This window comes from Solanum dulcamara, chromosome 1 (genome assembly GCF_947179165.1).
Source record: "Solanum dulcamara chromosome 1, daSolDulc1.2, whole genome shotgun sequence".
NCBI lineage: Eukaryota > Viridiplantae > Streptophyta > Magnoliopsida > Solanales > Solanaceae > Solanum > Solanum dulcamara.
This window is the reverse complement of record NC_077237.1, coordinates 84,972,137-85,090,892: the sequence shown is the minus strand read 5'-3', so window position 1 is coordinate 85,090,892 and position 118,756 is coordinate 84,972,137. Positions and strand designations below refer to the sequence as shown.

General features: G+C 33.8%; 7 protein-coding genes and 1 pseudogene across 9 annotated transcripts; 5 read left to right on the top strand and 3 right to left on the bottom strand.

Annotated features, from left to right (window-relative positions):
- Positions 1-4,620: 4,620 nt before the first annotated feature.
- LOC129881415 (polyadenylation and cleavage factor homolog 4) lies at positions 4,621-12,949 on the bottom strand. Its single transcript, XM_055955624.1, has 7 exons — positions 12,559-12,949; positions 10,580-10,681; positions 10,238-10,501; positions 7,930-8,619; positions 6,589-7,488; positions 5,956-6,504; positions 4,621-4,836 (listed from the first exon to the last, which is right to left on the bottom strand). The coding sequence occupies exons 1-7, from the start codon at positions 12,886-12,888 to the stop codon at positions 4,789-4,791; spliced, it is 2,883 nt and encodes a 960-aa protein (XP_055811599.1). The 5' UTR covers positions 12,889-12,949; the 3' UTR covers positions 4,621-4,788.
- A 1,217-nt stretch (positions 12,950-14,166) lies between these two features.
- Positions 14,167-18,591, top strand: LOC129881494 (uncharacterized). Its single transcript, XM_055955692.1, has 2 exons — positions 14,167-14,652; positions 18,279-18,591. The coding sequence occupies exons 1-2, from the start codon at positions 14,331-14,333 to the stop codon at positions 18,338-18,340; spliced, it is 384 nt and encodes a 127-aa protein (XP_055811667.1). The 5' UTR covers positions 14,167-14,330; the 3' UTR covers positions 18,341-18,591.
- A 2,347-nt stretch (positions 18,592-20,938) lies between these two features.
- LOC129881435 (L-ascorbate oxidase homolog) lies at positions 20,939-24,301 on the bottom strand. The gene is made up of 8 exons (XM_055955644.1): positions 24,163-24,301; positions 23,922-24,031; positions 22,925-23,195; positions 22,661-22,763; positions 22,191-22,536; positions 21,757-22,122; positions 21,469-21,547; positions 20,939-21,381 (listed from the first exon to the last, which is right to left on the bottom strand). Exons 1-8 carry the CDS (start codon positions 24,298-24,300, stop codon positions 21,163-21,165), a joined length of 1,632 nt encoding a protein of 543 aa, XP_055811619.1. The 5' UTR covers position 24,301; the 3' UTR covers positions 20,939-21,162.
- A 20,047-nt stretch (positions 24,302-44,348) lies between these two features.
- Positions 44,349-48,448, top strand: LOC129881425 (L-ascorbate oxidase homolog). Its single transcript, XM_055955634.1, has 8 exons — positions 44,349-44,572; positions 44,710-44,819; positions 46,133-46,403; positions 46,693-46,804; positions 46,903-47,248; positions 47,331-47,699; positions 47,797-47,875; positions 47,975-48,448. The coding sequence occupies exons 1-8, from the start codon at positions 44,438-44,440 to the stop codon at positions 48,185-48,187; spliced, it is 1,635 nt and encodes a 544-aa protein (XP_055811609.1). The 5' UTR covers positions 44,349-44,437; the 3' UTR covers positions 48,188-48,448.
- A 1,682-nt stretch (positions 48,449-50,130) lies between these two features.
- Positions 50,131-54,934, top strand: LOC129881446 (enoyl-CoA hydratase 2, peroxisomal-like). Its single transcript, XM_055955655.1, has 11 exons — positions 50,131-50,370; positions 50,451-50,473; positions 50,758-50,863; positions 51,247-51,317; positions 51,552-51,624; positions 52,283-52,322; positions 52,649-52,721; positions 52,797-52,947; positions 53,266-53,336; positions 54,401-54,574; positions 54,661-54,934. Exons 1-11 carry the CDS (start codon positions 50,308-50,310, stop codon positions 54,746-54,748), a joined length of 933 nt encoding a protein of 310 aa, XP_055811630.1. The 5' UTR covers positions 50,131-50,307; the 3' UTR covers positions 54,749-54,934.
- Positions 54,935-70,027: 15,093 nt separating this feature from the next.
- LOC129881456 (high mobility group B protein 9-like) lies at positions 70,028-74,933 on the top strand. Of its 3 annotated transcripts, XM_055955666.1 has the most exons (6): positions 70,028-70,188; positions 70,299-70,464; positions 71,112-71,190; positions 71,325-71,490; positions 73,641-74,020; positions 74,596-74,931. In XM_055955666.1, exons 2-6 carry the CDS (start codon positions 70,313-70,315, stop codon positions 74,689-74,691), a joined length of 873 nt encoding a protein of 290 aa, XP_055811641.1. In that variant the 5' UTR covers positions 70,028-70,188; positions 70,299-70,312; the 3' UTR covers positions 74,692-74,931. The 3 variants fall into 3 exon arrangements, with proteins under 3 accessions (XP_055811641.1, XP_055811646.1, XP_055811637.1); XM_055955671.1 differs by having other exon boundaries at positions 70,028-70,464; positions 74,620-74,933; XM_055955662.1 differs by having other exon boundaries at positions 70,028-70,464; positions 74,596-74,930.
- Positions 74,934-76,105: 1,172 nt separating this feature from the next.
- On the top strand, positions 76,106-106,485 carry LOC129895153 (high mobility group B protein 9-like; annotated as a pseudogene).
- Positions 106,486-106,687: 202 nt separating this feature from the next.
- LOC129881484 (glutathione S-transferase-like) lies at positions 106,688-109,169 on the bottom strand. Its single transcript, XM_055955682.1, has 3 exons — positions 108,927-109,169; positions 108,699-108,747; positions 106,688-107,318 (listed from the first exon to the last, which is right to left on the bottom strand). The coding sequence occupies exons 1-3, from the start codon at positions 109,077-109,079 to the stop codon at positions 106,855-106,857; spliced, it is 666 nt and encodes a 221-aa protein (XP_055811657.1). The 5' UTR covers positions 109,080-109,169; the 3' UTR covers positions 106,688-106,854.
- Positions 109,170-118,756: the final 9,587 nt, after the last annotated feature.

Genomic DNA, 118,756 nt, shown 5'->3' with positions numbered 1-118,756 from the left:
AATAATTCAAATGAACCATTATTTGAAAATCAAGACAATATTCATTTCAAGTAACCTCCGATTGACCTTATAAATTATTCCAAATATGAATTATACAGAAGTATGATTTATACTAAAATACGACTTATACCAACTTGGATGGTTGGAATCATACATATTAGTCAAGACATAACGATATAAATTCTGAAAATTGAGAACATTCGTCATCTTAGTATATTTAAGAATAAGAGCTTCGTTGGAATTTTATACATTCGTCGTCCATTTGTTTCATAAGATCATGCCAAAAGAAAGAAAAGTTAGCTTTACATACCTTTAGCGTTTACACGAATATGTTGCCCAATATTTTCTCAACCTATATTAAAACATTAAGCACTATGGTTAAGCTATGGACAAGAATAAAACGTACTCTACCATTAGTAGGTTATTTCTAAAAAAAATTAGACAGCACCTCCCCTATACCGCTCACTTTTCCCACTTTTAAATCAACCATATAATCATCAAGTAATATCAACAACCCAAAATATTGACATAAAACAAGATTTATTATTGGCAATAAGCCTAGAATGTTGCCACCCGAATTATGTTACCCAAAACAGTAAGTTCGGAAAATCGAGTACCTCACGTTGTACCCAAATTTTGAAATTGAAAATGGCAAACCTGGACTTGATGACCTTCATGAAACTTTTAGAGCTATGTTTTAAGTTTGCAACCCAAAAGAAATTAATTCAAAACTCATTTTTTACAAAAAGATATCATCAAAACACTAACAACTATACATGAGAGATTGTTTAGTCAAGAATCTGGATAGAACTTGTCTTCTGATTCATCCTCTTTTTTTGACATAATTACAGTAGATATAGGCTCCAACATAAACATAAGAGTTGTAGGTAAGTGTATTATCTTTTCAAAACATATTTACTTTCTAAAATCAAAGGTCTACACAATGAGATATTCAATAATTACTATAAGCTACGCAATTCCAAAAACGGATTTGAACACTTACAATCTCCACACACCTTATTTCTCCAAATTCAAGAACAACAACTCATCAAAAATATCAAAACAATATCAACCATTATTATACATCATCAATAAGCTGATTCCATCAATTTAATTCACCTAAAATAGCCCCTTACCCATAAATCTCAACAAATCACCAAACGAGTTTATAACGTTATTTTCTCCGTTCTAATCCGTTAAAACTTCTAAATAAACTTGTTAACAATGAAAAATGGACTTTAATATTACCTCAAGTGTGCAGCAGCCACATTAAATCTTCTCCTTATTGGCTGATATCTAGCTCAAATTGAAGCCAACGCGACTTACAACAATTTTCTCTTCATGAGCTTCGGATTTCGGAACTCGAATTTTGGTCGGATTTGGTATTTCTCTCAAGAACTTCCTCTCTCTCTCTCGAAATTTCTGGATATTTTCTTATTTGAGGATGAAGATAGAAGCTTAAAAAGTATCCCTTAAGGATGTGGTTATTGGGCCTGACCCGAGTTGGAATCGGGTTGGGCCGAATCCACTATCCAGCTTGACCCCTCTATCTTAAAACATACATATCTCCTTATTCTGATGTCACCTACAGACCCATGACCTATGGTTGGAAATATATTTCAATTTTCTACAACTTTTATTTTGAGGATTTTCCCAAATTACCAAATTATAAAGGGATTATGGCCTCCCGAAGTCAGCTTACCCGAAACGTTACTTTAAGAAAAAAATATTTGATGGCTTCTATTTTGATTTGGCTCAAGGGTCCTTCTTGAGATGCCTTTTACTTCACATAAATTATCCATATAAATTGTCATTTACAACAAATCATGTCATTTTAAAATTCAAAATAAAAGTCCTTGAATTTATATCCGTTAACTCACGAATAGTCCAAGAAGCAAAAATACGGAATATAACATATGATATGTTAAGAGGCTTGGTTGGAGTCTTTCAGATTTCTAATCGTTGTGTCACATCTAGGGCCTAGTTTGGGGCGTGACACTAAGACACTCGAACCTGATGCTCTGATACCAAGTTTTCATGGTCCAAGACTACCCCCTAGTCATGACATGGTACTTAGAGCCATTAATGATCCCAAGCTAACCTCATGACATGGCATGACACTAACACTTATCAACAATCGACAAATGATAATTGAAAATGCGGAGGACAACATGAAAAGTCTAATAATAGTCTAACATATCGAAAGACAGTATCTGAAGACATATTAGGAATCTAACTATAGTTTGAAAGCCTCTACTACATAGTCGAGTTGCTAGGACAAGCCCCTAACTAACTCTAAAATCTAAAATTGTAAGGTAATGCTGAAAAGTGAATATAAGATCTTCCTCGGAGAATGGGAACTGATCACCAAGCTTGCTCAAACATTGATCAGAGATTTGTACTAACCACGGGCGTGATGATGTGTGTCAGAAACTATATTATGAAATAATATAGGCAGAAAGTGTGCGATCAATACTTTTAATGTACTGAGCATGAGGAATATGCATAAGTAAATATGATATCTGAACATACTGAGTCTGTAAAATATGTTGATGCAATGATCAAGTAACATAACATGAAAGCTGATAAGCTGAGCTTAAATAATTGAGTGGACTGAAATACTTAATCAATGTAATAACTGAAAACTCTGACAGTGGGAGATACAACTAACCAACATATAATCATGTTAGCTACAACATGGAGTATGGTGTATCGTCCCATCAAAAGGGCCCAATATACTTGCCAAGGTATAAAGGCATGAATCTGAACTAATGTGGATCCACTACTAAGCTAATGTCCAATCGGGACAAACCTACGGTGGCACGCAGTTCTGTGAAGTAGGAATTGCTACTAAAGGACCACGGACGATGACCGGAATCCTTCATTCCTATGTTCGCTCGGTGCTAAGTATTACTCCCATGGAAACATGCATAAAACTGATACAGTATTAATCTGATAATACTGTAATTCTGATAATCTGAGAAACATATTGAGTAGCTTCTAAATCTTGGTTCAAAATTGATAATCACTGAAGACACTTTATTCGAAAGTATCAAAATCATGATAAATGATAAATACTGAAAGACACTTTATCTGAGCGTATTTAAAATCTTGAAAATCTGATAATCATAGACATGCTTCTAAAATTACATACTTCTAGATCATGAAAATACTTGTATACATGTGAATTCATAAAAATTCCAAAAAGAAACTACGAGCCGTAAACTCGACTCGTAAATCTCAAGCCTGATATCTGATTTTCTGAAGTCTTGTCTACGGATGGTTTCCACCAACCATGGTTCCATTTACGGCACGTAAACTACATCTGTAAATTCCAAAAAATTTCAGACTCCATATTTTTCTGTACAAGTCCTGATCTGGTTTAGAAACTTTTGGCTTTGGTTGTTATCTGAGAACAATGCATAGCTAACTTTATTTTGGTTTCTTCTTTCTGAACTTGAACTTGTTAACAGGCGTTAAATGCGACTGCCAAGTTGGATGGAGAGGGAAGTGTAAAGAAGGGAAAGGCAATTGAACCTTATCTATAGTTGCTGAATTTAGTGGTGGTTGAAAACATTTCATTAGTCCCTCTAGTTATAACTACTTACCTGATCTGACTTGTTTGTTAAATGAAGCCATCTTTATATCTAGTATTTCTGTGAAAAGCTATAGTTTACTGCTCGCATTATCAAACTTAAGTCTAAAAAGGGTTTGTTTTGATTCAAGTTCTAATTTTGGTTTTATATCTAGGTGCAAAGAAGCATTACTGTATTTTGGTGTCATATCAACATCTTTTCATTTGTGAAATATTTTAATCAAAGCCTACAATAAATCGTCAAATAGACTCATAAATCAGATTAGGCAATTCAAGCAGTAGTCCGAGCTCAACATAAATAAGCAAAGTATACGATGATCAGATAATGCTCCAAATAAAATTGGTGGGGAAGATAGGAAAAAGAATCAACTAGAACAAAGTCGACTGCATGCTTTTCCCTCTAAATAGAAGAATTAATCCGGAATATCTGCCCACTCAACTGCATAGCCTTAAAATAGACAGCAAATGTATAATGTATAATCTATGTATATTGACGAAGAAAAGCAAACAGTAAATCCGACCCCTAAAGATCCCCAACAGACGAATAGTATTAACTGTTTAAAAAGAACTAGTATTAGACCTCTCTGTCTCAAGCACATAACAAATGCCAACATGTTTCATCGAAGCAGATGACTAATTCAACACAGAAGCAATACATATCATATCAAAATGTTTACGCCTAATACATTCAGGCGAAAAAATTTCATACTTTTACATCTGATAAGACCAGAAGGATATCCTAACTGCACCTACAGTAGATTTATTATTCTGTCCTGCAGGAAAATTGAGATTAGTGCTGACAGAGCACCAGCTTGCAGAAGATCATTGGAGCATTCCCTGCACATCCTCCTGCAGAAACTTCTATGTGAAAGGAGAAAAAATGGATTATACCCGCAAATGTTTAATGCTCAAAGGATACGAAAAGCACCTCGTTCGGATCGCCTCTCTAAATGTGAGCACGAAAAGATAAAGAGAAGAAAGAAGATCCAAAATGGAAACAAAAATAGAGAAAGTCAGGATAAAAATGCTCCAAGACTGTATGAAACCTTTTCTGACAAGAAGCTTTGATGTTTACAACTCCTGTACATGTACACGATTCAGGCATGGTACCTAAAAATAATCTAAAGCTCAATGCTATCATGGAGGAATCTCAAGATAAAGTTACAATGCACCTAGAAGCTAATTTAATGAAGTTAACTCCGCATTCGTTTCCTTTGACTTCCATCTCCATCTTCCTGATCCTAGAGCAAAAAACAATTCCAAACATTTTAAACAAATTAGAAACCTCAAACATTTAACACCCTGGCTCAACAAGCACATTCCCAGCATCTGGGAAAAGTAAATATACAAGAAGTCGCAAACTTTTAACAGTTTCAAGATTACAAATGCACAGCAATTTATGATAATCACTAAATACTAAAGACATTAATTAAGGAGTGACAATTCCTGTGTCTCCTCAACTTGCACCTAATTGTACAATCAGCCACTCGAATTTCACAGGTAAACTGAGTTGCTTTCTTGAATTATTATATTTTTAAAAAATAATGCATGCATTAGCTCTGCGTATTACTAATACCTTGTTTGGCACACTTTTTCAACCTATCTATAATAACTAATGCAAGAATAGAGCATGCATTAGAAAAAGTATGCATGCATAAAAAACACAAGGGGTTTTAATGCATGCATTAGCATGGTAAACATGCAATTGCCCTCAAAACCTTTTCCACATTCTCTTCACTATATTTGTGGAGGGTATTTTTGTAAACAAATTATTTTAGAAATATGCAATGCATGTTATTTTTAATAAGTATCTAACCTCTTTTTATGCTTTTATTGAGCCGAGGGTCTCTCGAAAACAGTCGTCCTACCTTGGTAGGAGTAAGGTCTGCATACACTTTACCCTCCCCAGACCCCACGTTGTGGGATTTCACTGGGTTGTTGTTGTTGTATATTATTTTTAATACACCAAATCAAACACTGCATAAGAAATAATTTCAGCATAACTAATACACCATATTCAACACTATTCATATACACCCTACCAAACAAACCCCAAGTACCGAACAACTTCAACAACAAACTATAGAGATTCAAGCTTTGAGCTATGGCTAACCTCATGTCCTCAACCACCCAATAGTTGCTACGAGTACGACTACAGGGAAAAATAGAAGCACTACTGATTAAATTCCATTTTAGGTGTTTCACCACCAAGAGAATGATACTCCAGTCACGGGTCTATATTGCCATCTGGCATCATGTGCATCACCATCAGGTCACGATATTCAGTAATAACTAACACACTAATATCTAAAATGCAATCAAATAATCTAACCTAAGAAAAAGGAAAAGAGAGGGCCCACCTCCTCCACTTTTCTGGAGTCCTCATGTGGAGGTGCACTAGATTCAGATCTGCATTTTGCATGAATAATTGGACCCAACTGAGACCTTTCCATTCCAACAGTTGACCCACTTGGTGCATTCATGTAGACAGCCCCCCTATACATCCATTCTTCAGTCTCATCACTGTAAAAATCATCAAAAGGTTCTCCACACAGTGCACAAACATTCTGCTCATCGTCAGCAGGGACGGCCAATTCTTCATCATCCTTCGTTTCCACAACTTGCTCAGTCGGTAGAAATCCAGGAACTGCATCAGATCCCAAAGCCTCTGTACCACTAAGCCACATGTTGACGCTTACAAACCACTTACGAGAAGATTTCTGCTTGCGATTTTTTGATACTCGATTCTTGGTTACATGCCAATCCATATGACTGCTGTGTGCCTCTTGGCATTTAAATCGTAGGCCACAAGTTGTGCACTGTCTTGGAAGATCAGCATATAAAGCAGTTACCGCAGAATCATGACGAACCTTAAGAAGATCCGGATTAAAATCAAGGCCCACAGGATCCTAAAAATTGTATCACATGGCTGAGAAAAATCTTCACAAGAAAATTGACAGTAGAGAAAGTTTTCATAGGAAAAAATAAAGCACCTGTGTGGGAGCTTGATTTGTCAATGAAATCAAACCTTGTGCCATGAGTGAGCTAATCAAGTTTGAAAAGCCTGCTGCCGGAGGGTTAGGAGTTACCTGACCTAGATTTTGGGATGCTGGCATGAATTTAGAAGGCATAGGAAGTGGGCCTCTGGGAAAAGGTGGTAAGGCTCCTGAGGAAAATTGTGGACCTGAAACTGGAGGGGGGAAATGAGTACCTACAGGACCCTGTGGAGGGTATCTATAAATTGGTGGTAGTAGCAAATGGTTCGAGGCTGGAAGTGAGGCACTTGGAGGCATAGCCTGATGAATACGCTGAGGAAGCAATAGCTGAGGTTCTGCTGAAGCCAATTGTTCAGGGTTTTGATGACTTGCAGAAAATGATGTGGGGTGTTGACTAGGAAATTGCGGAAACTTGATATATGAGCTGCTCTTCAAATTATCAGTATGTTGCTCAGGAAGAACTGACCTGTCCAAACTATGATTGGCAACTGAATTGCTTGCATTATTTACTTCAAAAGGACTTCTGATATGCTTATGAGGCAGAAAAATAGGTTTTGAAGTCAAAGATTGGGGATTATGCACATTTGGGGGAGGCCATGGTACACCAGGGGCCCGTCCAGTAACCAACCGAATATCCTGAACTGAAGAGTCAAAAGTAGGATTCATTCTTGGCGGAACATATGATGGCCTCCAAGTATGTCCATCAGCAGCCAAATTGCCAACCAAAGGATGCTTGGATTCACCGGTTGCTGATGAGATTCCACTTCCTTCACCCTTTAAATGTCTTTGGGGCAACTGTGGCAGATTTTCTGGAAGCTTTTGAAGATAATGTGAACCTGAAATCAGAGATGGCTCATCGCAATATCCAGTAATTTTATTTCTTGCCCCTCGACCAGACTGCCAAAAGAACTGACATATTTTCAATATGGAAAAAAATATATTCTCTTAAGTGATAAAACAAAAAAAAACATGCACCCTTATACAAGACAAAGGAGGAGCAAATGAATTTACTTATGGTGCATTATAATGCTATCTTAAACGCGAAATAAATGTTAGAATTATGAGTTTGGTCCACGTCTGTCAAATAACTCAGATAATAAATACACCAAATAAAGCCACTGCCTCCAATTAGGTTTGTTTTAGCCAATGGGAAGCAGATATAGAATTCCAATCTGCACAATCAGCTGAAGATAAGATAACAAAATATGCTGCTACGGCTAATTTTTATTGCTCTCCAAACAAGTAAAAGATATCAGAGATATCAAAAAAGTGTGAATAACATCAATAAGCAAAAAATTAAGGAAAATAACTGCATGCAATAGTTACATCAATACTAACCGAGTGAACATCATCCAAGGAAGAATCATGAACTAAAGAATATTGTCCTCGATTAGACCAGCTCCTTCTAGGGTCAGTCACCAAAGGCACAGTATGTTGTAAATCAACACCAGGTCTCATCCTAATACTCTGAGGATGGCGAACAGATGTCGACAAATCATTAAAAGGACTCTGATCTGCTAAAGTTGGACTCATATCTTCCCAGTTGAACTCTTCCTCTTCGGTGTTTTGCCATGTCTTCACAGCTAACCTACTGCCTAAGCCATTAATAGTGGCATTCGCTATCTTTTGTTGCCTCAGATTGGCTACTTTTTCCCTTTCATCAATTCCATAAGCATCAATCAAAGCTCTAGGTCCTTGAAGATCAATTCCCTTGTCCATGCGATATTTAGAAGGAATGTCTGGTTGCTGATTAGCATCAGGCAAAATTCTCTGCCACTCACTCCTCTCATCATCTCTACCTCTTACTCTGCTAAGCCCATAGTCAAGTGCAGTATGAGATGGTGAGGCCCCTTCTCTGAGTCTTATGGCAGAGTTATCCAAGGCAAACTCATTGAGGGTGGGTGACAATGACCTCGGAGGCCCCACTCTATAAGGAGAGGATGATCTGGCATTCTTTGAAGCTGTAGAACGAACTTGCTTGGCTTCCAGATCTGAAGATATATGACCTGTAGAATTTTCAGCTCTTACCTGCAACAGATAAACTTTACTCTAAGAAATTCTACTCATCATCCGTTTTTGCAGTTTAAAACCCTTTCACGTGTTTGGCATCTAAGTGGAAATCTATAAATAAGTAAGCAATTCACGAGGAAAGGTCCCACTCAGACACACACAAAGACAAAGATGACAACCAGGGCACGGCATGTTGCTAAGGATAGGCTCCTATCTTAAGGATACACATGTATCCACGATTGAAAATTAATTGATAGAAAATAAAGCAAGTCGGTCGGTGAAATTCAATTATGAAGCCTATCACATTTACTTCAAAACAATACCCTCATAACTACCTAACTAGTAAGAAAACAGAAGTAACAGGAGTCAACAAATTTATGAAATGCTATCTTATTCTACCCCTTTCATCTAGATTACGTGAAATTTAAAAAAAAAACATGTGGATTGATAACTAGAATTCGAAATCTGTAGGGCGACTCCTTGAAATATGCTAAGCCAAGTTGCACGAACAGTTCTAACTTCACAAATCAATGTCTAGTGATCATCTGTATCTGCAGTTAAAAAGATCTGACCACATTTGACATCTTATGAGAAATGCAAAAAGGGCATCCTCAATCAAGTTTGTTCTACACTACCCTCTCTATCTCCCAATAGAATTACTTTAATTACAGGCCCAGGTACTTCCAAAGGACCAAGTTCTCAAATCCTACATAAACTACAAGTAAAGTGATAAAAATGAGATTAGAAGGAAAACTAGAATCAAGTGGTTCAATTATGTCTATCACAACTACCTATAGAAGATTCAACCATAAGACTCAACAATGTCGATGATGTGTGTCAACGATGTGTCTTACCTGTACTACTAGTAAAGTTGTAGGCAGAAGGCTTCAAATTTCTGTTATCCCATGATTAAAGTCTTTTACCTACTTTTAAGCTCCTTGAATGACATTTCTGCCTCAATTTGATACTTCAAAAAGTAACATTTTTAACAATTATTTCAGTTTTAAGCCCTAGAATTGTTGGTGTTAAACATATTCTCCTCCCATTGGAATAAGCAAATCCAATTGTGTCGCTATTGCACTTACCCAAACTAAGAAGCCAATTAAGTGTATTTTTTTTCACCTCATTGGTATGTGAATAGGAACCAAAGGAAGCTTAAAAGGCATAAATTAATTGAAAAGAATCACATAACAAAAAACTTAGACCAAAATTTTGTTTCGTGCCTACACTAAATAGAATCTACGTTAAAGAGCCCCTAATTTGTCGTGTTTTTGTACAGAAGGTTTCCAGTTATGTGTACTGCCTTAGCACTACCTTAGTGCTAAGTTATTCCTCTTTTGAATATATAACATACTTACCTTTTTCAAAAAAAAAATACATTTCAGATTATATTAATTAGTAAAATATTTTTGTTGAAGACATTTTCATAAATTTGGCACATCCTTAAATCTAATTCAAAGATTTCGAATATTAGGTATGGATATGAGGACCAAGGAACAGTTGATAAATTAAATTGAATACGTAATACAGCACCAGAAAACATAAACCAATCTGCAGATAGAGATAATTTAGAAATCAAAGAATTTGAGAAGGGAATAGTTGTCAAGGGGGGAATGGGGATTCACTAAAAGCTTACTGAATCAATAGTGGAGTGCCCAAGCTGACACCTTGCTTCCAAATATTTTGGATTTACATGAATGCCATGAGTTGGTCGCGGTGATTCAGAAGCCCTTGACGAAGTCAAGCCAGAAGATTGTTGGACCCCCGGCTGTGAAAACTGGAGACGAGTTTCAATTTTGTTGAGAACAGGTGCTGGGAACACAGATGACCATGTTCCAAAGAGATGGCGCATTGCAGGATGCATGCTAGGGTGCACTTGCCTATATGCCTCACAGAAAACCTTGGAAAAGAAAAACAAAATCACATAAAGTGGTACAACATCATAACAGTCATGCAAATACCATATAAAACTACTCACCTCAGGTAAATGGCCAGAGAAATGCCTGACGTAGTCCCTACCAATATTTTTTACAACACTATCCAGAAGGTATAATGCGGGTAGTTTCTGCTCAACTGGGACCTAAAAAAGAGAATAATGTGAGAATGCAGAAAAACACGGGCAATGAATACATCAAAATGGCATGCTAAGAACAAAAAATTACCAGTTCCCCTGACAAATAAAAAATAAGAAAGGCAGAGACTCTACTTGTAAACATAAAAGTATGAGTATAGACTTCTTTGACAAATTTTCTGAATAAGTATTGGTCAGACTTAGCTTAACCTAAACAGTTAGTACAAGTGATCAATATTTTACTATCGAGTGGTTTTTAGCTATACTGGTCAGCACCTCATACAGCTCTCAGAAAGTAGTTAGTTCCTATGTTTTGTCCTGCTTATGTTGCAGATGATGTGTCATCGAAAGCACTTGAATGGTAATCCTTAAAACTCAAACCCTTGTGAACTAAATAATTATCAAAACGAATAAAGAGAGGGTTATCTTTTCAGCCATAATCCTTATAAAACTCAAGCCGCTGTGAGCTATGTAATTTTCAAACTAAGTAGGGGAGTAGTTACATGCTGTTTTTCTCTAAATCTCATGAAATTTTGATTGTTTCTTTGATTCTTTCCAGTTCATTCTAAGAGGAAGGGAAACTCTGCATGCAATCCCAGGAGTTCCGTTTTCTTCATACAACTCACCTATTGAAAACGCATAAACTGTAAACCAAACTACTCTTCCATGTTATATTTTCTCTTAACCTCCTCCATGTAAGAATATATCAAATCTATCCACTACAGCCAAACAAAGGACAAACTTTCCCACCATTTATTGTACAATTATTCTGTTCATTTACGCAGGGAATGAATTGATCGAGCAAAAGGAGCACAACTACAAACTTTTCTACATCTGCTGCTCAGACCTTGTAAGAATCAGTAAGCTTCAAAGACCAATTTGCATTGCAGCAAAACAAATCATAAAAATAAATATATTTCGTTCATATTATAACATCAACCACATGACGCTAGAACTATTGGATATCAGAAACACCTGTCATCATTCTATTATTTTAGAAGGAGAAGTACCCTTATCTTTAACTTTATCTAAAAGCACATATGGAGATGATGAATCCAACCCTTTATAGTCAACCACAAACTATAACACCAGAAAAAAAAAAAAAAAACTATAACACCAAGCTTAGCCACCAGCAGCCCAAACAATGAAAAATAAATAGATGGAACAATTTAAAGAGACCGAAACAAGGGGTCTGGAATACTAAGAATGTATTACTTTAACTTATTAATTTGAATTCATGCTTGTCCATGCCTGATATAATCTATAATTTCGAATGTCAGTCGCTCTCAGTATACTACTTTTAACTTTTCCTTTCGGATTCAGAAGACATGCTTCTTATAACGTAAAAATCTGTAAGGAACAGCTGAGTCATGACAAGTATAAGATCCCGGACTTTGGAACTGCTTCACTCAGCTCTACATGTATCTGTCATCGAGAGCAGATTAAAGAATCTAAGTTCATTTCAATAGCTTATTGCCAAGGACTCCCATGCCATAAATAGCACATTTTCATACCAGAATACTTGGACTTAAAATCAAGCATTCAACTTTTGATACCTAGATAACAATACTTTCGACAATGCAATAAAACAAACTAAAAAGATAGCATTTCCACGGCAATATTAACAGTTACAAGATTAACGATTCACCACTAGAGTAATCAACACAATGTGCGAGAATTGAACATTTATTAAGCAAAAATACAGTTCATCCTGAAACCTCAATACAGTTCAAAAGGGAAGAATTCGATATAGACAATGCAAAAGCATTGCGAATTTTACATCAGAACAAAAGAAACCCCTTCAGTTAAGTAATCAGAATGAAAATGGGTATTGAAACAAGCAGCATTCAAAAACCCTAAAAAAACAGAGCACTGTAAAACACTACCTCGAGAATCCGACTACAAATCGCGTGAGCAATGCCTTCACCATGTTCTCTCTGTTCGCCAGCAATGATGGTGAGGTCAGTAATGATAGGCTTAGAATTAAAAGTCAGGTCGGACAACAACAATTCATAAAGCCTAACAATCTCGTCCATAGATGGAGGCAACACGATAACATCATCATCGTCTGGCATAGAAGCCTTAATTTCATCTTCCCTCTCCTTCAACGCCGCCCGATATCGTTCGATTACAGAAGATGTCAAGGGTTTTGGTGGCGCCACGACGGCGTTGTTTTGGATTAGCTTAGAGTTTGCATAGCCGCCGGCTAAAGCCATCGGAGTAGGGTTAGGGTTTAGCCACCGGTGGTGGGCGTGGGGGCAGGGTGGGGTGGGGGGTTAGAGGAAGAAAGAGAGACTGATTAAGGGAGTCCCCAGATGTCCTAAAAAGGACACTGTATTTTAATGAAATTACTGTAATAAAGATCAAAATAAATTGCTTCCCAATTAGGCAAGAAAATAAATAGATTAGTATTCAATATTTAAAAACTTATTATAAATTATAATAATTAATAATTGAAAATATTTTTACTATTAAAAAATATTTTTTTTTTTGTTATCTAATAAGAGGCTATGCTACACAACTCTTTAAAAGTATGTTATATGTTTGAAAATTACATTAATTTACTATGAATTATAATAATTAATAATTTAAGATATTCAATTATATATTTAAAATGACACTAAAAGTACTATAAATCAAAATAATTAACAACTTAAAATATTTTAAAAAAATATAAAATATTTAGTTGACTCTCAAAATTCGACAAAATATTATAAATCACAATAATTAACAATTGAAAAAAATTAAAATTTGGTTGACTCTCTTAATTCGATCTATGACACATAAATTGAACAGAAGGAATACCATATATTATTTTAAAATAACGAAAAAATACTATAAATCATAATAACCAACTTAGAATATTTTATAAAATAACACATACAAAAATTTAGTTGACTATCTAAATTTCATCTGTATCACATAAATTGAAACAAAAAGTAACATATATTGGATTCGTGCCGGCACGGACACCTAATGTCTAGTTTTACTATAGATGTTCTTGGGAAAAATTAAATATTTTACTAAAGATGTTTGTGATTCTGTTTGAGTCGATTTTCTTCTAAAAAAATAAAATAAATCAAGTCGAATTCTGAAATTTTAAAAGTAAATCAAATTAACTAAATGGATTTTCATTGATTTGAGTTTGATACTGAGAGCAAAATATGATTTTTTTAAATTTTTTTTTTGATATATTAAAAATGATAAGTATAAATGAAAATCTATATTTAAAATAGTGGACAATATAAATGAATGAGTAAAAATTTACTTGCCTAAGAACAACCAAAAAAATGTGGAGCAATATCACAAAGACAAAATTGAAAATACAAATACCAAAGAGAGAAATGTCCAAAAAATAAACATTTTATTCATGCATTCTTAAATTTTTGGTTATTTGTATTTTTAATCTTGCTTTTGTGAACTTTCTTTTTTTTAAAGTGTGTTTTCATTATTTTCAAATAATAATAATTAGAATGTAAATCATAAAAAAATTTAAAAAAAAGGACAAAGTGCAAATCACACAAAATAGGTGTACTCAAAAAAGTGTCATTTTCTCCTCAAAATAACTCGCTAACCACCTGAGACCTGACCCATTAGACTGCTTCCGCCGGCGACTATTTTACCGGCGACATCATTCCCAGCATCTTTAGGATTCCTAATGGCTTCCCCCATACCTCCACCAAGCTCGGTGGCTTCCGGTGGCTTCCAGAAACCTAATAAGTCATTAAACTTCTTTGCAAACGCAATGAAGAGAAAGGATAGTTTCATACAGTTCTTCGCCATGACAGGAATCCTTCTATTGAGTGTTAGATCACTTGGGCAAAAGTATCGTATCCATAATCTCATGGACGATAATGCTGCGCTCGAAGAAGAACGAGAAGGACTTGTTCAGCGAATGAATCATATCAGGCAAAGCTTGCTTGCTGAAGCTGCTGCTGAGCCTACTGGTCGCTTTGCTTCCCGGATTCGCCTCCTCTTCGGTAAAGATTGTTGAAAAAGTATGAGTTTATTGTTCTATTTGAGTTTATTCCCTGCATTTTCTATTCAGTGTTAATGAATTTAGGAATTGAGAATTTCACAATGTTTTGTAGACATGATCTTTTGAAATGAAATAGGGGCCATTTGTAGATGATTGGTTCATCTTATAACCAGTCTGCTTATTTTCGAATCGAGACTTAAGTTGATTTATTGTTTGATTAATAGACTTGATCTTGATCTAGGGCATTAAAACGAAATGTACGTTTTCAGAAACAGCATGTGAAGATCAAATGAATGGGAAAGTTGGCTTGTAATAGCTACAATGGAAACTAATTGAACATTCCTTACCAAAGGGGAAGTGAAGAAAAGAAAAGATAATTAGTGTTTCAATACTGCAGAGTAGTTTGGTCCATGACCTCCCATGGGAAGTATTGAGAGCTAATTTCTTGGATGGTCATCCAAGTTATAGAATTGACTCATATTCTTCGCATCCCCAGAGAGATAGATTGTTGTCATTGTGCCTTGGTCATCAAAAGAAAGGAGCACGAACAACCTTAAAGTAAAATCACTTTTGTTTGTTTTATTTTTATACCAATAAAATCTCTCATGTTTTACCCATTATCTTACAAAATAACTCCCACATGAAAATCACTAACATGACATTACTGGTACCTTAAGTTTGAGAGTAGGTATTAAGTTGTCCTATAATATACCTTCTAAAAATTTATCAAAACTAAACATTTTTGTCCCTTATTAACACCGATAGTTGGAATTAACAGACAATCAGCTGATGGAAAACCTCATGAGACCAGAGGGCTGACTGAGGCTGGGCTTAATAGCCTCCGGTTTAAAATGAGCTGAAAATTCTTAGCCCAGCCTCACCCATCCGCGGGTTGGAATGGTCTCGCGGGCCAAGTCCATTTTGAAGGCTATAAAAGTTATCCCTTTCCACCCTATCGGTTTGTGATAGTAATGGAGATCTTAAGCTTGATGATCATAAACGCTGAAAAATTGGGACCGATTAAAGGTTTTGAGGTGATGGGAAAGACAACCTGCAAGCAAGGAATAATTTTTGTATCTTAAAGGTATTCTGCTTGCTTTTGAGGCGGTTTTAGGGTTAGAGGTGAACTTGGTCGAAAGTAACCTTTACAGCTTAAATGCAGACAATTGTATTGCTGAACTGTCTGATTTAACGGGGGTGCAAGACTGAGAAAATTCCAGCAGTTTATTGAGGCCTGCCTTTGGGTGCAAAAACTCAAGATCAGAGGTTCTTGACAAGTGTGCAATGAAGCTTGCCCTATAGAAAAGAAAGCATTGTCCTTTGGTGGGAGGCTCACCTTAATCAATAGTGTGTTGGATGGCATTCCGACGTACTTGATGTGTTTGCTTCTCGTTCCTGTTAGGGGCTGTGGAGGTTTAATGAGAATGATGATGAACTTTGGAAGTAGGTTGTAGAAACCAGGTATGGCAGAGAAGGTTTCTGGACCTCTAATATAAGAGCACTTCCGTCAAGAACTAGTATTTGGTAGCAGATAAGTAATTTATGGCCTGAATTTCAGGGATTCACTAATTGAAAGTTGGAACGGGTAGAGAACCTGTTTCCGGAATGATAGATGGTTGGATGAAGAGAAATTGAGGGTCAAATTTCCTGTTCTGTGCAACTTTGCTTGAAATAAACAATGTTCAGTTGCTGAATGTTACACAAAATAGTCATGCTGTTGTAGTGTAAAGAGTTCCTTTTATGTAAATCGTGAAGATTGGAGACTGAGAGTAATATCTCCTCTCTCAGCAGCTCAACTGTTAGCTTTACGGCTGTCCTGGACTCATGGTGTATAGTCTTTCTATACTATAATTGAATGAAAATGTTGTTGCCTTTTAGATTATTATGGATGCATGGCATCATTTGTTTTCTGCACAAATGAAGTACGCACCAGAAAGTGAAGAAACTACTTCATTCCAATTTATGTGGCGTACTTTCATTTTTAGTCTGTTGAAAAAGAATACCATACTTCCTTATTTAAAAATAATTTAATTTAAAACTTTTTATATATGTTTAATGAGACAATTTATATTCAAACAAATGTCAGTCTTTCTTTCTTAGACTTTGTGCCTCATCAAACACCGCCCCATAAATTGGGACGGAGGGAGTATCTGACTTTGGATTTGGAGTTTCTATGGTTTGTTCAATAGTGTCTCCTTAATAGTTTAAAGACTGATACCCATGTTTTGTTTGAAACATGGATCAGGCTCGATTTGTTTTGGAAAGAGATGGAAGTTACATACTCTGTGGGCTGGATTAAACATCAGTAGTTTGGAGGCATTTTTCTTTGTGAAGGGGTGAAATAAAGTTGCTGGTGTCAGGCCACTTAAGCTGGTGCCTGAAGACCCACTTACACCTACTTTAAAAAATGATTTGGAGGTATGTTGCTCGGACTCTTCAAAAATTTTGCGGCATCCATGTCTGATCCTCCAACAATGCACTACTTTGGAGGATCCAACACGCACCCGTCAACATTTTTTAAAATTCCGAACAACATGGAGTTGGGGATTCCCTGAAGGAAGTGAATTCTGGATGTAGGATGAGCATTCTAGAAATGGAGTTGGTTCTCTTTGGAGGTGTTCTTAGTAAAGAACGAGTGAATGAGTGTTAGGGATCCATGATATTTTTCATTTGCCATTTTCCATGCTTTATTTATGTTGCAAGTCTCTTGAAGGACATTGAAAACATTGTGTTTTTTTTTTTAAATGAGCTAAACATTTAGGGGTCATTTCATAGGGTGTATAAGACAGTACTAAATAGGTTGTATTAGTAATATTGGTATTAGTAGTGCTGGGATTAGTTATTCGGACATTATTTTTTATTGACTGTTTGGTTTGTTGTGTTAAATGAATAGGGTGTATTAGAATTGGAATAGTATTGAATAAGGTGTATTAGAATATGAATAGTACCCCATATTGTTAATGCCATGGTTTACAATCTCCATATAAGAATAGTATCGATTAGGGTGTATAACTAACTAATACATAAGTTGAAAATACTACCAAACAAGGGATTAAATAATACCAAAGCTAATACATGTATTATTTTCTCTAATACCTCCTACCAAACGACCCCTTAGGGTCTGTACCTGAAAAGAGAAGATGCAGATGATGCTTTGCTTCAAGTTTGTCTTTCATTTTACAAGTTTGTCTTACAATTCTACCTTGAATCTCTTTCATTTTACAAGTTTATCTTACAATTCTACCTTGAATCTCTTTCATTTTACAAGTTTGTCTTACTTCGTGGAGGCTGAACAAGATTGATAAATAACTGCAGAAGATGGCTATATAGTTATGCTTCCATCACTTCGGTATTAAAAGATGAAATTTTCGTGTACAATTTTCATGTTTTTTTTTTAATAATATAAGCGGGAAGGGAAAGGGAGTGCGGAAGGGCACACAAAATGGAAATGCTCATTTCACCATGCGAGACATACCTAATCCCTTTAGGTTGTTTTTACTTTTTGGTCTTTACAGATTTCATTTGTGCCCCTATTTTCCTTTGTATTGGAGTTGCTTTCTATTGTGAATTATGGCAGATTTTAATAACATTTAGTATGTGACACCAAACTTGGTTGACTGTTTTCAGGCATCATGGATTCAAACTGTTTGGAATGTACGTTCAATCTTGTCAAACCGAAGCAGAATTGACCTTTAATTCCCTAATCTCAAGATCACGATATGCAGTTCAATTACTTGACAGTAACCTGCCACTCTGTTGATTCAAAGGATGGTGTTTGGCTGTTTGCTTGCCAGTTTACATAGTCTAATCATGAAGCTCTCTTATGCCATATTTGTCTTTGGTGTTTGAATGATATATTTTTTTGTGAACCCCGTTGTGTTTCTTTCTTCGAGTGCTGTTATATAGCCTCAGAGAGCAATGTTAGGATTAAGTAATAGTACTGGCTTACACAACTTCTAGTTCTTTTTCCGCAGATCATTGCATTGTCTTGAATTAAAACAAATGAATTGCTGTTTCCTATCTATTCACGAACCAAATCAGCAGATGTTACAATAAAACGTGTCGACTCTTTGTTGGTAGAACCACTCGATTTCGACTTCTAATAAACGATCATCTCCGACTTCGTATAAAAAAAGATTGGTAACCTAGATGATCTGGGTCTTACCTTAACTTACTTGAGCCTTATGTCCCTTCAACAGTCCTATTCATATTGCCGTGTCTTGGGCCTAGCAATGGACGGATTATCCTATATATAATATCTACTCTAAAGATCAAAAGGACAGAGGATTTTCCTTCCATAGATTTGATTGGAATTGATTCTCAGGATACATTGGGCTTAAATGGAGGATCATAACTCTCATATTTAATATTCTTTCTTTTATCTGTAACAATTCTAGAACTTATGTAAATATAAGAGTATCTTTAGGTTGTTTTAATCCAACATAAGTAAACATAACAAAAAGTGAATTTCTAATCATAGATAGGAAAACAACAATTCTTAAATTATAAAATTCAAGACAACTAAAACAATGAGAAAAGAACTGAATGCAAGTTTTTAGCGTAAACAGTTAATGGATCTTATGCTAATGTACACAAATCTTACCCCTACCTCTGGAGGTAGAGATGACACTCAACTACCTACTAGAGAATCATATGTAAATCAATTTTTTTGTCTATTTCATCAGCAACTTAATTTAAAACGGCCTACTAACATACCACCTTAATCCGCGAGAGAATCATATGTAAATCAATTTTTTTGTCTATTTCATCAGCAACTTAATTTAAAACGGTCTTGTTGTGGAGTCCAGCCGCCTTGCCAACATTATTTGGAATCAAATATTCATCATGTCAGTCGTCTTTCTCGTCAGTGTTAGGGATAATTTCATGTCATATGAATTAATTTGGATTCTAGAGCTATTTTGTCACAATTCAACTTACTATGAGAAATTAGCTCCATCCGTCTTACAATTTTAACAGCATTTTTTCTAAAGAAATAATAATAATAAGGTACATAGTGTAGACTATCCATACTATTCACGCTAAAAGTGAGCAAAAAAACTTGTATCAATTTTTTTAGCAACATATTTTTTTCTTCTTGACTTTGACTTTAATAGGGTTGTTGAGTTAACGTAGATATTTAAAGTAGAAAGAGTCCTAAAAGCTTTGGACTCTAGAGCTACTTTGTAAAGTTCAACTTCCTTTCAGAAATTAACTCCATTCGTCTTACAATTTTCTCAAAAAATAAATAATATTATCTCCGTCTTATATTAGATGGACATCTTATTGTTTCATATTACTTGATCACTTACTAAATCAAGATAGAATTAATTAATTTTTTTCCTATTTTACCCCTATAATTAGTATGACCTTTTGAATGTAAACAATTCTTAATACTAGCTATTTCTATACTCTATGTATATTGCATTGATTATACAAAGGGCAAAATGGTAAAGTCTTCCAATGTAGTAATGATTTCTTAATCACCGTATAAAGTTGGAAGTGTCCATCTAATATGAGACGGGAGTAATAATAATAATAATAATAATAATAATAATAATTGTCGCATTTTAGGAATTGTTGTTGTCATACCTTAACATTAAAAAGTAGTTCTTTTTAATATTGCTTAATTTTGAAGAACGTCTAATAAATAAAATAGTTTAGTAAACTATATTTTAATTTGGATTTATTATTTTTTTCTTAATGAGCAAAAAAAAAAAAGTTACAATGTAGAAAGTAATTAACTTACACTAATCAAAGGGTCGTTTGACAATAGTATCCTTTTTTATTTTTTGGAAACTTTACTTAAAAGTAGAAATAATTAGTGGTTGGATTTAAAGAAAATTATTAGAGAAAAGGGTAAATGTTAAGAAAAAAATCATTAATAACATTTTTGGGCTTTGAAAATTTTATTTTTGTTTGACCAAAGAGTTTTTTTCTAGAAATTCACTTATTTTGGGTTGGAGGGAGTATAAGCTATAATAATTTGTTACTAGGCACAAAATTTTAAAAAATAATATAATTTTTTTAATATTGTATTTTAAAATAACATGTGTATAATATACTAAAATGCATTTTAAATGTTATGGTTTTAAACAATCTATATAGAACATTGAAATCATATAGAGAGTTAGTAAATATAGACATTTTAAAAAAAAAACATACAAAAAGAAAATTTCAAATTTCAATAATAGAGAGGTGGTTTTCGAAGGCTCCGCTCAAGTAACACTTATTAAAGAAGATTTAAAAGGGAAAACAGAAGTAAAGAAGACAAGCATTCTAAAATTAAATATATCGAAAAGGAACCTACAATGGCCAAAGCATAATAAATAACATTTAGTAGAAGAAACTAAGACACCAGAAACTACGAGAACAACCCTAACACTACTAATATGTAAAGAGAAACTTATCTCGCTCACTTAACCACAAGATAACACTCAACTACTTACTAACATACCACCCTAATCAGCGAGAATCATATGTAAATCAAAGTTCTGTCTATTTCATTAGCAGCTTAGCTTAAAACGGTCTTGTTGTGGAGTCCAGCCACCTTGCCACATAAAAGAGCATTATTTGGAATCAAATATTCATCTTGTAAAGAGGTTGATGTCGTGTATACCCTCATATATAACTGTTGTCCGAGATACCGTCGAGCCCAAAACTCTGATCTTATGTTCCACATTCCCACGTTGTCTAATGCAATGTATATTGCTGTCCATGACCTCGGATACACCTGCATTTTCCAATATTTTCTCATGTCAGTCATCTTTCTCGTTAGTGTTAGGGGATAATTTCATGTCATATGAATCAATCTAATCACCTGAGTTGTGCAACGTGAAACTGCATCGCGAAGATTGTATTGGTTCCTACTTGCAGGAGTCCATCGTCCTCCGTCCATGCTGCCATTTAATCAGGAATAATTCACAGTCAAAATTGAACATAAGGGCATAGTACTCCCTCATTCCCAATTTATGCGTCACTCCAGTCTAACTTTAAAATACCTATTTTACATTTAATGAGATAATTTATAGTCTTCACATAAATTGAGACGGAGGGAATAATAGCTAGAAATTGGAAGAAATGACTAGTGTTCTCTTGGTAAGCTTACCCTACTACCCAAAAGGCGTAACCAGCAATATGCCAGCTTTGGACGATTCTTTCCTTGTTCTCGAATACAATCTCAATGAATGTCCTGTAGTCAGTTTCTAAAACAGACGTGTTAAGGCGAATACCTCCACCGGAGGGGGCATCAGGTATGTTTCCGGGGTAGAATCCTCCAATCTTGAAGTAGTCAGCGAGCTTCAACGGAGTATCATTAGTGGGCACAAATGACACACTGTTGACAGCATATCTTTGCTCGCTGTTCACCTGACCAGCAGAGGTTGAAAGTCTGATAGTTCTAGTTGTATTGATCATACCATAATGGTACGCGCCTTGTGGGTTAGGCCTTGGTCCATTAGCCGTCAAGTTAGTCCTAATTAAGGCACGAAAAAAAATGAGTATCAAGTTAGATTAGAAGAGCGAAATAGGACAAGTCCACACCTGATAGAACGGGCCTGGTAAAGGGACCAACCAACTTCGATGGTTGGTCCACTAGGGAGAGGGCCAGAGACCGGGCTGTTAGAGTTGCTGTAGTGAAGTACACCAGTGGTAGTAAGAACCTTAGAGGTGAAACGAGACGAAGCAACAATGTAGTAGTCCTTAGGAGCTTGATCAGCTGTGATGAGGACAGAGTAGGATTGTCCAACATGAACGTCGAGTGAGGTATAGGTCTCTTGCATTGTGTGTGTACCCTCTACTTCCACCAACGTGACGTTGTGTCCTTCAATCCGAAAGTTAAGTGAATTTTCCAATCCAACATTTGATATCCTCAGTCTATACGTTTTTCCTGTACTCATTGTTAGATTATCAGAATCGCGCTATATTTCTTTTCTGACTATGTTATACAAGAAGAATTAAGACTTCTTGAGCTTCAAATTTGCCTAAATTTGAATGCCTGAAGATGTGTTTACCTTGATCAACTGTGAAGGACGCGCCATTAGGGCCACGACCATTGATAAGAATGCCATCAGGAAAAGGCAACTTGTGGCCTCTATCAAGAATTTCTCTAAGCTTCTGTATATAAACGGACATTTAAATAATAACACGTAAGTATCAAAACAAATCGTCAGCATAGATAAATACCATGGTGTTAATAGGACATTGAGCGTGTAAAATTCATTTTATACTGTCAGTTGATAAAACTTCATTCAAATTATTAGCGAGAATATGAGTACCGTGTGATTTCTCTTGTACCAATCTCCAATAAGGACGATGAAATCGCCAGAATAAGCAGGGAGGGGAACAGGTACAAAAGGTCCGCTAAAGATCCTGATGCCACCAAAACCACCTGCAGCTTTGTGAAATCCAAGAGAAGGGAAATAGTAGAAGCTCCCTATTTGATCCTTCATTTGCAAAGTGTATGTGAAATTCTTCCCAGGTGGTATAGGGCACGTCGTGCCCCATACTCCGTCTTGGAATGAGTTTCTCCTGTTTTGCACTCCATTCCTATAGAGATTTCACACAACATTATCAAACATTTTCCCGAAAAACTGAGAAAACGAATGAGAAACAGAGTAGACATGAAACTTGTGATTAAAAAACGATTAGCATACAACAATACTCAAGCGTAGAAACTTTTCAAAGCGGACATGATTAAATATGACTTTGTGCATAGAGTAACATAGAGTTGTCGCCTTTAAATCATCAAAAAATAGGAACCCGCTCGAAAGGGACCATACAACAGTGGCTCATAACTGAAAAACATAACAACAATGTCTCTTAGCTAAAGAAGAAGAATAGCTCTATTTCTCTTGATCACTCTCTAACAGAAAGCCATATTTCTTTTCGCAAAATGTAAACTTAGACTACTTTCCTAACCAAATTTTTTTTGAAAAGAAGGCCCAAAGAGCAAAAAAGAACATATCGGAACATAATAAAACCATATCGAGGTCCTACGACTTTAATTTGGTACAATTCATTGCCATACCAAAAGGGCATTTTTTTAAAAAAAAAATGTATGCGTGATGTAGTTGAGATTAAGCATGTTTGATAATGAAATTGACTATTGAGCCTCAACCCCAAAAACTCATTTATATTAGACGATTATCCATGATCATTATAAGGAGCCCTTAAGTGTGTGCCCATTCCACGAGTCATGTTAGACTCAAAAAATTGTCTGATCATCTCATCTAAAACACCACGATAATGAATGAGATAATTGAGACAAATTACCAGGAAATAAGAAAATCGTCATCCAAATTGTTGAAAACATTGATAATAACATTGTCATTGGTGACAGAAATGATGTCTGGGCCAGGAAATTGCCCATTGATCAGGATTCCCTATACACAAAAACACAAAATATTACTATAAAGTCATCACACACAAAAAGAAAAAATTCGAAGGAAGCCCTTAGAGCAACAATAAAATTATCATACTTGTTCCCGCACCTCGTGAATTCAAGACAACTAACCTGTTGTGGAACACCAAGAGGCGAAATAGTGCCATAACTAACATTCCATTCATAAAATCTATAAGGATTCTCTGCCACTATACTATTCACAACTAAAAGTGACAGCAAAAAAAATTGTATCAATTTTTTTAGCAACATTTTTTTTTCTTCTTTGACTTTTTCTTGATAGGGTTGTTGAATTAACATAGCATATTTAAATTAAAAGGAATCCTAAAAGCTATGGACTCTACATCTACTTTGCCAAAGTTCAACTTTCTTTCAGAGATTAGCTCCATCAGTCTTACAATTTTAACTGCATTTTCTCTAATAAATAATAATATTATTATTATTATAATAATAATAATAATAATTAAAAAAAAGATTGTCTCTCGTCTTAGGAATTTTAAGACTAGAGTTGATAATTGTTTTCAAGTATATCCATAATATTAACTATATTAGGCATGTTATTGTTGTTGTATACCCTTAACATTAAAAAGTTGTTTTTTTAATACTGTTTAATTTTGAAGAACGTCGAATAAATAAAATAATTTAATAAACTATATTTTAATTTGGATTTATTATTTTTTCTTAATGAGCAAAAAAAAAAGAAGTTACAATGTAGAAAGTAATTAACTCACACTAATCAAAGTGTCACTTGACAATATTATCCTTTTTTATTTTATTGGAAACTTTACTTAAAATTAGAAATAGTTAGTGTTGGGATTTGAAAAAATTATTAGAGAAAAGGGTATGAATTTAATCAGCAAATATAATATGGGAGTATGAATTTAATTTTATATTATTTTAAAATTTAAATTAAATTATATTTTCAATTAAGTTTAGGAATAAATTCAGAGATGCCACTCTAGTTTGGCTTCATAATATCAACTCATCAATATTTTTTATGATTTACGATATTATGCTCGCCTCCTTTATTTGAACATCTTTATAACATTTATTTAACTTAATTTATCATTAATTAATGGAAGGTGAAATGAAAATGGACAGCTGTCACGCCCCGGGAGGGTACCCTAGACGTAACCGGCACTCAGAAACCATTTCTGGCTCCCAAGCGAACCACATAGCCTGATCACACCTCCGTTCATTCATTCATTCAGCGGAAAGTTTAAAAATAAAGAATAATTTAGCGGACAACTCAAATTACCCATCCAACTCAAAGAATAAAGGTCATGGGCCGACAGATCAAATAAAATATTTGTCATTTAAAAATAGTTTGACAAGAATAATTTAAGGAAAGAAATACTCAATCGAAGCATCACTATTTAGTCTATGAAGCCTCTATCACTACTATCTAATTGGTGCCAATGACATGTTCATGGCTACCTCAAATAAAAATAAAAAGAGCTAACTCGATGTAAGAATACACAAATGGTGTCCTCCGAATGTAGGGGAGGACTCACCAATACGCTGAGTGCAAATAGATCCCCAATGATGCTCCTATTGACGATCTCATAAACCTGTCTCTGCATCATGAAACGATGCAGGCCAAATGGCGTCAGTACGTGGAATGTACTGGTATGTAAAATGGCAGAATGAAACATACCTTAAGGAAGAGTAACGCTGGTTCAAATATCTCAACTCTAGAAGATAAGAGGGACTCAAATAAAGCGTCGTAAATCTAAAGTAAGGATACAGTTTAGACAGAGACCAATTATATACCATACAATCCAATCCAATTATGTATAATACAGTTCAACCAAATCATTTACAATTCAATCCCTTTCAATCATGTACGATCCAATTATATACACTCAACTCAACAATCAACTCAATAATCAAATCCAATCTAGTCACATACCACTCTATTCAATCCAATCACAATTCATTTATTCTAATCCGACCATATACAATCTACTCAACATTCAAATCAACAATCAGCTCCAAGAACTCAACTCAGTAAATATGCAAATTAAATTATGCAACGTTTTACAATTCAACTCAAAGGACTCAACTCAATAAATATGTAATAACTCACTCAAGTGTCCTAAGTCTAACAAGAAATAGTTTAGACAGGACCAACTCATAACCTACTCAACTCAACTGACTCGGAGCACTATCAAGACCTAAATGAGAGTTTCTCTTATCCGACAATCATCACTTATGAGCCAGTGATAGTACAACAATCAGACGTCGTTGCCACATCCGTCCATACCTTGCCAGGGCATGAACGCCTCCCTAATCATGGATACCATCGATTAGTCAAGTCCTATCATTTCAGGACAATAAAAATGGGAAACATCCGACTTTAACGGTTCGATCCCACGGGAAGCATCCGACTTTAACGGTTTCATCCCTACCTACGTTGGCGGCGTAGTTTTCTGGGGTTCGAGTATGGACTATACTCTTACCCGCCTCGGTGTTCGATACTCCTTCCATGACTCCATGCTCATAAAACTCCTCCAATCATCTCAAACAAGCCCTCATGGCTAGTTTCATGTGGAACATTGCCACCTCATCAACTCTGTTCTCATTTCAACTCAATTAACTCATAATGACAAGTCTCATTGGACCTTCTTTCAAATCGACTCATCTCAAATCATCAAACTCTTCTCTTTAAAAATTTATACAATCTCAACTCAATGAATGCAGAAAATATTATGTACATTAAAATGTAATTTCAACTCCTCAACTCAAACTCAAAATAGATACTTTAATGTAAAAATACTCAACTCATTTAAAGGCTCCTCATACTCAACTCATACTTAAACTCCTTTCTAAATCAAAGATGAAACTAATAGTTCTTTAGACTCAAAGTAGTGTATAAATAGTTTATGCAAAAAGGTTCATAAATAATTTATTTAAAGCTCCTCCTCAAAAGATTATTTATTTTCAAAATATTCCTAAGACTCCAATCAACTCAAATTATACACATCATATACCACAAAATCACATTAGACTCCAATCCACTTTATCACACAACATCCTCATCAACATAACCTTTTCATTCACATCATCGTCAAGTATCATCATTCACATCGTCATCAAACATCATCATCATATCATCATCATATATCATCATTCACATCATCATCAAACATTATCATCACATCATTGTCAAACATCCACTCCGAAATCCTTATTTTAGTCCTATGTTCATTTTATAGAAGCAAAGGGACATTCTTAACTAACCAATTCATTCTTTTCATTCCAATCAATACATATATACACACAACTATCCATATCCACCTCAAGACATTTATGACAAGAAATCTCATCTTGGGTTCATGTGAATGAAACATGAACCCATACTCTCAACAAAACTCAACTCAAGAATATCGTCAATACCTATAAATCTATATACAAAGATACATTTGTAGTTAATAATATGAAAAATAACTATTTAGTAACTCAAGTCATTAAAATCATCAATCAACCATTTGTATCTAAAAACATTCCATAGTTTAGGGAAAACTTTCAAGAAAACCTTTCTAGAAGGTGCAACTCTTTCACAACTCCTAACCAACACATCTATGGGCATATGGAAGAACTCAATCCATATTTTAGGTTAGCCTTATATACCTTGTTTGAAGAATTTGAAGGAACTTGATGTTAGGTCTTCAATGGAAGGCTTGAATTCTTGAAGCTCTTGAAGGCACCCTTTGTTGGAGATGGATTTGGGGAAGAAGAAGAAGAAGAAGAGAGAAAATATTAGGGCTTTTAGAGAGAGAGAGAGAGGGACTGAAAATATGGTCCCAAAATGTCCAAGGATAGGTATATATAATTAGGGAAAAAGTCCAAGTTGCCCCTCTTCAAAAATCTGAAAAATTGGGCAAACACCTTGCTGGCGCTATAGTGGCGCGTTGCGCCACTGCAGCGCCAAGACAAAATAGGCTTAAAACCCTGCACATCTAATAGTGGCGCGTCGCGCCAAGCCCCAAACTACTGAGGTTGTTTTCTGGCGCTATAGTGGCGTGGGGCGCCACTGCAGCGCCAAGCCTGAATTTCGCCCAGGCCTGAATATTTCTGCAGTACTAGTACATAGTAAAATGGCCATAACGTTTGACTACGAACTCCAAAAATTGCAATCTTGGTGGCGTTGGAAAGAAGACTCAAAGATCTTTAATTTGGTAGGTCGTGGTTCACCCAGTTCTTTATATCCTAGGAGATATGGTCGTTTGAAGTTGACCCTTATACTAACTCGTCCGAAAACTTAGTCGATTGGAGTTCTTTGGACTCGACTTGGTGTTAGAGATCCCTTATGACCCCTAAACACATCTAACACACTTAAAATACTTAGGAATTAATCTTAACTCATGTGTAGAATTACAAGTCCTCCGGTCCGAGTCTACCCACACGTGAAGAAATGTTCGAGTCTTTGCGAAAAAATTTCCGGGGTGTCACAACAACATTTGCACTTTTGTCATTATTTTGTGTTCATCTTTAATTTTTATTTCTCAGGGAAAATAAATTTTTTATGCCATTGTCTTGATTTTATTTCTAAAAGTCAAATTTCATGGTGGTCTTGAGGGGAATTAAATTAATTGCTACACACCATGTGGACAAATTTAAATAAATAAAATTTGCCCATCAATTTGGAGGAACCCATTTAAAAAAGAATTATAAACTTTTCAGAAAAATTACACAAACAAACATTACCAGATAGATTTTCTTTCACTGTTATAATTAAAAAATAGTAATATATTAGAAAGAAAAAATTAATCAAATTATAATTAGTTTATACTAATAATAACTAACTCCTTTTCTATCATAAGTTGTTAAACACTTAGCGTAAAGCCAGTTCAAATTAAATTTTGTTTTTAATTACTCGCTAATATAATACAGTATATGAATAAGGGCAAAGCTTCTAAAGCCATTACACATTATGTAACAACAAATAGAGAAGAGTGTTTTTGGTTGGTTTCTACTCGTTGTTCGATATCTATATTAGGGCGATTTTATATTTCAGAATCCATTTCGGAGGCGACACCCTTAACATGATTTTCTACTCGTTGTTCGGTATTGTTAGAGAAAGGAGACAGCAAACGAAAAATGAAGAAGAAAAGTGAAGAGGAAAAATGAGAAGAAGAGTGAAGAAGAAGACGGAAGCCCTCAAGTCTAGAGTCTAGAAGACTCTTCAGCTTCTTCAGAAGATATGATCTTCCCCCACGTGGCCTCATCCTGTCCCTACAAATGGACTCATCCTGTCCATACAACACAACCAAATTAAAATATGACTATGCCCATATAGTTATGGGCAAATAAAATAAAGTAATGACAAGTTAGAATATGACAAAACCAACCCATCTTTCTTTGTCTATATTACACTTGGTTGTAGAAACTTGTATATAAGTACATGTATATTTTGATGAAAATACAGACAGAAAATTCTCTTTATCTTCAGCTTCCCATCCTCTAAAATTTCTACATGGTATCAGAGCACCTCTAAGCTCCATCCAAATCTGCGTCAAAGCATCAAAGTCATCTTTAAAATCCCAAAATGCCTGAAACAACTGAAATCAAATCAGACAGTGGGGAAAAAGGAATCATATATGAAAACAACCATCCCTATTACTTAAGCAATTCAGATTCACCTGGTATGATTCTAGTCAACAGTGTTTTTGATGGAAGAGGATACCCAGGTTGGAGAAGATCTATCCTTCTATCTCTGTCAGCCAAGAGAAAACTTGGTTTTATCAATGGAACTTGCAAGGTTCCAGACCTAAGATCTGCAGATTTTGAGCAATGGAATTGTGTCAATGACATGATTATATGTTGGATATCAAATGCATTATCTAAGGATATTGCAGATAGTGTAATGAGTTCCAAAACTGCAAAAGAACTTTGGGACAGCCTTGAGCAGAGATTTGGCAAATCAAATGGTGCCAAACTCTATCATTTGCAAAAGGAATTAACAGGATTAGTACAAGGCAACAGTGACATTGCAGGTTACTTCACCAAGGTTAAGAGATTATAGGATGAATTAGATGGGATGAATGCGATTGAATGTTGCTCATGTGAATGCACCTGTAATGGAAAAGCAAAGTTAACAAAATCACTGGAAGATCAAAGATTGATTCAATTCCTGATGGGACTGAATGATATATATACTCAGGCAAGGGGAAACATACTTATGATGAATCCATTACCTGGAATAGATGTTGCATATTCCTTACTCTTGCAGGATGAGAACCAAAGGGAAGTATATGCAAACACAAGTGTCACTTCTGATTCTGGATCATTTATGGCAGTAGGCCAAGCAAACCAGGCAAACAACAAATTAATTGCTGAGTTTGCAGCATTTATGGCTAATGGACAGGGGAGATATGCACAGAGGCACAGATATCAACCAATGAAAGGAACAAATAGATATCAGAAGTATGGTAGCCCAAACCAAAACCAGAAATCTGACAACCCACAAAATAAGTTCAAGGGTAAGAAAAGGTATGATCCAAACCTGTCATGCACTTATTGTGGGAAAACAGGACATCTGCATGATGATTGCTACAGGCTGCATGGGTTCCCTGCAGACTTTGAGTTCACTAACTCCAGGAACTATCAGCCTCAGGTTAAAGCAAATACAAGTTTAACTCAGCAGAAAAATGAAGACATTGGGAGGACAGATTTTGCAGTAAATGATGGAGATTTTGAAAAACAGTGTAGCAAACAACAGATTGCAGAGATGATGGAAATGTACAAGCAAAGCAAATTGACAAACACAGGAATCAATGCAAATGCAGTAGCCGGTACCATTCTTAAATACTCAAATTCTGTATTCAGTAACCTTAAACAGAATTCCTGGATAATTGATTCAGGAGCTTCAGAACACATGTGTTTTGATCCCAACTCCTTTATGTTTCTAAAACCTCTCCCTGTGCCTTTGAACATTAATTTACCTAATTCTTTCAAGGTAAGTGTGACCCATATTGGCAGCATCTCCATCCTGCCAGGACATGTCATAACTGATGTGTTACTTGTGCCAGATTTTAAGTACAATTTACTGTCAATTCACAAGTTTTGTGTCCAGTTTCAATATGATGTCCTGTTCACTGCTAATAGATGTTTCTTGCAGGACCTTTCAGTGAAGAGTCCTCAAGTTTTTGGTGAAGTTAGAGAGGGTCTCTATTTGTTGAACTCTAATAGTGACAAGTGTAGAAATGTCTTCAATTCAAATGATGTATTTTCAATCCCAAAAAGAAGAAATCCCATCTCAGTTCCAGATTTTGATTCAGTCTATGTTAATGCTGTACCTAATGTAAAGCTCTGGCATGTGAGGTTGGGACATATCCCATTTTCAGCAATGAAACATTTAAGTTTTCTCCCTAATGAATCCAACTCCAATTTTATTTGTGACATTTGTCCTAGAGCTAAGCAAACTAGACAACCTTTTCCTACCAGCAGCATAAAATCCAAGCACATTTTTGACCTTATTCATGTAGATACTTGGGGACCATACAAGTGTAATACTTACAATGGTTTCAGGTTCTTCCTCACCATAGTAGATGATTTCAGTAGAGGTACATGGACATTCTTACTGAGTACTAAGAGTAATGCTTTTCCTGTACTAAAAAGTTTTCTATCTATGGTAGAAAGACAATTCAATGTAAAGGTTAAGATGATCAGATCTGATAATGCTTTGGAATTGGGGAAAGGCACACAAGAATCAGCATTTCTTGCTTCTCAGGGGATTTTGCATCAATTGTCATGTGTAGCTACACCTCAACAAAATGGAACTGTTGAGAGAAAGCATAGACACCTATTAGAGATTGCAAGAGGGCTGATGTTTCAATCCAAATTACCTATGTGTTACTGGGGAGAATCCATCTTAACTGCTACTCACATCATCAATAGGCTGCCATCTAGTGTTCTAAAGGGAGTCACACCTTATGAAATATTGCTTAGACAGAAACCAACCTATGATCATTTGAGGAACTTTGGATGTCTGTGCTATGCTTCCACCCTGGCACAGGGAAGAAACAAGTTTGATGAAAAGGCTACTGCTTGTGTTTTACTGGGATATCCTTTACAACAGAAAGGATATAAATTGTTGTCTCTTGATAAAAGGAAAGTATTTGTATCTAGGGATGTGAGATTCCATGAATCACATTTTCCTTTCAACTCATCTGAGAACTCACACACACCTATTTTTTCCAACTCCCCCTCTTCCTCAGATCATCATTCTGATTTATCACCCCACAATCACTCAGCTCAACCTGTAAATGATTGTTCCTACCCAGTCACACCCTCAGAATCCCCACATATTGGCTCTGGCTATAGTCCACATCCTGAATCTACACTTCCTAATCTGTCACTGAGTCCCTCTCAGCAAACCCCTACTGCACAACCTATATCACCACAACTTGAACATGCTTATCCAAGCTCTACTCCACCAGATACTTCCCCTCCTATCCCTGTAACAGCTCTACCAAGAAGGTCTGGTAGAATATCTAATGAGCCTGCATATCTAACAGACTACATTTGCAATACTGTGATACTCACTGATCCATGGACAACTTTCTTTGATCACTCTCCTAAGGCTAAGAGATATGCTTTCTCCTCCTTATCCCCCAATAATCAGCAACTACTCCATTCCCTTTCCAATGTTACAAGGCCTAGCTGCTTTCACCAGGCCTCTCAACATCCAGAATGGAAGGAAGCCATGAACTCAGAGATTCAGGCCTTGGAGACCAATCAAACCTGGGATGTTGTCTTGTTACCTAAAGGAAAAAGAGCTTTACCCTGCAAATGGGTATACAAGATAAAGCATCTCTCTGATGGTAGTATTGAAAGATTAAAGGCACGACTAGTAGTGAGGGGGGATATACAAAGGGAAGGTATAGATTATGGAGAGACATTCTCACCTGTTGTGAAAATGACCACTATACGGTGCCTACTTACCATTGCTGCTAAGAGGAGGTGGTCTGTTTCACAACTAGATGTCAACAATGCGTTCTTGCATGGTGACCTCCAAGAAGAGGTCTTTATGAAATTTCCCCCAGGGCTGACACCTCCTAGCCCTAACCATGTCTGTCTTCTGAAAAGGTCTCTATATGGTTTAAAGCAAGCTTCACGGCAGTGGTATGCTCGGCTTGCAGGAGCTTTGGCTTTCAAAGGTTATTCCTCTTCTTTCAACGATTACTCCCTCTTTTTTAAACACACTGGGCCACTAATTTCCATCCTAGCAGTGTATGTCAACGATATTCTTCTCACAGGAGATGATCTGCATGAACTCGAGAATATCAAATGCTTCCTCAATACAGAATTCAAAATTAAGAACCTGGGAGAAATTCACCACTTTCTTGGCATGGAAATTTTGCGCGAAGAGCATGGCTTCATTGTCAATCAACGCAAATTTGCCATGGATCTGCTTCATGACTTCAATGTCTCTCATCTGCCTGCAGTTCATTCTCCACTGGATCCCTCCTCCAAGCTCCGCGCAGATGATAGCCCTCGCTTGGATAACCCCACCCTTTATCGACACTTGATAGGCAAGCTGAATTATTTGACCAACACTCGCCCAGATTTGTCATTTGCTGTTCTTGCTCTGAGTCAATACATGCAACGACCATGTTTATCACATTTCTCAGCTGCTTTACGAGTTTTACGATATCTGAGCTCAGATCCGGGTCAAGGCATACTACTATCTTCCACTTCATCCTTTTCTTTACTGGCTTTTTGCGATGCGGACTGGGCTTCATGTAAGGATTCTCGTAGATCAGTTAGTGGATTTTTCATTACCCTCGGAGGTGCCCCCATCTCTTGGAAATCAAAGAAACAAGCCTCCATATCCTTGTCCTCCGCAGAAGCAGAATATCGGTCCATGCGTCGTGTTGTCGCTGAACTCACTTGGTTGGTTCGTCTTCTTGAGGACCTTTCTGCTCCAATTTCGCTCCCAATTCCGCTGCACTCTGATAGTCAAGCTGCCATCCATATCGCTCGAAACCCAGTCTTCCACGAACGCACCAAACATGTTGAATTGGACTGTCATTTTGTGCGCCAACAATTTCAATCCGGGCTGATTACTCTTTCCTTTGTTCCCTCTAAGGATCAACTTGCCGATCTATTCACCAAACCCCTCTCTGGGGTTTCTCACCGTGCGCTCTTACACAAGTTGGGGGTCATGAATCTCCCCTCCAACTTGAGGGGGGATGTTAGAGAAAGGAGACAGCAAACGAAAAATGAAGAAGAAAAGTGAAGAGGAAAAATGAGAAGAAGAGTGAAGAAGAAGACGGAAGCCCTCAAGTCTAGAGTCTAGAAGACTCTTCAGCTTCTTCAGAAGATATGATCTTCCCCCACGTGGCCTCATCCTGTCCCTACAAATGGACTCATCCTGTCCATACAACACAACCAAATTAAAATATGACTATGCCCATATAGTTATGGGCAAATAAAATAAAGTAATGACAAGTTAGAATATGACAAAACCAACCCATCTTTCTTTGTCTATATTACACTTGGTTGTAGAAACTTGTATATAAGTACATGTATATTTTGATGAAAATACAGACAGAAAATTCTCTTTATCTTCAGCTTCCCATCCTCTAAAATTTCTACAGGTATCTATAAATTAAAAATGTGGCATTATATTAGGTCCACGTATAATCTGTGTTGAACTTATAACTATCAATAAACTAGCAAGATCCAGTTAAACACAAAATTCAAAGCTCAATGTTGACTTATTTGTGTTGAAATCTATGAAAATAAGACTTGACGTGCACTTCATGCTGAGTTGCTGCACAAATAATTGTTTAGACCAAGTGTTAATATAATAATATAATAAGACAATTTGACTTAATACTAGTAAGATAAGCTGTTTTAGTGACATAATAAGTCAACTGGACTAATTAAGTTCTAGCATAGGGAAGGAGGCAAAGCGTTTTGGTAGGGGAAATAATTTGACATATAACAAAATCAAGGAAATATACATGATCAACTAGCAATTTCGACGCACATATTACTCTTTTATAGTGTGGTACCTTAAAAAAGTTATATAATATAAAGAGAGAATGTAATTTTACATCATAAATACATGTATTTGTTTATCTAAAAGTCATAGTCATTATTGTCCATCCAGCCTCACCTGTTTGCCGTCGTTAGAGTTCGTCGGCGTTTCAATTGGAAATTCATGTTTTGTTGGACTTTGCCAGATTTCTCCTAGAATTAATGTTGTGCCAATTGGTCACAAATATAATTGATGTATATAGATACATACGTACGTACATATACATTTAGGTTTTGCTTTAAAAAATGACGAAATCCACTGGCAACCACCTAAAGTTGGCACCAACTTTTATTTCGACACCTTAACTAGGCTTTGTTTATTTTAAACGCTTCATGTCGGATTTGATTGTGTCATTTTGACACTTCTTGCTGATGTGGCAAAGTGACTATGATACACTAGTTAATGGCGCGTGAGAGACTTATTTAACCTAGCTTGATAAGAAGATGATTGTGTGGTGGTAGAGGTGGTGGAAAGGACAATGGAAAAGGAGAAATTTGATGGAGAAGATGACCGTGGGTAGGGTTGTACAGGACAAATCGATAAACCGCATCAAACCGAAAAATCGAACCAAACCAGAAAAAAAATCCGACTAGTGGTTTGGTTTGACTTGGTTTGGTGTTTGGAAAAAAAACCCGACCATTATAGGGTTAGTTTAGTTTTAACAAAAAAAAGTCAAACCAAACCCAAACCGACCCGATTATAGATATACTACTTTTAAATTATGTTATACATAAAAATATTTATTAAAATATAATTTATAAAAAAAAATTTAAAAATTTTTCATAATTTTTATTTTTTTTCTTACATTTAGATTTGGACTTGAGAAGCCCATCTAAATAATATACAAAAAAGCCTATCTTATAAAGTTATATTATAAAGTTAAAACTTCAAATAATGTCCTGCCTCCATCTTATATGTTGATATTTTGTACTAGAACTCTTTTTAAGAAGCACTGCTCTGTGCTTTTTATTAGATACTATGAAAAATCCGAAAAACCGAGAAAAATTGATATCGAAAAACCCGACTTTTATTGGTTTGGTTTAGTTTATAGATTTAATAACCTGACACAAATGGTTTGGTTTGATTTGTAAAAAAATCGAACCAACCCGGTCCATGTACACCCCTAACTGTGGGGAAGGGGGAATTCGCAAAATAATTTTTCTTTAATTGGTCAAAATCCTTTAATTTACTTTGACCCTTAATTTTTTCTCTTTAATTTATTTTTGTGTGTATAGTGATATGGCTTTAAAATGAGTTGGCATGATATAATTGATCATTTAATTCATGTGGATACGTTTGGTCAACACGCGCTTAAGGTCAACATATTGTGGAAAAAAGTGTCAAAATGACACAACGGAGTTCGACCTGAGCTGTTTAAAATGAGCAAAGTTTGATTGAGATGTCTAAGTGAAAATTGGTGTAAACTTTAAGTGGCTATCGATAGGCTCCGTTAAAAACATATACATACATTTACACATATAGTTTACCACAAACACATCCAACTTTTGCTTTTAAAAATACACATATACATATACAATAACCACACAGACATAATGCACATAATTCTACTCAAATATTACTTGTGCCTGGTGACACGTAACAAATATCTGATGAAAATAATCAATGTGCATGTACATAACACATGTCTTGGATTAGTTGATTTGGTTTCAACACACACAAGGGTGACAAATGGGGGGTTGGGCTGAATTTGAACGAATCTGAGTTGAGTTAATAACTGAGCAGGTTATTGACCACACAAAAGTTATTTGGGCTAAAATGACTTAAAATGCGGATCAAAATTCAACTTACCCAATTCTTATTGTAAGTGTTAATTTCTTTATTAGTTCTTCTATAATTTTTTAGTACCTAATAAAAATTATTATTTTTTCTTATTATGACTATATATAACATATCAAATAAAAAAATATTTTAACTAGATCTTTCATAAATTAATTTGGGTTAGATATCAACTCAAACTTTGATAGGTTGAAATGAGTTGAGCTAATAAATGAACTGATCAATAATCAATCTAAACTTGAACGAGTTGGAAAGTTTATGAATGACACTAATCTATTCACAATACAACAGAAATTATTATTAATATGTTGAGATTACAAAGATCAATATATACATATATATCTGATACTTGATGCCAGACGAAACTTGAGGAATGTTGAAATTGTTCATGAAATAGCTGTTTTTAATGCCCTTCTATTTTGAGAGAAAGGTAATTGAAAGTCCCAACACCATCTTAGTGCTTGATTTGTTAATGATAATGAAATATTTGGACTTTTGAGTTGCAATGGTTTGTTCAGTACTGAATTCTTAATTACTAATACTTAAAGGACCTATGATGCCCATTTCTTGGTTTTACATATAAATGGGCCTAAGTTGGGTTTGAAAAGCGGTGGGCGGCCTTTTGCATAGAGGCTGGATAATCAAACATTAGTTTGGAGACATTTTTCTTTTTGATGGTGAAAATGAAGTTGTTGGATTCATGCCACTTTGCCTAATGCCTAGAAGAATCACTTAAGGGTACATTGTTGGATACAGTATATAAGAATAGCGCTGAATATGGCTTATTAGTAATGATGAAAGTGTTTATATTTTTTTTATTTTTTTGAGGAATTTTCATAAATTTGACTATAGTTTGGCTTGATTAGAGATCTATAACTATAATTTGCTTCATTATGATTCATAGCTACATGTTAGAAGGAGGAGAGAGGCGAACGAGATTGAGAGAGGGAGGAGAGAGGCAAGTGAGATTTGGGAGAGGAAGGAGAGAGACGATAGAGAGGTTGAATACATGTTGTATTCGTTTTATCAGGCTGTATCATGAATACAATTGATTTGTATCAATAAATACGATTGTATCAAAAATTAGGCGAGCAAGATTGAGAGGGAAAGGAGAGAGGTGAGAGAGATTGGGAGAGGGAGGAGCGAGGTGCGCAAGATCTGGGGGAGAAAAGGGAGAGGAGAGAGAAAGGTTGAATACATGTGTATTCGTTGTGTATTTCGTAACAAATTATATTTGTATTTGTGTGTATCTGTATTCATATGTTGCCTTGTATATTTGTATTTATGTGTTGCCTTGTATATTTGTATTTTTGTGTTGCCTTGTATATTTGTATTTTTGTGTTGCCTTGTGTATTTGTATTTGTATTCATTTGTTGCCTTGTGCATTTGAATTCGATTGATATGGGGGAGGCGAACGAGGGAGGAGAGGGGGCAGAGAGAGAATGGGGGAGGCGAGCGAGGGAGGAGAGAGAGAGAGGAAAAGAGGAGAGAGATATTTTCTATAAAACTCTACCTATAGCTATGAATTGTAATTATTTTAAATTATAATTGTGTATAGTATATATATATCACATGTTTGCTATATTATGTAACTTTCCTTTTTTGTTCTTTATGGTTATGACCGGTCCAGCTTAACATACCTCCAATATTTCATTGAGTACTTATTAACTCCCATCAACACAAGTATTTATAGATAACTTTGCACATCATAATTTACGGTCGAAAGAAATCACATAGTGCTTTTTACTATATGAACTTATTACAGCTGTATCGAATTTTGTTTGACCTCCTGTATGGATGCACGTTCTATATATCTTATACCAATACTAAATCAGAATTGACCTTCAATTCCCAATCACAAGATTTTGACATGTAGCACTTCATTTACTTGATAATAACCTCCCACTTTCTTGTGTTGCATCAAAGGATCGATGTGTCGCAACCTTAAATGTTTGGTTAACAACTTAAATCCCACATAACTGATGTAGTACACATATAAATTATGAGAGAATTTATATAGTATTGTTTTTATTTTATGCAGTAAAAGCATGAGTTTTGCATAGGTCATAAGTTTGAATCTAATCATAGATAAAAATTTGGCATTTAAACGGGTTCAATAATTTATGTTGATAAAAGTCTGATCTTTAAGTGAAAAAATAAATAAATAAAGGGCGGGCTCATTATTGATCAAGTTTCGAACCTTGCGTCACTTGTTCATTACTCCTCACAGAATTTATTTTTAGTTTAATGTCAGACGGTTTAGATCTTGGCTTTGGAGTATTTAATAAGAAAAAGTCAATTTCCAGAATGTAATTTTTAATATTTGAATTCATACTGAAAATCAGGTGCTGCATTGGCCCTGTAAGTTGAAACTATATAGTATATTTTTTTTTAAAAAAAAATGGTTGTTATTTTGGAACGTAAGTACAAAAATAATCATTTGCAGATAAGAGAAGCATAGTATAAATCACTTTCCAGTTCATTTTCATATATATGTGATGCCGTTAATTAATTAAATTGCCACTGATTGCGCCATGTTGATGTTGGAATACTTTCAACATTCAATCAAAGACGATAGCTGTGGCTTTAACGTGAATTACAATTTCTATGTCCTACTTGTTTGTTAGTTATATATATATATATATTTATTTATTTTTAATTTAAAGATATAACAATATAATATTATCATCTCTCATCATATTATCCATTGTGCAAGTTGAGCTTTCTATCAAGTTTCTAATTATTTTTTGTTTGTTTTTTATGTATATATAGTGGTCAGTGGATATTGAATCTTTTTAACTTCTTCGCGTATTTACTCATTCATTTTTTAAAATCTCCTTAAATAGTGAAAATCCACTACATGCGACGCCTCTACGGATCAATGAACCCAAAATTCAAAGACAAGGGGGTCACTATCAAAGGCAGATGCATGTAGGTGGAAGTGATGTCAAGCAACACTGTTTCATCTGACGTTCTAACATATAATTTAAATTAAATGACATAACTGAAAGAAGCTTGTTTTGTAGATCGGTGGTTTGGGCACCACTTTGCATGCTTTAGGTTAGAAGTGTCAAATGGAGGGTTGGGCTAAATTAGCGCGGGTCAAATTGAGTTGAGTTAATAAAATGATGGATCGGGTCCAAATACTACTTGGTCTGAAATGTGTTGGATTGAAATGGCCTAAAATGCGGATCATAACCCAACCCGTTCAATTCTTACTAATTTTTAATTTCTTTATTTATTCTTTTATAAATTTTTAGTAGCTAATAAAATTATTATTTTTCTTTATTATGTCTATCTATAACATATTAAGTAAAAAAATATTTGACAAGATTTCTCATGATTCAATTTGTGCTACATCTCAACCCAATTTTTAATGAATTAAAATAAATTGAGCTAAAATGGATTGAACTAATAAATAACCGGATCAACTATCCACCCAAAACTTAAATGAATTGGACGATTGAATTTGATTTTATCATTCCTACTTTAAATTGCATGTTCGAAACTTGACATGAAATTTGATTAAAACTTGAAGCGCGTAAACACAATAGTAGTAGTATTATAAAACTCATTTTTGGAATTGTTTGCAGTGTTGTAGAAGTTATTTTCTGGATCATCGATGTAATTGCAGCAAAGTCTACGTTCCAGATGGCATAATAATTTTAATAAATCATATGATAGTGTCTGGCACATGTAATTTGTAATTTGGGGACACTACACTATACGTTACCTCGGACGTTATTACAAAATCGGAACGTTCGATGAAATGATCTTTTGTGACGATTAGTTATATTTGAACAGAAAGAAGTAAGTTTTATAAATATATTATGTATTTTATTCACTAAATAAAGAAACTTATAGACACCCACTTTTCTTGCATCCGCATAAATTATGGGTGGAGCTAGCTAGATTGTAATTTATTGATTCGATGAAATATGGAATCGAATAATTTTCTTGACTCACATTTAAAATATTGTGAAAAAGTAAAAGAAGGAAAATGAAAATGGATGGATATTCTTCCGTACCAGTAAAAGAAAATTAATTATTAAAGAAAGATAAAAACAAAGTGCCGCCTTTAATTTAAATTCAAAATTATGAACTAATTCCCCACTATGTATGCTAAAATTAATGACAAATGATGTGGATTAATTATGATCTTCACATCTCACCCATCGGTGGTTTCTTAAAGTTGACATTAATTTTTACTTAAACATCTTAACTAGCCTTTGTTTATTTTAGACACCTCATATGAGTCTCCGTTGTGTCATTTTGACACTTTTTACTTACATGACATAGTGAGTGTGATACACACACTAACTACGCGTGAAAGTCTTATTTCGCTTTAAAAAAATTTAAAAAATTCCTTCTTCTTCTCCATTTTCTCGCTATCATTTTTCAAGCTTAAATTTTTTCACAAAATCAAACCTTTCAGACTGGATTTCAATGGGAGCGCTCCGCAAAATTCCATCATCATTAGGCAAAATTCATCAGAATATCAAGCTTCCGGCCTAAATCGTCCATTTTTACATCATTTGTCATGTAATTTTATAGTTGATTTTCCATCTTCTTGACGTTTTCTTCCATAACTTTGGACCTTGATTTTGTAATCTCATTGCCATTGCCTAGATCTAGTTCTTATTTTCCTTCCATTGTTAATTAGTAACTGATTTTTTAAAAGTAAAGAAGAAAAAATTACGTCTTTGTAAAATAAAATTTTCAAAATAGTTTCTTTTGATAAGTTTCTTGAGAAGACAATATGGGTGGGGAAGGAGTTGGGGTTGGGGTGAGTGGAGGTGGAGAAGACGACTTGATAGGGTGGAGGAGGGGTTGGGGTTGGGCTGAGTGGAGGTGGAGTCGTGGAGAAGACGACTGGGAAGGGGTGGGTGAAGAAGACGACTAGGTTGGGGGTGGGTTTTTTCTTTTTTTCGAAAATCACTTTTTTAGACGTGATGAATTTCTTCTTCTTTTTTAATTATTATTTTGGTAAAAAAATTCACATGTCATTAAGTTAATGGCCACATTTTTTTTATTCAAAAGTCATTATTTCAAAATTATTTTTGATATATATGTCACGTGTCTTCGTTTAATTGACCATTATGTGATAACCACCCTCCCCCAAATTTAATTCCCTTCCCATTAGTAAGACTTGGAAGTTAGAATTAAAGTGCGGAGGACGTAGAAGCTCAGATACAGATTTGATTGAATTTGTTAGTTTTGACTGCTTTACTTATACGTTAAAACTTGAACCTAATTACTATTACTAAAAATCATTATTTTAAAATATAGAAATCATAAAATTGAAATCCTGACTCTTGCCTCTATTTGAACGTAGTCCACTTGTCTTATTATGGTACTAAGACTTGGTTTCAACAAAATATTTCTTATTATGGTACTAAGACTTGGTTTAAACAAAGTATTTGTGCAGTAAGATGTGCACTTTTAAGTTCAAAGTTCAGAGTATGAGTTTTGTTTTTAAAAAATATATTTATTTTTGGTTTTTCAGCGGGACTTTGTGTGTAATGTGCATAGAGATCTGCATTTTGGCTGAATAAATATAGAAATATAAATCCATTTTCATATGATCTTTTGATGCATCCAGCACGTGAATGGAATTACTAGCAAATCCCTCTTTCAGGCCCTAAATATATTACCTATACGTTTTTTTTAATGTGATGTAATTTAATTGATTATAAAATTTAATAAATATGAAAAGATTTTAAATCAGTTTTTTTTATTATTATTTTGGTTTTATTTTATCCTCAGTGAATACGCAACTCGAAAGGAAAAAAAGTATATTATGACAGATGATATTGATAAGTGTTTGTTTGCTAACTAATTTATTTTTTTATTATTCTACTTTGTCTTTTGATTTTATTTTCGTGTATGATTAATACGCAACCAAGTTACTTACATAATAAATTATGTGTAACGTCATTTAATAGCAACACACATCACAGATCAGATCACAATTGAAGTTGCACGCACAGATCCGATTCGACAATGAACACTAAATGAAAGAGGCAAATCCATTTTCTCTCCCGCCTAGATTGATTGGGAAGACTTTTTCAAGAACATAATAATTTTAAATTCCAAGTTGGCCATTCCCTTTTGATACATAATTGTTGACTCAACTCCAAGCTTTGAAATTTGTGATTATTAATTTATCACCAATCAAGGAAAAGAATATATTAGATAATTTCATGTGATATACATTTTTCGGTTTGTTTCAATGATTTGATTTTAAATTTTTTTATTTTATTCTCAATAAGTTGATTTATGATCGAATAAATATCTATATCTTCTTAGACTTTGATTTTTAATTTTTTTTTTCTAACCAATCGATATCATCACATATAGAGATAATTAATTTGGAATATTAGTGCCACTTCCAAACCAAGCAGAAGCAAACAGCAGGCATGTGAAGAGGCCACATGATTAAGTGAACAAATTTGCTACTCTTTTTAATGAACAAAAATCAAAGATTTTCACGTTTTTGTATAATTAAGTCGAAAACTATATATGTATGAATTCTGAAATACATAACTAACTTTGTTTAATTAAATATTAATGTTAACAAATGAAATTGTTATTATTTCTTTGATAAGGCACACTATAAATAAAAGTCCAGCAACAAACTTTTCTACCACAAAATTTTGAATTAGTCGAGCTAATGAATTTTAGACACGGAAAGGTTAAAGCTTATAAAAAAAATTGCAATAGGTGTAGTTAAGTTTTAATGCCCATAGACATAAAATCTTTTTTCCTTTTTCCAAAAAGAAATTTTAAAACTTAAATTTTTAGAGTTAATATTGGTCAAAAAGTGATTTTGATTATTTTTTCAAGTTTCATTCATATAGTTTTTACTTCTTTATTTTCAAATTAAATACATATTAAAATACAATTTTAACTTCTAAATATAAATTCCTTTTCAACTTTTAAAAAAATATTATGCACTATCGAGTAATGCCTCATTTTGTGATTGGTGTTTTTTCTCAGAATTAAAGTGAACTTAGTTTGGTATGAACCCGAAATTAAAATTTCAGTTTTATAGGTTCTGAATTTTATAATGACGATTTTAAATGATAGTAACTGAATTCTAAATTTAATATTTATATATTTAATAAATTTATTAAAACAATATACATTATTTAAACAAAATATACGAAATTCAACCAAATCTGCATGCGGGACTATAAGCCACATTTGAATAACTTTTTTTATTCTTTCTAGATCCACTATGTACTCCTCACCGACAATACAATCCTTTTTCTTTATTCTTTTTGCCCCTTCTACTTCTCCATTTTAAAATTTACTCCCTCTCAAAAATATTTCCCTCCTTTAATTATTTTTATAGCTATGAGTAACCATGGGCCACTTGCTCACTAGTTACCCACTTAACTTTTAACTATTTTGTAACCACTTATAAATATACACATATGCCTTCATCTTCATGTCCACTTTAATTCCCTCCTACTTTTAACCCATTTCGTAGTTTAAACTTGAGAAACTTTTCTTATAGAATTAATATACGAAAAAATGCTGCTAAAAGGAGAGTTAGCGGTGTTTTTAGTGGTGTTACTAGTTGTGAACACAGTAGCAGAGAGTCCTTATAGATTCTTCGAATGGAATATTACTTATGGAACGATTTGGCCTCTAGGCCTTCCTCAAAAGGTAGGTTTCTTTAAAAAAAAATTGCTGTTATTTTCAGTAATAGATGACAAAAAATTATCCTTTTAATTATTTTGGGATTTTTTAATTTAATCTTTTGTGATGATCTTATAGTATTCTGTTTTAATTTGTGTGTATAGGGAATTCTGATTAATGGGCAATTTCCTGGTCCTGATATTGTCTCTGTCACCAATGACAATGTTATTATCAATGTCTTCAACAATTTGGATGAGCCTTTTCTTCTTTCTTGGTAATTTTCCTCTTCATTTTTTTTAAATCTTCTCCTTTCTCACGTCCTCATTTGGCCGTGACATTAATAATGTTACGATGCCTCGCGAAAACATGAACATGAATTGTTGTTATTCATGTTTTGGTTTATGCTTCGCGAGGCTGAGGGCATTGATGTCACGGCCAACATAAATTTGTTGGAATCGATACAAGTGACATTAAATTTATACGCTACACTAAGTTTTTCCATCGAAACTCCTATGGATATTATCACAACATTATTAATTTCAAGATATCAAGATACTAACTTTTCTTTTATACGTGATTATTCGTTGATTTTTATTATGTGCTTCATATAATTTAAAAAACACTAGTTTTCTCAAAGCTTTTTGTTCATATCTATCGTCGAAAGATGCTATTAAATAATGTTTGTCTAGCAAACTCCCTACTAACTATAATGAACATTCAAAATATTTGTCCTACATTTTATTGATTTTTTACGTCAAATTTATGCTCTCTTATCTAATTCTTTTTTGACTAGTTTTAAGCCATCTATTAATTTATTTTCTAATTACTAGCATAGATAACGATGTAATCAAGGTTCAAGAATATTGTATTGATCCAATGTAGAAAAAGTTCAACAATATTTTGAGTCAATTCTAATTTGTACAAGTCACATGGTTCCTATTAGTTTGTTGTACGAATGTTTAAATGTTTGAAAAACTAGACAGAGAGTAGGTAATCATGTGAAGGGCATGTGAACAAGATAAGTAGAAAAGCACAAAGCAAAATGTGTGCACATTTTCACTACACCAATATTTAGTTTTGAATTTAAATAATAGCACTAACAATGTCCCTCAACATTTTTTTGCCCTAAATGGAAGTTATATAATATTAAATAGTAGCACTAGCAATGTCCAAACTTTTTAGGGAAAACAAAAGTGTTTTTGAGTACCTAGTAGCAGAAACTATTTTTTCAAAAGCTAAAAACATAAAATAGTTTTTCCTTAAAAGCACTTCAATAAAACTTGGTCGAGCGCAAATCGGAAATCGACTCATTCCTTCCTTGCTGAGAATGAATCAAGGCCTGAAATTAGTTCGTCAAGTAAGAGTGGAGAACAACATATCAACAAGGCAAAATATCATATGCTAGTTTTTTTTTCTTTCTCCTCCAGATATGCCTATAATAAGTCATCCACCTATTGTCTCGCGACAACATTTATGATAGTGAAATTCAAAAACGAATAATTTGTTGTTATAATATTTATAAAAAAATCATTTCTAATTAATTAACCAAACACAAACTGCTACTTAATATGTTGCGAAATTATATAGGAATGGAATACAAAATAGGAGAAACTCATTTGAAGATGGAGTATGGGGAACTACATGCCCAATTCCACCAGGCAAGAATTTCACATATATTTTGCAAGTGAAGGATCAAATAGGTAGCTTTTACTATTTTCCTTCAACTGCATTCCACAAAGCTTCTGGTGGTTTTGGAGGCTTCAGGATCCTCAGTAGGCCTGGGATTCCTGTCCCTTTCGATGAGCCTACTGGTGATTTCACCGTCCTTATTGGCGATTGGTACAAGAGCAATCACACGGTATGACTAGTGAACCTTTTCATTATATATAAACTGTTGAGTCCCCTGGTAAAATTTTAGAAGCTTTAGTACAAATCATGATATGTGTTGAGTGAGGAGGGATAGTAATAGGTCCCAAATCCCAATATAATGTCTTGTATCGTGTCAAAGTCTTGGCGGACAAAGTTAACTGATATCTATGATCAGGTACATTGTGGAATTAGTCGAGGTTTCTAAGCTGACCCTCACCCTACGGATATTTGCTGATTTGTTCAGATAGTAACTGGATTTAAAACTTCAATTTATGCAGTACTTGAAATCAATTCTTGACAGAAACCACAAGTTGCCTTTTGTTGATGCCCTTCATATCAATGGCCACGGTCCTCAAGGCCCTAATCGCGCTTCCTTCACAGTTGATCAAGGTGAAAAACAATTGCCTTTTATTTCTTATTATATGAAATTATAAGAATATCAAATGTTATAATCTAACAATGAGTATTATAATTCTGTATGAATACAGGGAAAACTTATAGACTAAGAATATCAAATGTTGGATTGGAACATTCACTCAACTTTCGTATCGAAGGACACAAAATGAAATTGGTAGAAGTAGAAGGAACACATACAATGCAAGAGACATATTCCTCACTCGACGTTCATGTTGGACAAACCTACTCTGTCCTCATCACAGCTGATCAAGCTCCTAAGGACTACTACATTGTTGTTTCAAATCGTTTCTCGTCTATTCTCCTTACTACCACCGGTGTACTTCACTACAGCAACTCTAACCAGGAATTCACTGGCCCTCCCCCTGGTGGTCCAACCATCGAAATTGATTGGTCCCTTACCCAGGCCCGTTCTATTAGGTAAGATACAATCAACTGATATTTGTGTTTGTTTATCAAGAAAATCATTTTGTGTGCTTCTAACCTTTGGTACTCATTTTAGGACCAACTTGACCGCCAGTGGACCAAGGCCAAACCCACAAGGGTCATACCATTATGGTATGATCAACACGACTAGAACTATCAGGCTTGCGAATTCTGCTGGACAAGTCAATGGCAAGCAAAGATATGCTGTCAACAGTGTGTCCTTTGTGCCAACTAAAAGTAATACTCCCCTCAAGCTTGCTGACTACTTCAACATTGGTGGATTCACCCCCGGAAACATACCCGATGCCCCCACCGGTAAAGGAATTTACCTTGACACATCTGTTTTGCAAACTGATTACAGGACATTCATTGAGATTGTATTCGAGAACAAGGAGGGAATCATGCAGAGTTGGCATCTAAACGGCTATGCCTTTTGGGTAGTAGGGTAAGCTTTTGAAGAAAAAAACACACGAGTCGTTTCTAATGTCATGTAGATGTATGAATTCATTCTTAATTAGCTTCTATTGATATTGTTAATGCAGCATGGACGGAGGAAAATGGACTCCGGCTAGTAGGGACCAATACAATCTCCGCGATGCAGTTTCAAGAATCACAACTCAGGTAAGATTGAAAAAAAAAAGATGGAACAGAATTTGATATTACTCTGCCTCGACTATAATGAGAACGGAAATTAACACGATAAAATGTTTCAAAATGCAGGTGTATCCCAAGTCATGGACAGCAATATACATTTCATTAGACAATGTGGGAATGTGGAACCTAAGATCTGAGTTTTGGGCGCGACAGTATCTAGGACAGCAGTTATACATGAGGGTATACACGACATCAACCTCTTGGCGCGATGAATATCCCATTCCAATTAATGCTCTTTTATGTGGTGATGTGGCTGGTCGACATAAAAGACCGCTCTAAGCTAAGCTGCAACACTCATGAAAATCATATAGGCCAAAGTGAGAAATAAGAGAAGAAATTGACTTACGTACAAAACCTCAGAGAGCAAAGTTATATTAGGATTGAAGCAAAAGCTTATTACTTGTCTTGTTTAGTTTACCACAAACTAGTTTGAATGACCTTAACTCAAGGTCCCATTCTTTCTTTCTTCGCTTCGTTGTATCCTGTTCTATCCTCATTGTTTTAATTGTCTTAATAAAAACAATTGAATTGTTGTTTTCATATCAATGATCATATCTATGAGTAGAAATTCATGCTTTTTTACGTTTGCCTCCTTTATTTTTATGACTAGAAGTTATGCTAACATATCGTTCACAGAGTCAGAAAATTGAGGGTACCAAATAAATAGCCATACTTGACTCATCCCAATCAATGCCCAAAACGCCAAGCAAATTTCCTTTTGAACTCGTGTTCTAAGGATACTTTGAAGATTCGAGCTTTCTTTGCATGCATGAGCGCATCCCCTTTCTATAATTATTAGTAAGTACATCAAATTTCCTTTAGTTAATTCCTTTTTGACATCAAACTTTTCTATAATAGAAAAGGAGTTCCCCTTTTTCGGTTGCATTGGGATGCCTTATAAACAATGGATCCGCTTAGTGATTAGGCAGGAACAAGATTTGAACTTACAACGTTTAGGTCATGGAGCCAATGAGTTGATCAATTCCTTTACCCCGTTGCTCTACTGAATTCCAACTTAAAGCTGCTTCTACTTTAAACTATTGTGCGCTTGTTCAAGTTGTCGATCTCCTTCATTAGCTTTTGAGTTATTTTTCTGTTTTTCCATATAAAGTCAGAGTTCTTCAGTCATATAAAGTCAGAATTGGTGAATTTGACTCATTGTACTTTGTCTCCATTCATGTTTGCATAATGTTGCTACTAGTATCTTGAAGTCCTACTGCTTGATTTTACACTTGCAATGGTTCAGAATTTTAGTTATTTTAAAATGCATAATACATAAATAAACATTCAAATTTGACTTCAGGTGGCACTTATGCATTTTAATTTTGAAATTGCAAATCTAAATACCTCAATTGATAACTAAGCACTTCAACTCGTTTCCCTTGTATCTCATGAGCGCTCATGTAACTTTGCTAATAATTTTATTTATATACTTGAAGTATGACATATTTTAATGGCATAAATATAAATATGCTCTTTAACTTGGTTTCAGTTAGCATCTATGCCCTCCAACTTTGAGTGTGCAAAAGTAGACACTTAAACTTATATAAAATTAAACAATTATACAAACACATCCTACGTGGCACAATACACGTAAGACAAAAAATTACAATGTAGAATGCCACATAGGATGAATGTGTCTATTTGTTCAATTTTATACAAATTTAAGTGTCTACTTGTGCACATCCAAAGTTTGAGAGCATAAATGTCAATTGAGGTCAAGTTAAATGACACATTTATTTATTATGCCTATTTAAATTAATACTTGAAAACATAATACAGCATTGCTATTAGACACTCTTTGATTTATATTTTTAAAAAACTTATGTGCGTGTTTACAAAAGCGTTCAGTATATAAATAAATTATTCACTACTTAAATGAGCCATTTAACTTGACTTTATCTAACATGTATATCTTCTAACGTTGGACGTGCATAAGTAAACATTAGAGCTTGTTTGATTAGAAACAAGTTATTCCGAGATATTTATCTCGCATTAATTATCCACACTCAATTGATAAAAATAACACTATAATCTCAGGATAATTAATCTCGATATAAGTTATCCCGCAATTTTATTTCAATCAAACATGAAATAAACTAATTTTAAAATAAATATCGAGATTAATTATCTCTTGTCTCTCTCATCAAATAATCTATTAAATTTATATAAAATTAAACAAATAGAGACGGATAGTGATAATCTGATTAAGTTGAAAAATCAAATCTTGAAATTACTTGAGGAAGTTAATGGTCGCTGCTATCCATCTCGATCGTCGTTCCAAACCCATGACCAATTTTTTGTCCTAAACGATTGTGTTAATTCACCTCTGCTGCAAGAAGTTCATCTTGTACGAAATTGAGGATTCTCTTCTCTTTTTTTCTTCAATCAAAGATTCAATGGCGAGCTCTGGAAATTCTGAAATCAATCCTGAATTAGTCATTTCCCACAAATTTCCTGAGGTTTTTCATCCTATTTCCTTTCTGGGTTTTCAATTTTAGCTTAATCCCGTCACTAATCTTGATTTATTTCGTATTTGCAGAACTTACATACTTACACTGAAAGGTACTTGCTAGGTTGGAATTTTTATTTCTTAAGTTTTCTTTTCGCTTAATGATTGATTAACTTAAGATTCATCATTAATCAGCTATAATTCAATCTGAACTAATCCGGATTAGCTGTATGATTCCTTTGCCAAGCTTAAATTCTGGATCCACCTATGCAATTTGCTCTTTTCGTTATTAATTTCGTTGATTCGCGTAAATATGTGTGCTTGAATTCAGGTTGTGTTCTTCATTTTTGGATATTTTTTTTTTGCTTTTATGATGTTCTTGTTAATTATGATATAGGGATGCTGCTATTTATGCTCTTGGCGTAGGAGCATGTTCAAAGGATGCTATTGATGATAAAGAACTTAAATATGTTTATCATCAAGATGGTCAGGAATTCATTCAGGTATTTGTTATGGTAGGAAGTGATGAATTTTTGTGTAGTGTAACATGGTTTACGTCGAGCCATAGACCAACCTGTTAGATTTAGTGACGGCGAAGGTGAAATTTTTATCTTCGGAACGGCTTAGGTACCTTTAACTGGGACGTGCTTGTTGCTAACGATTTACTATGTCTAGTAAACATCAAAAGGTCATACTTTGAGTAATTGTTCATCCTTAATGCCCTTGTTGTACTTGCACAAAAAAGAAGGGAATGTACGCACTTTATTGGCGTAATAAGTAATCACTAAATTATACTATCCAGGAATGCAAAGGTTTAAGAGATGAAATGTAATCAGTAACTGTTATTGATTTGCATTTTTTTGCTTGTGTCCTTTTATATTTGTAGGTCTTGCCAACTTTTTCTACTTTGTTCACTCTTGGAGTTTCTTCGCAAATTGAGCAGCTTCCAGGCTTGCAGTGAGTAAAACACATCCTGTTTTAGTTTTGGTTGGGGGAAGGGGGGTCGGTTCCTTTTCTATGTGTATCCATTTTTCCTTAAAGATGCAATATTGTTGCTTTTGTTTCTCCGTGTATTTAATGAAGTGATAAAGAAAGAAAAATTGCTTGTTCTTCTGACTAGAATAGAGATGTAATTGCTCTACACTGCTTAATGTTAGCTCAAGAGCATTGTTTCTGCTTTCGTTTTTCTAGATTTGATCCACGTCTTCTACTGCACGGCCAACAATACATTGAAGTCTATAAGCCACTTCCTTCCCATGGCTGTGTAAGTGTCTGGCTAAATGCCTTCAATTATCTAGCGACACCATAGTTTCTCTCTTAAATTTACATACAGAAGGTATTCTATAACGGATGAAGATCAACAGTAATATTTGAGTAATTTTTCCTCGCCAACTATTTGTAGCAATTTTTCTTGCATAGATGTTTTCTTGAGAAAAGATTTTTCGCCATCCAATTAGTTATAACTTTCTTGCATAGATGTTCTATAACTCTATCCATATAATAGCAACATTCTATCTACAAACCTCAACTTTCATTCCCAAAGCTCATATATTTATGTGTATTAAACTTAATACATATTTTACCTCGGCTTTCATGCCCAACTTTTGGATAGTGGCATTTGGTTCACTTCTTGTATATGTATATCCGCGCCAAAGCTTTTATGTTTTCACTTTTATATTTACATGTTTGGGTCTAGTTATTTCAACAAATTCTTGTACCTGGCCACAATGAAACGTAGTTGAGGGCAGTGGAGTCTTCTCTTGGCAGCACTTGAAACATGACTCTGTTTAAATTATAATTATAGTTTTGTGTTGCAAGAATACATCTTAGTCTTTGTTATTAACCTTAATTATCTTTATCATTTCCCCCCTTTCTTTTATTAGTCCAGATGAGTTATTTCCTTGATCTTCTTGTTGTGGCAGATACTAAATAAAACGAGAATTGCTGGATTGCATGATAAAGGTATGATTATGATTAGTAAACATAAATAACTATGCAGGAACTTAAATAAGTTCGTGTAATATTAAATTTGGAGAATTGAAGAAACATATAGACAGCTGTATGTGAGGCATTTGAGTTTGAGGCAAATGGTCTATAGCAAGACTCCCATTGTTGTGCACTTGGTGGGAATGGGTTGAATTTATAATTTTGAAACTTCACTTTTTTTCTAGCTAAGGCACTTTGGAAATAAATTGACAGAAATCTAAATGATATTCTGTCATTGCTTCTGTGAGATATAGCAATGAAAAGATAAGATATGTAAGTTACAAATTGTTGATTTGCAACAGGTAAAGCAACCGTTCTTGAAGTAGAAATTGTGAGTTACGAGAAAGAATCTGGTGAACGGCTGTGCATGAACCGGTGAGTTTTAGTTTAACTGACATGCCTAGACCTATTATGTTTAAGTTAACAGTAAACACCACATACTACTTGCAGCTTGGCTGTTTACTTGAGGGGAGCTGGTGGGTTCTCGAAGTCATCTCAGCCTTACTCTTACTCCTGCAATCGTAGTAATCAGTCTGCCTTTCCTAAAATACCCAAAAGCCAACCCTTTGCTGTATCTGAAGAATGTACGCATGCATCACAGGTAGGTCACATGAGTTGCCTATTGATTTTTATGGTTAATTATTACATAAATCTAAGCGTCAGTATTTGTACCTTGAACGCGCTATGCTTGTATTTACTTGAGTTGTGTAGGACTATACCTGTCAAAGGCATGTTAATTCTGATAATTACATCGTCTTTGAGGGCTTGAAAATTCTTTAGTCATACTTGTCGTACAATAGACCCTTGTGGTCGGGTCCTTCCCCGGATCCTGCGCATAGAGGGAGCTTTAGTGCACCGGGCTGCCCTTTTATACTTGTTTTTATTGGATTTTTTTGACGACTCTAATGCGGTGATGCAGGCTTTGCTGTATAGGCTATCTGGTGATTACAATCCATTGCATTCAGATCCAAAGTTTGCAGAAATTGCAGGGTAATCTACTAATGAGCAACTCTATATACAACTATTATTATATTTTATGAGTAACACATTCTTCTCTTTGCCAATAACTTTTATGTTTTTTAATCCTTGAGCTATTTAGTAGCCAATGTTTGCCAATTATTGATGCTTATTAAAGTTGTGTGATATTAGACATGGACCCCCCCTTCTGTTTGCACTAAATATGAAGAAAATTCATTTGTCAAACTAGAGATGTTGCGTGTGGAGCATATAATGTGGTAACTTGCAAGTTTTGCTATTTTCTCCCACTTTTAGAAAGAAATGTTACCAAACTTAATAAGTTTTCTTAACTGGAAGTATTAGTTAAGGTTTACAGCTAGTATATTGTTAAGAGAGGTAAGCTTTTTGTCCCTTCAACTTTGCCCATCTAAAATGCTGATGCAGCGAGCCTAGCCTGTGGACTAGGTGAACAGGAAAGAAAAAGGAAACGATTTAAGAGTTCCTCACTGCAATATTTCGTGATAATGTTGTTCCCCTGGTCTTAGGCCTAAACCCCCTGCCCCACTAACAATTTCTTCCAACAACTGTAGTGAGTAAAAAGTACGCACTCCTAAACCATCTTTAGAGTTCATTTTCTTCTGGGACATACCCCTAAAAGATGAGTCCTTTGATGGAAATGCATGTCGGAAAATAAGTGGAGAAACTATTAACTTCAAGAATTTGAAATCTGAACTTGGATAATGATTCTTAGACATAACTGTCCATCTCGTAATATTCATGGTTTTAACAAGTGGAGCTCGACAATGCCCTTGGTTGACATATTTTCTGCAACTGTAAGGCCATACCCTGATCCAGAAAGGTGTTTCTTTTATTTAAAGTTTTGTGTTCTACTTGAAGTTTCAATTAACTCTCTTTTTCATTAGTACATCAGCTGATGGATAGATTTTTCTTCTGGGATGCTGAAGTTGAAATGTCAGCCTCATTATATTTCTAGTTCTAGTGGAGTAATATCACGTTACTATCTTTTCTTTTTATCTATTTTCTTGCATTTACCAATATGGCTCTGCAATCTAATTTATTTTGATATATTTGCCCAGATTTTCTCGTCCAATACTGCATGGGTTGTGCACACTTGGATTTGCAGTTAGGGCTATCATTAAATGTATTTGCGTAGGTGATCAGACCATGATAAAGATCATATCCGGCAGATTTCTACTACATGTCTATCCAGGAGAAACTCTAATCACAAAAATGTGGTTGGAAGGGTTGAGGTATGTGAATTAGTACATCGTTTACTATATGATTCGTTCTATCTATTGGTGTTAAGCAGACTAAAATAGCCAGTTGGAATGTGCAGAGTTATCTATCAAGTGAAGGTTAAGGAACGTAACCGGGCAGTGCTTTTTGGATTTGTGGATCTTGATCGTTTAAGTTCATCTCTGTGAGTGCTCATGGCACGCTCATAAAGGAAATAATGTTTTGTATAATAATTTTTATTCGTACTTTAATCTATTTATAGATCTTGATCATATTAAGTTCATTTCTGAATTCTCATGGTACATTACTATGGAGAGAGCTTCATGTGTAGTAATCTAAACTATCATTCCTTTTGCTTAAGTTTAAATTTACTACACCTATGTGGCACTTGCTATTATGACAGTGTAGTGTTCTATCTTTCTGTCATCATTTGCAGAATGTGATGGTAGCGGATTAGGGTAAAAGGTTAGTAAGTAGCCGAGTTTGGTCCCCATTAGGTGGGAGAAGCAATGCCCATATCCTTTACTCATTAGTAGTAGTAGTAGTATTAAGTAATCCTGTAGTTTTTTTTGTGTTTTTTCACTATTTATTGCTTTATTTTGCTCTGTGCCTTGATATGTTGCTATCATTTTATTTTTTTGGCTTCTTGCAACCCTTCTCTGAATAACTTTTTTTTTTGAGTTGAAGGTCTATCAGAAGCTCTCTACCCCACAAAAATATAGGGATATGGTTTACATAAATCTTACCCTTGTCAAGATCTCACTTGTAGGATTACTCAGGATAGGTTGTTGGCGTTGGTTAAAGCTCGTTTTCACCCGATTTAAAATACATAATTTATATTTATAGTACTTTATCAAATTATAAACTCAAGGAATATTAAATGATGAGTTTATTGTAGTATATTTCTGGTAAAAAGAGGGTCTTAAGTTTACATATATAGAACCAATCTATGTACTGTGTTGGTCATGAGTCATAGACTTGGGAAACTTGAATCAAATTGAAATGATTTTAAGGGTGGGTTTGGAAGGAAAGAAAAGGTTTTTGAAAAATAAAATTAAAATGTTTTATTTATTTTTTGGTGTTCGGCGAGTAAGAAGAAAAATAATGTCTCAGTAACATATATATGTAATATAAGACCAACATGGGTTGTGGTGGAGTGCTTCACTCTTAACTAGAAATTTCGGGTTCGAGTTTTGGATATGGAAAAAATCTGGTTGGAAACGCCATCCTCAAATGGGTGCGCGATCCTAATTTTGTTGGGCTCCACAGACTCCGAACACTAGATGAAAATCAAAAAATAGAAATATGTAATATAAGAAAATATTGTGTGGTTGGGGTAGTCACTTGGGGGCATACGGAGCTCTAGGATACTAGATTCATATAAACTCAGTAATTTTGATATGGAGTATAAATTTGTGTAATTTTTTCTAAAAGTACTAATACTCTTAAATAGTATATATAAACTAACTTTAATGATAAAAGAATTGTTGTGTGGTAATTAAGGTTGTGCATGGGTTGGTTTGGATCGGTTGTTAGTCAAAATTAAAATCAAACCAATTTAATCGATTTTCAAATTATCATAACCAAGCCAAACCAAATATAATATGCATTTATCAGTTTGATTGTTATTGATTTCGGTTTGGTTTGATTTGGTTATTAATCATAAACACAAAAAGAAAAGAAATGATTCATTCAAAAGAGGAAAAAAGACAACAATTCATTCAAAAAAATAATAATAGGTAGAACGATTGACATTACAAAACTTTCAATCACTAAATTTACCGTAAATAAAACTTTAAAATTCACCATTTTGACTTAGAAGAAAGAGACAGTGACATTCCTAATCTCACCAAGAATTGTTATAGACACTTACATACATGAAATAATAAGATAAATGTTCACGTCTTGAGCGTTTTTGCTTTAATGAATAAATTATTAACAAATTTTGATGACAACATATATAAGATATTTAAAATTGTTTATAAAAACAATATATAATGTGTGTATAATAATAAAATATATGTATATAATTTATTAGTTCAGTTCGATTATTTCTTCGAATTTTTTTAATAAAATCAAAACCAAATCAAATAATATCTATTTTTAAAATCTAAAACCAAACCCAAATAAAATAAATTTATTTAATCGATTTAATTTGATTTTTCTATTTGAATAGGTTTTATCCGATCCGTGAACATCCTAGTGATAACTAATACAATAAGTGATTATTTATGCGGTTATTAGTATAATACAAGGATATTTTAATGAAAGAATTATTATGAGGTGATGAATAATGAAGGTTTATCGTTATACAATAGTACTTACTTTGAGGGCATTTTCGTCTCATAGTTTCACATTGTTGATACACACATTCTTATTTTGACAAGAGAGAGTTGTTTGAATAGTAAGCACCCCTTACTTTCAATTTTAAGATTGTGAATTCAAGTCACCAAAGGAGCAAAACGGTGAAAACAAGGGAGGCAAGAACCATACTTTCATAAACCTAACCTAACCTAACCTAACCTAACCTAACCTAGTCTGAATCTTATATAATTTTTTTTTATCTGAATCTTATATGAACTAGGAGAATATCTGACTAAGACACATACTTAGCCTGTGTTTATAAGATGTAAATTCCAACCAAACTATGTATAATTATGCTAAATCTAATAAGGTAATTAATTTTCGATTTCTATCAACCAAATGGGCTCGAAATGCTAGAAACAATTACTACCAAACCAAAAATCAACAAGATAGGTCATGGGGAGATATATATACACCAACCAATTCTCAAAAATTCAATTATTTTTTTAAAAAAATTTCATGCTGAATAAAATTAAAATAAATAAATTAAAATGAAGAGTATAATAGTTTGGGTAGGTAGGCACTTAATTATACTCATGACATAGTATGACTACTACAACTACTATATATTAAAAGCATTTAATTTGGTCTGCTTTAATTAGAAGGTAGACCAAGAACTATGGCCATTATACTTTAATGTAAATGTCAGATATCAATCATGAGGCTACTAGTTTTATTTTTCCTTGCACTCTTTACAATCTTCATAGTATATTTTAATGTGAAATCACTCATCTGCATCAAGTGTGCTCAAAGTCTTTTGCACTTCCAAAAATGGGGCTCTACCCACAATGTCAAAGTTATGACTGAACACCAAGTTTTTTTTTAAAAAAAAACAAATTGTAAAACAATTGTAATTTGTATTATAATAATAATAATAATAATAATAATATATTTAATATAATCTTATACTGTGGAGTTTGGAGAGATTAGAATGTACACAGATTTTACATCTACCTCAAAGGTAGGAAGGTTGTTTCAAATAGACCTCGGTGGCAGAAATGTCCGAATATTAATTATTTTATCAAGTCTAAAATAGAAAATTTAAAATCAAATTGTTATTAAAAGTATATAGAAATATGTCGTCATTCTTTTTTCAACTGTTACATAAATTGAGACGATGAAGGGAGTAATTACTAATGTTGTTTAAGTCATTTTAATTTGATTATTCTTAATAATATTTGTACTGTTAATATTTTTGTTTCTTTAATATTTTCATCTTAGCTTTTTACTCTTGCTTTTCTTTCAAATCGTTTTTTGAAAAACAATATTTTTGTGTTTAGGGTCTATCGAAAACAACTTCTATAACTCACTAAAGAAAAAATAGGAGTAATGTAATCATACATATCACACCCTCTCCGAAATCCATTTATAAAAAATTACTGACTATGTTATTGTTGAAAAAATAAATCATATTATATCTATTACAACATGTTAAAATACACGAGTATTATATAAAACTTGATAAACCATTTTGTACGTATGAAATGCCAAAAGGAAAATAAACACAACCACAAAAACAATGACAGCCTCATACTTCTTATTAGGGAATGCACATCTAACACTTCTTTAATTTGGTTAAAATGATATAATGAAATAAAGAGATGGTAATTAGCCTATTTTTATAATTTCTTACCCTAGAACCCTAGAACCTTTTGAATTTATTCCTGATATGATCACTCACTCAATTAATAGTTATTATTTCGAAAATAAATTTTATTTTGTTTAAATGAATCAAAATCAAGAAAAATGTGACTTATCTACTAGTTGTGTGATAACCTAAAAAATCAAAGAAGGTAATAGCAGAAAGGATTGAAGTTAAAAAAGATATACCTAAAAGTAGGGTTTCTTAGATCTTTTAGTGACATTGCCAAGGATAGTACTAGTTCAAGTTGTTTAAATTTTGGGTAGCTCGATGCACAAACCATTTCATATGGTGTGTGATGTATGCAAGTATCAAACCATTTCGTATGGTGTGTGATGTATGCAAGTATCAGTGGTTCGAATATGTGACCTATATATAAATGGCACAAACAACAATTTTGTTTGTGGACTTCTTTTCTAGCTTCAATGGTAAATATATATGTGTAAATTGGTTTAAATGAACAAAGAATAAATGAATTAAAGAAAGAAAATGTCAATCTAAAACAAAATAACATATTCAATGTAATTCCACAGATAGAATTTTGTTTAAGATTCTATACACAGACTTTATCCTTAGCCTTATGAAGGTAAAAAAAAAACTATTTTCAATAGATCCTCGAATTCAAGAAAATCATTTCAAAGTAGTTTGAGAAAAAGAGAAATTGAATTAAATGAACTAATAATGAGATAAATTTTATTTTTAGATCTGTGACGACCTTGACTCTAATACTATTTATATTATTACGATCAAACGCTTACCATCATCATGTCAAAATGTTAGAGAGGCGATTGATTCTCTTTATCTTGCACTTGTTGTACCACGAGGGTTTTACAAAAAGAAACTAACACAGCTCTATTGACAGTATGCCCACCTCCATGTTCAACTTGCTTTCCTTTTTCTTTTTTTCGAATAAGAACGAGGGAGGTGGACAGAATGCCAATGAACTCTGTAAGAAACCCTTTGTCAAACCTTCATGAAACTGAATATTCTTCATCATCTTTTTTTTTTCTTCTTTCTCATCATGTACTAAGAAGAAGAAAGAGAGCAATATATATACATACAAAAAAAAAGTGTGGGGTAGATATAATAGTAATTGAAAGTAGGGCAGTTGGGCACTATTTAAGATGCTGAGAGAGACTCCTTCTATGTGTGTATGTTATCACATAGCTGTAAAATACTCCTTCCGTTTTAATTTATATGACTTAGTTTGACTTGATACAGAGTTTAAGTAAGAAAAAAAAAACTTTTGAATTTTGTGGTAAAAAACGAATTATAGATATTTGTATGGCTAGAAATCATTTCATTAAGGGTAAAATAAAAATTTTGAAGTTAAATTATTACTACCTCTATTTCGTATTAGTTGAATTTCTAAGGTAATGCACACATATTAAGAAAAACATTCAAGGACAAAATTTGAACCAAATTTTCCTCTATTACTCTTTTGTTTAATCAGCATCATAAAGATGATTAAATGTGAAATCATATATACAAGTAGTCATTTATTGGAGTATAACTTAGTAGTATAGTTTACTCCTAGGAAATTACAAAACTTTATTAATGGAAAGGGTAAACATGGAAAAAGTTTCAAATATTTCTCTTGAACTTTGAACAATTAAACTATTTTGAACAATGAAAAAAGCTCTAGAAATTCAGTTAATATGGAATAGAAGGAATACTAAATATTAAAATGTGTCATTCTTTTTAGGATTGACTAAAAAAGAAAATAAGTTATATAAATTGAGACAGAGAAAATAATAAATATTGGGTGAGATTTTCAAATTGGATATATATATATAAGCAGAGAGATTATTTTTGAGGAAGGAAAAGAAAATTAATTATGTTTTACCCCTCATATGAATCGTGACCCCTTGTATGAATAATATCACTTTCATGTCTTTAATTCCCTCAAAACCCTCGTTTCTGATGAAGGAAAAGAAAATTAATTATCTTTTCCCCTCATGAGTATCATGTATAGACATCAAAATTTTATCAAATTTAAAATAAGACTCTATAAAATGGGTTCAATTCGTTATTTATCTTAAGACGAATTTAATTCATATTTAAACTCAGCTCTAAGGGATGTTGGAGACTACTTTATCTAAATCCTAGTGTGCTCACGCCTATAAAAAGAGATCAAGACATGAATTATTATCTCTCTCAAACTAAAATCATGTTGTGTGACTTTTTGGCGATCAAATATACTCATATCATTCTACGTTTAAAAAAAATATGAATTACGAAAAATAATTAGCAGAGAAGTATATACAAAGTTATACTCACAAATATTCATTAATATTATAAAATTTCTGTTTCATTATATTTTATTCTTTATTACTGTCAATTTTTACTTTAAAATTTGTCATAAACACCTCGTATGAATGAATCACTTTAATGTCTTTTTCTTGTCTTTAATTCCTCAAAACCTTCGTTAGCTGCCTCAAGCCTCTTTGAGGCTGAGGATTTAGATATCGGCTGTGGTAGGAATTTTTTTGTGTTTGCTCCCCTAAAATAATGAGAACGATCCGTTAAATTCGAACTGACATAGGTGAATCGGGCCAATATCTATTCATCACCAACAAAGAGTTCCTTTGGTTACACATACGTTTGGTTAGTAAGCACGTTGTCTTCCTAAAAATATATTAAATTAAAAATTAAGTTGATTTTAAATTGTAATAATTTTTTTTGTTGATTTTAAAAATATTTTTTCCATGTGGATTCGATACCTGCTTTAGGGTCATACTAATCCAAATTCGTTAGGTGTAAGGCACATAACCTCGTGTAAACATCATCGAATAAGGTTTGATCATATCTATGAAAATTTTGTAACTATTTCAAAAATGAATATCCATCCGACCAGCGTAACATTGAGAGGTAAAAAATAACTACTTTCTATTGTAAAACTAAAATCTTTGTATTTTAAATTTCAACTCATGAAATATCCTTAGCTATCTCAGACACTGCCAAACTATATATTCTAGAAAAGGAGGACAATAATAGGTCATGGAAATGGAAGAAAGTTTCATAAATCAAATAAATAAAGTTTTGACCTCTTTAACAAGAAAAAGGGAAAAAAGAAATGGTTAAAAGGTAGTTGGAGATAGACACCATAGCAATTATACTGTGTGTATGTGTGTTAAAGTTAAAGCAATGGTCAAATGGATTGAATAATGTTGTTCACTTGTTTCATCAGTGTTATCTCATGTCAAACTCCTTTTCCAAGACCAATATTTTCTGACTCCAGAGTAAATACTTCTTCCCTATATACCCTTTTGTCCATTGATATGTCCCACTCATCCTACCCACTAGATCTCAACTATAAATTACTAACTCGTTCCGTTTTAATTATGTGATATTTATTCATAATAACGGTGAGTTGATCTCATGAAATTTATGTCAAAACGAAGATTGAAGAATCATTCGATTCATTAATGTAATTAAATTCGATTTTGATGGGATTTGTAATATATATAGTTATATATACTTTTGAAATTTGTAATGTTAAATGTATGTACTACGTAGCTATAAATTTATTTTTCACTAAAGATAAAATAAGAAGTTTAAAATTAAATTCTTTCAAAATATATAAACGTGTCATTCTTTTTAGACGAACTGATATTGAACTTGGTCCTTTTATAATTGATGATTTTTTTGTTTCAGTCCTTGTAAATTTGATTAAGTATATATATTTAACCTTCAATAAATTGAAATGTGTGTTTTCGTCCTTTTATATATGAAATATGTGACATTTAGAAGGTTTCAGAATTATATTACACTCAAGTATGAAGTAATTACAAATTTAAAATAATACATCGATAATTGAATGTTCGACACTTTTTTAAATAATTCGTTAAATAAATAATAATTCACAATCAAATGTATCAAAATTGCACATATCAATTAGTTTAATATACTAAAATAAGGTTTCATTGATATTTAAGGGATTAAAAATGTTACAAATCTCCTTTTGTACATATTGCTTATGGAGTAGTACTGGTGAAAATAATCTCTTATGACCACTTAGAAATTGATTAGATGAAAATAACTTTTTCAGATTTATTATATGCACTAAAAATAAAAATTTCTTTTAAGTATAAAATAAAAATCTTTTATTAAAAAAATATAAAACTAAAATAAATTTATAAAGACTTCTAAATATATTGTACAATACTATCTATTAAAAGTAGTCTAACATCTGCCATACTTTTGCAGTTCAACTGGAACCAAATCCAAAATACGTAAATTCAACTTTGATTTAGTATGGCAGTATACTCCCATATTTGTATTCTTATTTATTGCTTTCATGTCAAAAATTGAGTTGATTTTTTCTATGTTCACTCAATTAAGTTATTATTTCAGAAAATTATTTTTAAAAAAATTATTTATTTTTTAATTAAAAAATTGAGTTTTTAAGATAATAACTATTAGCAACATCAACAATTCAACATATATACTCGGTATAATTATATAAGTGAAGTTTGGAGAAAGCAAGGTGTACATAAGACTTTACCTCTACTGTAGCTCCTCAACTTTTCAGAACATGATCTTACAGAAATGCAAGGGTAAAAAGTTATGATGAAAATGAAGAAAGAGAAATACTTATAGTAAAAATATTAAAGATAACCATAGTAAAAAAAATACAACAGTAATAAATAGAAAATTATAAGATAATGCATAATAATAATAATAATAATAATAATAGTAAGGGATCATGTACGTGCTCCAGACTAGAACCTTGCTCTACCAGTGGAAAAAGAAAAAAATGCTCAGTTATTTACTAGCTGCGTGTCTACCCTAAACCTTGACCTCTTAGCTAGGATCACGTCCTCAATAAACTGAAGATGTGTCACATGTCATATCGAATTACCTCTCCCAAATTTTCCTCGAACTACTCTTATCTCGCCTCAAATCTCTCGCCACCAATCTCTCACACCTTCTCAATAAGACATATATGCTCCTCCTTTTTACACTGCTACTATATATTTAATTGTGCACCCTATATAATTACACAGTGTGTTTGGTTGCAACTGTTGTTTATCATACTTGTAAGTTGTAACTTGAGATGAAATTTGAATCACTTTTAATTAGTTTTTTTGTTTTAATTTAAATGGCTTAAAAAAAAAGTAACCAGAAATAAGTGAGCCGAAAATCAAACCTACACCATCATATATTTTGCATAACCTTAACCACTAAGCTATATTATGTTAAAATTTACTTTAATTATGTTAAAATTTAATTATTGTATAAATTAATCACATCAATGTGCTCCTAATATCACAGGGGCTAAGAAAGATTGCACAGCATTTGCAATCGATCTTATTCTGTCTAAATACGTCATGCTTATATTGAAACATAAAAAAAAAATACTCCAAGTGCCAAAAACATAGAATATTAATTGAAAGTAATATTTTATTAGTCATTAGGGTAGGTAATTTGAAGACATAAACTCTTCAACTTTTAATTAAAATATGGACTTTGCTAGCTTCGTAATTCGTATATAGTTTAATAGATGTTGTCCACTCTTCCACTTTATGTGATTATGGAAAGACCTCAGCAATATAATTAGCATGCATTGCCTTTTTGCATGTCCACTGTAAACGAATCCAGAACGTGAAATTTATATATCATTATAGTGATCTTAAATTGATGACATAATAATAAATTAATAATAATAAAAAAATTAGAAAAAAACTTAGTTCATATAAATACATAGACTATATACTATGGATCCGCCTACGATATGTGCACGGAATAATTATTTCTAATACCGCATCAAAATAAAAGGATAAACTGAACATTTATGCAACTAGGATTAAAGTAGATAATTAGAGGATGGTTAAATGTCAAATCTAATTAAAAGGTAGATAAAATTAATTATACTGACTTTCGACTCGATTTCCCAAACTTAGTAGGCGTTTTGATCATAGATTTCAAATATTTTTCATTTTGTTTGAAATTTATGGAGTTAAAATTGAAAATAAAGTTGTGTTTGGTTATATTTTTTCTATAGAATGATATTTCGAATAATGTTTATGCTTAAGTGTACTTAAATAACTTCAAAAGAAAAGTACTGAGATGAAAAATAGGTTATAAGTTATTTTTCAAATTTGAAATACAATTTCAAGTTAGTTTTGAAATTTTCATGGTCAAACACCGATATTTCAAATAAAATAAAAAATGGTTCAAAAAAGAAAATGAATAGTTTTTATGGCCAAACAAGTCCTTAATTTTTGTGATTGTGAGTTACGTCTAGCATTGGTGCGACCAAAATAAATCAGAGTTCAAACGGGTTGTACAATTTTACTTTTGACCCCTGCATATATATATTATGAGTAGAAAGTAAAAAACGGGTTGTATAATTTTTTTTTACTTTTTATTAATTCCTTTTTTATGGTTTTACCTTTTCTTACTTTTGAGTTTTGAGAATGAACCTTGATAAAGCTAAGATATGCCAACATTAGGGTAAATGGTCATAGGACTAAACTAGACTACCAAAAAAATATAAGTAATGATCGGTGATCATATATTAACTAGGGGCGGAGCGAGACTGTCAGCTACGGATCTGGCTGTACCTAATAGTTGTACATAGTTCAAACCTCTCATATATATATATAGAGATAGATAGATAGATAGATAGATAGATATATAGATATACAAATTGATTATTAATTTAAAACTTAATAACTTAAAAAGATTAGAATCCCGGACTCAAAAAGTTCAAATCAAATTTATATACATATATATCTTCAAATATCACGTGGAAATTAATGATAGTTTTGAGGTATTTGTTGTCTGATTAAAGAGAAGAAAAGAGAGTTCGGCTTTTGAGTTTTCAAGAAATAAATCATTGAAGCAGATGACAATTGCTTGTTGTCATGTGATATTCCTTCCTCACGTCCACACGCTAATGATTTCTTTTTAGCATATTATTGTACATAATATTATCAACTACACTTAGTTGGAATTTAGCTTGAATCGACATTATGAATCTTCACTATTGACGTCGTTATTGTTATTATAATCAAAGAAGCGGTGCCAAATTGATATGTCCCTAAAAAGATCAATAAGTGTACCTATAAAGAATTCATACATGACAACAAGATGATAATACGATATGATGACATAATTCTATACATTTATACGATAAAATAGCATTTATTCTCACATGACAATTGAAATCTTTACAAGAACTAATTTGCTCAAATTACAATTTTCCATGTAATTTACGTCGAGTGGCAAGTGTTTTTTTTAGAGTATTGAAATAAGGCTCAACAAAGGGAAAAGAAGAAGAAGTATATTCCTAATTAACCTAAATAATTGGTTTTTCTCAAGTATCAAATCCCCTCAAGGGATTGGTTTTATATAATGTAGGTGAAATTAATCCTATGAAAAAACAAGAGTTCTGAGTAGAAAATAATACTTAAAAACGTATGATTTTAGTATTGACACATAATCTTGTATAAGGAGTTGAACAGATATTTCTTTTTCATCTTATCAATAGTAATTTGATGTAATAAAAAATCTTTGGAAAATTTCAACTTGGCTGACGGGTTGGGTTGAACTGTATTTGTCGAGCAAGGTTGGATTGGACATAGATATTATTGTTGCGAGGATGTAGCGAAAATCACTTGGTGCGCGAGGTCAAACTTATTGACGGAAGCAAGAAAAGAAAGAAATTACGATTTTCACCAATAACTTCGGCCTAATCATCTTATTTCTTTCCTCAATCCCAATAAAGGAGTGATCGAGAAGTAGATGACGATAATTCGTTTTATAAAAAAAATTAAAGAGTTTCTTAGAAATCACATAAGATTCGTTTATTTTTTCTCTCTAATAGATGATCAAAACTTCATTCAAATTCAGATACTAGTGAGAGGTCAGCTAGAGATCAGAAATTATCGAAGAAATTATAAACAAATATTCTAGGAAATGCCTGGTCATGTTGAGGGATAATGTTGGGCCTTCGTAGATCCAACTAATGGGCTTATTTGGGCCTGTTTGGACTCTCATCCCATTTGCTTTGGTTAGTTCTAAAGTTGGTGAAAAATCTGGACTTGCAAATTGGGCCTCTCCATTTCGTAGTCCATAATCGATGGCAAAATTTTGAGTTATATATGTTCTTTCCACCAAAGTGAGTCACTAAGTGCTTATTTGATATTAGGGATAAAGATAATAATTTCGATAAAATATATGGTTTGTTTAGACCATAAAAAAATAAATACTTCTTAATTTTTTAAATTTTATGTCTAATCTGGCGATACTACATAAATTAGAACAGAGAAAGTATTCGTTAATACACTTTTAAAATTTAAAATTTACGAAATTTTTAACGTCAATACTAACTTGTTGCCTTCAAAATTTGAATCTGCCTCAGCTTAAAAGATAACTATAAGTAAACTACACTTTTGAACTACACCCAACAACAATAACAACACTAAAAACCATCCTTAATAAAGTGAAATTAGTATCCCAAAAGACAAAACAATCTAAAGTTCATCTAAATTAAAATGCACTAACATAAATTTTATTTTGTGTCATCAGTATATATATAATATAAGTTAAATACAATACAATTTGGCACAAAAAATAAAATGACAATTACATACTTGTAGTAAAACGACAGAGTTTTGCATACTACAATTAATTTACCTAAATAGAATATATTTGATTTTAAGAATTAATCTAAAGTTGTGGTGTATCATATCATATAGTTGAAAGGTTGCAAATTAATTCCAAAATTTGATAAAAGCATATAAGATAATAAAAATGAGTGACGTAGGAACATTATCCCAAAGAAAATGTTAACCACCCAAACTTGCTCACATTTGAAAGGCTCAACGAATTTTATATATTTATGGTTTCATTAATGAATTAATGCCATTTCCTACCTACATTTTTCACTCAAGGATAACTAAAAATAAGAAAAAGACTTACGAAAATTTATATTAAATTAATGCAATTTAATTAAATAAAAATATACATTATTTAATTATGATCAATGTATTTCAACACGTGTCATGAAGTCATTATCGACAAGTTAATTAGTTTTTCCTTTTAAAGAAAAATTGACACGTTTTACTAAAAAATAAATGGGAAGCACAAGATGAAAAAGATGAAGAGTATGTATTAGTAGTTCTCTGCCCCCCCCCCCCCCCCCCTTCCTTGGTCAGTATAATGGAAAACTTTAACAACTTGGGCTAAAAAAAGAGTTTAAAATTTTATGTATTGACTAATAAAAAAATATTTATATAATCAAGTCATTTATTATTTTTTGTCTTAATTTAAGTAATATATTTTTGTCTATTAAAAATATTTTAATAAGAACCACTTTAGTCCCTATATAATATAGCTGGTCTAATAATCACTTTATAAAACTTAACTTAAAGTCTTGGTGGTAGATAATTCTGTCCACAGATGCTATAACATATGAGAAGAAATCACCTAATTAATGTTTTTGTAACTGTTACGATTTGAACTTGAGACCTTATGATTTCCATCTCACTTCATTGACCACTAACCACCACCTTTCTTAACTCAAGACATAGATGCAACTTCCATTTCATTTACATTCCTCCAATACAATGTGTAACATTATTTGTCTATCTCCTTATTTTCTTAAATTATTGACCCAAGATATTTAAAACTCCATTTCTTGAAAATGACTTGTGTATCGATCTTCGCTTTCACATCTGCCTCGTAGTTTATAATAATACTTAACTTACACTCCAAATACTCTATCTTAGTCTCACTCAACGTGAACTACTTAGACTCCTAAATCTGTCTCAAAACTACCATCCTATCTCAACTCCATTGCATGTTTCATCAATCAAAAAGACCAAATGAAGTATATACAAGTAAATCTCTTGATAAATATTTTGGTAACGTGATAAAAAATGATAATTTACATTAGGGTAGAGGGAAAAAGAAATAAAGTAAAACCTGATTACTAATTATTGACCAATATAAGTTATGGTAGAGTGATATATTTTATTCTTAATTAAATGTTTAGTATTATAACTCTAGGAATATAAAAGAAAATCTTATTAATAGCATTTAATCCTCAATACGAGACTTTCCAATACAAATTCATATTTAATATGATTTAAATACGAATAACAAACACCAAATAATAATTTATTAAAAAAAACAATTGAAGGTGATTGGATAATTAATTGAAGCATGCTTTAATTATAGGTACGTAAGCAGCCCAAAAAGAACCTGCAGTATATATTCACCTATATTTGTACCATAAAGATTTGATCAGACCCTATTATTAATGCTTTTAGCATAGCATCGCGTTGGACTTAGAGAGAATTGTACAGACACTTTCAAGTACACTTTGGACAATACAACAAATAAGCAAAAACAGAGAGAAAAAAAACAGACCTTTTAATTAATAAAAGAAGTTAATGATCACAATTAAACACAATCAAATATCTCAATTTTTCTAGTTTCATATTTAAACTATCACAAAAATATTTATCAAAATATATTTTAATTATTCATTGTTCCCTTTTTCTATTTGAAATATCACCACCGTTTATGTAAAAAAAAAGAACAATTGATAGTTAGAATGTGTTAATAGTTAGGGATGAGTGGATGACAATGGGGCAGGGCGGGGTGGATGCGGTGCTGGTTGAGCTCAACCATGCCCCGTATGGCAATTTATTTCATTTTTTAGCCCGCCCCCGTGCCGCATAAATTTTTAAGTTTTTTTCTTTTTTAATTGAGTTTAATATGAACAATAAAATTGATAATTTTTTTTATTTTTCGCTAATCAATATCAACAACTAATTAATTGTTTCCAATTAACATTTCAACTTTTATTTCTTAATCGCTAATTAACTGTTTTTAATTAATATTTCAGCAACTAACAATTCACTAGATACGTCTAGTTTATATATATATATATATATATATATATATATTTTTAAGTTAAAACTAAAGACAAAGTTTAATTTAAAAGCTTTATATCTTTAATTTTTAGTAATTAAAAAGATTTAATTTTCTTTAGGTTATTATTTGGTATCTTAAATCCGAGACCCACCCCACCCCTCTCCATTGCCATCCGTATTAATAGTTGATGATTGTTCAGATAGGAAATCCACACATCTGATACTTCAAGTATAAAAATAAAAAACCTAGAATATTTTAGACGTATTTTTTGACCTTCACCCTCAATAATCAAAATTAAAACATACCTAAAATATCATGATTTTTTTGATTTTATAACTAAATTATCATGTGTGTGAATTTATTTAATTGAACTGTCACCATCTATTTATCAAAACACTTTTTTAACTATCAATTAATTTTCTTTCCTATCTTAACATTCCTACCTGGACATGATGGTATTTCGATAAAAAAAGCCAACAAAAGAATAATTAAGATATGTCTCGATAATAGTTGGTGATAGTTTAAATAAGAAATTCGAAAAACAGGAATACTTGAACTCTCAATTAATGTATTTTGCCATTGCCCACTGATATTCAACATCTTTTTGAGGGATTTTTTCTTTGTTTCGCAATGAAGAAGAAGCCAAAAATTCTAAACTCTCTACATATAACCGCTGCTTCAATACACTTGTCTCAAAAACTTTGATCTTTTCAACTTTCTTCTGCTTAAGTAACCCCAAATTGTTTAATTTGTATTCATTATCTCTTTTTACATTTTGGGCTCAAAGTTTTTTACTCTGTTTCTCTGGTTTCTTGATTTTCCGGTGAATGTGTCATCAGTCTCCGGCAGTATCATGATGTCTCAGACAGCTTTAGTTTCTACCGGCGCCGGAAAAAGACAGATGCATCCTCAAGCAATGGCATCACATGAGAAGATTGTGAATGACCCTACTCTGTTCAGGGAATGTCTCAAGAATTTTCAATCTGTTTTGGGCACAAAGGACACGTAAGCAACATTTTTTTTAAATCCTTTGGAGCTCTCACCTTTTTTTCCTCTTATATATTCTTCCTCTTATAGATACTTTTCGAATTTTTACTAAGAAAATTTTAAAAATAGCAAATAAATAGATAAAAAGATCAAAGGGATAGAAAAACATATACAAATAATTGAGTTTTATGTGAATGACCCAACTCTATTTAGGAAGTGTCTCAAGAATTTCTTTTTTACTCTATTTAAACCATAAAATGCAGGTAAGTAGTTCGAACTTACAACCTTAAAATTGTAGGTGGAATGCTGAATGCCCAAGCAATCCGTCACACAAAAAACTTTAATTTTACTTTTGTAGTCCTTGATTCAATTTTTTTCCTTACATTTTTCCTCTTATATACACCTTTCGGATTTTCACTAAAAACATATAATTTTAATTTTTTATATGGTATAATTTTCTGTTCGAAGAAGATTCACTCGAATTCTGCCAGTAACGAGTGCAGACAAGGGGTAATATATATTCATGAAGAATTATCCCCCCCCCCCCCCCCCAAAAAAAAAAAAAAAAACCCACCAAGGAGAGATTTGTTAATTCAATCATGAGTTTAAACTATATATTTTTAGATAATTAATGTATGTTTAATGTTTGATTTGGTTTAATTAAGGATTCCTGTGATTGGTGGGAAGGATCTTGATTTGCATGTTCTTTATGTAGAGGTGACTAAAAGGGGCGGCTTTGACAAGGTTAAAATATTTCTACTTTTATTTTTCTTCTTATAATAATAATTTATTTCATTTAAATAAGATACATTTTGTTATTTTTATTTTTTTTAAAAAAAGAAATTAAGAAGATATACAAATATTATTTTGTTGTATAGGTAGTGGCAGATAAGAAATGGAGAGAAGTGAGTTCAGTGTTCAAGTTTTCTCCAACCACAACAAGTGCTTCATATGCATTGAGGAAACACTATTTCACTTTGCTTCATCAATTTGAAAAAGTTTACTTTTTCAAACATCAAATTTCTTTGTTTGATAAATCGTCAGGTTAGCAAAATTTCATGTGTTAATTTCTTTTGTAATAAGTATATATTATTTTTCAAATCAATATTTTTTTTTCGGTATGCGATAACATTTGTGTGCTACTTTGAATCTTGACTTTCTTCGTTCTTATCGAGGTAACTAGAGGAGCTAATTTGTGCCACGTGTCATATTGTTGTTCGATTAAATTGCACTTTATAAGCACTAACTAATATAAGGATTTTGAGGAAACATTATTTCACTTTGAACAAGTTTACTTTTTCAAACATGAAGTTTCTTTGCTTGATAAATCTCCAGGTTAGCAAAATTTCATATCTGTTAATTTCTTTTGTACCAAGTATATATTATTTTCCAAATCAATGTTTTATTGTTCCGGCATGTGATAACATTTGTGTGCTATTACTGTGTTAAAAATATTCTATTTTCACCTCGATATTCTCGAGTCTATTCTTTGTCTGTTCTTATCGAGATAACTAGATGAGCTATTTGTGTCACGTGTCATATTGTATGGCATCGAGATATATTTAAAAGATATGTCACAATATATAATTGCTTAAGTTTTGACGCACGGAAGTGTTGTTCGACTATATTGCACTTTATAAGCAATAACATTTGAATATGCAATAACATTTGTGTGTTATTACTAGGTTAGACATATTCAATTTTAACCCAATCTTCCCGAGTCTCTTCTTTCTTTGTTCTCATTCAGTAGCTACTTTCTGCCACGTGTTCTATGGCATGAGATATTTTTAAAAGACGTATCGATATATAACTGTTTAAGTTTTGATGCACACCAATTTGATTTGATTAAATTACACATTATAAGTATTAACTAGTTCAAGAATTTTGATCTTTTACTATTAGGGTAGATTCTTTTCTATTTATTTCAATATGCGATAACATTTGATTGTTATTACTAGGCTAGACATATTCAATTTTCACCTCGATCTTCTCGTGTCTCCTCTTTCGTTGTTCTCATCGAGTAGCTACGTTATGCCATGTGTCATATGACAAGATGTCGAGATAGTTTTAAAAGACGTGTGAATATATAACTGCTTAAATTTTTATGCACGAAAGTGTTATTTGATTAAATCACAATTTTTAAGTACTAACTCTAATAGACACCTTACATGTATTACTAGGCTAGACATATTCAATTTTTACCTTAATCTTCTCGAGTCTCCTCTTTCTTTGTTCTCACTAAGTAGCTACTTTCTGCCACGTGTCATATGATATGATATCGAGATATTTTTTAAAGACGTGTCAATATATAATTTCTTAAATTTTGATGCACGAAAGTGTTATTTGACTAAATTACACTTTAGAAGTATTAACTAGTTCAAGAATTTTGATTTTTACTACTAGGTAAAATCTTCTTTCTATTTATTTCAATTAATATTTGTGTGTTGTTAGTAGGCTAGGCATATTCAATTTTTACCTTAATTTTCCGGAGTCTCCTCTTTCTTTGTTCTCATCGAGGAGTTACTTTCTGTCACGTGTTATATGGAATGATGTCAAAATATTTTTAAAAGATGTGTCAATATATAACTGCTTAAGTTTTGACGCACAAAAGTGTTATTTGACTAAATTACACTTTATAGTTACTAACTAATTCAAGGATTTTGATTATTTACTAATAGGGTAGATTTTTTTTTTTCTAATTATTTCAAAATGTGATATCATTTGTGTTTTATTGTAAGGCTAGAAATATTCAATTTTCACCTCCATCTTCCCACATTTCCTCTTTCTCCCTTCTTATCAAGGATTAGCTAGAGAAGCTATTTGTTGTCACCCGTCATTTGTCATCAGTTCAGAAATTTTTAATAGATTTCTCAAAATATTACATTACTTCTTTATGGTTAGAAAAAATTCAAATGTGCTGAAAGGGTGTTGAAAGGGTGCTGAAAATGGTCTAAAATGGTATTGAAATAGTGCTGAAAATGGTCTAGTACTTCCGTTAAAGAATTTAAGTTATACACATTGATAATGTAATTTTCTTTTATAGCATTAGTGAATTTTTATCCGCGATAGTAAGTTATAGTTACCAATTTTACCATCTGAACTTGCGTGCGTGAATGTGAAATGCTTCGTGCACTTGACTGTTATTTTATTTTGGTTGCTCACGTTGTCTGTTCTGAATTCTCTTGTATATTTAGGATCATGTTTTCAAGCAGAAGGGACAATTGATGCCAAGTTTGACTGTGGTTACTTTGTGTCCATCAAAATGGGATCTGAAGTTCTCAATGGAGTACTTTACCATCCACACCAACAAGCTCAATCATCTTCTTCCAAGTTAGTTGCACAAAGTTGCAAAGCGATTGTGCCTTACAATCCACCACCTCATCCCCATTCAGGACGGAGGAACAGGAGGAGGAGGAACGGAGATCCTAATCGCCCAAAACCTAATAGGAGTGGATACAACTTCTTCTTTGCTGAAAAACATTCCATGCTCAAATCTCTTCATCCACATAGAGAGAGGGAATTCACAAAGATGATTGGAGAATCTTGGAACAATCTATCTCCTGAAGAAAAAATGGTAAGCATTCTCATACTCGATCATTTAGTGCTATTCTGTATTATGAAAATTCATCATAAATTGAAAACGTGGGTTTTAAATGAGTGACATGGATGATACATATTCATATAGTCGGCCCATACTTGTGATTGAAGCGTACTTGCAATATATTCATATAGGGACATTGAGGGTGCATTCGGTATAGAGAAATATTTTTTAATTTTTTCATGTTCGATTGGTAATAATTTATGGAAAACATTTTCTTTCGAAAAACAAGTTTCTTAAAAATGATTTAAATGACATTTCTAGTGGAAGTAGGGAAAACAATTTCTACAAGGGGCCTTCCACATTGATTATATTCTACTCACCCCAACACACCACTTCTTCACCCCCACCCCATGGCCCCCATCCCCACTACGCCACATCCCATAGCATTTGTCTACATTATATACAAATATTTTAAAAATAATGTTTATTGTTTACATATGGAACACAAAAAAAGGATAAGAAACTCACTTATTTTTTTGAAAAACTTTTCCTTTGTATCAAACACACCTTGAGAGAGTTCGATACTGATTGTTAGTGTATACATACAGGTTTATCAAAACTATGGCGTGAAGGACAAGGAAAGGTACCAGAAGGAATTGAAGGAGTACAAAGAAAGAATGATGACCACATCAACTTGCTACTAAAGGTGACTGACTAGGAGAAGAAGAAGAGCAGGATATATAGCTCATTTAGCATGAGATGAACAAGTAAATGTTTCATTGTAATGTAGTTCCAAAACTACAACTCTTTCTATGGATCTAAACATTATTGTAGCTTATGTAAGATAGTCCAAAACTATTTCCTAATGAGTCAAAACATTTGTTTTCCTAGACTAATTCTCATGCTTATATGATGGTCTTGCTTATCAAACTTCAGACTGGTGATCACTTTCATAAGCTCCTCCATACTTCTATCATAGCAAAAAATAATCTTTTATTTCTTACTCCCCTATAGTAGCTCCCATCCTTTTTTGCTCCTATGGCGACTCGAACCGAGAACCTTAGGATTGAAGGTGACAGGTGCTTACCATCCGAGCAATTTCCACCTTGATCTTCATGAGTCTCCTCTTCTTTGTTCTCATTGAGTAGCTACTTTCTGCCACATGTCATATAGCATGATGTCGAGATATTTTTAAAGGACGTGTCAATATATAACTGGTTAAGTTTTGATGCACCGTGTGATTTGATTAAGTTGCACTTTATAAGTATTAACTAGTTCAAGAATTTTGATCTTTTACTACTAGGTTATATTTTTTTCTTTTTATTTCAGTATGCGATTGCATTTATGTGTTACAACCAGACTAGACATATTTAATTTTTACCTCGATCTATTTGAGTCTCCTCTTTCTTCGTTCTTATCGAGGATCTACTTTCTGCCCCGTGTCATATGGCATGATGTTGAGATATTTTTAAAAGACGTGTAAATATATATATCTTTGTAAATTTTGACGCATGAAAGTGTTATTTGACTAAATTACACTTGATAAGTACTAACTGGTTCAACATAAATAACTCTGTAATTACTTTTGTAGGTCTTGTGTCAATTTTTTTCCTTACATTTTTCCTCTTACAGATACCTTTCGGATTTTCACCACTAAATTTTAAAAATAAAAATAAATACACAAAAAAGATCAAAGGGATAAAAAAACATGCACAAATCATTATGATTTTTTATATAGTATAATTTTTTGTCTGAAGAAGATTCAGATGAATCCACCCTCCCGAACTCCGTCAATAATGAGTGGAGATAGGAGCAACTTCTTTTTTTTCTACCCCTCGGAGCTCTCGCCTTTTTCCTCTTTTAGTAAATTGAGGTGTTGAATGCTTAGCACCCGAGCAATCCGTCACATAAATCTTTAATTCTACTTTTGTGTTTCTTTCTTTTTAATTTCCCCCCCCCTTACATTCTTATGGATACTTCTACAATTTTCACTATGAAAATTTGAAGAATAACAAATAAATAGACAAAAGGATCAAAGGGATAGAAAAACATATACAAATAACTTTGAGTTTTTATACATATAATTTTTTGTCAAAGAAGATTTAAATGAATTTACCAATGGCGTGTCATGAGAAGATAGTGAATGACCCAACTCTCTTTAGAGAGTGTCTTAATAATTCACTCTGTGTTGGCCACAAAGTGCACGTAAGTAGCTCGAACCTACAAACTTAAAATTAGAAGTGGAATGTTTACCGCCCGAGCAATCCGTCACATAAAAAACCTCTAATAATGTTACTGTAACACCCCTCAAAATTTTCCCTAAGATTCAGGCCTTTTTTGTATACGTGTGGGGTCCATCGTATTTATTTCGAAGTATGTGCTTAAGTTAAGATGAGTACCTGAGGAATTTAAGAACGTTGGAGGTGATGTGGGGTCATTGAGGACCCCTAGGACCGAGCTAAGTCCAAAAGATCCGTCGTGGTTAAGTTTAGGACGAGTTCATGTAAGGGTCGACTTTTAACGACCCTATCTTTTGAAAGACGTCAATCCAGGTGGCCCACCTATCAAATTAAAGGTCATGGAGCCTTCTTTCCAACGCCACCAAGAACGTAAATTTTGGAGTTCGGAGTCAAAAGATATGACGATCCTAAGATGAACTAGCACGACAGGAATTTTATTTTGGCCTGGGTTGCAACTGCTGGGGAAATGGCCTTGGCGCTGTAAGGGCGCGACGCGCCACTATCGCGCCAGAAACATGCCTCAGTAGTTTGGTCCCTGGCGCGATGCGCCACTAAAAGTTGTGCAGGGTTTTTCAGGCCAAATTCCCAGAATTTAGAACAATAGGCTTGGCGTTGTAAGGGCGCGACGCGCCACTATCGCGCCAGAAACATGCCTCAGTAGTTTGGTCCTTGGCGCGACGCGCCACTAAAAGTTGTGCAGGTTTTAGGCGTAATTAGCCTTGGCGCTGTAAGGGCGCGACGCGCCACTATCGCGCCAAGGGCGTTTTGGCCTAATTTTTTAGAATTTTAGAGGAAGGGCAATTTGGGAATTGTCCCAAGTTATATATATACAAGCCTTGTATATTTTGGGACCATTTCTTCAGCCCCCACTCTCTCTCTAAAAGCCCTAGCTCCTCTCTCTTCTCTTCTTCTCCATTTCCAACAAAATGGAGTCCAAGAGCTTCAAGACCTCAAGCTTCCATTGAAGACCCACAACAAAGTTTCTTCAAGCATCTATTCTAAGGTATGTAAGGCTATCCAAAACATAGGTTGAGTCCACCCATGTGCCCTATTCTTGTTTCGAGGTTAGATATTCATGAAAATGGAGTTTCTTGGTATGGTACATGTTTGAATGAGTTTTGTCTCCATCTTATTTGATTATTTATGTGTCAATGTTGTTGAGCTAAGAGGTCCCTAAAATGAGCCCTTATGTGAGTATGAGATGATGAAGAAATGAGTTGCTAAATATGTTCTATCGATCTTCTTAATTATGTAGATTTGATAAAGTATATTATTTTCTTAAAAATGTTGCTTATTATAAGAATGTCGATTTGAAGTCTTGAAGATGTGATGAGTCACAAGGATTTTCTCAAATGGATGGAGGTAATGATTGATTATATATAGATAATGTTATACATGCGCATTTAAATTTTCTTTTGAAGATATGATTGAGATTGAGCAAATAGTATGCTTGAAAGAGATTTGATTGTGATAGAGTTGATGAGTTGACAAGGTTGTAATGAGACTTGTTGATATGAGTTGATTGAGTTGATTTGATGGAGTTTTATGAGCATTGAGTCTTGGGAGGAGTATCGAACACCGAATTGGGCAAGGGTATAGTCCATACTCGAACCCAATACCTGTGTTGCCAAACGTAGGGGGGATTGAACCGTTAAAGTCGGATGCTTCCCCGAGAGCTTTTGTCCTGACATTATAGGACCTGGTTGGATTGGATCCATGAGTGTTCGATTCGTTCATACCCTGGCAAGGTATGAACGGGCGTGGCAACGACGTCGCTTCATTGTACCTTCACTGTCTCATAAGTGTTGGTTGTCGGTTAAGAGAAACTCCCAAATAGGTTTTGATAGTACTCTGAGTCAGATTGAGTTGAATTGTATATGATTGGTCCAGTCTAAATCATATCCTTGTTTGGACTTAGGATATTTGATTGAGTTGTCATTCCTTTTGAGTTGAGCTCCCGAGTTGATTTATTCTTTCTTGATGTTCGTTGTATTCGGCCATTTTACATACTCGTACATTCCATGTACTGACGCCATTTGGCCTGCATCGTTTAATGATGCAGAGACAGGTACTAGAGATCATCAACCGGCGCTCCGTTGAAGATCCACATACACTTCCAGCCAGTCGGTGAGTCCTCCTAGTTCCCGGAGGATATTGGGCCTTCTTGTACAGTTTTGTCGCCCTTCCTTTTATTTAGATTGTTGGTAGCCATGGGCTTGTCATTGGTACCTTTTAGACATGAATAGAGGCTTCATAGACTGGAGTGTGGGAGGTCGAGCGGTCATCTAGAGGAGTCCTATTTTTGTTATCTTCTTTTGATTGTAGACGTTTGGCCTCCGGCCTTTATATTAGGAAAAGTATTTCTTTAATTGAGTTTTCCGCTAAGAGAATGTGCTTGAATGAGTGAGTGACTGGACCAGGTGGTTTGCTCGGAGGTCAGAAATGGCCTTCGGGTGCCGGTTACGTCTAGGGTACCCTCCCGGGGCGTGACAGTTACTTTTCTGGTTCTTGTTTCAAATTTTCCCCCTTATATATTTCCTCTTATAGACACCTTTCGAATTTTAACTAAAAATATTTTTAAAATAAAAATAAATACACAAAGAAATCAAAAGGATAACAACACATATACAAATAATTTTAATTTTTTATATGGTATAATTTTTTGTCAGAAGAAGATTCAAATGAATCCACCATCTCGAATTCGGCCAGTTAAAAGTGGAGACAAGGGGCACCGTATATTCCTGAGAAACTTGTTGATTCAATCATGAGTTGAGAATATATATTTTAAATATTTAATGTTTGATTTGGTTTAATTAAGGGGTCCTGTGATTGGAGGGAAGGATCTTGGTTTGCATGTTCTCTATGTAGAGGTGACTAAATGGTGTGTCTTTGACAAGGTTAATAATTTATTTCATTTAGATATGATACATTTTGTTATTTTTTTTTAAAAAATAAATCAAGAAGATATACAAATATTATTTTGTTACATAGTTAGTGGCAGATAAGAAATGGAGAGAAGTGAGTTCAGTATTCAAGTTTTCTTCAACCACAACAAGTGCTTCATATTCATTGAGGAAACATTATTTCACTTTGAACAAGTTTACTTTAATTTATCAAACATGAAGTTCTTTTGCTTGATAAATCTCTAGGTTAGCAAATTTTCATATCTGCTAATCTCTTTTGTACTAAATATATATTATTTTCCAAATCAATGTTTTATTTGTTTTGGTATGTGATAACATTTGCGTGCTATTACTGTGCTAAAAATATTCTAAATTTTCACCTCAATTGTCACGAGTCTACTCTTTCTCTGTTCTTATCGAGGTAACTAGAGAAGCTATTTGTGCCATATGTCATATTGTTGACTTCGAGATATTTTTAGAAGATGATGTGTTAGCATATAGATGCTTAAGTTTTGACGCACGGATGTGTTATTTGACTAAATTACACTTTGTAAGCACTAACTAGTTCAAGGATTTTTATCTTTATCTTTTACTACTAGGTTAGATTTTTTTTAAAATAAATTAATATGCAATACTATTTGTATGTTATTACTAGGTAAGACATTCAATTTTAACCTTGATCTTTCTAGTCTCCTCTTTCCTTGTTCTCATCAAGTAGCTACATTCTGCCACTTGTCATATGGTATCATGTCAAAATATTTTTAAAAGACGTGTCAATATATAACTGGTTAAGTTTTGACACACAACAATATTATTTGATTAAATTACACTTTATAAGTACTAATTAGTTCAAAGATTTTGATTACTATTAGGTTAGATTTTTTCTATTTGTTTCAGTATGCAATAATATTTCTGTGTTTTATTACTAAGCTAGACATATTCAATTTTCACCTCGATCTTCCTTAGTCTCCTCTTTCTTTGTTCTCATTGAGTAATTACCTTCTGCCACATGTCATATGGCAATGATGTTGAGATATTTTTACAAGATGTGTCGATATATAACTGCTTAAATTTTATGGACAGAAGTGTTATATATTTGACTAAATCACAATTTATAAGCTCAAGGATTTTGATCTTTTCCTACTACGTTAGATTTTTCTTTTTAGTTCAATATGCAATTACATTTATGTGTTATAACTAGACCAGGCATATTTAATTTTTCCTCGATATATCCGAGTCTCTTCTTTCTTCGTTCTAATCGAGGATCTACATGTCACATGTCAAATGGCATGATGTCGATATATTTTTAAAAGACTTGTCAATATATAACTTCTTAAATTTTAATGCACGAAAGTATTATATGACTAAATTACACTTTATAAGTACTAACTAGTTCAAGAATTTTGATCGTTTACTACGCGGTTAGATATTTTTTTCTATTTATTTCAATTAATATTTGTGTGTTATTAATAGGCTAGACATATTCAATTGTAATCTTTCCGAGTCTCCTCTTTCTTTGTTCTCATCGAGGAGTTACTTTCTACCACGTGCCATATGACATGATGTTGAAATATTTTTATAAGACTTGTCAAATGTCAATATATAGTTGCTTAAGTTTTGACCCACGAAAGTGTGATTTTGACGAAATTACTCTTTATAAATACTAACTAGTTCAAGAATTTTGATCTTTTACTAATAGGTTAGATTTTTTCTAATTGTTTCAATATGTGATACCATTTGTGTTTTATTACTAGGCTAGACATATTTAATTTTCATCTCAATCTTCTCAAGCCTCCTCTTTCTACATTCATATCGAGGATTAACTGGAGAAGCTATTTGTTGTTACTCGTCATTTGTGATGACTTCGAAATTTTTTAATAGATTTATCAAAATCACTTTTTTCATATGGTTAGCATAGATTCAAATGTGCTGAAAGGGTGCTGAAAATGGTATTGAAATAGTGCTGAAAATGGTCTAGTACTTCCGTTAAAGGATTTAAGTCATACATATTAATAATGTAATTTTCTTTTTTTAGTATTAGTGAATTTTTACATGCGATAGTTAGTTATAGTTACCAATTTTACCATCTGAACTTGCGTGCGTGAATGTGAAATACTTCGTGCACCTGGTTCTTTTTTTTGGTTGCTCACATTGTCTGTTCTGAATTCTCTTGTGTATTTAGGATCATGTTTTCAAGCAGAAGGGGCAATTGATGCCAAATTTGACTGATTATTTTGTGTCCATGCATCAAAATGGAATCTGAAGTTCTCAATGGAGTACTTTACCATCCGCACCAACAAGCTCAATCATCTTCTTCCAAGTTAGCTGCACGAAGTTGCAACACGATTGTGCCTTACAATCCACCGCCTCATCATCATTCAGGACGGTCTCAAACGGCTATATCGAAAGAGTTTTAGAAAGATTTAACATGAATTTTTCTTATTAAAAAAGGGGACAAATTTTATTTCATGCAATACCCAAAGAATGATGTAGAAAGAAAAAAATGAATTCATTTCCTTACTCTTCTATTGTTGGAAGTTTGATGTATGCTCAAATTAGATATTAGTTTTATGCTCAGAATGCTAGAAGATATATCAAGAGTAATCTTGGAATTGATCACTGGAAAGCTGCAATGAAAGTCTTGAGGTGCCTGAAAAAAACGGAGGATTATATGGTCTTGTGTAGGAGGTCCAACCACTTGAAAATTATTAGATACTTGGATTCGGATTTTGCTGGATGTGTTGCCACTAGAAAATTCACGTTTGGTTACTTGTTCCTACTAGTTGAAGTAACGGTGACATGGAAGAATGGTAAACGATCTGTCATTGTTACATCAACAATGGAAGCAGAATTTGTGGCATTTTTGGAAGCCACAATTCATGGATTATGGCTGCCAAACTTTATTTTAGGACCTAGGGTTGTCGACACTATTATCAAGCCGTTAGAAAATTTATTGTGACAATACTGCAACAATATTCTTCTTCAAGAACGATAAGTTCACCAAAGGTGCCAAACAAATGTAATTAAAAGTAATTTATCATCAAAGAAGAAGCTCAAAAATTAAGAGTTTCACTTGAGAATATTAGAACTGATCTCATGATTGTAGATTTGTTAACGATGGACTTACAATCAAAGACCTTTATACAACATGATCAAAGAATGGGTCTTATTTGTACTTATGATTGATGCATTTATGTTATTTTGACGCTCTGAGCTCAATTATGTGTTTCAGATATACATTAATAATTTTTTCACTTTTCATAATGGTGTACACATTATTATTTTGAGATATTGCAGGATAAGTCTCAATAAGACATTATTGTTGATCATAATGATAAATGTGTTAGGATCGAAAATAATTAGGTGTCATGTGAAAGCTAGCAAAGTACACCTCGAATGACCATGAATAAGAAGACAAGCGAAAAATATACCAAAAGAGACACAAACATTTAACGTGGTTCGGTCAATCTACCTACATCCACAAGAGGAGACGAACAATTCACTATAAATATGAGAGTACAAATAATCGAGAGAAATAATCTCATACAATTTACTCAGAATAAAAAGAGGTTCACACAAGTGATAACGTATCATTTGTGTCTCACAAATTCTCCCCCTACACAATACGATCAAAGCCCTTAGGACTACATTGTGAATGCTACCAAGTTAGAAAGAATAAGTCTCTATTTATAGAGTCATAAACCTTTTCTTATAAGAAAAATGACTAGCCAAATATGGAGACATTGTGTTTTTCTTTTAGGAAAAGAAAAACCTAATTATACTAGAAAAATCAGAACAAATACCCAACAAAATGTTTTGTAGCTTATGAACCTGATACAATAAGTCGGTAATGTAATAGTATATGGAAGGGAGTATGTAGCACAAAAATTATGTATAGTGGTTTGTCATGTTATGCTATGTATGATGGACATTATAGAAGAGATTTATTTTCTGCTCAACTTATGCTTATGTCATTATATTAATATTATGTGGTCCTTGGGCCAAGTGGAAGACTTTAAGACTTGTTATTGTATTTGGACCAAGTACACAAATGACCTCTAGGCCTAAACATTTGACATGAAGCAAGCCCTAGAATTTCAACTGATATTTAATAGCCAAAATGTATTTTTATTTTTATTATTATATTATTATTTTTATTTTTGAAATGCATCAGCTGGGAATGTATGTTATACACTCAGTGGTGGAGCCACCTTGTAGCTAGGGGGTTCATCTGAACCCCCTTCGGCACAAAACTATACTATTTATATATGGTTAAAATAATATTTTATGTATATAAAGTAGATGTCGAACCTCCTTCGATTAGTTCGTGCGTCTAGTTATTCAGATTTTGAACCTCCTTATTCAAAATTCTGACTCCGCCACTGCATACACTATATATGCATTTATTATACAATTCACATATACAATTTTTATACAAAATATTTATCAGTAGACTTTTCATATACACTTTATATTCATATTATACATTATATATACATATATATATATATATATATATATTATTATTATTATTATTTTTTCACTAGGTCGATTGAGTGGTGAAAAAGGTAGTTTTCTCTCAATTAATACAACTGTCGGTGGATGGCGGAGATGAGTCGATCAAATCCAAACATCATTCTTTACCCAAAAATTTTAAAATTTGAACTCGAAATCTTAAATGGAAAGGAAAAGAGAAAAATAACTTGTCATTATTTTGAGCATAAAGTGTATCTTGGGATATGTAATTCAAAGTTGAGCCATTTATATTTTGATGGTCATACCGTATCATTTTCCCTTATTTTATTTGTTGCGCAATTAATATAAATACCATAACTAATATTTTATACATAATAGATCGCGTTCGTACACTAATTATTTGATGGACGTACCCGATTAATTCTTAACCTCTATAAATTGGTTCTCCCTTCACTCATTAGGGTTACTACATATTCTCTATACAATTCCATCATTGTCGGTTGCCGCTCTTCTCAATGATAATGTATTTCCAACCAGGAAAGTTTTCTATAACGTTGATTATCATGTTCAAGATCCTGATATACATTAATTGTAAGTTTACACTACCTGGTTCATAAATTTTGATATTTCCTATTAGGCTATACTTTTTTTCTATTTATTCCTATATGCAATAACATTTCTATTTACTTCGTTTTACCATTTTTTTTGATTTTTCAGCGAATGTCTAATCAGTTGTCTGCAGTACCATGATGTCTCAAACAACTGTAGTTCCTCCCGGCGCCGAAAAATATAGGTGTATCCTCAACCAATGGCGTCGCATTAGAAGATTGTGAATGATCCAACTCTGTTCAGGAAGTGTCCCAAGAATTTTCACTCTATTTTGGGCTCAAAGGACATGTAAGTAACTTTACTTTTTTAAACACAACCCCCCCTAGAGCTCTCGCATTTTTCCATTTTTTGGTAATTCGAGGTGTTAGATGCTTAACACCCGAGCAATCCGTCACATAAATAACCTTTAATTTTATTTTTGCGTTTCTTTTTTTATTTTTTTTCTTACATTTTATAGATACCTTTCAGATTTTCACAAAGAAAATAAAGGGATAGAAAAACATATACAAATAATTTTGATTTCTTTTTTATACATATAATTTTTCATCAAAGAAGATTTAGATGAATTCATCAATGGCGTCTCATGAGAAGATAGTGAATGACCCAACTCTATTTAGGAAGTGTCTCAAGAATTTTCACTATGTTTTGGGCACAAATTGCACGTAAGTAGCTCGAATACACAACCTTAAAATTAGAAGTGGGATGCTTACTGTCCGAGCAATCCTTCACATAAAAAACCTCTAATTTATTTTTGTAGTTCTTGTTTCAATTTTTTGTCCTTACATTTTTCCTCTTATAGATACTTTTCGAATTTTCATTGAAACAATTTTAGAAATAAAAAATAAATACAAAAAAAAGATCAAAGGAATAAAAAATATATACAAATAATTTTGAATTTTTATATGGTATAAATTTTTGTCTGAATAAGATTCAGATGAACCCAACCTCTCGAATTCCGCTGGTAACGAGTGGAGACAAGGGGCAACCCTTTTTTTACCCCTCGGAGCTCTCACCTTTTTCCTCTCTTGCTAAATCGAGGTGTTGGATGCTTAGCACCCGAGCAATCGATCACATAAATAACCTTTAATTTTACTTTTGTGTTTTTCTTTTTATTTTTTTCCCCTTACATTCTTCATCTTACCGATACCTTTTGAATTTTCACTAAAACAAAATAAAAAAAATAGACAAGAGGATCAAGTTAGAAAAACATATACAAATAATTTTGATTTCTTTTTATACATATAATTTTTCATCAAAGAAGATTTAGATAAATCCACAATGGTGTCTCATGAGAAGACTGTGAATGACCCAACTCTATTAGAGAGTGTCTGAAGAGTTTCGCTCTATTTTGGGCAGAAAATGCATGTCCGTAGCTCGAACCCACAACCTTAAAGTTGGAAGTGGGATGCTTACCTCCCGAGCAATCCAACACATAAAAAACCTCTAATTTTACTTTGGGAGCTTTTGTTTCAATTTTTTTCCTTACATTTTTCCTCTTATAGACACCTTACATGCATTACTAGGTTAGACATATTCAATTTTCACCTCAATTGTCACGCCCCGGGAGGGTATCCTAGATGTGGCCGGCACTCGAAAGCCATTTTTGGCCTTCAAGCGAACCACCTGGTCCAGTCACACTTTCATTCATTCACATTCTATCAGAGGAAGACTCAATCATAAGGATACTATTCATAATTTAGGGCCAAAGGCCAAACAAATACCCAATCAATAACTAGCTAGAGTAAAACTAGTCAAAACGAACAATTCAACATTTCCACGCTCTAGTCTATGAAGCCTCTATCAACAATTCAGGAGGTGACAATGACAAGTCTATGGCTACCAAAAATCAAAATAAGGGAAACAAATCAAAGCTATAAAGATAATCTCGGTATCCTCCGGAAACTGGGAGGACTCACTAACTAGTTGGAAGTGAATAGATCTTCAACGGTGCGTCGGTGGATGATCTCTAGTACCTGTCTCTACATCATAAAATGATGCAGGCCAAATGACGTCAGTACATAAAATGTACGAGTCTGTAAAATGGCTGAATAAAACAAACATCAAGGAAGAATTAAATCAACTCGGAATCTCAACTCAGGAGAAAGAACAACTCGATCAAGTGTCCTAAGTCTAAACAAGAATATGGTTTAGATGGGATCAATCACATACAATTCAACCCAATCCGACTCAGAGTACTATCAAGACCTATATGGGAGTTTCTCTAATCCGACAACCATCACTTATGAGGCAGTGATAGTACAACAAGCCGACGTTGTTGCCACGTCCGTTCATACCTTGCCAGGGTATGAACGAATCAACCAATCATGGATCAATATCCAACCAAGTCCTATCATGTCGGGACAATAATTTGGGAAGCATCCGACTTTAACGGTTCAACCCCCTCCTACGTTTGGCGACGTAGTTATTAGATTCGAGTTATTACTTACTCTTACCCAATTCGGTGCTCGATACTCCTCCCAAGACTCAATCCTTATAAAACTCCATCCAATCAACTCAATCTAATCATATCGAAAAGTCTCATTTGGAACCTTGTCAAATCATCAATTCTATCATAATCAAACCTCTTCCAATCATACTATCCGATCAATCCCAGTCGTATCTTTCAAGAGTAGTTTAAATATGCATTTATAACAACATACAATCCTATCCAATCATTCCTCTATTCATTTAGCAAATCTTTCTGGGACTCATCAAGACTCCAAGGTTCTAAATCAACAATTTAAGGTAAACAACATATTTAAGAAGATTAACAAAACTTGTTTAACAACTCATATCAAATAACTCATACCAACATGTAGCACATCACTTTCTTAACTCAACAACATCAACATAATAAAAATTTAGTTAATAGTTGAAAGAAAGACCCGTTTGGACATAAATCTATCAATAACTCTATTCTTATGAACATTCAATCTCAAAGAAGATGTAGGGCACATGGGTGGACTCAACCCATGCTTTGAGTAGCCTTACATACCTTGGTGAAGACTTTGAAGGAACCTTGATGTTAGGTCTTCAATGGGAGGCTTGAATCCTTGAATTTTTTTAAGGCAATTCTTGTTGGGGATGGATTGAGGAAGAGAGGATGAGGATTAGGGCTTTTTGGAGAGGAAATGGACTGAAAAGAAATCGTCTAAAATGTGACCAAGTCAGTGTATATATAATTAGGGAAAATGTCTAATTTGCCCTTTCTCCAAAATCTAGAAAAATGGGCTAAAACCCTCCTGGCACTATAGTGGCGCGCCGCGTCACTGCAGCGCCAAGTCAAATATAGGCTTAAAAACCCTGCAACCTAATAGTGGCACATCGCACCAAGGACCAAACTACTGAGGCTTGTTTCTGGCACTATAGTGGCGCGTCGCGCCCTTGCAGCGCCAAACCTAGATTTTCTAGGTTCTGGAAAATGGGCTTAAAAACCTTGCACACCTAATAGTGGCGCATCGCGCCAAGGACCAAACTACTGAGGCTTGTTTCTGGCGCTATAGTGGCGCGTCGCGCCACTGCAACGCCAAGCCCAGGTTTTTCTCAGTTATAGTCCAGGCCTGAAATTCCTGCAGCACTAGTCCGTCGTAAGATACTCATAACTTTTGACTCCGAACTCCAAAAAATACAATCTTAGTGGCGTTGGAAATAAGACTCAAGGACCTTTAATGTAATAGGTCATGAGCCACCCAGTTCGTTATATTCAAAAAGATAAGGTCATTGGAAGTTGAACCTTATACAAACTCATTCGGAAACTTAGCCAAGACGAGTTCTTTGTACTTGGCTTGGTTTTAGGGATTCCTTATGACCCTAAATCACATCCAACACTCTCCAATTTCTTAAGAATTAATCCTAACTCATGCATGCACTTTACAATCATCTAGTACGATCCTATACGTACACGAATAATGGTCCGAATCTTAGTGAAAATTTTTGGAGGTGTTACATCAATATTCTCGAGTTTCCTCTTTCTTTGTTCTCATTGAGCAATACTTTTTGCCACGTGTCATTGGCATGATGTCGAGATAATTTTAAAAGATGTGTCAATCTATAACTGATTAAATTTTGATGCACTGAAGTATTATTTGACTAAATAACAATTTATAAGTACTAGCCAATTCAAGAATTTTGATCTTGTACTACTATGTTAAAAAAAATTCTATTTATTTCAATATACGATATCATTTATGTTTTATTACTAGGCTAGACATTCAATTTTCACCTCAATCTTTCCTAGTATTCTCTTTCTTTGTTCTTATCGAGGAGCCAGTTGTGTCACATATCATATGGTATGATTCAACATATAACAACTCTAGTTTTGACGCACAGAAGTGTAATTTGACTAAATTTCACTTTATAACTACTAACTAGCTCAAGGATTTTGGTATTTTACTACTAGGTTAGATTGTTTTCTATTTATTTCAATATGCAATAACATTTGTGTGTTATTACTAGGCTAGACATATTCAATTTTTACCTCGATCTTTTCGAGTCTCCTCTTTCTTCGTTCTCATCGAGGAGCTACTTTCTTCCATGTGTCATATAGCATGATTTTATAGGGACATTGAGGGTGCGTTCAGTATGGTTTTTTATTTTTTCATGTTTAGTTGGTCAAATTTTTTGGAGAATATTTTCTCTTTGAAAACAAGTTCCTTAAAATGAGTAAAATGACTTTTCTAGTGGAAGTAAGGAGAACAAGTTCTACAAGTGGCATTTCATATTGATTTTATCCTTACAATTGTCATACTATGGATTTCGAATTCGCATCATAGCTTTGACAACACACGCAAATGTGAAAGTCGTAGCTAAGATTTCTCGAGCTGAAATGGGTTTTTACTTACCAACACCCCTCAAGTTTGATTTGTTTTTGAAAGCCATAGATTATATAGACAATAGAAAGGTTTAAGAGATTACAAAAAAGTCTTTATTTCATCTAGTCGTTATGTGAGACTTAAAGTAAAATCTCTACGAGAACTCTTGCAGACATTTGGAGTTAAAAACAAGAGACTTAACTCTGAACCTCTGCAAGAGTTTTCGGAGAAATTTTACTTAATGTCTTACATACGACTCGATGAAATAAAGACTTTTTGTAATCTCTTAAACCTTTATATTCTCTATATAATCTATGGCTTTTTCAAAAGCAAATCAGACTTGAGGGGTGTTGGTAAGTAAAAACTCATTTCAGCTTGAGAAATCTTAGCTATCACTTCCACCTTTGCATGTGCTGTTAAAGCTATGATGGGAATTCTAAATCCATAATATGACAATTGGAACGATAAGATAAATGTGGAATGTCAGTTGTAGAATTTGGTTTCCTTACTTCCACTAGAAAAATCATTTTTCCTCATTTTTAAGAAATTTGTTTTCAAAGAGAAAATATTCTCCAAAAAGTTTGACCAACCGAACATGAAAAAATTCATAATATGTCAATTCTTTATATTTTTCATAGCCTCCATCCCCACACCCTACCCACACCTCTCATAGTATTTGTCTATGTTATATACAATGTAATGACCCTGAAGGTTATTTTTAGAAATTTTCATAAAATGACAATTTTACCCCCCCCCCCCCCCCCCGATAGTTGCCTCGAGTAATTTTTTATCAGTGTTTGATGTTGGTTTTGGGAATTCATTGAAAAGTTTTGAGTTTTGGAAGTTTTTGAATTTTAAAAGCTTAAGTTGTCCAAAAGTGATATTTGGGACCAACTAGAGTTATGAGTCTCGGAATAAAATTTCATCAGTTCTATTAGCTTCAGAATGTGAATTTGTAGGAGAATCGACGTTTCAGAAATTGGAGTTGTTTCGGGAATTTGAGGTCCTAAGTTGGAAGTTTGAGTTATTTTGGACTAAGGTTAGACTTTGGTCAATATTCAGAGTTTGGATGCTCGATTTGGATTTTCGATGATTTTGTTTATTTCAGGAGGTGATTTTAGGTTAGGAAGAGTTTCACTGTATTTTTTGGGAGCTCCGATGGCATTTTGGTATTTTTGAATACTAAACTAGTTTAGTTGCGACTAAACGGATTTCAGGTCAGGAGACCTCAAATTCGAATTTCAACAGTTTCATTAATTTCAAAATGTTGAATTTAGTGGGTTAACATGTATGGTGTGTATGCACGGGATTTCAAATAAATTCTGAGGGTCCAATCTGTGACTTTGTGCTTTAAGGTGTTTGCTGATATCTGGTGTCTGTAATCCCATTCTCCGCGTTCGCGGAGCTCTTGTTTCTTCTTCTCCGTGTTCGTAGGCCCTAAGTTGCATTTGCGGAATACCTGATATCTGTCCTTCTCATTTTCGGAGGGTCCAGTGTATTGCCTCCACATTCGAAGATTTAGTGGTCCCCGTTCGTGGAGGGAAAAATCAACCTGAACAGTAGCTAATTCCCAAAAGTCAGGAAAGGGTCGTTTTCCACCATTTTTAGACCTTGAGAGCTCTGGCGGGGCGAAATTAAAAAGGATTTTTATGAGACTTCGAGTGGATAAGTGTTATTAACGTATATCTTTCATTAACCATTGATTATACATTGATTTTGGCCTTTACTTCATGATTTTGGACTTCAAATTTTGGGATATTTCAAGAACTAGTGCGTTTTCTTAGAATGATGTTTTCAGACTGATTTTAACTCCTATTTTGAAACGATTTTCTCTAATAGATTCCTTATATCTTGGAGAACATTTTCATCTAAAAATTTCCAAAAATACCCTCTTGTTTCAAGATTCAAGTTTTCGGTTCGATTTTAGCTCAGTTTTCAAAATTGATGATTTGGGTATCGTTGTACTCGTATTCTTGATTTTATTGATTTGGAGAGCCGATGGAAGGGAAAGGCACAAGTTTCAGAATAGTTCGGAGTTGAATCAAGGCAAGTGAACATCTAAACCTTTGTTAAAGTTTGTAGATGCTCATACTCCTTGTTATGTGCGTTGGAGAGTAATGTGAATTAGTTTTGATTACTTGATTATTGTGATTGATCTTAATAACGAAGAAGAGGGATAATAAACTAGAAATTTGATGAATTATATTGATGCGATCGATGTGATTATGATTTTGACTTATCATGGACATGTGTCATGACTGAAAATTTGAGGTCATGATGGCACTGTAACATCTCGAAAATTTCTATGCCAAGACTCGAACCATTCTTTTTAGGCGTATAGGATTGAACTCAGTGACTTTTAGTTGTATATATGAGTTAGGATCAATTTCTAAGTATTTTAAGAGTATTAGATGTGTTTTAGGGTCATAAGGGATCTCTAACACCAAGCGATTTCAAATAATTTTTATCGGCTAAGTTTCCGAATGAGTTCATATAAGGGTCAACTTCAAATAACCATATCTCCTAGAATATAACGAATTGGACGTCCCATAACCTATCAAATTAAAGGTCTTTGAGTCTTCTTTACAACTCCATCAATATTGCATTTTTCTGAATTCAGAGTAAAAAGTTATGCTCAGTCGACCAGAAGGGTGCGGACAAGTCCGCATCGCGGACTTGCCTTGTTTTTTTTCCAAATTTTTGTATTTTGTCGAACAAAAAGGTGCGCGACACGTCTGCATAGCGTACCTGTCATGGACTTGTCCAGTTTTCCAGATTTTGTAGGGACATTTTTGGAAATTTTCCTAATACCTATATATACAACTTGGACGCGTTTTGGATCATATTTTTCAGTCTTTTGCCTCTCCAAAGAACCCTAATCTCCATCCTCCTCTTTCTTAAATCATCCCCTCCAATTTTTCTATCAAACTCAAAGGATTTAAGGCTCCTCATTGAAGACCAAGAATTAAGTTTTCTTAAAGTTTCACTCTAAGGTATGTGGGTTTTCATCCATGGTCCTTCCACCCATGGAGCCCAAATATTTTCTCAACTTGATGTTTCAAATTCCAAATGGTGAATTCTTATGGGATTTTCCATGATGATTCAAAATGCATATATTATGGTATATTTGAAGTTTTTTGTGTTTAAATTGATATATTGACTCTCATTTATAAAATGAAATTTTTTGTTAGTGACCCTATATGAAGGCTTGAAAGGTAATTTTAAAGTGTATATGGTGGGTTGTTTTAAGATGGTTGATTCGATGCATTTATATCACTCTCATGCATACAAGTATTCTTTAAATGTATTTGAAGGTCTTTATGAATTGAACCCACCTAGTCTTCCTATGTATTTATGAAGTTGAATTGAAAGTTTATGAGCAAATGCCTATGTTTAAGGGGGTTCTTCTGAAATGATTGAATGATGATGAAAGGGATTTTAGCCAAAGAAAGGATTCAATGTGAAAGGACAATTCTCACATATTTGCATCAAATAAAATATTTTAATGAGCTATTCCACCGATGATAATTTGATGTCGAAAGTTATACAACGCTTATGTTATTATGATATTTAAATGTTATTTCGTGGGATTGATCTAGCACCGAATGTAACATGTAGATGGGGACTCGACCTAAGGGGTCCTTAAGTAAAGTCTCATGTTGTATTAACTATGCGCCAACATAGAAGCCCTTGTAGGCTATTTAGGCTAGTGGATCCACAATTAGCCAATAAAGTTAAAGTTAAAAAATGTTAAAGTTGACGGAGTCCTACCTGGCAAGTAAACTCCCCGTGCCAACGTAAGGGGTTATGTTGGATTCCATGTAATAGCTCCCATGGTCTTAAATGTCGGTTAAGGTCACTTCCCTATAAAATGAATGTTTTCAGGTTTCTTATGATGATGTTTAATGTATGCACTCATTATGCACATTTATGTTCCTCATTTCGTAGCATACTCACATACTTAGTACATTCAAAGTACTAATGCATACTTTTGCCTACATGCTATCATCATATAGGAACCGACGTCGCTCCTCGAGCTCCTCCACGTGGCTAGCTCGAATTAGTTTGAAGATTGCTTGTGGTGAGTTCCCATGTTCCGGGAATAACCTCCTTTATATTCTAAGCTTATGTTTTGTAAAACATTAAAACTTTTATGAAGACATTTCTTGACACTTATTTTGAGGGTGATCTAGGGACATGTCTTTGCCCCCACCAAGTCTATTAGTAGAGGTATGTTGGGACATAAATGGAAAATGTTTTGAAGTTGCTAAGGACTATTGTTCTACGATATTTCCCTTAGTCCCGGTTCCCTTTTTATTTATTTACTTTCCGCTTGTTATCGTATGGCATTACTAATGAAATGCTTAACGAATGTTAAGAGGCTTAGGTAAGGCACCTTTGGGTGTCTTATCCGCCGTGTCACGTCTAGGCCCTAGGCCCGAGTCGTGATAGGAACACATCCCAAAATTTAACATGATATGTAAGACGAACAATATATCACATACCAAACTCCTAAAGAGGAAGTTAGGCCACAAATGAAAAGAAAAAAGTATAATGAAGAATTTCCCAAAATTCGGTATCATAAGTATAAAGAGCATCTAATATAACTTATGAGTATGAAGTACATCACGAATCTCCGAATAGAAATAAAGATTGAAAAAAAGATGGAACTAATGATGATTCAGAACACAAGATCTCATCACCAATCCGAAATAAGCCTATCCACTAGAGGTGATCAACCACCATGAGGAGTGCCCTATGCATCAAAAGTGACGCAAAAGTAGGGGTGAATACAATCTACATGTACTCAGTAGGTTTGACCGACTGATTATAAGAAATTAATCAAACTTATTAAATAAGCTAAGGAATGCTTCCACCTGTATACAAAAAAGTCTCCCTCCCCCGGCATTGGTGTCGCTAATTTGTAAAAAAGGCCACGGGTAAAGTAAACATATATGATCATAACAATTCCACATATCATCATACAAGTGAAATAACTCAAAGATCAATGCAATGCAATGTGATGATGCAATGATGTGGTGGTATGGTGGAATCAAGGCTGTCGCACAATCTGTTGTATATGCTCTGTCGAGATAAGGCTTCCAGACAAGGATCCATGAGGGACTCGCGATCCATATACCAAATCACAATCTCAATATCTCATGAACTTACCACCTAGCTCGTGGTCAAGGATATAAAAATGTGTCTCATTTTTTTTCTTAACAAGAAATTCCACGATTCTCAACTTCCCAAGAATCATGATATGTTGAATAAAGATAAATGCATCACAACACATATAACATGGAGGCAACAATCAACTTATCATGTATTAAAACGTTCAAAGTTCTTAAAAGTCAACCAAATTATGGTATACACCCTCCTATAAAAATAGCGGGAAAGAGTTCATTTGAAACAAATATTCACCCATATGGAAAGCATTTCATTTACTCAAAATTTGATCCAAACCCCAACTCAACCCCTCACTCGGGCATAATAAGTCAATTCGTGTTACAAGCCTCTCTCAAAGGCAATTCATGAATCGCATGCTTCTAAAACACATAGAATAACAACAAAGGCCCCTACACAGGCTAAACCACACAAATAAGCTCCCACATAGGCAACACAATATAATCAAGCCCCTACACGGGTATCACAATATAATCAAGCCCCCATATGGGCATCACAATATAATGAATCTCCTACACGGGGCATCACAATATAATCAAAACTCCCAATTCATATGAAAATCCCATCCCAAAGCCTATGACATGAGAACGGTTAATTACCCAACCTCAGTCTACAAAAAGGATAGCCAAACCTACCTCGAAGGCTGAGAAACTTTACTCGAACACTCTACCATAGTTTTAACCTAAAATATCAACTCCAAAATGATCCAAAACTATCAAGAATAAAAAGAATTCATCAAAAAGAGTTTAAAAATACCCATATTGCAAGGTTTAAGAACCGGGATTAAAATCGTCAAAAAATTACTTTGAAAACAAAAAGAATAAAACTGAAATTTTATTTGAAAATCAGCTCCTACACATCAAGTGGAGTTCATGGTTGAAAACTCTATTAAAATCGAGTTTGAAATCATGAAATTACTAATTTTAAAATTTGAGAGAAAAACCTAAAAACCCACATTGAAATCTTGATTTCGAAATATCTTTGAAAGATGAAATAGTAAGGAAATGAATTAGAAATGACAAAGAGACTTATTCCAAAGAATTTCCTCAAAATATTGCTTCAAAAATTGCCTCTCCTAAGCTCTAATTGAGTAACAATGGTGGAAACGAGAAAAAGGAGGAAGAAACCTAGAAACCGCGGTCAACTTGCATCAACACCCTTCAAAACATATTCTTGACCCACATAACTCATCCGGAACCCTATAAATATGAACCAATAATTCAAATTAATCATAAAATATGTTTAAGAACCAATGGAATCATCGTATTTCCAAAAAAAAAGATTGTTATGAACAAAATACCACCACGGACCTCTCTTAGGCCTAAAACTCAATTTTTAGCCTAAATACTCAAAACGAACTCTAAAGTCCCGGGGCTCTCACCAACCACCCTAATAAATCAAACTCGATGTTACGAACGTAATGTAACTGATGAAATTACCATCCAATGCTTGGATCTTGTAATGTTAACCAAAGTCAACTATCTCATAAAAATTTCATTCGAAGTCTCAAAATCACCAAAATCTCTCTCGATCACATCGGGGACCACACAACCCATTTTCAAAATATAGACAAAGCAAAGAACCACTAAGGGGAAGGATAAAATGGTTATTTCATATGAAAAGTATTTTTCAAGAATTGGGACATTAAAACATGTGAAATGATTATATTGATATGAAATGTGAATTGTTGTTGTTGATATCATGCTATTATCATGAATTATATGAACATGAATTAAATTGCATTTATTCTGATATATTGTGTTGAGACTGAAAATGATGAGAAATAAATAGCTCGGGCCATACACTCCGCGACAGGTATTATGAAACAAAGGATCGAGCCACACGCTCCGTGGCATGTATTATGAAACAAAGGGGTCGAGTCATATGCTTCGTGGCAGGATATGTATATATGAAGGGATGGGCCGCACACTTCGTGGAAGGTTACATGGATAGAAATGTCCTCCATGGATTCCGGATTGTGATTCATCGGATATGTACCGATAGGACAGACATGCATCATCTCATTGTATTGCATCATAGCTTTTTGTTATTCGTGTTTACCCATTGTTGCCCTGTATATATTGAACTTGACTTGATATGATTCATTTGATGAGATTGTCGATGGGTATTCATGGGTTGTGTGTTATTATTATGTACGAATTGTAGAGTTGGGCTAATTTTCATACAGGTTGTAGTTGAGGAGTTTCGGTTGGGATGACAGGAGTACTTGTATTCTATTTAGATTTTCTTAGTTTTAGTTGTCCTCTTGATGAGTACCATATTGTTTGGTACTCACTCCTTACTTCTACACTTGTGTAGGTTGTGAGCCCAGACCTGCTTGATCTTTTAGCTTTTCTACTATACCCGAGGCTATCATTTGAGTTGTTGAGGTAGTTGTTGTATCCATCCAGTGGACACCTCTTACTCTTTTCTTTATGTTTTAGTCCTATTCTAAAGACAAAAACATTGTAACTGTATTTCGTTTCTCATTTTCTGTATTGTATAACGGCTTGTACACGTGACAATTATTCTTGGGGGAATTTGAGATTAATTACCTATTTTTCTTAAGTTAAGCCTTAATTTACCTTATTTACTTCCGCATTTACTTTCTGTTGGGTTTTAGAATGAATTATTTTGGTGGATTGAGATGAGTGTCATCACATCCGATTTTGGATCGTGAAATATAAATAATTTTAAAATAATATTTTTGCTTATGTAGCAAACATAAGAAAATAGGTACCACTTATTCTTCCGGAAAATACTTTTTATGAAAAACATTTTCTTTCTTACCAAATACACCCTCGTTTGATATTGATTGTTAGTGTATACATATAGATCTATCAAAACTATGGGGTGATAGACAAGGAAAGGTACTAGAAGGAATTGAAGGAGTATATAGAAAGAATGATGACCACATGAGCTTGCTACTAATGGTGACTGACTGGGAGAAGAAGAAGAAGAGAAGGATACATAGTTCATTTAGCATAAGATCAACACGTAAATATTTCTTTGTAATGTAGTTCCGAAACCGCAGCTCTTTCTGTGGATCAAAACATTGTCATGGCTTATGTAAGATAGACCAAACTATTTCCAAAAGTGTAGTTTCTCAAAACATTAGTTTTCCTAGACTAATTCTCATGCTTATAAAATGGTCTAGCTTATCAAACTTTATACCGGTGATCTCTTTATAAACTCCACCATACTTCTACAGATCGTGGCTAAAATATATTTTTTTACCCCTTCTTAGGAGTTTCCACCTTTTTTCGCTCCTTTGGTGACTCAAAACAACAACCTTAGAGTTGGAGGTGAGAGGTTCTTACCATCCGAGTAACTTCCTATTGTCTAGCAAAAAATAATCTATTTTTGGCATTAGGATGTAATTGGAGGGTCAAGCCTTGGCAAAGTTTATGTAACATAGACCACAATTCGATACTTTGTTACTGCTTAAAGTTATGCAAATATTAGTAATGCATAAATTAGTTATGTAGAATTCAATTATCCATTTATTCTTCTGAAGGTGGGAAAAAAGATAAAACTAAATAAACGGATTATTCATCCAAATTTAAGTTTGCATTAGCTTTAATTTAGACCTCGAGGATGAAGCTTATATCGACCAACATAGGGTTTCAAAATTAAAGAAAAAGGTCAAACGGTGCATAAGTTAAAGAAGTCCATATATGAACTCAAACAAGACAAGCCTCATGATAATAATATATAAAATGTAATGATACCATAACATTTTTTGAATTTAAGGAGATTACCGTTGATCAGTGTATAAACCAAAAGATGAGTGGGAGCAAGTTTATATTTATGTTGACGAACTTTGACGTGCTACTGATGATTTAGGCATATTGTGTGAGACAAATGACTTTCTCTCTATGAATATTGAAATAAAAGATATGGGTGAGGGATCCTATGTGACAGGTATAAAAATATTCCGTGATAGATCAAAAGAATTATTAGGACTATGTCAAAACGGCTATATCGAAAGAGTTCTAGAAAAACAATATGAACAATTGTTCAGCAAGAATTGTCCTTGTTCAAAAAGGGGACAATTTTTTTCTTATGCAATATCCGAAGAATGATGTAGAAAGAAAGAAAATGAAGTCAATTCCTTTTTTATTGTTAAAAGTTTGATGTATGTTCAAACTTTGCACAAGAACGAATATTAGTTTTGTGATCGGAATGCTAGGAAGATATCATAGTAACCTTGGAATTGATCACCGAAAATATGCAATAAAAGTCTTGAGGTGCCTGAAAGGAACAAAGGATTACATTCTCTTGTATAGGAGGTCCAACCACAATTTGAAGTTGTTAGATACTCGAATTCAAATTTTTCTGGATGTGTTGTCATTAGAAAATCTACATTTAGTTACTTGTTCTTATTAGTTGAAGAAACGATAACGTGGAAGAGTGCTAAACAATCTGTCATTGCTACATCCACATGGAAGTAGAATGTGTGGCATGTTTTGATGCCACAATTCATGCATTATGGTGGTTGAACTTTATTTCATGATCGAAGGTTGTTGATACTATTACCAGTCGTTGAAAATTTATTATGATAATACCTTAATAATATTCTTCTCCAAGAACGATAAGTTCACTAAAGGTGTCAAATATATGGAATTAAAGTAGTTTACTATCAAAAAAGAAGTTCAGAAACAAAGAATTTCACTTAAGAATATTAGAATTGATCTCATGATTGTAGTTATGTCATGACCCGGACCTGCCACGACTGGCACCCAGACTAACCCTCCGGTGGGAGAATCATTTTCAATAGCCTAACGACAATAATCGCGAGGTATACTAAAAGTTAAAGTCTGTGGAAGCAGGTTTAAATCAATCAATAAATAATGAGTTCCCATAAAATCAGAACCAACTAGTTATCAGCCAAAATATACGGAAGTAAACACATCCTAGGAATTGAAAGTCGTCCGTACCAAAACTCTAACCAAATATCATCATAAGAAAGGGGAACACCCCCAAAATGAAATCATAATACTAAAACAGTGCTTGAAATCTTAGTCCTGGAAAAAGAACTAGTACAATGAAGAGTCCACGTCAACTTGAAATAAACAGCTCACCCTTGAACTCGAACAAGTCTCACTCTTCTAAATGAGGCCTCTCCGCATCCGGCTGAATATGCCTTGTACTCAACAAAGGCAGAGTAAGTGTAGTATCAGTACACAAAAACAACAGTGTACTGGTAGGATCACGCCGTTAGCCAGTAAGTGGATCGTAGAAAAGTAAATTCAACATAACAAACATACACATATACAGAATAAGTCAATCAATCTCATCTTCAACCATATTCAGTAAGATCATAATTCAATATCTTCAATATGCTATAACTTCACACAAAGGTCTTCTTAGGGGACCTACAAATAATCAATTTTGTGTTGGAATGTGACACCCAGTCCAAATATATGTCGGAATGTGACATCCGATCCAAATATGTGTTGGAACGTGACACCCGATCCAAATATGTATCAAAATGTGACACCCGATCCAGTTTATGTGTCGGAATATGATACTTGATCCAAACATACCACAATCACAAATAAATTCATTATTTACAACATTATATTCACCAAGAACACATTCATCACAAAACAGACCAGCAAGTGATCATTTCACACATAATCTAGCATGTTTCCCTATTCATATACACATAGGCATGTCATGAAGCAATTTAACAAGTATATAAAACACATACGGGAAACAAGACCATCACCTACCTCAAATTCAAGCTTCAACAACCTTATAGTGCAATAGTTTTCCCTTTCTAAGTTCGTTCCTCTCGTTCTTGGTCTAGAAACAGTAAATACATATAAAGGATCAACAAAACGGTCTAACTATCATGAAAAATAACACAATTCTCATCCTATCCAAACCCATGATCCTAACCCTACCCTAGGGCTATTTCCCACCATTAGTTTTCATTTCAAACTTTCCCCCAATGATTACCAACCATAGTTTTTAGGTTCTACGAATCAAAGGATCAATTTAGGGAGTAAAATACTTACCTTAAGCATGTAAATCCATGGGAGATCGATGGAAATAGCCCTAGATCACCTCCTGAAGTCTTAGGAACTATTTTTGCAGAAATAGACCATTTTGGGGTTTTTTCCGTCTTAAGTCTTGCGACTGTCCCACTCTGGCGGGATAGATCCTGCTCTGGCAAGTTGCACAGAAACAGAGAGCTCAGAATTTGAGCTCCAAGCCCCCATTTCACAATATACCCCATTCCCAAGACGTATTAAAATATACCTTTCACACCAAATTCGATTTTGGGAGTTTTACTCACCTGAATGCGATTTTGCAAAGCCGTAAATGCTCCGTATCTACTTGGCTATCATTTTATCCAAATACATCAAAGATTTGATCTCCCACCATTCACATAATCATCCTATACCTTACCTGACTCAGAATTCATCTAAGTTTGACCTAGGCTAAATTTTTTCAAAGTTACTACCCGAAGTTTTCTGACCCGAAATCCTTCTTCCATTGGCCTATTCCTAATGACGGGCACAGATCGTTATAAGTTACATTAACGACGAGCTTACAACCAAAGACATTTAAAGAACATGTTCGAAGAATGGGTCTTGGTTGTACTTATGATTGATGCTTTTGAAATGTTTTGACACAATGAGCTTAATGATGTGTTTTTAATTTACATTAATGAATCTCTTGTTTGTCCTAATGGTGTACACATTATTGAAGATATTGCAGGATAAATCTCAATGAGATATTACTGTTGACTATACTGTTAATCGTTTTATAACTTATGAACCTGATATGATAGGTTGCTAATGTTATAGTATATGGAAGGGAATATGTAGCACAAAAATTATGTATAACCGACGTAACTCGCATTAGTGGTTTTTCGTATTGTGAAATATATGATGGACATTATAAAAGAGATTTACTTTATTCGCAACTAATATTTATGTCATTAAATATTAATGTTATGTTGTAATTGGGACAAGTGGAAGAATGTAAGATTTATTATTTTTTGACGAACTTTTAAAAATGACTATAGTTTGAGCTTAATTAGAGATCTGTAGTTATAGTTTGCTTAATTATGATTCATAGCTACATATTTGGGGAGGAGAGCATAGAGCGAGACTATGAGGGAGGAGAGACGCGGATGAAATATGAGATAGAGAGGCAGAAGATAAAGATGAGAGAGAGGTTGGATATATGTTGTATTCATTGAATCAAGTTGTATCACAGATATAATTGATACAACTATTTGGATCAATGAATACAATTGTATAAATAATTATTGTATTTAGGTACATGTTTAGGAGAGAGATGAGAGAGATTGAGAGAAGAAGGAGAGAGATGAGTGAGATTAGGAGAGGGAGGAGAGAAGCAAGCGATATTTGGGAGAAAGAGGAGAGAGAGTGAATACATGTTATATTCATTGTATCAAATTCTATCACAAATACAATTCATATAGAATATAAATTTAGTTGGTACAAAATACAAATATAGTTGCCAAAATATATTGATATAGAACAAAAATCTCTCACATATATTTGATTAAATACAATAGATACATAATATATTTGACTGCGAGAATGAATACATGTTGTATTTGTTGTATTATGAATACAATTGATACACTTGATTTGTATCATATATTGAATATAATTGTATCCGTTGTATTAATGAATATAATTTGTATCAATAAATATAATTGGCAGAATACAAATTGCCATAATACATGCAATTGATACACAATATAAATATAGTTGATACAGAATACAAATACAATTGCCATATTATGAGGTATGTTGTTTTGGCTGCAACATTGTTTGGGAGAGAGAGATGGGGGGGAGGCAGTGGGGGGAGACAGAGGGACGAGAGAGAGGGCGGTGGAAGGAGAGAGGTGAGCGAGAGAGAGAAGGGAGACACATTTTTTTATAAAACTCTATCAGTAGCTACGGATTGTAATTATTTTAAACTATAGTTATGTATAGTAAATACATATCACATGCTTGTTATATTATATATGTAACTTTTTCATATTTTTTATTTAGACCAAGTACACAAATAACCTCTAGGACAAGACATGTGACATGAAGCTAGCCGTAGAATTTCAATTTGACATTTGTTGTTGTTGTTGTTGTTGAAATGCACTAATTGGGAATGTATGTTGTTGAAGTTGTTGTTGAAATGCACCAATTGGGAATGTATGTCATACACTAATACACTATATATACATTTCTTATATATTTCATATATATGCACGTTTTATACAATACATACATTTTTATCAATACAATTTTCGTATATACTTCATATTCACTAGGTAGATTGAGTGGTGAAACAAAAAAGGTTGTTTCTCTCTCTCCGACTGTCGGTGGACAATGAAGATGAGTCAATCAAATCCAAACATCATTTTTTACCCAAAATTTTAAAAAAATGATCTCTAAATCTTGAATGGAAAGGGAAAAAAGAGAAAATAACATGTCATTATTTTGTGCGTGAAAGTGTATATAGGGACATATAGTTCAAAGCTGAGTCGTTCAAAGTTTTGATGGTCACACCATGTCATTTTTTCTTATTTTATTTGTGGCTTAATTAATGTAAAGCCCATAACTAGTATTTTATAAGGAATAGACCGTGGTCATACACCTGTTATTTGATGGACGTACTAAATTAATTCTTAACCTCTATAAATTGGTTTTTCCTCTGCTCATTAGGGTTACCACATATTCTCTATACAATTACATTGTTGATGGCGCGCTCTTCAATGATAATGGCTTCCCAATCAAGTATGTTTTCAATAACGTCTATCTATAACATTATCATGTTCAAGATCATGACATACAGTAATTTTAAGTTTACACTAACTGGTTCATGGATTTTGATATTTCCTATTAGGCTAGATTTTTTTTCTATTTATTTCAATATGCGATAACATTTCTGTGTTATTACTAGACTAGAGAAATATTCAATTTTCACTTCGATCTTTTCAAGTCTAAGCTCTATTCTCGTCAAGGAGTAACTAGAAAAGCTATTTTTTGTCAATGTATTATTTGACATGCCTTTGAGATATTTATTTTTAAATCATTGTGTCAAGACATTACTTTTTTAGAAACAAAAAGGTTTAACATTTGTCCTTGTACACTAGAAAAAAATTATGTGTGTATCCCTCATCACACTTTTGTGCTTAGATGGTGCTAAAATTGTGTTGCTGAAAATGGTCTTATTTTTAAATCGTTGTCAAAATATTACTTTTTTAGAAACTATAAGGTTTAATATTTGTCCCTGTACACTAAGAAGAAAATTATATTTATCCCTCATCACACTTTTGTGATTAGATGGTGCTAAAATTGTGTTGAAAGGGTGCTGAAAATGGTCTTAAATGGTTCTTACTTTATGCAGAAAATGCTCTAAAATGGTGCTGAAAATGATGAAAATATCTCTATGTGACCTACAGATCATAGTTCTAATGAAATCCTCTATTGATTCTTGTTTTAGGATAAGTTTCATGCATATACACCTCTTCAAGGTGTGACCCATCCAACCTTGAGTGAATATAGAATGCTTTGTGTACCTGTAGTTTCTTTTTTACATTATTCAATGGTTGCTCACATTGGCTCTTATGAATTCTCTTGTGTATTTAGGATCATTGTGTTTCCAAGTAGAAGGGATCTTTGATGCCAAATTTGACTCCGGATATTTCGTGTCAATCAAAATGGATTTTAATATTTACTACTAGGCTTGATTTTTTCTATTTATTCCAGTGTTTTATAACGTTTATGTATTATTACTAAGCCAGAGACAATCAATCTTTCTGAGTCTCCTGTTTTTCTATTCTAATCGAGGAGTAAATAAAAATGCTATTTTCTGTCATGTCATGACTTCAAGATATTTTAATTTTGAATATATTGGTAAAATATTACTCCTTTCTAAAGTTTTGACTCATCTATTAAAAGATCATTTAATAATAGTAATTTGAAGTGTTATCTGATTAAATTACACTTTATAAGTACTAAATAGTTCAAGTAATTCATCGAGGAGAACTGGAAAAGATATTTTCTATCATGTTTCATTTGTCTTGACTTCAAGAATTTTTAATAGATGTGTCAAAATATTACATTACTTCTTTCTTATGGTTAGCAAAATATCAAATATGTTAATTTGTTTGTGCTATTAGGCACACTTACATTTTTTTTCCTACTTGATATCACTAACAATGTGTTATACTTCTCTTCCTTTCATATATTTATGGTTTTCTTTTTTAATTTCTACCTTTTTGATTGATTTTTTGTAGCTCTTCACTCTTCCGGCAGCAATGATGTAGTAAATGGTAAGCCAATTCTCATTTTCTTTTCAAATTTTATTATATGAATTATTCTGGCTAAGATTTGTTTCATTATAATATGAATGTAGAGGGATTGAAATAGGGAATACAATGAATTTGTATATGAAATGCAAAAGAATTATGAGGTTCTTAAATCCATTTTAATTTATGTATATCATCAAACATATTTTGTCAAGGAAAAATGATCTTATTGTATACAAAGTTTTAAATTTTTCTTTTTACATATTTGCACCTAATAATATCAAAATGTAACTCATTAATCAGCCAATCAATTTATATAATTTGGTGGACACACGTATAACATATGTGTCTGAAAACTAGGTACACTTTATAAGTATTTATAACTAGTTCAAGGATTTTGACCTTTTACTACTAGGCTAGATTTTTTTCCTATTCTTTTAAAAATTTTTGTACATTGCCAACCGATTTATCATGATGTTTATTCAAATTCATAATAATTTTCACGCACACACTAATTGAAAATAATGGATTCAGTTGAAGCCAGTAAATATTTGTCTTCTACCTCATGTGAATTCTTCAAAATATAGTAAAAAAGATATCTACCCTAGCAATGTCCTTTTTAACATTGACTATGAAATGGTTATTCCTGAAACTTTTACTATCCTATTTTATCTCTTATAAATGGCTAATTATTTGATTGTAACACATTTATTTTCACCATTCTCTTTGCATTACGTGTTTACCACACCATTTGACCAACCAAACGCACTCATACGTTATATTGGTACATAGTGTCCTTGTAACAATATTCAAGACTTACATTCTAGTAATTTGTGAGTTTCTCTCACACGATAGTTAAATTTGATTCTCACTGTCCCATTGTTCGATCTTCTGATGTAATAGAAAATTGTTTTTAAGCATAAATGTTGCTACATCATTCAATGGTTGAAGGAGAGAGCAACGATGAAGTTGTCTCTATGTAACCTATAGATCATGGCTCTAACCATAATATTTGTTTTAGGATAAGTTGCATGCATCACACCTCTTTAAGGTGCAACCCCTCTGACATTGTGTGAATGTGGTATATATGCTTCGTGCACCTAAATGTTCTTTTACATTATTCTAAGGTTGCGCACACTATTTGTTCTAAATTCTCTTATGTATTTAGGATCAATGAGTTTCCACGGAGAAGGCACAATTCATGGAGAATTTGACTCTGGTTACTTGGTGTCTGTCAAAGTGGGATCTGAAGTTCTCAAAGGAGTACTCTACCATCAAGAAGAACAAATCCCATCTTGCAACGCGATTGTACCTGACAATCCACCACCTCACCGCTATTCAGGAGGGATGAGCAGGAGGAACAGGAGGAGGAGGACCAGAGACCCTAATCTCCCAAGACCTAAATGGAGTGGATACACCTTCTTCTATGTTGAAAAACAATCTTTATCCAAGGAAAAGGAGGAAATTCACAAGGATGATTGCAAAATCTTGGAAGAGTCTTCCTCCTGAATAAAAAATGGTAACCACACTCAAATTCAATCATTTTGTATTCTGTGTTGTGAAGTTTCATCATAAATTAAGAATGACAAACTAATTCTTACGTAATATTGGACCATGGCTTTAAATATGGACAATGTAGATTCATATAGTTGGCCCAACTTGCTCGGCATACTCAAACTCGAGCATTAAAAAAAATAGATTATCTAGGGACATTGAGCTAAGGGTTTATCGGAAACAACCTCTATACCCCTCAAGGTAGGGATAAAGGTTTGCATATACTCTACCCTTCCCTGACCCCACTTGTGGAATTATACTGGGTATGTTATTGTTGAATGTAGAGAGTTTGATAGTGTTTGTTTGTGTATACATACAGGTCTATAAAAACTATGCGGTGAAGGACAAGGAAAGGCACAAGAAGGAATGGAAGGAGTACAACGAAAGAATGATGACCACATCATCTTGCAACTGAAGGTGACTGACTGGCAGACAAAATGGAGCAGGAGATGTAGTTCATTTCAATGACTGCAGCTCTTTCTGTGGATCAAAACATAGTTACAGCTTATGTAAGATAGTCCAAAACTATTTCCAAAAGTGTTGTTTCTCAGACATTTTTGTTTTCCTAGACTGATTCTCATGCTTTTAAGATGATCTTTGTTGGATAATCACCTTGATTGCATTGTTGGTAAACTATCTTTATTCAAACCATAAGTGAGGTTGTAGCTAGTCTACAACAACATACCCTGTGTAATTCCACAAGTGGGGTCTGGAGAAAATAAAACTAATATGTCACGAACAGCACAACGATACAATATGTGAAAAGAAACGATTTCAACAAGTCCTAGGAAGGAGGGGGTGAGGTCTGCATTTCAACTACCTTCTTCCATGACTCTCGGCTCGATATCTCACCCCACCACCTTCCCACGTTCTCTCTTGAAGTGAAGAGCTCTGCTCTATCTGTCCCATTCACCAAGTATTGGATGTTTGGAAGGTGAGAGAGATCGGCCAATGTGAATTCATCTCCAGCCAAGTACTGAGTCTCTCCGAGCCTCTTGTCATACACATCGAGCACTTTTTTGAGTTTTTCTTCGTTCTGTCTGATCGAGTTCTCGTCTTGTTTGAGCTTCATTCGCGGTGCAAAAGCCAACTGGAATACAAGAACTGAACTTGGTGTATTGAAGCTTTGTCCTTCTGCCTCTATCCATTGATCTATAGATGCTTTCTCTAATGGGTTTGTTCCATATAATCCCTTGTTCCCTTGACTCCGATATTTGTCACATATGTACCTATTTATAGATCTGGATTCTGGATTTACCAAAAGCAAAGACAGACAACTATGTAAACTCAAATTCCATACTAGTATAAGCATCAACGAAACAATGTAAGCTACAAATTCCATAATAGTATAAGCATCCAAATTCTATACTAATCTAAGCATCCTTAACGATAATGCAAGAACCAAATCCCACATTAATATACACATTATGAAACAGTGTAAGACCCAAACTCTATATTAGTATGAGCATCATGAACACATACTAGTATAGGCATCATCAACAACAACATCGCATCATAAGTAACAATATAAGGCCCAAATTCCATACTAGTATCAGTGACGGAGCCACCTTATGCTAAGGGGTGTCACTGGAAAATTACATTTTTTAGCCAGGTCAAAATTTTAGTTTTTATGTATATGAACTAAACGTTGACTCCCCTTTATTTTCTAGGTGTGTCTACTTGTTTTTTATACCGTAACACTCCTTAGTAAAATTCTTCGCTCTGCCACTGTCTAGTATAGGCATCATCAACAACGTCACATCATAAGTAACAATGTGAGACCCGAATTCCATACTAGTATAAGCATCATGAAACAGTAAGGCAAGGCGCAATTTCCATACTAATATAAGCATCATTTACAATAATGTACAACCCAAGTTGCAGTAGTATAAGCATCACGAACAATATTGTAGGACCCAGTTTCCATACTAGTTATAAGCATCATTAACAACAATGTAAGACCCAAACTGCATATTAGTCTAACCAGCATGAACAACATATAAGACCTAAATTCCATACAAGATAGGATAAACATCATCAGATAATATGATGTTTAGAAAAATTCTGCAAAGCCAAATTCCTTAATAAAGTAAGCATCATCAACAAGAGAGCAAGACCCATATTCCATCCCAGTATAAACAGAGAAAAAGAACAACAACAACATATAAACCTTACCCCTACCTTTGTGAGGTGGAGAAGTTGTTTCCGATATACCCTCGCTTCAGAAGAAGCATAATCAAAGCAGAATTGAAAGGAAAATAACAATAACAAAATGACAAGATAAACAAAGCAAACGTATCAACAAGTAGTAACAAGACTTGAAAGATTAAGATACTAGGCAAATATTAAATATTACTACGAGGAGCTACCTACTACCTCTCTCCACTAATTCTAACCTTCAAACCTTCCCATCTAGCGTCATGTCATCAGTACGCTAAATTGTGTTAAAGAACAAGATCCCAAATTGTGCTACTACTATAATCATCATCTATTCTTGGCAAATGCAGTTTAAAGATCCAATTTTTAGACTGCCCCAATACTTCCAGGGCTATCTGGTGCAAGATTAAGAGGACTAAGCAGGGGGTGGGTTACAAAATGGGGAAGATAAAGGACTAGAAGTATAATTACCAAACAGTGTGATGTCCTCATCTTGATAAGCTGGAACTTGACCAAATGGCTGGTGAAAATCAGAAAAATGAGAGACAGTCGGAGCAAAGAAATCACTAAAAATATTCCCCTTTTTTCTAACTTTGGGGTAGGGGATTACAAAGAGGGAAATCAAAAACCTCATGAATAAAGCGAAAGTTTAAATAGTCAATCAACTGAGCTATTAAGATTTTCCGACTAAAAACTTGCCTGAATTTTGAGATAGTCAGGTTTTTTGTGTTCCCCTTTTGCCATGTTAACTGGGAGGAGCTGAAAGTTGACATCTTTTTCAAGAAGACAAGCTAGAACCCTTGACACTGCTGTTGATAAAGTTGGTCCGTACACTTTCACCGGAGTAGCCATCGGAAAATCAAGAAAGTAAACTAGTGTTGTTTCTTCTTCTACGTGAATTTGTATTTGCTCTTGCACATTATCCTTTTCTTCACCAACTAATTAAGCGGGTCCATCAATTTTAATTTATTTATTTATTTTTAAAAATATTATAGGTGGATAGGTGTAGGCTAAAAAATTAAAATAAATTAACTATAAAACTAACTTTTTTTTTAGGCGGAATGACCCGGGAGATTCTTGTACTTGGCTCCGTTTGTCACCTGAACCCTTTTACACGTGACTTTACTAAGTGAACACTTAAAGTTATTAAAACGCGTTCTTTTAAACCCTTTTGACCATAGACCAAACTTATGTGACATTTATCTACTGAATCGGATGAAATGCATCATTACACGCGTTTAAAAGAACGTGAAGACAAAATTTTAATTAATATATTAAGATTAAAAAGAAAAATATAATATTTAATAAAAAAGAAAAGAGAAAAGTTCCCATCTTCCCATTCTCATTTACTGTTCCTCTTATTCTTCCTCCTGGTTGCCGCCGTGGCCATTTCCGCCCACCTTCCTCCCTATAATGACCCGTTTGGTCATTTTAAGAATGAATCATCTCTCTTCCACAAAATACTCTCTCCGCAAAATTTAAATTAGAAATTTGGACTATTCAATAACCATGGTTATTTAATGGAGGGGTGAAATCAGATAACTCATGTAATTAATGGACTGAAGTGATGATATATTTAACATCCTGTACCACTTATCCTATATTTATTAAATTAGAGTTAGTAGGTTTATATCACTTTTAGTAATTAATTAATTAGAAAAGAGAAGAAAAAGAGAAAAGGAACACAGCGAACAAAAAAGAAGAAGAAAGAAAAACCTACCTACACGTCGAAGCGGCAACACCTTCAGGTAATGGCTTCAAGATTTTCTAATTTCCTTGAATACGAGCAAATAGGTGCAAAGTCAATTAGTGTTACTGCAGGAAACTAAAATTGACAATTGATGACTAATAAATATATGTTGGGCAGTCTTATCATTATCATATTGTTGAGTGGTGAAGGAAAAAGACAAGAAAATATATATTAGTATTATAATATTATGTGAAAAGAAATTTGGTCAAATTGCAGGTGTGATTAGTATTGGTCTTTTAGACCAACTATGAGTGATAATTAATGGTAGCCAACGAGCAGGTAAGGATTGGCATATGTTGATTAATGATTAGAAAAATAGGATGGATCAATTGTGTGCTTGAGTTTAGGTTATTGTCTGATAACTTGACTATAGATTTTATTTAATTCTTCCTCTACTGGCTACCGTATATAAAAATTCTAGTGTTAATAATATTGGTATATATATAACTATATGTTAAGTGTATAGTATTATATGAACACCATTAAGTGTATGTAAATTAGAGAGAGGGACTTAATCCTATGCTTGATATTTAAAAAAAATTGATTATAGATTTGGATGAGTTTTTGGGCTTAGTCTAGACATATGGTAATATGGGTGTTGTTAGTTTCGAAATCTTATTGTGGTTATTTATTATATTAGATTATACTTATTTGGAGGCCCAACGAAAAGGAAAGGCTCAAGTCCCGGAGTAATTGCTTGATTATTTGAGGCAAGTGAATTTCTAAACCTCAGTTTAAGCTTATAGATGTTTGTATTTCCGTGTCATATATACTAGGGAGTAATGAAAATTGGACTGGGTTATTGACTGTATGATTGACCTTAAAAAATGGAGATGAGGGTAAAAAAATGGTGATCTAATAACATGTATTGGTGGAATTGATATGTTGTGATTTTGGACATGTGAAATGACTATGTTGATGTGAGATATGAAAAATTATTGTGGTTGTCATGTTATTATCGTGAATTATATGAACATGAATTGATTGCACTGGTTCTGACATATTGTGTTGATACTGAAAATGATATGAAACAAAAGGGGTCGGGCCACACGCTCCGTGGCAGGTAATATGAACAAAGGGGTCGGGCCACACGCTCAGTGGCAGGTATTATGAAATAAAGGGGTCGGGCCACACGCTCCGTGGCAAGATATATATATTGAGGGGACGGGCCACACGCTCCGTGGCAGGTTACATGGACAGAAATGTCCCCCATGGGTTTCGGACTGTGATTCAGCGGATGTGTACCGATAGAACAGACATGCATCATTTCATTGCATTGCATTGCACCTTTCTGACATTTGTGAATTTGTGTTTACCCTTATATTTCTCTGTGTATGTTGAACTTGACTTGGTATGATTCATTGATGAGAATTTGTGGACTGTATTACTGTTGTTATTGTACAAGTGTAGAGTTGGGCTGCTTTTATGCAGGTTGTAGTTAAGGAGGTTCGGTTGGGAGGACAGGAGTACTTGTATCTATTAAGCTTTGCTTAGTTTTAGCCATCCACTTGCTGAGTACCGTGTTGTTTGGTACTCACCCCTTGCTTTCACACTTGTGTAGGTTGTGAGCCCGAACCTGCTTGATCTTCTAGCATTTTCTACTACATCCGAGGCTATCATTTCGAGTGTCGAGGTAGCTGTTACATCTATCTAGCGGATACCTCTTGCTCGTTTCTTATGTTTTAGTCCTATTCTAGAGACAAAGACATTGTGACTGTATTTCTTTTCGTACTTTGATAATAAATTAGTGGCTTATACACGTGACAACCAATCTTAGGGGATGTTGAGTTTCTTTTACATATTTTTGCTTAAGTTAAATTTTGATTCTTTTCTTTTCTTCCGCTTCTACTTTTCGTTGGGTATTAGGCTGACTTATCTCGGTGGATTGAGATGAGTGCCATCATACCCGAATTCGGGTCGTGACAAAATGGTATCAGAGCCCAGGTTCATAGGTCTCACGTGTATACAAGTCGAGTCTAAGTAGAGTCTTGAGGATCGGTACGGAGACGTCTGTACTTATCTTCGAGAGGCTATGAAGACTTTTAGGAAATATTTTCACCTTTTGATTCTCTATCGTGCGTCCTTGATCTGATCTATTTTCTATTGCCTCACTCCATTCTCTCACATATAGTGGTGACTCTTGCCTAATTTTATGTGCGTGTAGTTGAAATGTCATCACGTGGTCTAGATCTAATTTGGAGGTGGAAGTAATAAACTTATGGAAAGGGTGTATGGGGAGACTTGTAATGCACGACGATTTTAAATGAGTAAGTAAGGTTATGGTTTAATAATGTAATTTGAGGATATGGTATAGGAAGAGGAACAATGGTATGGAGGATTATATGAGTCTTATATTTCTGGATAGTGGTTAAGAATCGAGAATGATGCTTGTTTGGCCTACCCGATGTTTGAAGTAGTTCTACAATTGAGAATGGTATAATTAGGGGAATGACTATGGTGTGAGCATTGTGCCCTCAGAGACTACATACCGTGAAGTTCGTCGTGAAAGAATGAGTTACATAGTGAGTGATGAGGATTATTTTGCGTTAATCGAGATCAAAATTTCTACAGCGATTTGATAGGATGGATATATATATATTAGGAAGGGTTATTATAAGTCTACTACCGCGGTACTTATTATTATTTGGTTAGGGTTACCAGTTGTGTTGCTTCCGCTATTGACCTTACCTACTGAAGAGTGATATCAATTTTGACTGAAGACTGAAATGTGTTGGTAATGTATGACAGTTACGTAATGGATAGAAAGGTGTAGACTATCTAGATATGATCTTTACGGTGGGTATGATGTATTCTAGTGGTGTATCTATCAAACTTTCACGGTGTTGTACTATTAGAATACAAAAATAAATACATCGATTATTAAGTGTGATTACTAACTACTTAAGGAGTTATCAGTTGTATCATCTTCTCATATGATGAGATTTGATGTTGCATTCATATTTGAAAATCCAACTAGTTTGTTACTATGGACGCTTGGGGTAAGCATTGTTTATAAGAAAGATCTTAGTGGTGGATTTTGGTATGATTAATGCGTTTAGGTTGTGAAGTGTATCCCGAGAATTCTAAGTGAGGACTTGTAATTTAACCGTAAACTCCAAGGGAGTGGATCGATATCAGAATGATAAACTTATGGATAAAGAAAGTAGCAGTGAGTATACTTGTGTGAAGGCAATTAAGAATTTTAGTGAGAGTGCGCATAAAATTGGGTTATTCCATTGGAGTTGGTTGGTATAACTGGGTTTAAGGTGTCTTGTCGATTGAGAAGGTTGACTTCGAGATGATGGCAATGGTTATTGATCATAATGGTAATAAGAATTTGTGATGGATTATGATCATGACATAACCATACTTTAAGAATTTTGGGTTAAATAGATTCGATATGATAATAATGACTTGCAGGTATCTAAATTGCAATTTTTTTACTATTTGGTGAGTAGCGTGGTTGTATGGAAAGTCATAGAATGTGTTGAGACACCGCTTGGATAAAATTGAAAGAATCTAGATTCATAAATAAAAATAATTAGTGAAATGTAGTTTAGCCTTCGAAACAAGGAGAGAACAATTATATTTACTCTGGTTGTAAGAGCTGAATGTATCTTCAGAGAGAGTGGAGAATTAAATTTAGTGACACGTGGTTCTGTTTATTTTGCTCTATTTATGGTGGCAGTGTTATGCGTTATTCATATGGATTAACGATTATTGGATAAGATTTGAGAAATAACTCTATAGGCGTTTGACTCGAGCATGGTAATAAGTTCTTTTGTGGTTTTGAGTTTGATAACTGGTATAATTTAATTTTAACGAAGGATACAACAAGATCAATGGAGAGGTGATCAATGATAGCTAAGATACGTGAATTCATAAAGGTCTTCAATGTATGAGCTAATATTGATAGATAATGGGGTTGGGTTACATAGATGAAATTCGAAATTCAAGTTGTTCATTTTAAGTCTATATTATGGTGGTAGATTCCGTCAGAGTATAGATCGGTAAAATGAAAATTGATCGATCATATGGGGTACTGAGCAGTTGAAAGAACTTGTGCAGGGTTTGAATTGTAGAGTTTATTGCTTTTGATCATTAAAAGGCCTAAGAAAGGGCTTCACTTAAAGTTTTGATTCAAAAGAATAAGATTGGTAAATGAGTTAGCAAAAGGAATAAGAGTCTGGTATATTAAATAGTCCAAGGTATTTGAAATTTGCTTCATGGAAAGCATCTAAGAAATGATAAAAAAAAATAAGACATCATGTGTAGATCTTTAGTTCAAAGTTGAAGATTGTACGAATTTTTGCCCTTGTGTTCAGATATGACTATACAATGTCGATTGGTTCGACACAGACTTATGAGGGATGTAACAACGACTTTTCTTAAGGTTTGGTTTTGATTTGAATGACAAATAGTGAGGTATCGAAGATTATGTGGTTTATGTAAGGTTAGACTCTCAAATTATGGTAGGTGACTTATGGATGCACTACGAGATGAGATATAGTTCTTCGTGGTTATTAAGGAGATCAAATTGGATTGATACTACTCTGTTGATGGGTTATACAAACTATTGTGATGCGTTACATAGGCACTAGAGGGTAAATAGAGGCTATGTGCTCATAGTATGTAGAATTAATCAGGTGACCAAGAATTTCTCTAAGTTTTGGTATGGGGAACAAACTGGTTGATTGTGGGTAGCAAAAAAATCAAAGTGATGGAGTCAGATAAATGAAAATGTTTGATATAAGTACTATGGGAGAAGTATCTTGTGTTATTCGATCTTGATTTTGTATATTCTTATATAACTACCTATTTTGTTTCGGATATGATTTGAAGTATGATTCACTCCTTATGCCCACAAGTGTTTCTACTTCGGTGGATGGATCTCTAGTGGTTGATCGGTGTACCGATTCTGTGAATTCTTTTGATAGGGTAGGATGCTTTTGCAAACTTGGCTATTTCAGTTATGATAGATTTGGTGTTGTTAGGGATTGTTGAAGTATAATAGTGATTTTACATGCATAATTCTTTTTATAAGAATTTGTAGAAGAGCTACCATGAATACTTATAGTGGTCCGACAGTCTTAAGGTTCAACTCTCGTCGGGGTCTCGTTCTGGCTATGTATGGTAGAATATGGGCGGCCAATGGGTCTAGTGTTACCGCTCTTAAGGGTTGTTTACAATCACAACTACTGATATACCATTTTCAATAGTGTCGTTAAAGGTTTTGTATGCTTGGGGGTGTTGCTCTCTAGGAAGTTACTCGATCATTTCCTTCTTTGGATTAGATAAGTTTGATTTTCCCATGATGAATACCCGATGTCTAAAGATCAAAATTTTATAACTTAAGGGAGATTGTGATAATGAAATCTTGACAAAACCTGTGATGGTTTGCACATTATGAGTATATGGTGGTTGTTCAAGTTCATTTCTGGTTGTAGCCGGTATTAATTTAGAACTTCATCGTAGGTATGTGAGAAAAGACTCGCCTTGGTGGTTGTGCTATGATTCAATAGGTTTCGATTCAGATTGAATTCATGGGTTAGTTTGTGGCTTGGTAATTACTCCTGATTTGTAAATCTACCAAGGTTTGATTCAAAAATTCAGTTCTTAGTAGTTGATCTTGATGGAATGGTCTTAAAAAGGAGCTCACTTGGAGGGATGAACACCGACTCTAGAATATAATAACTCAAGCTTTAGGTAACGTCGGCTATTCTTCCTTCTCCTTCTTTATGTTCGAGGACGAACATGATTTTTAGTGGTGGATAATGTAATGACCCGTTTGGTCATTTTAAGAATGAATCATCTCTCTTCCACAAAATACTCTCTCCGCAAAATTTAAATTAGAAATTTGGACTATTCAATAACCATGGTTATTTAATGGAGGGGTGAAATCAGATAACTCATGTAATTAATGGACTGAAGTGATGATATATTTAACATCCTGTACCACTTATCCTATATTTATTAAATTAGAGTTAGTAGGTTTATATCACTTTTAGTAATTAATTAATTAGAAAAGAGAAGAAAAAGAGAAAAGGAACACAGTGAACAAAAAAGAAGAAGAAAGAAAAACCTACCTGCACGTCGAAGCGGCAACACCTTCAGGTAATGGCTTCAAGATTTTCTAATTTCCTTGAATACGAGCAAATAGGTGCAAAGTCAATTAGTGTTACTGCAGGAAACTAAAATTGACAATTGATGACTAATAAATATATGTTGGGCAGTCTTATCATTATCATATTGTTGAGTGGTGAAGGAAAAAGACAAGAAAATATATATTAGTATTATAATATTATGTGAAAAGAAATTTGGTCAAATTGCAGGTGTGATTAGTGTTGGTCTTTTAGACCAACTATGAGTGATAATTAATGGTAGCCAACGAGCAGGTAAGGATTGGCATATGTTGATTAATGATTAGAAAAATAGGATGGATCAATTGTGTGCTTGAGTTTAGGTTATTGTCTGATAACTTGACTATAGATTTTATTTAATTCTTCCTCTACTGGCTACCGTATATAAAAATTCTAGTGTTAATAATATTGGTATATATATAACTATATGTTAAGTGTATAGTATTATATGAACACCATTAAGTGTATGTAAATTAGAGAGAGGGACTTAATCCTATGCTTGATATTTAAAAAAAATTGATTATAGATTTGGATGAGTTTTTGGGCTTAGTCTAGACATATGGTAATATGGGTGTTGTTAGTTTCGAAATTTTATTGTGGTTATTTATTATATTAGATTATACTTATTTGGAGGCCCAACGAAAAGGAAAGGCTCAAGTCCCGGAGTAATTGCTTGATTATTTGAGGCAAGTGAATTTCTAAACCTCAGTTTAAGCTTATAGATGCTTGTATTTCCGTGTCATATATACTAGGGAGTAATGAAAATTGGACTGGGTTATTGACTGTATGATTGACCTTAAAAAATGGAGATGAGGGTAAAAAAATGGTGATCTAATAACATGTATTGGTGGAATTGATATGTTGTGATTTTGGACATGTGAAATGACTATGTTGATGTGAGATATGAAAAATTATTGTGGTTGTCATGTTATTATCGTGAATTATATGAACATGAATTGATTGCACTGGTTCTGACATATTGTGTTGATACTGAAAATGATATGAAACAAAAGGGGTCGGGCCACACGCTCCGTGGCAGGTAATATGAACAAAGGGGTCGGGCCACACGCTCCGTGGCAGGTATTATGAAATAAAGGGGTCGGGCCACACGCTCCGTGGCAAGATATATATATTGAGGGGACGGGTCACACGCTCCGTGGCAGGTTACATGGACAGAAATGTCCCCCATGGGTTTCGGACTGTGATTCAGCGGATGTGTACCGATAGGACAGACTTGCATCATTTCATTGCATTGCATTGCACCTTTCTGACATTTGTGAATTTGTGTTTACCCTTATATTGCTCTGTGTATGTTGAACTTGACTTGGTATGATTCATTGATGAGAATTTGTGGACTGTATTACTGTTGTTATTGTACAAGTGTAGAGTTGGGCTGCTTTTATGCAGGTTGTAGTTAAGGAGGTTCGGTTGGGAGGACAGGAGTACTTGTATCTATTAAGCTTTGCTTAGTTTTAGCCATCCACTTGCTGAGTACCGTGTTGTTTGGTACTCACCCCTTGCTTTCACACTTGTGTAGGTTGTGAGCCCGAACCTGCTTGATCTTCTAGCATTTTCTACTACATCCGAGGCTATCATTTCGAGTGTCGAGGTAGCTGTTACATCTATCTAGCGGATACCTCTTGCTCGTTTCTTATGTTTTAGTCCTATTCTAGAGACAAAGACATTGTGACTGTATTTTTTTTCATACTTTGATAATAAATTAGTGGCTTATACACGTGACAACCAATCTTAGGGGATGTTGAGTTTCTTTTACATGTTTTTGCTTAAGTTAAATTTTGATTCTTTTCTTTTCTTCCGCTTCTACTTTTCGTTGGGTATTAGGCTGACTTATCTCGGTGGATTGAGATGAGTGCCATCACACCCAAATTCGGGTCGTGACACTCCCTCCCCCACTTCTTCTTCAATTTTTATATTTCTCCATCCTCTTTCTATCATCTATTTGTTTCTCTATTTTTTCTCTTCTAACACAAAAGATTTACAAGAGAAAAAAAAGAAAAAGAAACAAAGAAGAGAGAAAACAAGATTTAGAGCCCGTTTGGATTGGTTTTAAGTTGGTCAAAATCAACTTAAAGCTCTTTTTTAGCTTTTGGACGTGTTTGTCTAATGCTAACTTTAAGCCATAAAGTTCTTAAAGTCAGTCAAAACTGAAAAGTTAGGATTTTTTAACTTTTTTTTTCCTAGTGCTTAAAGCCATTTTGTTTGACCATGAAAATTACTTTTATATCCCTTATATTTTAACTAAATTCTCAAACTACCATTTTTATTCTTTTAACCCTAAAATTCAAACACTTATTTTCAACATAAGCACTTTTATCCAAACAATCAACTGCTTATTTATAAAAATAACTTTCAGCACTTCAAAGTTCTAAAAGCACTTCATATCTAAAAGTTACTTTTTTTAAGCCCATCCAAACGGGCTCTTAAATAACAAATAGATGAAAAGGTTTAGAAGAGAGAAAAAAAAGGAAATTTGGGAAAGATTAAGATTTATTCTAGTTAATTAAAGAAATCAAGAAAGAAAATGAAGATAAACTTTTACTTCAATTCAGTTTCAACCAAACAATTCGTCGGCGGTGACTAACTTTGAATAAAGTAGCCGGAGAGACATTTTTTCTAGT

Bases quoted from the DNA above. Each gene is read 5' to 3' on its own strand.
- LOC129881484 (XM_055955682.1), bottom strand. From the start codon at position 109,079: ATGGCTACTCCGGTGAAAGTGTACGGACCAACTTTATCAACAGCAGTG. The intron at 108,748-108,926 runs GCAAGTTTTTAG...GATTTTCACCAG, and splicing joins CTGACTATCTCAAAATTCAG to CCATTTGGTCAAGTTCCAGC. The intron at 107,319-108,698 runs GTAATTATACTT...TGGTAAATCCAG, and splicing joins TGAGGACATCACACTGTTTG to AATCCAGATCTATAAATAGG.
- LOC129881415 (XM_055955624.1), bottom strand. From the start codon at position 12,888: ATGGCTTTAGCCGGCGGCTATGCAAACTCTAAGCTAATCCAAAACAAC. The intron at 10,502-10,579 runs GTGAGTAGTTTT...TTCTTTTCCAAG, and splicing joins TCTCTGGCCATTTACCTGAG to GTTTTCTGTGAGGCATATAG. The intron at 8,620-10,237 runs GTAAGCTTTTAG...TATCTGTTGCAG, and splicing joins GGCACTCCACTATTGATTCA to GTAAGAGCTGAAAATTCTAC.
- LOC129881494 (XM_055955692.1), top strand. From the start codon at position 14,331: ATGGCTTCCCCCATACCTCCACCAAGCTCGGTGGCTTCCGGTGGCTTC. The intron at 14,653-18,278 runs GTAAAGATTGTT...GACTGTTTTCAG, and splicing joins CCGGATTCGCCTCCTCTTCG to GCATCATGGATTCAAACTGT.
- LOC129881446 (XM_055955655.1), top strand. From the start codon at position 50,308: ATGGCGAGCTCTGGAAATTCTGAAATCAATCCTGAATTAGTCATTTCC. The intron at 52,722-52,796 runs GTGAGTTTTAGT...TACTACTTGCAG, and splicing joins GAACGGCTGTGCATGAACCG to CTTGGCTGTTTACTTGAGGG. The intron at 52,948-53,265 runs GTAGGTCACATG...GCGGTGATGCAG, and splicing joins AATGTACGCATGCATCACAG to GCTTTGCTGTATAGGCTATC.
- LOC129881456 (XM_055955666.1), top strand. From the start codon at position 70,313: ATGATGTCTCAGACAGCTTTAGTTTCTACCGGCGCCGGAAAAAGACAG. The intron at 71,191-71,324 runs GTTAAAATATTT...TTTGTTGTATAG, and splicing joins AAAGGGGCGGCTTTGACAAG to GTAGTGGCAGATAAGAAATG. The intron at 71,491-73,640 runs GTTAGCAAAATT...TTGTATATTTAG, and splicing joins TTTGTTTGATAAATCGTCAG to GATCATGTTTTCAAGCAGAA.
- LOC129881435 (XM_055955644.1), bottom strand. From the start codon at position 24,300: ATGTTGCTAAAAAAATTGATACAATTTTTTTTGCTGTCACTTTTAGTT. The intron at 22,764-22,924 runs GTACTCATATTC...GTTTATATACAG, and splicing joins GGTACAAGAGAAATCACACG to AAGCTTAGAGAAATTCTTGA. The intron at 21,548-21,756 runs GTAAGCTTACCA...ATTAAATGGCAG, and splicing joins TACGCCTTTTGGGTAGTAGG to CATGGACGGAGGACGATGGA.
- LOC129881425 (XM_055955634.1), top strand. From the start codon at position 44,438: ATGCTGCTAAAAGGAGAGTTAGCGGTGTTTTTAGTGGTGTTACTAGTT. The intron at 47,249-47,330 runs GTAAGATACAAT...TACTCATTTTAG, and splicing joins ACCCAGGCCCGTTCTATTAG to GACCAACTTGACCGCCAGTG. The intron at 47,876-47,974 runs GTAAGATTGAAA...TTCAAAATGCAG, and splicing joins TTTCAAGAATCACAACTCAG to GTGTATCCCAAGTCATGGAC.